At 40.7% G+C, this 123,680-nt stretch overlaps 3 protein-coding genes across 6 annotated transcripts; 2 read left to right on the forward strand and 1 right to left on the reverse strand.

Annotated features, from left to right (window-relative positions):
• Positions 1-652: 652 nt before the first annotated feature.
• Positions 653-16,647, reverse strand: mocos (molybdenum cofactor sulfurase). Of its 2 annotated transcripts, XM_074675115.1 has the most exons (15): positions 16,203-16,647; positions 16,026-16,115; positions 15,870-15,936; positions 15,127-15,771; positions 14,951-15,027; positions 14,622-14,821; positions 11,113-11,229; positions 10,659-11,033; positions 10,396-10,558; positions 10,199-10,286; positions 9,708-9,832; positions 5,386-5,482; positions 5,095-5,236; positions 4,898-5,002; positions 653-1,511 (listed from the first exon to the last, which is right to left on the reverse strand). In XM_074675115.1, the coding sequence occupies exons 1-15, from the start codon at positions 16,312-16,314 to the stop codon at positions 1,407-1,409; spliced, it is 2,508 nt and encodes an 835-aa protein (XP_074531216.1). In that variant the 5' UTR covers positions 16,315-16,647; the 3' UTR covers positions 653-1,406. The 2 variants fall into 2 exon arrangements, 1 of the variants encoding a protein (XP_074531216.1); XR_012598549.1 differs by lacking the exons at positions 653-1,511; positions 5,386-5,482 and having other exon boundaries at positions 4,901-5,002.
• Positions 16,648-20,890: 4,243 nt separating this feature from the next.
• LOC141794966 (poly(rC)-binding protein 3) lies at positions 20,891-39,705 on the forward strand. 3 transcript variants are annotated; one of them, XM_074675643.1, is made up of 13 exons: positions 20,891-21,243; positions 27,620-27,728; positions 27,866-27,889; positions 27,981-28,013; positions 28,124-28,240; positions 28,420-28,551; positions 28,971-29,099; positions 31,752-31,841; positions 32,418-32,459; positions 32,830-32,905; positions 35,201-35,253; positions 38,200-38,369; positions 39,550-39,705. In XM_074675643.1, the coding sequence occupies exons 2-13, from the start codon at positions 27,651-27,653 to the stop codon at positions 39,584-39,586; spliced, it is 981 nt and encodes a 326-aa protein (XP_074531744.1). In that variant the 5' UTR covers positions 20,891-21,243; positions 27,620-27,650; the 3' UTR covers positions 39,587-39,705. The 3 variants fall into 3 exon arrangements, with proteins under 3 accessions (XP_074531744.1, XP_074531746.1, XP_074531745.1); XM_074675645.1 differs by lacking the exon at positions 39,550-39,705 and adding an exon at positions 38,722-39,313; XM_074675644.1 differs by lacking the exons at positions 32,830-32,905; positions 39,550-39,705 and having other exon boundaries at positions 38,200-38,353.
• Positions 39,706-47,730: 8,025 nt separating this feature from the next.
• On the forward strand, positions 47,731-96,929 carry vwc2 (von Willebrand factor C domain containing 2). Its single transcript, XM_074676004.1, has 4 exons — positions 47,731-48,105; positions 64,528-65,257; positions 68,754-68,883; positions 96,104-96,929. The coding sequence occupies exons 2-4, from the start codon at positions 64,607-64,609 to the stop codon at positions 96,253-96,255; spliced, it is 933 nt and encodes a 310-aa protein (XP_074532105.1). The 5' UTR covers positions 47,731-48,105; positions 64,528-64,606; the 3' UTR covers positions 96,256-96,929.
• The last annotated feature ends 26,751 nt before the right edge of the window (positions 96,930-123,680 follow it).

Genomic DNA, 123,680 nt, shown 5'->3' on the forward strand with positions numbered 1-123,680 from the left:
ACTATCAATAAAGATATTTGATCCATTACAGAAAAAATAAAAATTTTACAGGGGTTAAATTTGATATGAAACCATGTAAATAGAAGATACTTGATCTGTTTTCCACCTTTCTTTGTTGAAGACCCCCGCGGTGACCAAACCAGGATAATACATGGAGATAGGTAGTCTAACTGTCTACAGATCAGCTAAATTAACTATCTATTTTTGTTTATTTTTGTCTGTTTTTGGTACTGTTTCCCACAGCGGGAGAGTTGCTGACTTTTGGGGGTCACGATCTGTAAAGTTTGGGAACACTTACACTACATTTGTTTGCTCCTTCGTATCATGAGTGTTGGTATCCGGCAAAAAAAAAAAAAAGTACAAAACCTTTGAACTCACAGCTGCTCTTCTAGCCTCTACACCTTCATTTGTAAGAAATTCACAATAATACAAGTTTGTTTCATGCAGTTATTTTAAAACAGAATAAAACATGCTTGAAAAGTACTGCACACCAATATTCTTTGTACAGGATACATAACACATATTATAAAACGTAAACTCAATAGCACTTGAGTGTGAAATAAATACATTTATGGAAAGTACATTAACATAAAATTTCAGCACATTTTAAAAAAAAACATATTAATTGAATGAATATTTGAGTATTCTTTAGATTAATATTTAAGAATACATGTCTTAGTCTGTATCATTAATGCTGTAATGCATTAAAATCTTTCTCTAAGTACATTTTAGTGCAATTAAGTTATCCTGATGTTTTACTGCAGGGGTGTTACAGATCAGTTGAGCACAATGTGCCTTGTGTACGATCATGCCACTCTGGTTTAACCTTACATTCTCAGGGCAAACATCAAATTATTGCTTTCCTGTTATAAAATCTGATGTCTGCAACACGCTGGGAGCATATATTGAGCACAGTGTGTCTGGTAGAGTTTTCCATTACACTGAGCAGTATGTTTCAGATTTGTGGGAGCAGCGACAGTGTTGGTATGTTTCGGATAAAATAGTGATATAATCCCCCATGGCAATAAACAGAGGCTGAACTGTCTGGAAGGTTAACATGGCATGAATATTGCACAGAGCCAGACATATTTTGGAGCAAATATAACACAGTTAAATTAACATGCTGATGAAAGTGTCACATCCACTTAATTGCATTTTTTTCTCAGGATCTTACCACTGAGGGGAACATTCCCAAATCTCATTCGTTTAAATCAAAACATACTGAAATAGATGAAAACCTGAATTCTCTGAAATGACAAGGATACTGGGAGGCTGCACAGAAAAAGAAGGAAGGACAGCACTCCTAAAAAATCTCAGCACTATGTGACTGGTGATCAGTGCTGAAACAGGCGACTGCTTCTGACTGATAATGTTCCCCCAAATAGGAGCTGTAACAGAGGGCTGCTTCAGGAAATGTCCAGCTTTGGGTGAATGAGGGCGCCAGCAGAGAGGACACTTGGTGTAGTGGAGTCTTCAGGTCGCTGCTCGGTCAGGTATATGCCAAAGGTCACCTACAAATTCAACAAGCAACGAGCACAATGGTTGGTCTTTATGTGCACTTCATCAGCACACAGCTGCTGTAACATCTGTATGCACAAAACCCGCATGCACAGACAAGGTTTCAGTTCTTAAACTGTAAAAAGTAGTTTTGCACATTTATTATTCTAACACATTATTTTCAGTCAGTATGACAAAAGATAACTGAAGTTGTTGTGATAACCCATGATTATAAGCCAGCATTATCTAAACTACAAAAGATGTTTCAACTTAAAAACCTACATCCACATAAATCAGAAATGCATGTCAACTTTACAATGATGGTATCTGCGTGGGAGTAGGAATCAAACATGCCTACATCGTCATGTTTCTGTTATTTCAAAATACAGCATTGGAAAAAAATACACTTTAGAAAACAGTAAAATACTGGCAAACCTGCTGCAAGTACTTTTTTAGCATCAAAGGTTTTTTTGTTGTGATGGGATTTTGTAACCATGGGTGAAGAGGAAATACAGTGGAAATAAGATCCTAATGCACATTGATATGTGACACTGTGGGGAGCACAGGCCGTCTATGCTCCACAACACAGACTGGCTGTCTGTGCTCCACAGCACGGACCGGCTCTCCGCTCTCTACAGGGCATGGGCCCATGTACCCAATAACTTTTACAGTACATTTAGTATTCATGCTAAGAAATGAGATGTGTTAATGCATTAGGATTAGGACAGACAAGACAGCAGGTCATTGCCATGGAGCATAAACAGCTGGTCTGTGCCATTTAGAACACAGACAGTCTGTGCCCTCTGTGCAACATACTAATAATGTGTCTTATATCCACTGTGTTCCCTCCTCAATGCCATCACAACATAAATTACTTTTCTGTAAAAACTTGATAAATTAAGTTCAGCCAACATCTTTCTAGTTCAAATTATTTGACACTTCGTGTTGAATAAACTTAACTCGGTCAAAGCAACAAGGTGACGTGAGTCAGTTAAGTTGAATCAACAAACTATTTTTTACAGTGTAGATTTTAACATGGTAGATATACAACTGGGGTCAAAATCATCACCCTGTCTATGAAATTTTAAGTTTTTTATGTATTTATTTTTTTATTTTGAGTGCTGTTAACAGATCAATGAATTTTTAACACCCCTTTTACAAAAATCATGGTTTTATTTTGGATGCCTCCATTAATTTACTTTGCACACAGAAACAAAATGTTTTTTTTCCCTTGATGCTAACAGTCAGCTGTATCTCCTTCTTGTTTGACCGTTGTGGTTCATAACAAGTTTTGACACATTTCCTGAGGAATCCCAGACCATTCTTCTCTGGCGAATCTTTCAAGCTCCTCCAGATCTGATGTTCTCCCTGCACCCTGGTCTTCAGTTCACCCCTGTACAAAGAGATTTTCAGGAATTCAACTCAAGGCTTTGTGCAGGCCAGTCAATAAGATTCATTTTGGTTTTCTGGCAGTAGTTCTTCAACAGGAGGCAAGTCTGTTTCGGCTTATTGTCATGTTGGAAGATAAAGACCGAGACACAGTTTTGCTGCTGACTGCTTGAATTGGCTTTGTCTTCCAATGTTAAATGAGCCAAAACACATGTGGCTCCTGGTGAAGAACTAGCTCAAACCAAAGTGAATCTTACTGACTGGCCTGCACAAAGCCCGGACTTAATCTCCTAAGAGCTGAGCTTTTGTCTGTTGTGCATATTTTATTTCTCTTTGCTTTTTGGGCTAAGTAATAACTAAATGTGGTCTTTGTACAGGAAGTTTGGTTATTTGTGTTATGTGGTCACGACTAGTTATTAGTGTTTGTACTAAAATGTGCTGCTTTTTTCACTGAAATGGGTATTGTGTTGTGATATCACCAAAAAATGACATAGGTAGTGTCCCAAAATGTGGCTACATGGTCAAAGTTTTTTAAAGGAAAGTATCAATGGTCTGGGAGGCAGAAATGCATCCACATATGTGGGTACCAGGTCTCGGGAGGTTAAATCCCATTGTAATTTGTAAGGGGGTGAACTGAAGACCAGGGGCCATGCCTGAAAGAGGGGCCTTAAAGATTTGGGCTGGGATTCCTTAAAATTCACTGATCTGATTAACAGAACTTTGGGCATTTTTGGAAAAAAATAAAATTTTCTTTGACTGTGTTGTATAAAATTGAGCTAGAACACCTTTTGGTGTCAGCTGGTCCCATGATCATAAGATTTGTAAAAAAAAAAAAAAAATAGAATAGGCTGAATTAATTCCCTTATCCAAATAAAACTGTCCTAAAAAGCATAAAAAAATCCTGATTTAAAACACATGAGAACAAACTGAGTAGCTCAGACTTTAACAAACACATGTGAAAACACTGTGGAAGAGACCACACAAACCAAAGCACAACTCCTGAATCAGTTACTCTTCACAAGGCCCTTTGTAATTTGAACTAACTTAACAAAAACTTTATTTTTTGGCACAAAGACTCCCCAGAACAGAAGAAACATCTAAATCATACTTATCCTACACCAAGTGATTTTCAATACCAAGTGGCATTTGATGGATATATATGTATATATATATATACAATGTAAAAATTCCCATTTTATTCTTGGGACTAGACTTAAAACCATTAAACCATAGACTGTATATAGAGTGAACAGCGTGGTTCTGCCATTTACCATTGTACGGTTTTGAAGCCAAAATTCCCCCGTCACAGGCGCAGCCATTGGCAGCTGTTGTGCAGCCAGAGTCTGTGCAGTAAAGACCGTGAGGGGTTCTTGGAGAATCTGAGTGGAGCTGGGTGACAATCACAATACTTTTTTTTTCTTTTGAGAGTCTAATCACTTCTTGGATCTACCTCCTGACATATTTTACAGTCCCCGAAAAAAATACACAAGAACGGCAGCTGTCAGTCATTGTTAAATGTGGCGTAAAAACCTTGTTTTTAACTTCTTATAAGTAATGAAAACGAAACTTTTCAGACAAAAGAGGACTCGAATACAAGGCAGCCAAATGATATCTTCAAATCACCACAACAATCAGATGTAATAAACATTTATACCAGGTGTATTAATTTTTAAAGTTTGACCACAGCCCATCTTGAATGACTGGAGAGATGGATTTTTTACCCATACTGCAGCCAGCCACCAGGGGGAGCAGTTTTTGTGGCGACCTCACTTCAAGCTGAGCAAGGCGATGTCCATTTTTTTACAGTCTATGGTTAGAACCCATTTATTTCTGGGTTGAACATTCATTATTTAAGATTTCTTGTAAAGTAAAGCTAAGTTAACTCGCTGCATGGACAGATAGTTTCACTAGTTTTAAGACATTTTCTCATAAAGTGTTTCAGTCTTTTTATCTCTTATGTAGGAATCCCTTTTTTTGCACTGTGAAGATGCTCTGATTGTTTTGGACTGACCTTCCCGGCCCGGTACGCTGACAGAGACATCAGCGGCTCTTTAGTTCTGGTCCCAGTTTCCTGGTCCACTCCAACCATCTGGCATCGCTCACACTGACCCGTGACCTAGTGTTGATCACAAAAAGAGCACATTCATTTCAGAGAAATCTGCTCGCAGTGCATCTGAAGATTTCATTTATCTTAAAGTGTCGGCTCACCACAAATTGAGTGTTGCCAATAATCAAGTGAGACCAATTATCCTCCTCGAATGGTTCTTCTCCAGCTATGACTAAATTGGCTCGGAAGCGGCTAATGACATTCTGTGTGTCAAGGAGCTGATCGCCCTCGGAGCCGTCCTGCCTGATGAGAAAGGGAACGTAGAAATTGCACGTTAGTTTGCCCGGCTTTGTAAATGATCCATTGTAATGTAAATGTCTGGGCGTTGATGCTTCCTGATGCTTTTTCGCTGGAGCGTCTCATATTTTTAATAACACATCATGTGTTCAGACCTGCTGCTCATTAGCTTCTGAATGAGCTCCACACTGGCACGGTTGATCATGAGATACTGAGCCTCATTCACCAGAGAGAGGGATGAGGAGGTGGCAGCTAGAACGGAAAGATTTCATATCAGGCCAGTAAATTCTTCTGTGTGAGAGAAACATTCAGCTGCAGCACAAAGGGTGAGAATTTATCAGTACGGATCAAAATGTGCACTCTCAATGCAATATGCACGACACAATGAGGGCTGGAGGAAGTCCTCGACAAATGTGGTTTCTGATAGGAACACAATCCAAACCTAATAGGCTACAACGAGGCCTCAAAGTGGTGTTAAAATGTACACATGAGCAGCTATTATTGGGAGACAACAGGAACAAGAGTGATAACAAACCATCAGAGGCTTCACAACAGCAAACTCTCAGAGCGTGACGGGGTTTGTTCAGTCAAATATGTCGATCTGTTCAAACAGATTCTCTATATATTTATGAATACTTTATCATAAAGTTTGAAATATGTGTATCTGCATTCTCCTCATGTACAGAACTGTTCAAACTGTAAAAAAAAAAAACAGTCCTGTAACATCTCCAGTTCCTCCCAAAGGTTGAGAGAATAACCTTGTGGATGTCCTCAGGTTTTCCTTCACAAGCCTTCAGAGGCTGAACATGCTCTGTGGAAACCTGCCTGCAAACATGATGATGTGGGCTGTTTGTTCCCCGTCTGGTGAGGTGGTTTAATATGTAACAGTCAGAAAACTCTGCCAGGATCTGCAGGTGAGGACACTTTTTAGGAAGCTTCTGGCAGATTTTTAACCTGAAGCTGCAGTTGAGCTCCTAATTCAGAAAGAAGTTTGATTTTTCTTTTGCTGCAAAGAAAATAATTTTTGCTGCTACTTTGGTGACGTCTTATATCTCTACGCTTCATCTCAGAGCCCTCCATCTCTGAATGAAGCTCTAAAATTCATCACAAATCTTGAGTCTTAACTCATCAGTGCTCCCTTTATGCTGGAGTTGTCTGGCCTCGCAGACGAAATCACTTCATCTCCTTATTTATAAGACAAATCTGTACTTGCTTCCCTCTTATTTCTGTATTATTTAGTTCTTTTTTAAAAAATGCTGGAAGCTTCATTCTGTGACCAGTCACTAAACATATTTTTGCTCTCTGTCCTCATACTGTGTTTGGAAATGAGGAAACAGAGTTTCAGGTCCTCTCCTCCTGCAGATTCAGACTCTCTCTGGTCTTTCTGAATGTTTTTAAAGCAGAGTGAAGAGCTGGAGGAAGATGCTGCAGCTTCAACTGATGATTTTTATTTTATGTGATCCACAATACGCTGACATAATATTAAGTTCTGAGCTGTTTGTTGTAACTTCTTTGGAAAGGCTGCAGCTGGTGGTCTTTACCATGACACCCCTGTGAAGGATTTTTAATCTCATGGAAGTTTCTCTGGAAGAACATGTCCAAAAACTGCTTTAGCAAATGAAGAAACAATGACACAAATATTTCCCCATATTTCTCCTTTAGCTTTGTGTTAAAGTGAGAGTTAGGGCACATTTTATGGCTAAAAGAGGAAAAACATTACTTCAACTATGGTTAACATTTTTATATTGGTTCAAAATAATGTCACTGTCTGTGCTGAGGTTAAGTTTGGTCAAGTGTTAAATGAAACTATTAACACCTGGCCTAAGAAGAATTAATATTTATTTTCAGTCTTTAATCATATTATGATATTCTTATCTTTAATATCAAGGACAGTATTGTCAGTGTTCACCCCATTATGTGAAGGTGACTGTATCATATTTCTGTTTGATGGCTAAAGGTCTTAAACCTCATCCAGCCTGAATTGTGATGACTCTCACCTTTAGGTACTCAGATCTAAATCTTAAATTTCTTTTTTTCCCCTGGTTTTAAAACTTCTCGCAAAAATAAACACCCCAAGCAAGTGTTTAAGTCTGATTTCAAGCAACAATATCTTGAGCCACAGTGACCTGACAGGTCCAGAAAAGTGTCTTATTTCAAGATAGAAGTGAAATGATGCCTGAATCACTTGAAAAACATAAAAAAATCTGCCAATAGGGTAAGGAATTAAAGGTCTCATATTGTGCAAAAATCACTTTATTAAGTCTTTTAGTGAAATTTATGGGTCTTTGGCTTTCCTCCCAGCCCACAAAATGTGATATTTAATGACATAACCTGTACGTAGTAGTGCTTGTGAATGTAAAATCCTGACCTAAAACGAGCTGTTTGGATTTTGGGAGTTTGCTGACGTCAGCCATTCCCTTTTTTGACCAATCAGGAGCAAGTCTGGCCTGAGCAGATAGCGAATAGACTGGTCCTTAATCCGCCAACAAACCTGGGACCCTGGAAATGTGAGTATTTTAAATGCTGTGTGCTGTGGAGCAGATGTAAGAGCTTTTCCTCAGTGTCCCCCCTGTCTCTGCGTTAGCTTCAGGATGCTAACTGTAGCTGCGGTTAGCCTGTATTATTACAGTAAACAAGCTTCACTGTTTTCTAAACATTGTGCACTCAGAGCTCATGGTGCCACTCTCAGTGACGTGGAAGAGCAGGGCGGTATCAGTGGTGGCTCATTTACATATGAAGGTCACGCCCACTAAATCAGAGCGTTCTGAACAGAGGGGCTATGAGAGCCTGGAAACAATGCTTGATGTATTGGCTTTTTGGACCAAAACATGTTTCTACAATTTCATGAAGACATCAATGATCCATATTAAACTGCAGAAAAGGAGCAGAATATGGGACCTTTAATTTGTCAAAATTCTTAAAATAAAGAGGCTGTGAGAATGGATTGTAGCGACACCTTTTACCAGAACTGCATTCACTCAGTTGTGATGATGCGACTCTTGACAAGGTGTGTGTTTGTTGTGGAAGTGAATGGAGATTAGATCTTCTTTTCAACTCCACTTTTCTTTGTTCAAGACTACTTTTAACCAGATACATTGCAACAACGTAAGGTATTCACCAGTACAGTTACATAGCACTACGGTTCGAAATGTGACATCAAGCAAACTTTGTCCATTTGTAATGTAGTTTAGAAGCCAAGGCTTTGACTTGAAATGACATTTTTATGGACTTGTCAAGTGAATGTGGCTCATATTAAAGATACTGTAAGGAAGATTTGTTTTAATTGGACTGCAGCGCCACCCTTTGGCCTGGAGTCTCACACACACTGTGAAGATGTGACTTTTAACAAGGTGTGTGTTTGTTTTAGAAATGGATGGAGATCAGATCGTCACCAATATTCTTTGTTTAAGGCAACTTTTTACTAGATACAATGCAATGGGGTAAGGTATTTATCAGTACAGTAATGTAACGCTACGGTTTGAAACGTGACAACAAGCAAACTTTGTCTGTAACATAGTTTAGAAGCCGGCTATATTTAGCACTACTACTCTGTAAAGTTAGTAAATCCTGGTTATGTCCTGCCAGTCATCTACCAATCAGAGCTAACATAACCTCACTCTTCATTTTATTGATAGACTCTCAAGTTTGAACAGACCACTGCAGGATAACTGCTGACTGTGGGTTGGAATGAACATTAGCACAGTTTAGCCCCTGTGTTAGCCTTTAGCTTTCTTCTGCTCTTCTGTCCTGTTTCTGTCTGACAGTTATGCTCCAGTGTCCACCATCACTACAAAACTAATCACAGAAATCGTTTTCAGCAGAGAAAAACACAGATCTCTCCTCTCACTTCTAAACTTCATCAGCCAGCATGGCGTTGTCCTAGAGACAAAGAGGCGTGCCATGTATTAATCTGGCCTTTTCTGACCCGATCGGGAAGCTGAGATAAAGCAATTAGGAATAACCTATATTAACTCTGTTAATCTCATTTTAAAGTGTGGATTACAATCAGGAATATATCTAGAAGGGAGGCTTTTTCAAGATCTTTTTCAACAGCCCTTATAAAAAAAATGTCTCAGCACAGGAAACTAAACAAGTACAATTTTCTTACCCCATTGGCGGATTTTTTTTAAATTTAATATTTACAAAAAAGAATTAGGCATCAATTTTCTCTTTCAATATCTTGAAACAAGATATTTTTCTGGACTTGTGAAGGAAGTTCAAGTTGATTTCAATAAGACAACTTTTGCTTGAAATCAGACAAAAACACTTGGATTTTAGTTTTTGCTGCGTATAAACAGAGAAGCCTGCAAACTATAGCCAAACTGAATTTAAGAAATGCCTGAATCCAGGAGAAGGGTGTGAAGAGTGACAGCCATTAAAAACCACAGTGGATGGCTTTCACTGCTCGTGTGTGGAGGAAGAGATAAATCTGGAGAAAACAAAGAGCAAACAGGTGAAATGAGGGTTACACCGGTACCTCCACTGGGCTTCTTCTTCATTTCTCGGGTGAAATCAGGATTCAGCCTTATCAGACGGCATGGCTGTCCAAGGAAGTCTGAAAGCCACGACGCTGCCTCATCCCCACAGTCGACAGTCTCCACCCTGAGGGAGCGAGGAGGAGGAGGAGGAGGATTATGTTGAGGGGGCCTCAGGGGAAATCTATAGAGGTTGGTGCTGCTTAGTGTTTGGTGTAATAACTTATTCCAGATTCACTGGATGAAATCTGTTTTTAAACTTTGGACTCCTCGTGCAGACACATCCTCTCTGCTTATTGTTTTCTATGAAGTGGTAAACAACAGGAAAATTCTAATAATCCAGAGATGGGGCTTTATAATGCTATCCACTGACATACAGGAGAAATGTGAGATGATGCTGCAGAAAGGGGAACAGATGACGTGTGTCACAGGATTTCTTGCTGCTGCTGCTATCAGGATTTTGTTGTTGTTGTTGTTTGCCTCGTCAGCTCACCTGTCGCCACAAACTTTACTCTGACACACTTGATCGTTTGTGTGCATTTGAGTGTTGATTTCCAGAGGAACTGAGATCGTATCCATCCCTGCAAGAGAAAAACAGAGATGAAACATGGTGTAACAAAGAGCAGGAATCCAGCTGATGGGCATCTCTGTTGGTTAACAGGGTGTTCATTTCAGAGCGAACCGTCTGACCTGGTGCTCGTAGCAGCAGTTTGTTTGAGGGCAGGCGGACCTGTGGGTGAATGAGGCATAAACGCTGCTCTCTCTTCTGACTCAGGCACACACCATTTCCATTCACCACCATCCAGCCTCTGTCATACAGTAAACCCTGTGGTCCTGCCGGCCAGTCGTGGACCTGCATAGAGGACAGCACAAATGACTCCACAGTAGAGAGGAGGGAGGAGGGGAGGGGATGGAGACAGAGGGTTGAAAGGAGGAAATGTTGGGGTAAAAACCTCGTAAGCGCCACAGGATTTGACGGGATAGATGTAGATGTTGGTCAGAGTACGAGCTGCGTCGACGTTTGACTTCCCAGACCTCTTCAGTCCTGCGTCTCCAGGCTTCGTCCTCTCATTGTTTCTATACTCTTTACTGTCGCGTGTTTTCATTGGCTGATCTTCACACACGCCCTGAGGTGCCGCTGTCCCCGTCTGGAGCATCTGGAGTCTCTCTCGGTCCACTCTGACGGGCTTCTCCACGAAACACTCCACAACAAACTTGAGAAACTTTTGACAGTCTTCGAATGTTGACATGTAGCCGAAGGACACACGCACAGATCCGGTTGGTTGGCCATCCAGCAGGTCGATACTGTCTCCACAGACATGGCCGGCCTTGAGTAGAAAAAGATGATGTTTATATTCTACTGACACATACAGACTTTACAGAATGTCTTACCCCGTGATCTCTTACCTGGAGGTTTCTCTTCATCTGCTGATCAGAGATTCCCAGGAAGGACTGGCAGGCTCCGGTGTTACAGAAACAGCCGGTTCTCACATGAATGTTGTAAAGACTCGCCATCCTGTCCACCTGAGCAGAGAAGAGGAAACGCTTTAATATTCACGAGAGCAGCTGACACATCGACATGTGCTAATTAAACAGCTGCCGCGCAGTAATACAACCCCGTGGCAAAATTATGGAAGCACCAGTCTTGGAGGATGTTCATTCAGTTGTTTAATTTTGTTGAAAAAAAAAAAGACAGACATGCCACTAAAATAAAATCATAAAAATGGAAACTTTCTGGCTTTGAGAAATTAAAAGAAATCAAGAAAAAAAAATTGTGGTTGTTGAAAGCAGTTTCTTTTTCTGACGAGGCAGAGGAAAAAATGATGGAATCACAGCGTAAATGTTTTATTTCCAAAACGAACACCTGCACCAGATTGAATCTGCTCATTAGTCTGCAGTTAAAACTGAGTGCTCACACCTTGGAGAGCTGTCGCACCAAGTGGATTGACATAAATCATGGCTCCAACACAAAAGATGTCAAATGAAACAAAGGAGAGGATTTTCAAACTTCTTAAAGAAAGTAAATCATCACAAAGTGTCACAAATGATGGTGGTTATAAACGGGGCCATACTGGTAGACCACGTAAGATATCAAAGTGTAGAGAGAGAAAGCTTAAAGCAAGATGCCTTAAAAAGAGAAAATGCACAGCAAAAAAATAAGGAACAATGGACGGAAACTGGAATCAACATCTGTGAGTGAACTATAATGGTACGGCCACACCAAACGCAAATTTGCGGCACGATTACATACAAAGTCAATGCAAAGACGCGTTTAGATGCCAATTCGCCCTGGACAGCGCGTTTGGGGCGTTGTTTGGCGCGTTTTGCGCGGCTCGTTTGGTCGTTTGTGCATTTGGAGCATTTGCGCGGCAGACGCGAATTCGCTCGAGTTGAAAATATTGAACTTTTGACGCGAATTCACGTGAAGGCTTGCTGTGGCAGCCAATCAGCGATGACATTCCCCCATGACGTCATTGATTTGATGACGTTGGGGGGGGACAGCCGCCTGCTCCGACTCCAACCCCGCTGGAAGATGGAGTGTGGTCCTCTCTTTCCTCGACCCCTTCATTATCCCCAGGGAGAATTCTGGGAACATGGGTCGGGGGTTCGGGTAGTCGAAGGTACGGAGGGTCGAGGATGAGATTGCAGGGAACAGCCAGGCAGGGCCGGTGGATTACCAGGGAGAGGCAGCAGGCCTTGATTGTGATCTCCAAAGCTTTCACACACTCTCCTGTCATGCTTTGGAAACCACAGCTCATTGTTTTTCAGATGCTCTTTTGGGCTTTCGGTCTTTAAATGAACGGGCTCTCTACTCCGCATGCGCAGTGCCGCGCTAACGCATGTTCACCCCTCAGCTTGTCAAAATAGTCCAGCAGCGAGACTCAGGCGTTCACACAGCGCGTGACAGGCTATTTGCGCGAATAAATTCGCGAGTTCGCGTTTGGTGTGGCCGCACCATAAGAAACGGCTTAAAGAAAATGAGCTGCATATACAGAAAAACTAAACAAATGCTATCATTTACACCTTAAAATAAAAAAACACAAGGTCAAAATCACAGACTGTATAGTAAGTGGACGTAGTCTCTATGATGTCACCCGTCTGTTTCTGAAACAGACTTTTGAAGCAGATCAGCCATCGTGGCTATTTTGGAAGTAGCAAGGACTTCGAGTCCAGCTATAGGGCGCCCGTCAGTCACGTGATCTAAGCTGTGCTTCTGTCCTCTAAACTGCTAAATTAGAAAAAAAATTCAGCCCCCTTATATTGTGTGCCGATACTAAAAATAGCGACTCAGACAGGAGACGTTTTTTGAACCAGGCTGTAAATAGGTTAATTTCTGCTTTGAAAACGTCTTTTTTGGCTTGGTTTGTAGGTGACTTCCAGTACTCCTGGAGCCAGTCTCAAGCAAACACTTGAGAAACAGCAGATTTGAGCACTTGAGCTTTGTCTCATATTTTTGGACCCAAGGTTGCTGATTGGTACAAATGGGTGATGGGAAAGCAGTGGTGGACTGTAGATGACTGGGTTAATGTCATGTTCAGTGATGAATCATGAATCTGTGTTGGGTAAGGTGATGAGGTTGGAACTTCTGTTTGGTCCCACTGATGAGATCTATGAAGACGACTGTCAGAAGAAAAGATGTAAATTTCCAGTCATTGATGATCTGGAGCTGCACGTCAGGTTAAGGCACTTAGGAAATGGCTGTCATTGACAGAGACTGTGTAAAAAAAAAAAAATTAAAAAGGATGCTGTGTTGTTTGGCTTGACTTAAGGTCAAAAACTGCTCCCCCTGCTGGCTGGCTGAAGAACAGGTCAAACACTCAGTCTTTTCCATTCATTCTAATGGAGCTGTGGTCAAACTTTAAAAACTAAAAACACCTGGTCGAAATGTTTCTCTTATCCGTTTGCTGTGGTGATGAATATATTATTGGACTGCATTGTGATCAAGTCCTCTGTTTTCTGAAAGTTTCTCTTTCCTTACTTATTAGGCATTAAAAACAGAGTTTCACGTCACATTTAAGGGTGATTAACAGCTGCTGTTCTTGTGTAGTTCTTTTTGGAGTACTAAGATAAATCAGGGAGGGGAGCCAAGAAGAGATTAGGCTCTTAAAAGAAAAAAAAAATTATATTCGTCACCCAGCTCCACACAGATTCTCTACTGCGCAGACTCTGGCTGCAAGACAGTTGCGCATCAGATGGGAATATTTTAACTTCAGAACTGTACGATAGTAAAAGGCCGTTCCCTATACAGTCTATCGTCATTACATTTTGTAATGAATACATTGTCATTTCTGACACTTTTCTTGGAGTTGGAGGGATGTTTAGGATTGATTACATCACTTTTCAGGATGATAATGCATCTGAAGAGCAAAAACTGTGAAAACGTTTCTCAAACACAGACACAGAAGGTCAATGTCACGGCCTGCAAACAGTCCAGATCTCATTCCCGTTGAAAATCTGTGATGGATTTGAAGGAAATGGTCCATGACAAGACTCCAAGCTGCAAATCTGATCTGGGAACAGCAATCAGAGGAAGTTGGAGCCAGATTGATGACGAGTAGTCTTTGTCCCTTGTTGCGCCCAGGCGGCAGAGACAACTAGCTGTTTTAACAGCCAGAGGTGGGGCAACAAAGTACTGGTGGTGTGTAGGAGTTTTTTACGTTTTTTTTTTTTTTTCATGATTCCATATTTTTTCCCTTTCATTGATGTAAAAATATATTAAGTGCCACTTTTTTCTTTCTTTTCCAGTGCTTCAAAAAACCAGAAAGTTGCTGTTTTAAATGACTTTTTTTTGTGACATGTCTGTGATTTGTTTTTCTTTCTCCTTTCACAAAATTAAACAACTGAATAAACATCCTCCAAGACTGACTGATGATTCTTTTGCGAGGGGTTGTCATTTTCTATTTTCTGCAATGCACCTGAGAGTATCCAATGATGTGTCCGTTAGAGTCCATGAGGTTGAAGTTAAGAATTGCTCCCTGCGTGCTTGGGCTCTCAAACTGGCCCTCAGTGTACACCTGAGCCACAGGTCTCCCGCTGCCATGGCAGAGACTCGACAGCAGGATGTAAGTGTAGCGTGCCAGGCCAAACGTATGCAGCTGGATGTTGTGCATGCCCCCTGCAGGCAAAGAGGAGTGTAAACAGGCATGATATTAATGTTCACATAAAGATTATCCTTATCAGCAACTCCCATATGCTTCATGATTCACGTGTTTTGTTTTGATGCTCGGATGTTATGTGACTGTACCTGTGATCCTGTAAAGAGCATCAAAACCATGATTTAAAGCAATGATGTCCAAGAAAGAGACAGTCCCATCTTCAAATCTGTATCAGGGAGCAACATTGATTTTAGAGAGGAGGATGAAAAGCAGCAGAATAACTGTCCTTCAACAGAAAATGAGAGATTTGTCAGGCGTACCATACCTGTCAGAAATGTTTAAAGCATGCACATAATAATCTTCTCCAGAAAGGTAAGCTGCTGCTGTGCCTCCTCCAAAATAAGTCTTTCTTAGTATTCCTGCTGCGTCTTTGAGGACAAGAAGTGCCCCCAGACCTGTAGGGAAGCCAAACATCTTGTAGAAGGAGATGGGGATGAAATCAGCAGGGCAGTCTTGCAAGTTTAGAGGCGAACAGCTGACATGAGAGGCTGCGTCCAGCAGCACAAACCAGCGGCCCGGGTGCTCACATGCCGGGTAAAGGTGTCTCGCCTGGATGCCTTTTACGTGGCTGAGGGGATACTTCAGTCCAGAGAAGTTGCTTTGTGCAGGGTAGCAGAAGAGGTGCGGCGTCTGGCATACAACATCTTCACCTTGAGCTGCAGCCTTTGGCCTGTTCTCCACTTCCTGTGGAGAGACAGGCAGGGTAACAACCCCCCAGCCAGAAGTCAGGCCTCTAATGCCAACGACTGAAGTGTGGCTGTCAGTGAGGTAGCAGAAGCGACTCCCCGCTTCGCCCTCAGTCTGCGGCCTCCAGGGGAAGCTCTCAGCCACTAATTTCAGAGCTGCTGTACAACCCGAAGTGAAAATCACTGAGTACTCCTCTGGGGTCACGTTGAAATGCTGCAATACCCTGTAAGAAAATGTGCTGATTTTTACTCATTTAATCCAGCCAGAGACTTTTCAAAGGAGTCACATGGGTCCTTTGTAAAGGTTTATGGCAGACTTTACCTGTATCTGACCCTCTCCACAGTGTCATGTGTCAGTCTGCTGCTGGGGTTATGGCTGTGGGGGTTTCCTATGGGGACATATAACTTCACTTCAAAGCTTTTAGGACAAAACTAAAGAATAAATAACTTATGAAAACACTGTTTAGGACTTTCTCACCGTAAACATTCCTTGACATGTCCTGCATGAACTCTCTGATGAGAGACTCTGGGTACAGGGTTGTTGCAGCATGATCCAGAAAGGTTATTCCTGTTCACAGAAGAGAGGAGCCGTGAACACTCGGTCAGCTCACAGCCTGTCTCTGCTCCTCAGGACGGATCACAGCCATTGGCCTACCTTTCATCCGCTGGAACTCCTGCTCTATCACTTCTTCCAAGTTTCCCCCATAACCGTAATGTTTCCAGGTCTGTCTGAAAGTTTCAAAAGAGCAGAGTTTTTGGAAATCCATCGATCGCGTTCAGCTGGACGGAGCTGCAGGGTGCACTGCGGGGCTGATGTCAGGGGCGTGTTTACGCACAGATACTCCGCTAATGTCACTTATTGACATTGTTTGGGGTCGAAGTCCGGCTAGTTGGAGCTCTGCAGACTTCTGGTGCTTTATACTTGCAGGACGCAGACGCGGACATGACGTATGAGAAGTTAAAGTGAATAAATCCTTCAACCACGGGCTGAACTCTCGTGGGTAACAGTCATAACTCCTGGAAAATGTTATGAAAAAGTCATGTGAGAGCGCAGTTTCTGACTCGCTGATCCCTGATTAGATTTCTCCTCGGGAACAAACTGTTTAACTCTGAACCGTGCGTAAACAAACGCTCACATATTAAATGACACCGTGAGAAGGAGGGTCAGACACAGGGGCGGTGTCAGGATCTGACTTTTAGGGGGGCTCAGCCCTCAAAGAGATTTTTTACATGACTAAACATCCTACAATTCAACATTTATTTTCCTGCACATGAGGTTTCTCTTCACATCTAATACTTAATAAATGTGTTTATGATATGATGGATAGATATCAAATTTGCACAAGTGCTATTGAAATTTGAGATTTTTTTTCCATGTAATTGAACTTAAATGTCGCCAGATGGTACTTCTTTAGCTTTAGTTTCATGTTTCATTCTGACTTCTTTAGCTCGAAGACTCCTATTTAGTATATTGCACTGTCCCTTTAAGGTTGCTGAATGTGAAACTGTTCTGACAGTCACGTAAAGGTGTCATGTTAGTTCAATGTGTTTTTTTCTTACATTGATGAACGGTCATTAAACATGTCATGATCCACAGCAGATTTTGCACCACACTTGTTCTGACACACGGCCTCACAGTGGTGTTAGATAAGGGTTTTTCGTTTACACTGTCGATGTTTGACTGTCAAGAAGAGATAAACTACAAACTACAGCTTATGGAGGATGGGGAGAATCCACTCTGGATAAAAAGTGATTAACACAGTAAAGCATCTGTTTTTATTTTTTTTATTTATTTATTTTTTGTTTTATTTTTTATTTTATTTTATTTTATTATATTATATTTTTTATCTTTATTTTTTTAGGGGGGTTCTTTATTTTTATTTTTATTTTTTTTACAGTAATCCACTGTTTTATGATAATTCTTTATAATTAATATAATATAATAATTCGTTTCAAAATAAAAGTACAACCTTTTCTACATTTGGCACCTTTTTTGGGTTTTTCTGAGGGGACAGAGTTTTCCTTCATTTCATGTCAAGTCGTTTACATTTCAGTGTTTATCTACCCATTACCTTTAATGTTTTATTTGTAAACTAAAATACCCACAGGTCTGAGCTCCACCTATTGATACCAAACGGCATGCTACATAAACACAAGTCCTCACAATGTTCGCCAGCAACCTAGAGGACTGAGCATGGGAAAAGCCAATATGGGAAATACAGGAAAGCTAATATTGTAAGCTGCTACAAATGACATTTTTCATGTGGTAACTGATGTTTTCATATTTCAGAAGCTTCACACAGTCCAGTTGTCTTGGATAAAAACAACATGTTCTCTGCAAAAGTAGAAATCTCAGTTGTCTTCATTCTAGTAAAACTTGTGTCATTAGATGCAAAATCAACCATATTGACTCTACAAGTCCAGAAAAATGCCTTATTTGAATATATTAAAAGATAAGAATGATGCCCAAAAACAAACAAAAATGAAGTCTATTAAATTTAATAACATCTCATTTCAGTCATACTTAACAAAAAGCTGATTCATTCATTCATTTTCTGATCCGCTTATCCTGTTCAGGGTCGCGGGTGGCTGGAGCCTATCCCAGCTGTCATTGGGCGAGAGGTGGGGTACATCCTGGACTGGTCACCAGCCAATCACAGGGCTGACACAGAGACAGACAACCATTCACTTACACACTCACACCTATGGACAATTTAGAGTGATTGATAAACCTGGTGAGGATGTTTTTGGACTGTGGGAGGAAGCTGGAGTACCCAGAGAAAACACACGCATGCATGGAGGAAACATGCAAACTCCACACAGGAAGGCCCACCGGCCAAGCTTGGGATCAAACCGGTGACCTTCTTGCTGTGAGGCTGCAGTGCTAACCGTTGCGCCACCCTGCAGCCCCATGAAAGGATGTATAAGACATATATTACTTATGAAAAGTCATACAAAAGCCAGTCAAAATAATAGACAAACAAGGAATAAATGTCATATTTAACAGATTCAGACTTTTGAGATGTAGTTTAACTCACACTGAGGATCCAAAGCTCCTGTGAGGAAGCTCTGAGCTGTGTCGATTTGAGCAACCCCTGCTGACAAGACAGGAGACATCACCTCTTTATTTTGAATGTTGAAAGTAGAACTCAGAGTGAATCTTTTTTTTTTTTTTCTTTTTCTTTCTTTTTTTTTTTTTTTTTTTAACTAAAAATGAGGTAAAAGTACATTTTGTCCACAGTCACAGTTTGAATCACCACAGGGAATCTGCTGCAATGAATGCAAATAGAGCAGCAACAGTCTGCTCAGAGGCTGCAGTAGAGGGTGACTTTAACATCGGTCCAGCCGCTCTCAGGGTAAGTAAACACCCCCTGGGTCTGCCACTGGCTCCTAATTGACACATTTAACACCTACCCTTCTGCTGGGTGATAAAAAAATTAGGTCAGGATAATTGATCTTCTCCCTGATGGGTCTGTTTGCCTCAAAAGGTCAAACAGAGGCAACAGTAATAATCTCAGTCTGTTTCAGTCGCAGCCAAACCCCCACGTGAGCTTTGATAAAGATAGAGGAAACTGCATTCACACAAAGCACTGAAAATATTTGCATCGATTATTTTTGTGTTAATCATTTTAATTATAGTCATTTATTCCATTTATGAACAGGCTGCAGACCAACAGACCCATAAGAGGAGCATGTAAGACTGACAATATTTTTACTCTTTTTTTTTCTTTTAAGAAGTGGTGCACCACTTTTTAACTCAGTAACAAGGAATAACAGGTATGTCCTTTAAAATGTTTTACTCCTTTCATAATTTAACCAAAGTGCCAAACCTGAAAATGTTTTTAAAAGTTGAGACCTTTAAAGAACATGTGATGCTCTGCAAACATACAGAGAAAGGCCATATTTATTCATTTATTCATTCATGAGATTTTTATTCTAAGAAACCTGAACCCCCACTGCGTGCAGCAGTAACAGATTACACAGGAAGTCTCAGTAATCACTCTTTAAAGTAATCCAATTTTTAAAATCCGTTATCCTCAGAGGCACTCAGGATGCAGCATCAAGTAAATGAGAAAAACGCAGCTTGCATTTAAAGTCTAAGTTTAAACACATTGATTTATTTAAAACTGTAAAGTGTTTTAATCCCCGTATGTCTCATCTGGCATGACTGCTGTTAAAAATAAGGGCAGATAGTTATATTTTTTTAAAAATGACATTATTTTCCTCATTTTTCCACTTTAAGGTGAGATATCCTGATGTTTTCCTCTTGAAAAATCCATCCCCTGACTGTAACTGGTTACCTCAACCGGTCTCAATAACCTCTCCACAGAAATCCCATCACACATAAACCCGGACTCTTAAATCTCATTGACATTCAGGGTACACGAAGGAGAGGAAATTAGTCTCAAGTCACTGGCATGAAAAGTCTGATCGTCTCATTGGGCTCTGATGGATGTCACACACACACACACACACACACACACATACACAAACACACACTTTCAGGTGGGATGGCTTCCTCTGCGTCTAACTGTTGTGAGAAAACAAAAAGTCAGTCTGTTAAGAAGTTTCAGGACACTCCTCTGAAGCATTTATTGATCTTCACTCGTCAATCCGACTTATTCTAAAAGAGGGCAGGAACAGCCTTAAATAATGCATGATCAGATAAAAACCAACAAAGACTACCTTTATCTCCTCTGTCCTCAGTCCGTTTAATCGCACAAATGACACTTGAAAGTTGAACTGAAATGCTGGTTGTGAAGTGAGTGTCATGTGGTCTGCTTAGATGTCTGATAGAGGGCCATGAGGCTCACAGCGGCCATCATTGTCCTCGTGCAATGCACTGAATAGTAATTAAATATGCCACTTATGCTTCACTGATTCATTTCCTTCACAATTTTGAGGCTCAGCAGAATGCGTCTCTCTGTGTGCAGAAGGGCCGCATTGTATCCAGTATGGCCTCATTACAAGGGCAAAGGGCCGGGTGTCGGGGAGGGCAGGGGCAGAGGAGGGGGAGAAGCACCCCGTGAAGACATTGTGCTTAACATCACTAAATACCTCAAACACCCACATTGTCCTTCCCAGCCCTCAATTAGTGGAGCTGCTTGTACGAAGCGCTGATTTCATACAGGGAGATTTATTTTTAGAGAAAATCCGGCCCTGTGCAGTCAGGAAGCTCTTTGAAAATCTAATGAAGAACACACCAGTCATGCCGAGTTGTTAGTCTCAGAGCAACGCTGGTTAACAAAGCGTCCCTTCTGTTTCTCTGCATGTTTTTTTTTTTTTCTGACTGAAAAAGACATTTCTGATTTCTGTTTGTGGAGGCTGCGGCTGTAGCCTGCACTATCAGTGCTGGACAGTGTCCAGCCTGGAGGCTCTTTGCCCTGCCCTCAGGCCTCCTCGGCTTGTGGATCTCCGTGCGGAGGAACGCCTCTTTGGTGGCTGTGACTAGGAGAATTAGGCAAGAGATGCGGGTTCACTTGCCCTGCGTAGGGGCTTATCTTGGGCTAAGCTGAGGGACTAATAGCAAAGCCAGCCTCTGCTCCAGCCGGTCTGAGGGCACAGGGAACCATCTGTCCACTCTGTGGATAACTGACAACAAAGGGGGCAAACGGCGCAGAGGGACTGCAAACTAAAGGCTGTTCATTTAGGAGGAAACAGAAATAAAGAAGAGGAACAAGTGTTGTGTTCATAAGGTCAGTACCGTACTAATCATTCTTGTTGCTTCACAGGCCTCTCGCTCAGCCATGACTTCCAGACTTTCCACTCACTAGTTTCTGCTGGTGACATTGTTGCAGACTTAATTAATGTTGGCTTTTTGCAACACAGAACGCTGCAGTAAAACTTTTAATTCTGTCTCTCTTCCTGGGTCCGTTAGTTTAAAGAGGGCTGAAGGATGTTTAATGCACAACTCCTGACTTCTATTTGAGCTGAGTTAATTTGAGCGGCTTGTTTTTCTTCACTCCCGTGTGTTGTTCATGCATTTTGTTTGTCTCTTTCAAACTGGGTTTGACAACAAAGGTCTTGGTGAAAGGCTCTACAGTCTCTGCTCATAGTGAAATATAAAATAGAAAGATTAAAAAAAAGATGGATAGATAAAGAGATCCTTGGGTGTATAGAATCTTTCATTATGTTATGAAGTGAGCTTACAGTGCTTTAAAATCATACATCATTGTTGAAATAAAAGTCAGGATGTTTCCTTCAAAATAAGAGCCCCTTTATACATAAAAATTCTTCAATAATTCTTCATATTAATCTGATTTTTCATGGTTTCCAGAATGAGAGCTCTAATTTAGCCTCAATTTTCATCTTTTCTCATATAATTCATGTAGACATTGTTCTCCTCAAGGATTAACCAAAGTTTCCAATAATCTGAGGCACATTTCTCTGTGTGCGCTGGCTGGGAGCTGGTTTCAGTAGATTATCTGTGTATCATGTACACTTGATGAGTGCTGTTGTTCACCACTGTTTTGTTGGAGAGCCTTGAGTGGGTGCTGATGTGCTGGAGGTGACAGAAATGGGTCAAAAGGGTTTTAGCATTAACTAAACAAATCCCAGCCTATAGGATTAGACAGTGATGTTGCTGTTTATTCCATTTATTCACTGTTTCCACATAATGATCCTCAGAGAAGACAATAGTTATGAGTGTTGCTATTAGAAAGGCTTCCTCCTCATATTCCTGATATTTTGGACTAAGTCCTTGAGCTTAGTGTGGAATTATACACTGAGGAATGTGCCAGAACAATATCTTATTGTACACTTGTCTCAGCTCTTTGAGAAGCATGTTTTGTTTGTTTGTTATTTCTCTGTAACTGACACATTTCATCAGATATCTACTCACACTTGTGCTATCACCAGTGTTGGCAAACTGAACTCGAATCAACACTGGTGTTTGGTCCGTTCTGGAGTGTGTGTGTGTGTGTGTGTGTGTGTGTGTGTGTGTGTGTGTGTGTGTGTGTGTGTGTGGTGGCAGCAGGAAGCTCATTGGTTTGTTTGAGTTTACAAGCTGCACCGTGTTAGCATTGTTTAGCTTAGCTTTGAAAAGGATCAGTTAGTCTGTCTTGTAGGAAAAGGAGAGATAAATCCTCTTCAACAGTAACTCGTAAGTCCACACACACGCACGCTGATATCTTACATCAGTGTGAAACTGTATTCTGTGCAAGCAGCCTGACAGGTTGGTTTGTTGTCGGTTAGAGTTTTAATCCACAACAGGATTTTACACTAAGCAATACGATGTGAAGGCTATGTGCAATATATGAGGCTTGATGTGAGCCAGACTCAGCTGACACATGCAAAAAAAATGTCTCATTTTAAGAAATTAAAAAAAAAAAACCATGAGGCCGGGATTCCTAAAAGAATCTGCCAATAGTTTTTTGGAACAAGAATAATATCTTAATACAGAAAAACAATAGAAGTAGATACTTTGCGGCATTGGCAGATTGATTAACTCTTTACAAGAAACCCAGGTGTCATTTTGTCTTTTAATGACTTGAAATAAGACATTTTTCTGCACTTGCCAGGTGAATGTGGCTCACAATAAAGATGCTGTGAGGAGGATCTATTTTAATTGGACCGCAGCGCCACCTTTTGGCCTGGAGTCACACGCACACTGTCGTGATGAAGTGACCTTTTTTTTTTCTTATTTTTTTTTTTTTACATTTTTTGAGCTTTTCATGCCTGTAATGAAAGAGAAGAAAAGGGAGTAGGAGCAGGGAGCAAAGTGTGGGAAATAGGTCACAGGCCAGACTCATACCTGGGCCACCAACTTGAGGGCTAACCTGGGCGTGACCTCAACTGCTAGGCCATCTGCCCCCTGAAGATGTGACCAGGTGTGTTTGTTTTGGAAATGAATGATTGGATCAGAACTAATATTTTTTGTTTAAGACGACTTTTTACTGGATAAAACACGAAGAAGTAAGGCATATATCAGTGTAGTGTTGCCAGCTCAGCAATTTTGTTGCTATTTTTAGCGACTTTCTGGACCCCCCAGCAAGAAAATTAGAGAAAAGCGACTAGTGACAAATCTAGCGCCTTTTTTGGTGGAAGGAGGCTCCAAGATCACGGAAGAAAAATAATAAAAAAAGTGCTGTTGTGTTCTCTCTTTCCCCGTTCAGAGCGAGAGGGCACTAGGACCACTCAGTTGACAGGTAGGCAGCCACAGGTTCAGCCTATGGCTGAACCCCCCTGCTGTACTGTGTAGCCAGAGGCTAATTAGCCTTTAGCTCGAGCTGTATCTCTCTCCTGTTTATCTTTCTTCCGCTCTTCTGTCCTTTCAGTGTCTGACAGTTAGGCTCCAGTGTCCACCATCACTATAAAATTAACCACAGAAATCATTTTCAGCAGAGAAAAACACAGATCTCTCCTTTCTCTTCTAAACTTGGTCAGCTGGCATGTTGTTGTCATAGAGATTTCAACGTGCCGCAAATCAATCCAGTCCTGCCTGACCCAATCAGGAAGCTAGAAGGAGCAATTCGAAGTAACCTGTATTTATCTTGATAATCTCATTTTAAAGTGTGGATTACAATCAGACATATTTCATGAAGGGAGACTTTTTAAAAATCCCTAAGAACCTCCTCACAGCCCCTTTAAGTCTAATAGTTCAGTGACATCAATCTTTTCACATCACTTTCTGTATAACGCCTGTCTTAAATGTCAAAAATGCTAAGCATTGTATTGAAACACCACAGAACAACCGATTTAGGCTGTGAATTTAGCAGAAAACCCTCAAACACACTTTTTAATCTTGTTGCCTCTTGTCCCCCTTCTTTCATCACATGAATAGAGCTTCGGGACAAAGGCTAAAGGTCTTATTAAAAAGACAGGCCTCTTTTTTAGGTCTTGGCTTAAAAAAGTTACATCCTCAAATTGAAAAGAGTTCATCTAAGTATCTACACTGTCTATTTGAATCATTCTGGTGTCATAATAAAGGGAACACCTGTAAAATTTGTTCAGAGGTGTCAGTATGGGTATTTATGTCACTGACTCAGGGTAATTACTCCAGTATTTTTTATGCCTTCTGCTGTGGAGCAAACTAAAAGTCCCCCAGTTATTGGACCTCAAAGTTTGAAGGGTTCAGTGACATTAGTTTAATTTCTGTGCACAGTTTTAGTCAGATAAGTTCCTGGCTTTATCAAGTGTCATGTGAGTATAAGATTTTGAAGCACCTCTCAGACTATGATCGTCGAACAAACACACTGAGCTCAGGTCTTCATGAACTTGAGTCTCGTCTCTGTGTCTCTGTCAGAGCCCCACATCCAATCCTGCTTCCAGACATTCTTTATTTGTTCTGCAAATGTGACAGATTGGATACGGCTCCAACACAGAGCAGACTTTGTGTGGTGTCAGTGTGATATTAAGAGAGTCACACACACATCACTTGATCTGCAGGCCTCCAGAGCACAAGTGGCTTCCTTTGTATCTTATCTTATCCCCGAGTTACACAACTTCTTTTGAGCTGTAACTCATGACACGGTCTCATGTGAAGATTTCACACACTGAAAGTCATTTCTTCCCGCGCCCAACGGTCCAGGACTCCTCAGAGGGCATCAGGCCTCTGGCATGAAGACGTTACGCTGAGAGGACGAACCACCAACATTATAGTAGCTATACATTCTTCACAGTTACGGTAGTGTTTCATAAAGACGTTAAATAAGGACAGATTGTCTCTGCATGCAAACAGTAATGCAACTCAGACACTGAACAAAATATTTTATGTTTCATTTAGAGCAGCTGCTCAACAAAGAAATGGATTGCTGACACTCCAGAAAAAAACAAACACATCAGTATCACGTTATTACAATGTACTAAATTATCACATTATAACGTGATTACTGTGAGAGTGGAGAACATGCTGAACATGGCTCACTTAGATGATTTGATTCAATTTTGCTTCATGCTTGGTTAAGACATGGGCAGATCTGCTGATCTGTTATTGAGAACTGTGGATGATATCACGAGAAGCATCTTTACTCTTACACAGATTCTGAAATGGGTGGGGTTCTACAGAAGTAAGATACAGTCTGATCTTCTTGAGGTAGCTTCATTTATCATGGACAGGCTAGAGGGGCACGGACAGCTCCATGGATACAAGGTGCAGCAGGCCACAGCCACCAAAAACTGACCACAAAGAACGTCATAATTCAGTATCCCTAAATAGCCTGATCATTCAGTATCATGAATAACATGAAACTTATCACATTACAATATAATACCGATGTGTTTGTGTGTGTGTGTGTGTGTGTGTGTGTGTCTGTGTGTGTCTGTGTGTGTATGTGTGTGTGTTTGACATGGTAGTAATACACTTCCATAGAAAGGGACTTCAATAAATGAAAAATATATTTTAAAATATCGAGCCCATGTAGACAAGTTTAAAGCTGCAGTTCAGTGAGCGACCACTTGGGGCTGACTGTAGCACCAGAAACCACATACACACCAAAGGACAACATCTGGTTTAGAAAAACAAAGCCAATTTAGGGCCCATATACATGGAAAAGACGTTTCAGCGGACCTAAAACAAACTTTTGAAAACGGTCTCTAGAGTGGGATTTTTCTGAAACGCTGCCGACACAGTTGCCCTGTAAACAGTACGCCAGAGTTTTCGGCGGAAATGCTGACGTCATGCTCTGCTTTGCGCAAGAGCATACAACAGTACAACTGGACCATTGTTATGATCATGGTTTACCATGTTGTGTTTGTGCTGCTCAATCTGCTGAATCTGCTGACTGTCTTTCAACAAAATGGGCATCTGTTGCTCCACTTCTGCTCTTAGGATTCACCGATACACCAGAAGACTCTACTTCAGTGGAGATCTATCAAAAGTCACTTCTGGACAAGACATTTATAGCACTACCTACAGGCCTGGCATGCTTACTACAGCATTTTCAGTCCCCAAGTGTTTCTGTGTAGACGCAGCTTCTTTTTTTTTACACTGCGTTTTAGCATTTTCAGATGAAGTATTGTGTAAGATGGAGCCTGAGTACCTGCTTGAGGCCGAATGCAGAAAGACTGTAAACCACACACACACCAAGACACACACACACACGCACACACACACACACACACACACACACACACACACACACACACACACACACACACACACACACACACACACAAGAAAACCTCAGACTTTTAAGTTCACATATTTACAGCCTGGTTAAAAAATGATTTGGGTCTGAAACACTAATTTGGCTATCAGCACTCTGTGTTTTTTTTTTTTTTACTCTGTGGTTTAAAGGATATTGTGATCATGAGTTTGTCCAATCAGAGGCACAGCTCAGCTCACGTGATTGATGGGTGCCCTATAGCCCGCCTCTTGAGTCAGCACTTCCAATAGGGCTCCCACTGCCAATCAGCTTCATTTATTTATTCATTTATTCATTTGTTCCATACATGAAAGCTGACAACCAAATCCATACACAGGTGCACATTACACCCTAAAACAAACACATTCATGATAGGAAAGGAGCAGCGTGAAGAGAAATGTCTGTTATATTTGTCTGATCCTACAACTGAACAACTTTTTAAAAAAGAACAGATGGTCTGACATCACATACAGTTGATTTTCAACAGCCTACATTAACCCGTCATTGATTTTAACAACAAAACAAACAAAACGAAAACAAATAAATAGCCTACAATAAAATAAAGAACCCCCCCAAAATTTCAAATTTAAATCTCAAAACATGCATCACATCCAAATTAATTTTCTAGTGTTCATTAGCGGAGACTACGTCCATATATCATACAGTAATGATACACACCAATCTATAAAAAGTAAAAATGTTAACACCCAGAAAAAAAGAGTTTGAATCTGAATGGCACATTTCTGGATCATCACCTGATGTACAGTAATTGTTATTTTCAATGTTGTTAAACTTGGGAGTTATGACCATATAAGGGCGTGGCTCACTGTACAGACAGGTGCGTACCTGTACCTCATCCTAACTTAAAAGAAGCTAAGTTAAGTTCAGTATTTTCAATACAGCCGACAAATGAGTGACTTCACATAGACTGGGTCCAATTCTACATCCGATGGTCTTTAGCAGTTTCAATTTTTTTCCTTTTTTGCAGGATTCCAACTTCCGATCTTCAAAACTACACCATGTCTGACAAAGAAGAAATGGCGTTGGATGGGAACATGAATGTTACGCTGACACTGCGGCTGCTGATGCACGGGAAGGTAACAATGTGAAAAACGCTGGAGACAGTTTTGTCATGCAGACTGAAAAAAAAAATCTCGTCACAGCTGTTTGAATGTTTTGCAGAAAATGCTGTGTGCTGCAACTCGCTCAAGCATTGTTATCTTCTCATTCACAGGAAGTTGGCAGCATAATTGGAAAGGTATTTTTAATCCTCAGTGTTTACGGCTTCATCTTTCTCAATCTCCTCTCCCCTCTCTTTAATGAACTAATTCTGTTTATTTTAATTCCAGAAAGGAGAGACGGTGAAGAAAATGAGAGAGGAGGTGAGCCCTGGCTCTGAGACCTCTGATGTGACGACATGTATAATGTATGTGTCTGTGCAGGTCAGGTATGATGAATTGTGACAGGGCTAATTGTGGATTTGTGTTTCCAGAGTGGTGCACGCATTAACATATCAGAGGGATCTTCTCCTGAAAGAATAGTTACCATCACAGGACCCACAGAGGGCATTTTCAGAGCTTTCTCCATGATCGCACAGAAGTTTGAGGAGGTACACCAAACAAAGTCAACGTGAACTCTTTCTTCTGTCAATAGAATGTTTAAAAGGAGCGTTAAAGAAAGACCTTTTCTCTGAGGTTTGACGAGCACTGAACCCCCTGTCTTGTGACGTGTGAAATAAAGCTGACATTCTCACAGTTGTGAAAACCATATTTTTGAATTCTGCCTCAGGATATTACCGCTGCGATGACAAACAGCAACGTGACAAGCAAGCCACCTGTGACACTCCGCCTGGTTTTCCCAGGAAGCCAGTGCGGCTCACTGATTGGCAAAGGCGGCTCCAAGATCAAAGAAATCAGAGAGGTAAGATTCCCTTTCTGTTTGCGTTTTGTTTCACAGAGTTCCTCCTGCATCCAAACAGGCACGGGAAACATCCTCCCTGGAGCTCTGACACCTCCAGTATCAAACGCTCCAGTCAAACTTTGCTTGCTTATCTCTGCCTTAAAATGTGTATTTTTGTGCTTGCTGCTCATGAAAATCTCCCTGATTATGCCTGTAAAGATCGGTGCAGGCTGACTTCACGTTCTGAATGGACAATATTTGTGTACGCTCCTGCAAATATTAGAGCACACTTTACTATTTGGCTTGCAGCTGCTCCCTGCATGTCAAAATGTGTTCAAGGCAATCTGCGTGTGCCTGAAGCAGCGTTTCAATCTGGGTGATGGAGTCCTCTTTTCAGCAATAAATAGCATTTGTTTCTTCTGTTGTCTGGTGATGTTAAGACCACAGGCGCTCAGGTTCAGGTGGCAGGAGACATGCTGCCGGACTCCACGGAGAGGGCTGTCACAATCTCCGGCACTCCACAGGCCATTACTCAGTGTGTAAGACACATCTGCTCCGTCATGCTGGAGGTAAGCACTGTCACACAGCAGATGATCCCCACAAAAAGCTTTATTTTGGCATCAAGTCACATGTGTTCAGGCAGATTTTCAGTGGCACATTTTGGGATGTCTTCGGTCTCAGCAACACTTAACTCCTGAAAGATTAAATCCACGTACTCGTGCTCCTCCGGAGATCAGAAACATTAATGTCACGAACATATCCAAACAGAGCTGCTTAACAACACTTCAGCATGCTTATCATTAGTTTGGTTCACAGGAGGGTCCAAATCTTTTTTTCTTTTTCAGAGAGGACCAGGTTTGATTTATGAAAATAATCAAGGGCCAGCAGCTCTCACCGACAAACACACCTGACCAAAATTTCAAAACCAGTTGAAAAAATTGCAAGAATTTACATTTTGTACTGTTTGATCGGAAAAAGGTTTGAAGTTTCAAAATGCAAAAAGATGAAATGAGACAGAGACAGAAAAATAAAAATAGGCTTTTCATCAGCTGATCAAAAGGTAAAGACCACAGCTCAAAAATATCTTGTTTCATCACGCCTGATGCAAGTGTTTCAAGGAAGCTTAGTCTGAACGTTGCTCCAAGTGGTAAAGACGTCTCCAAGGAGGATCATCCACTGTCTGGACCATAGACTGTAAAAAAAATGGACGTCATCTTGCTCGTTGAGGTCACCACAAAACTGCTCCCCCTGGTGGCTGGCTGCAGTATTGGTCAAAAAATCAGACTCTCCCGTCATTCCAGATGGGCTGTGGTCAAAGTTTGAAAAATTATTACTGGTAGAAATGTTTCTCACGTCTGATTGTTGTGGTGATTTGAAGATATCATTTGGCTGCCTTGTATTTAAGTCTTCTTTTTTTCTGAAAAGTTTCGTTTTCATTACTTTTATGAGGTTAAAAACAAGGTTGTACGTCACGTTTAAAGATGATTTACAGCTGATGTTCTTGTGTATTTTTCAGGGATTGTAAAATATGTCTGGAGGTAGAGTCAAGAAGTGATTAGACTCTCGAAAGAAAAAAATCTATATAATATTTTTTTTACCCGGCTCAACTCAGATTCTCCCAGAATCCCTCACAGTCTCTACTGCACAGACTCTGGCTGCACAATGGCTGCCAATGGCTGCGCCTGTGACAGGGGAATTTTAGCTTCAAAACCATACATGCTGTCTACTCTATATACAGTTTATGGTCTGGACCTGATGTCCATTTCTGTAAACGTCCCTCTCCATCCATCCCCAAATGTTGTCAGAGTGATTTAGATCAGGGGAACATCAGGATGGTCCAAAGAGTGAGCTGATTCCTCTGGAAGAAGTCCTTTGTCAGGCGCCCATTGTGACCTGCAGCGTTGTCCTGTTGAAAAACCCAGTCATTCCCACACAGACCAGGGCCCTCAGTCATGAAGGAGGCCCCCTGCAACATCTCCACAGAGCCAGCCGCCGTTTGACGCCCCCTGACCAACCTGAAGCTCCATTGGTCCATTGAAGGAAAAAGCCCCAGATCATGATGGCGCCCCCTCCACTGTGCCGCTGTGAAAACATCTCCAGTGGGATCTCCTCGTCATGTCAGTAACGTTGAAGCCATCAGGACGTCAAGGTTCAGTCTTTTCTCCTCAGAGAATTAAACTTTCTTCACCTTTCAGTGTCCCATGTTTGCTGCTCTCTGAAAAAGTCCAAACAGTGAGATTGTGGCGTTGAAGGAGACGAGGCCTTTGAAGATGTTCGAGGATCATCCCGTGTCTTAACAGACAGCCAATCAGATCCTCTGACTCAGTGTCAGTGAAATTCTTTGGAGGTCAAAGCTTGATTTTTTGTTTCATAACCCTCAGGATCTTTAAAAAAAATGTAAAATGGCTGTCAGTGATGGCGTGCTGTGAGAGGCCTTGCTGATGTAGCTCAACAATCTGACCACGTTCAAAGAGAGAAAGATTTTTAGCCTTTGCCATCAGGAGGTCATGACAGAGAGACTACCTGACAGAAAATGACACTGAATCCACATTTTTGTGCAGATTTTGTCTTTTACAGGCTGTGGTTTTTAACCCTTAAACAGCTGATGAACAGACTGCTCACTCAGTTTTTATTTTGTCATACTCCCATGTCTTCTTTTTGCATTTTGAAACTCTACTTTAAGATCCAACTAAGAAAAATGAAAATTCTTGCAGTCTTTCAACTGGTCTTAACATTTTGATCAGGTATTGTCTCCTCAACATGAATACCTGAATATTTCCCCCTGAAATAAAATCTATTTGAGCCGTCCTTCCATCCCCTGCAGCTCCAGAAGTACTCCTGCAGCAATATTTATCACTTAATGAAATGATGACTCTTTAGAAAAGGATTATTTGGAAAAACTTGAAGCCATACTGGGTGAATTTTTCTGAGGAGAGGCTTCCATAAAGTTGAGCATCCACTCACCCTGTCTGTATTAACTAACCTCTAAAAAAATCCATTCCCTATTCCGAGGCCTATTCACAATGAATGTCTTTGGTCCAAGGCTTCATGGAACCATCTCAGCCATGAATCGGATGTGAAAAGATTCAGAATACAGATTCAGGGGACATAAAACGCTTTATAAAATACTTCAGAGCCAGTATAGTTTTTTTTTTTTTTTTCTGAGCCTTGGCAGTGTATGAATTTTTCTCCCTTATTGGTTTGCATGACTGTGTCTCCAGTCTCCACCAAAAGGAGCAACAATTCCTTACCGTCCCAAGGCCATACCCGCCGGAGCCCACGCAGTTCTAGCACCGCAGCACTCTGCACAAGTAAGTGTCCCAGTATGGGTTATTTAACTCTGACTGATGCCAGGCTTTCTAGTGGAAGGGTCTCTGTGTTTTCTCTGATCTGATCATTAGGCGTGTTTTTACCACTAGAGGGACACAGCTTTTTAATTACACTCCATTGAGCTCTTCGTATTGTGAGGCTGTAAGCCGCGAGAGGAGCCGGCGATCGTGCTGGAAAATGGGCTGAATTGAATCCAGCCGGGCTGTAATGTGACAGATATATGAATAGAAGGCATTGACGCTAATAATCCCCCTGGGGTGTGAAACCTGAAAGATGTCGTGACTAAAGCTCATATTTTCCATCAGCTGGCTAATCGCTGTCCTGAATTTGGCACAGTCTGTTCTGACCTATCAGACATCTGTCTATGTTATTGGATTTCTGGCTGTGGTCAAAGGGAGGAAAACAGCAGATGACATTTAGATGAATTTCCGTCAAATCTATACACATTAGAGCGATGGAGAGAGGAGAGGGGATTGATTATCAGGGATGGACTCTGATTTCTCTTCATGCTCTCAAACAATTCAAAGTGTAATATCTTCATTTCCCTCATCCTCCAGGCTTTTGCGATTCCAGGGCAGTATGCGTTTGCACACCAAGATGTAAGTATGCGTATTTGATGACTGACATCCATCCTAATGACCCGCTCCTGCCCAGTCCTCCCGAGCCACCACTACACCCTCTCTGTCCCCCTCTCTGAAAGATGAAACTGAATAACCCTGATCTGTTGATGTCACTAACACTAACATGAGCTAGAGGAATGCTTTGACTGACGTGATAGTGAGGATGTTCAGATTTGTGATCAGTTTGTAGTCAGAGATGTGACTGTATTGAGCAGAAAGAAATGAATCTCTCACACTGACACTATCTGTGATGTTTGTGAACTTCACATTGGCTCTGTATTGTAGCTGTCAGCTCCTCTGAAATAATCCAGTTTGATTGGTTAGCTCTAACTTCCTTCCTACCCTGCAGTTGACCAAGCTTCACCAGTTGGCTATGCAGCATATCCCCCTCCCTTCCCTTGGGCAGAGCAACCCTACCTTCCCTGGTACGTACCCACGACTCCCCCGGGGAAGTCCATCTTACCCCCCTGACTTCACTCCTCTTGGAATCACACCATCCAAACAACAACACTGTCACTTCAGACTGCAGAGAAAGTGTAGGATGCCTCCATTCTTTCAGAGTTCAAAGACACAAACCAGACAGTATCTGTTAGACTCTCTCTGTTTTTACTTGCTACGGAAATCTCAGACTGCTGAGAAGACGGGAGCAACTTTCAGGGTTTTTGCTTCATTTCAAAAATCCTAAAGTTGCTCCTGAGTGTGTGACATACTGCAGCGAGAAAAATGATGCGGAAAATTCAACCAGCAGAGTTCTCTGAGAGGGAAATGTGAAAAATGAGAGAAATATTTACACTTTTGTAAATACTTCACCATTTCTCACAATTTCTCATGTCCCCACCAGAGTTTCAGCTCCATTTGCCCAGTTTTCCTCTCCTAAAACAAAACCTAATCTCTTCACCCCATCCTCCACCTCTGCAACATTTCTCCTCCAATTCTAACATTGTCTTGGCCAGACAATCCCTGACCTCAACTTCCCCAAGTACTCATTTACTCTGCCACGACTAACTGAGGACAGCGTATCAGGACATGTGATTCTGTGACATGACAGATTTTATACAACATACTCATTTAAAAAGAAAGAAAACTGTATGTGCAGTGGGGAAAATAAGATCTGAACGCGTCAACTTTTTTCTTATCACATTTATTTTCAAAGATGCAATTCAAACAAAATTTCTACCAGACATTGGTATTAACTCAAATAATCCACACATGAAAAGAAATCACAACGTTCAGGTCCATAAATAATGATTATGTGGAATTATGTACAATAACACAGGAAAAAAGTATTGAACACGCTAACTGAGACTCATCTAATACTTAGTGGAGAAGCCTTTTCCTAGTCAGGTGATTGACTAGGCCATTCTAACAGATTGATTGTCTTTTTTTCAAACCATTTGAGAGTCAACTTTGCCGTGTGCTTTGGATCATTGTCCTGCTGGAAGGTCCAGCCACATCTCATCTTCATCATCCTGGTGGATGGCAGCAGATTCATATCAAGAATTTCCCCATACATGGCTCCATTCATTGCTCTGTCCATTATATGAAGTTTGCCAAAACCATGAGATGAGAAACAACCCCATGCCATGATGCTTCCACCTCCAAACTTCACTGTTGGTGTAGTGTTTTTTGGGTGATGTGCAGTGCCATTTCTCCTCCAAACATGGTATGTAGTATGACAGCCCAAAAGTTCAATTTTGGTCTCACCTGACCAGACAGCATTCTCCCAGTATTCTACAGGCTTGTCAAGATGCTGTTTAGCAAACTTAAACCAGCTTCAACATGCCTTTTCTTCAGGAATGGAGTCTTGCGGGCTGAGTGTCCATAAAGGCCATGGCGGTCGAGTGCATTGCCTATTGTTTTCTCTGTAACCATTGTACCCGCTGCCTCCAAGTCTGTCTGGAGCACTTTCAGGGTGGTCCTTGGCTTGTTGAGTACTCTTCTGACTATCTTTCTGACTCCCTGGTCAGAAATCTTGCAGGGAGCTCCTGTGCGTGGCCTGTTGATGGTAAGGTGGTGCTTCTTCCACTTGTGAATAATGGCCCCAACGGTGCTGACTGGAATATTCAGGTGCTTTGATATAAGTCTGTAACCAGTTCCATTCTGATGCTGAGCAACAATCAGGTTGTGAATGTCTTCAGAGAGCTCTTTGCCTTTACCCATCATGAGGTGTGTTGTATTTAACTGCTTGGTGAAGAAACAACCTTTTTTATAGGACCATCAATTTGCTCTAGCCCAGCTGATGTTGGTTTGCACTAATTGGAAGTTCAAGTAATGATTACTGACAGATTTCAGGTGGTATGGTGCATTTCCTTGCTAAAGTATACAGCCTTTTCACGGTGTGCTCAATACTTTTTTCCTGTGTTATCAAACTTAATTCCACATAATTATTATTTATGGACCTGGACGTTGTGATTTCTTTTCATGTGTGGATTATTTGAGCTAATACCAATGTCTGGTAGAAATTTCGTTTGAATTGCATCTTTGGAAATAAATGTAATGACAAAAAAGTTGATGCGTTCAATACTAATTTTCTCCATTGTAATGTCAGAAATGTAGAGTGTATGCATAGACTGTGTGCTGAAAACGTATATAAAGTCTGCTATATGCTATTTTCATGCTCCTGATGTAGCAGTGAGCTAGAGATAAACCAGACAAAGTAGGCCAACTTGTTGTGCCATTAGTGCCATACTGTTGTTAGCATTCCTTGTCCTACTTTGCAGGATTGGATGCATCTGCCCCCACAAGTTCACAGGAGCTGGCAATACCTAATGATGTGAGTACCACTGTGTTTTGTGTTTTCTCAGCGCTGCAAGAAAGTCCCGCACCCCAAATCCTCCTGCCTCCTCCTTTAATGCTTTCGAGGATGACGGTTATAATGAGCGGTTTTTGGACACAACTTTCTCCGCACGCTGCCGCTTTGGACAAAGAAGTCTTTGCATGTGTACATGGCAGTTAATGTTACAGGACAGGCTGACTGTAGCTTCATTAGAGTCAGAATAAAGAAATCTGTGCAAGAGGGACAGAAATAGAAATGGTTTTCGTTGCTTAAAGATTACCCTGGTAGAAGACTGCAAAAAAAAAATCAAAGGAAGTGTCAAATTCTTGGTAAAAATCTTTTCATTGGGCTCCATATGCTCTACATTCACCAGAGAAGTCCAGAGAAAAAAAATGTATTTTTAAAGATACTTTTTATTTTATTTTATTTATTTATTCAGGAACAGGCTCTTTGAGATTGAAAATCCCTTTTCCAAGACAGTCTGGGCCATGACAGGCAGCAGCAGAGCTACGTAGTAAAACCAGATACAAATAAACAAAATTAATAAACAAGTAAATAAAACAAATAAAACAAAGGTGCAGGTAGGGGAATTATTGTTATATTGTTCTTAAAACAATTTAAAACAATAAAAACTAAAACAAACCACAAAAAACTAAAACAGGAGCACAGTCTCAAGCTGGATTAAAAAGCCAAATAATAAATATGGGTTTTAAGACTTTTTGTAAAAGCGGACAGTGAGGGGGCTTGTCTTATGTGTATGTAGGGGGAGATCTTTCTAGCAAGAGGGCAAGAGGGAGATCCTATATTTCCCTACAATGTAGAGGAGGAGGCTGCACGGTGGTGTGATGGTTAGCGCGCTGCAGCCTCAAGCAAAAACGTCACCAGTTTGATTCCCAGTTTGCCCAGTAGGTTCTTCTGTGTGGCGTTTGCATGTTCTCCCTGTGCATGCGTGGGTTCTCTCGTCCCATGATCCAAAAAAACTGCTCATTGAGTTAAGGTGTGATTGAGTTTGTGAAAGGTTGTCTGTCTATGTGTCAGCCCTGTGATTGACTGGCAACCAGTCCAGGGTGTACCTCGCCTTTAGCCTAAGGCAGCTAGGATAGACTCCAGCCTAACCATAGAAAATGGATGGATGAATGTAGGTAGGGAGATAATAGGGAAGAAGACATAAGATACATTATATATTGAAAAAAATATATCAATGTTTAGTCAGTGTGATGACAGGGAACACCATCGTACTCGAGCATAAAGCAAGCGGTGATAAGGAATGGCCTTAAAAGAACTTTTAAATCCACAGAACACAACAGGCTCCCTCCGCCCCACCCACTCAAACCTCCTCCATACACCCGAACCAGATTGAGGACTGTGGGTGATATGGCCTTCTGTGCTGCCACCCCACGTCTGTGGAATGCCCTCCCTGACACTCTAAGAGCAACACAATCCACAGACTGTTTTAAAAAGGGACTAAAAACATTTCTTTTTAGGAAAGCTTTTAACCAACTCTGATGCTTTTAACATGGTCTGTCTTTAGCTGTTTTAGAAATAGTTTATAATTTTTTTTTTTACTGTTTTATTGCCCCCTTTAACTTTTCTCATTTCTTTCTTTTTTTTTTCAAGCTGTAGCACTTTGAGATCTCTGGATGAAAAGGGCATTATAAACACAATTAATAAAAGTAATAAAAATATAATATAATACAATATAATATAATATAATATAAAATAATATAAAATAATATAATATAATATAATATAATATAATATAATATAATATAATATAATATAATATAATATAATATTATTATTTCAAATGAGTGATGAACTTTAAAGCTACATGACGCACAGTATCCAGAGCATGCTCACTTTGAGCAGAGGCATGCCAACAGAAAACATTACTGTAGTTGATAAAAGAAAGTACTGAAATACAGAATATAATATCAGAACAAACGCACAGCTTCAACTCATGGTGACTCTTTGTTTTGGTTACGAGTAAAAAAAAAAATCTGCCAATCTTGGAGGTAAAACATACTGGTTTAGTTACTTTTATTAATGATTTTTCTTTATTTCAAGAAACTCAAGAAGTAATGTCCTTTTTCCTCATTTAGGAAAATGTTTTTACTCGATATTATCAATTCAGGTGTCATTTTTGTCTTCAAATATAAAAAAAAAGACTTTTTTAACTAAAAAAAAAGACAAGCCACTTGTTTAGACTTCTGTTTTTGCAGTGATGGTGTTAAAGTATTTGAGTGAAACAGATGGCTTGGATCATTTTCTATAATCTTTTGCTTTTCATACAGCCTGGCAGTGGAGAAACAGGCGGTTTCAGCTTTTATCGAGTAACTTCACTTTATTTAGTCTAGGAGAAAGATGACAGGGGGTGTTTTTTAAGAGGTTTTGATGATTTGTCTGAATCTTGTAGACACTGACCGGTTGCCTTGCCAACAGCTGTGACTAAAAATCATGATTAGATGGACCCTTTGGTTTTATTCAGATCAAGAAAGCTATTACAGATTTCCCCTCAAGCTCTGTGTCCACTCTCCTTAACTGTATGCTTCTGCTGCTGCTGCTGCTGCTGCTGCTGGCATCTTCCTTTTTTAATCAGTCAGACCTGACAGTAATGTCCTCTAATTTCTTTTTCCAAATGTCAAACAATGTTTTTAAGATAAGAGACTGCTGCCTGTGCTTGGCCTAATAAATCAACAGTATCACTGACTAACATTTCATATGAACCTAGAATTAAAGTGCTGACTGTTAGCGAAGAGGATCGATGCATTATGGAGATGTTTTCTGTTGTTACACTCACACAGCTGGGGATTCCACGTCCTCTGCGGTGCTGCTATTAGCTGCAGCAGTTGCTTCCAAATGCAGTTTGAAATCTAATTGCCAAAAAGCAGAGAAACATGAGCTGATTTGCTATTTACATGTTTCCACTCTCTCCTCTTCTAGTTTATTGGCTGTATAATTGGGAGACAAGGCAGCAAGATCAATGAGATTCGCCAGGTCTCTGGAGCTCACATCAAAATTGCCAGCGCCACTGATGGCTCAGCCATGCGCCAAGTCACGATCACGGGCTCGCCGGCCAGCATCAGCGTAGCCCAGTACCTCATCAATGCCAGGTAAGACATTACACAGGGCGGTCAGGTCTCTCAGGGTTTCTCATGGTGCTGTGATGATAGGAGAGCCAAACAGCATGCTATTATAAGAGGGCAGACTTATTGTGCTCAGGATGAGGCTGGATTTGTTCCATCTCACTGCTCCGTTCTCTTGACTGCATTAAAATCCTTATTGTCTCTGCTTTTTAACACATTCCTTCTTTGATTCTTATGTTTTCTCCTCTCTCTCATTTCCCTCCTCTGTTTTTCTCACCCAATCCTTCCCCAACCCCCCTCCATCTCATTTCAATTTCCACCTCCACCTTTTAACTTTTCACCCTCCAAACTCCCCATCTCCAAACATCCCGACCCGCAGCTTAGAGTTGGCTAAATACACCATGCAGGCCGCTTCCTCTGCGACCCCAGTTGACCTCAACATGAGCTTCTCTCAGTCTGCTCCCACTGCCTCCACTGCTGCTACCTCTATGGCTGTCTTGGCGGCCACAACCCCAGCTCCCACCACCATTAACGTCCACTCTCCCTCCACCTTATCAGCCATCCAAAACCCACACTACGCCGTCCCTGTTTCCAGCCTGCTTGGCATGAAAACTCTCCCTGTCCTGGCTGTCCACCCAGCAGCTGCTTCCAGCCTAACGCAGGGTTTATCTCCTTACACTGCAAAAATGCCAACCTCTGGCATCAAAAAGTCTGAGAGGCAGAAGTTTGCTCCTTATTGATGCCAGTGTAGCTGACAGGTAAAACATTATGAATTGATGAGGAATTATTGAAGTCTTGGCAATAAAGTGGAATAAAAAGTAGCTGATGCTGGCGCGTGTCAGTTTTCCAGCGTAGCACTAAAAGGATGCTAGTGTCAAAACATGTCCTCAAACATTAACACAGGCGCTAGGTGTGCATATTAACTCAGAGTCATGGGTTCAACAGGTATGTAAAGATATTTTTCAAATAGATTCATGTTACAGAGCTTTATGAAGAAGAGGTATTTCCATGATGCAGATCCTGACTTAGTTTTTTACCTGTGTACAGAGTATTTTTTAGATAATTCACTCTAATGTGGTTAGACGTGCTTCGTTGGCAGCAGGCTGTTTAATTCTTTGTTTTGTACCATAGAAGTCAGTGTGTGTTCATTTTTTTTTAACAAGGATTGCTCCACTCTCCTGTCAACCTAACCTTTCCATCACTATAGGCTCTCATCAACGCTAACAGGCTTGGGTGTTCTGTAGTAGCGTTGCACTGTAGCAGTTCTGATGGGATTATCCTAAACCCACATTGGATTCTAGTGGATTTCTCTCTACACAGTAATCCCGTAAGGCAGGAAGGGCCTTACAAACTCATTTATTGTTTCTGTACACCAGCGTCTTCCTTGTTTATTCTTCAACTTAAGCGAGTGGAATGCTTCAACTTTGAGCGGCTGCAAATTGTCGCTGAGCAATTATTGTCATAAATGTTTTATTCATGTTGTTGTGTGGGTGAAGAATTGTAATATTTGTTGATGAAATGACTTTGAAATAAATGGGACTTTTTATGAATACAGACTGCTTGTTTTATTATGATTCCGACAGAGTTGAAAATCTTTTACATTAACGGTGATAACGCTGACCCCTGAATAAAAACATCTACCCTGACAGTTTGTGCATTGTTTACTCTGGTGGGGCTGAGCTTTAATTGTGCCTAAATCAGGACAACAAATCTCCTCTCTGCTGGAATTACTGTTAATGACTCAGGAGGCACTGGAGCTATTTTGATCAAATGTCATGCCTTTGAGAGGAAAAATCTCTGCGGACAGAGAAAGTTTCTGTAAAAACAAAATAACAGTCAAATTATCAGACCCTGTTTACCTGCGATTGAGCAGCTGTTAGCACATATTAATGAAATGTTTTTGCCTTTCATTTGGAGCAGACCTTTGGCATACACACTTGGGTAAAAACTGGTTTGCACAAGAAATTTAATTCCTGCTCTCTGTGTAATCAAACCAAAACACAACAATTAGTCTGACTCAGCTGACAGATATTCCTTTCTTCCTGGAAGACTTCCTCCATTTGTAGTAGTATCCACATATCAAACATTAAAGAGGGGAATTGTATTTTTTGTCTTTACACTGTGTTTCTGGTGCCTCCTTGGAAGTGTTTTACAAGTGTCTCTATTTTTTCTCACACTGGTGTTTTATAAACTCTTATTTCTTCCTCTGTCTGAAGCCCTTTGTTTAAACTGCTGTCTCTTTAAGACTCCCCACTCAAAGCCTCTGATTGGCTGACCCTCTGAAGGCCTGTTAGGGGCCTTCCCCTCTAACATCTCCTGATGATCTTGTGAAGATCTCATAAACAGGGGTGTGCACAAACATTTTTAAGGACAGGGGAGAAAATTTTTAAAAAGGCACATACAGCGCATTCTCTCCGCAGAATCAGAAACTAAGGTCAAGATATTTTTAAGGACACTTTAGACATGTTTATATGTTACAACCAACCAGGAGGAACTTAAATAGGCATTTTTGCCACCAAAGGAGGGCAGTGAATCATGTGTTAACCAGCCAAGAGGACATTTCAGCACGCTTTGCCAACCAAGAAGGCACTACAGCAGGTAATCTGGCTCCCAAAGACACAAGAGAGGGCACTTTAGCTCCCATGAGGGCACTTTAGCTTGTGTTTTAGCTCCCATGAAGACCCCTTAGCAGCCTGTGTTTTCTCCCCAATAAGGGCACCAAAGCTTTTGTTTTGGCACCAATGAGGGCACCTTAACTTGTGATTTGGCTTCAATGAGGGCACTGTAGCTTGTGTTTTAGCTCCCATGAGGGCACTTTAGCTTGTATTTTGGCTACCATGAGGGCACTTTGGCATGTGTTTTAGCTCCCATGAAGTCACTTTAGCTCGTGTTTTAGCTCCCATGAGGGCACTTTAGCTTGTGTTTTAGCTCTCATGAGGGCACCATAGCTTGTGTTTTCATTCCAACGAGGACACCCTTATTTCTTTAAGCTCCTATGAGGGCACCTTAGCTTGCATTCTGGCTCCAATAAGGGCACATTAACTTGTGTTTTAGCTCCCATGAGAGCATGAGCTTGTTTGTGGCTCCAATGAGGGCACTTTAGCCTGTGTATTGGCTCAATGAGAGGGCCTTAGACTTTCTTTTTATCTTCCTGAGGGAACTTCAGTCTGTGTTTTGGCTACAATGAGGACACCTTAGCTTTTGTTTTCGCTCCACTTAAGCTCGTGTTTAAGATCCCATGGGGACTCCTCAGCTTGTGATTTCGTTCTAATGAGGACACCTTAGCTTGTGTTTTAGCTCCCGTGAGGACACCTTAGCATGTGTTCTCATTCCAATGAGGACACCTTTATTTCTTTTGGCTCCCATGAGGGCACCTCAGCTTGCATTTTGGCTCCAATAAGGGCATTTTAGCTTGTGTTTTAGCACCCACAAGAGCACTTTAGATTGTGTTTTAAATCCCATGAGGGCATGAGCTTGTTTGTGGCTCCAATGAGGGCACTTTAGCCTGTGTATTGGCTCAATGAAAGCACCTTAGCCTTTCTTTTTATCTTCCTGACGGAACTTTAGTTTGTGTTTCGGCTACAATAAGGGCACTTTAGCTTGTGTTTTGGCTTCAAAGATGGCATTTTAGGAAGTGGTCACACTGGCAAACCGTGCTGTGCTTAAACATGCTTCAGCCTTAAAGCACGTTTCGAATGGCCAGTGTGACCACAACTGTGCTGTGCTTGAGCACGATTCACACCTCTGCTTAGGTACGCTTTGGAGAGATGGGCTTCGGCACAGTTTAGTTCATGCACGAGCACAAGCACACGGACATCCCATGTGATCCATGATGTATGATCACTGTGAGCGCATCTCTTGACAATCATTTTCAACAAAGCAGGGGTGTTAGAGGGCTGTGTCGGGCCAAAACGATTTACCATCAGTCTAAAAGTCTCTAAAGCTGTAGCAGTGCTCTCTGTGTCTCATTGTGCTGACTCTGATGAGATTGCACTTAATGTAAACAGATGCTTCATGATGACGTAGGTGGGCCATGCGCTTGTGTGATACCCGCTTAAGTCTGGTTCATATTGGAGTAGTGTGACCACTGGCCAGCAGGGGAACGGTGCTGCAGGGGGGGGGGGCATTTGTGCCTAAGCACGGCACGGTTGTGATGGCCAGTGTGACCGCACCCTTAGCTCTAGTTTTTGCTCCCATGAGGACACCTTAGCTTGTGTTTTAGATCCCATGAGGGCACCTTAGCTTGTGTTTTGGCTTTCAAGCAGTCACTTCAGCAGGCATTTGGCCTCCTGGGAGGGCACTGTTATCTTTGCAGAGCAGATGGACCTGCCTGATTCAGTTTCTGAACTCCTGCAGGTCCATCTTGCCAGGCTCCAATGACCAACGATTTCACTCGGCTAAATTCTAACCGGCCCAATCAGGGAAGAGAGGCGGGAGCTGTGGGAGCAGACGTGACTCAGCAGACTTTCGTACTTGTCAGCGTTCCTTTGATTCTTAAGTTAAATTTATAAAAAAACGGAAGCTGTCGTCTAACGCCTTTTTCACAGCTGTTTCTCATGATTCAGTAGTTGTTCATCTATTGTTTCTTAGAAGCATCGGTTCACATAAGCTACGTCATACTGTGGCTTGATGTGGATTGGTCCGTGGTGAGTGTGTTAATCAGAACGGTCGTCCAATCACCAGCTGCAGATTTTTTTTAAAGTCCCACCTCTGAAAACAAATCAGAAGAGCTGCTACTCAGATGGACTTGTGAAATATTTCTGTGGCGGATATATGAAACTGTCCGTCTGGCGTGTCAGCTTAGGGCACTGTAGTGTGTGAGTATTTTCTTTCTTTTTTTTTGGATAAATGGGCAACTCCCTTCCTTCCCCTGTGCACATCACTGCTTATGAAGATCTTGTGCTATTTTAGGAACTGACTGTTTTCATAATTTTACAGACATATTCAGGGTTTTCTACATCGTATGAATATGTAGCCGTTTGAAAACCAGCACAGATTCAGTCTTAACATCTAGCACTATTACTTTTCCATTTTTAGAATAAAGGAAAGCGGAATACCCCTTCTTCAAATGCCAGTGGCTCTGAAAAAACAGACAACAACAAGAGCAGCAACACTTTCCATTATCTGTTTGCAACCCAGAGATGTTTAGAGATATTGGCAACAGGACAAAAACCCTCTGCAAAGACTGGTCCACTAGTCCGTGGTATTAGGAGGAGGTATTGTGTAGGTGGCAGAAGGCACAAAGCTCTGGTCAAAACAAACTTTTCTCCCTGCACTCTCTTGAAAAACAAAGTAAACTTGGTCTAACCTCACAGTAAATATTCAACACGTACTGGGGCAAAACTCTCTGGGGTCTGGAAAAAGAACAACTTAACCTTCAGTTGTCTGCTCAAGCGTATTGCTAATGGGCAGGTAGGTTACAGCGCAGTCAGTTCATGCTGCTCCCTGTCCCAGTCTGAACCCCCTTCCTCTCCTTTTTAGTGTAAAAACAGGAGGAGGGCACTTCTGGTCTGCCTGTACGTGAGTATGGGAAACAAGCCATACAGGCCATTTCCACAGCAGGGCTCCAAATGCTGAAGTGGGGATAATCAATAGTTAATGGGGGCAGAAATGTAATGACAGTGAGGGATGACATTTGAACCTCAGGGAGAGTGTAGCAGCAGAGAGCAGGGCTGCATGTATGCTGCTGTGTGCCCAGGGCAGTTATGAGAGCACAGCTATATGCTGTATTAATGGTTTCCCTTTTCAGCAGGCGGGAGCCCAGGTCCACTTCCATTGTGCTGTTCCATCATAAACATATATATAGAAAGGAAAACACACATGTGTTTGGATGCATTTTCACTTAGAAAGTTTGTTGTTAAAGTTGGGCAGAGCTGATTCAGAGTCACTACAAAACTTCTTTTCTGATGGTGTCTGTACCGTACACTTTGAGCACCATCTATTTTTCTCCTTTCTTTAGATTTTTTGATTAATTTCAGTTGTTAGTTCAATTCTTCTTATGTGATTTATGGATTTGCATATTTCTGATGGAATTTTAAGGATCCGCCGAAAATGACTTTTTGTTCCTCGCACTGTCTGGGGATGTGCTGCTTCGTTGACTTTGAGGGGTTGTTATAATTTACAAAGGGAGAAGAAAAGTCGAATGAAAGAAGCAATATCTCAAAAGGACAAATAACACACGCTACAACACAAGTACACTGCAAAAAATGAACTCCAAGCAAATGTTTGTGTTTTATTTTTTAGCAAAAATGGTCTTATATGAGCCACACACACCTGACAGGTGACACCTAAACGGCTCATTAAGAGTAAAAAAAAACTTCTCAGTGGGATAAGAAATGTACTTGTTCTTCTTCTTTTTTTTTAAGAAAAATAATGTCTTAATCCATGAAAATCACCCTCAGTGGATTGTTTTAGTGCAAATGAATAAACGCCAGAATGGAAAGCGTGATGCTTTTCTGAAAGCAGACAGACGCTGAACATTGAAAGGAGAGTAACATTTGGCCTCAGGGCTGGCTGCGAGGACAGCCCAGCAGCTGTGCATCTCTTTGCAAAGGGAAGCAAGCGAGCAGGTTATTAAGACTTAATTGTTGGCCTGACACTTGATGGACAATCCCATTGTCAACCTGCAGTAAAACAAGTTATAGAATCAATAGTCTTCTCCCACCTCGATTAACTTCCAGCAATCTGGTCCAGCACTTCAAAACAAGAGCTAAATAAGATCCAGCTCTGCTGAACTCCAGCTGCCAGCCTCTTCACTGCTCCGTGAGAGAGCAGCGGGGCTCTCATGCATAAGGTCTGATGACAGAGTTGGAGGCAGGCGGTCTCAGAAGACAAATTTGTGTCTCCAGGAACACTCATAGTAGTTTTGTAGGTAACACACTGATAATGTTGGTTATTATGACACCAGGCAGGCTCTGATGGGGGAACCTTTTGTTACCTTCATCTTTATTCAATGCCTCAAAGCTCTAATGTTTTAAAAATCTCTTTGTTTATTTCATTCTTTTTAATGTCGGGTAAAAACATTATGAAAGGAAACAAAAAGGGCACCAGTGCACTCTTAGAAATAAAGAGTTGATTTACTTAATGACTTATGTCACCTGGTTCCACAAAACTGTGTCGTTTAACCCCTTGATGCCTGTTGCCCCCACTTTGTGACATATCCTGTCAGGTCTTGATGCAGCTGAAATGACCTTTGTATCACATCATTACCTTTTGATTCATACTCTACACAAACCACAGATCATATCAGATCCACTATGTCACAATATATTGGTCAAGAGATGAACTTCTCATGTCTATATATATAATATAACTTAGTTATAACTATTGTGTGTACTTTACTCAAATTAACAATCTCATATTAATTTAACATCTGTAAGAATGCAAAAACACATAAAAACAATCTATTTTATAATTGTTCATGTAAATGTAAGGAAGCAGTGATTATTTGAAATTTTTGCTCTTTGGAAAAATGAGGTGAGACTACATACTTAAAAAAGGAGAATGGAGTGAGAAGTCAGACTGTTACACAACTCCATCTTCGCAGTTAACAGCTGAGTGCGTGCTTCGCCAGTTAGGATAGGCATAAACCATCACTTAATAAGTTTGACTTCATTTGAAGGATTAGCATTGGCCAGAGTTTGACATGACACACAAACACCCCAGGCACACAGAGTGAGTCAATTCTTTGCCAGCTACACTGTAAGAAAATTTCCAACACACACCACTGCCTGCTGTTCTACAAATCCTGCAAAAATAAGATAAAAAATATTTTACCATTATTTTACAGTACAGTCATTTTTGTTGTGATGATGTTGTGTAACAGTGAGTGAGGAGGGAATGCAGATGGATATCAGACCCTGTTGTACTGTGGGATGCTACATACAACATGGACTGACCGTCTGTGTCTCGCACAGACTGTCTGCCTGTGCTCCACATAGCATCGATCTGCTGTCTGTGCTCCACGGCACAGACCAGCTATTTGTGCTCTACCTAGCACTGTCCAGAACAGATAAGCCATCTAATGGCAATCACAGTAATGTCATTCAATGTTTAAATCAATGACAGCATATTAGCAGCAGGGTAGTCATTTCACATTCATATCCAGTAATCCAATACACAGTATCATGCTGTACTTGCACTGTAAAATAAATGGGAGTTACTGGACATTTTTGCTGTGGTTTAACAGTGATTTTTTTTTTTTTTTTTTACAGTGTAGAGTTGGTTTAAAATATTTTCTACCTCTTATGCCATTATTACCCTAATGTGATTTAAGCCCCGTCTCCACCAAGCAGTTTGGTTCGGTTTGTCGGGGCATGAGACGCAATTTACGGCATTTCCACTGACTAATCCCGGGACAGATCCCCAAATAACTGAGACCAGCCGCCCCACTTTTTGGGACCCTTACATAGGGGTGGCAGACTGAACAGATCCAATCCCAGAAGGTGGAGCTACAACACTGCAGACTGATGATTGGTTAAAAGAATCGTCACTTACCCCGACAGTGGCTGCATTTTTCCTGGCTGCACACAGTCTTCTCTGAAACAAAGCTTTACTGCACTTTGTATCAAAGAGACACATGGAAATCACAAAAAAGGTGAATTGCTAGATGTCTTCCATTGTTGCTCTTTGTTTACTGTGTTGCGTTTTTCTTCTTCATTGGATTTATTAGCGGGGTACACTGTCGCGCTGCTATGACGTCACACCATATGTTTTTGATGCGGCTGTCGGCATCCAGCTTGCGCACCGCTTACCACGCACTGATCTGAATAGGACAGCTTGGCGGAAACGGAGTCTTAAGTTCTCAAAACTTAATTTATCACTCTATCAAACATGTCAGAGAAAATTAAACCATATTCAATTTTGCAAATCACAATCATTTCACGAGACAAGGTAGAAAATTATTTTATTTTATTCCAACTTTAAAAGCAACTGAGTATCAAAATGAGACTGTTTCAAGATCAGGGCTTTTAATGTTTGCCGTGACAGAAAACCTTGGTGTTTTGTTTGACACAAGAGGCTCCAAACTACAATGTAATATGATAAAGCCTCAATGACTTGCACAAGCACACACAGGCAGTGCGTTTATAGGCTAACTGTGAAATGTATCAGTCGGTCAAACCCAGTTAAAGGGTTAGTTGGTGGAAGCAGATGATGTGATTGTGTTTTACAGACACTTGCTCAGATGTTTCCTCCTGACATGATCCTTTGTAATTTGGCAGCGCATTACGCACGGAGCAGTTACCTGTGTGGAGATCATTAAGCTCAGCTGTTAATCACAGCAGTGTGTGAACCTGATAAAGAGCCCAGTGAACTCAAAAAGGCTCACTAATTGGCTGCCTGTTGTTTCTCTGGCAATTTAAAGTGCTCCACCTAGTGGCCGGCCAGCTCAACGAGACGTCTGGACGCAACTGCTTTCATCCTCCATTTATAAATTATTTATTTCTTTGTCGCCGTGAGAAATAAAGTGCCAGTGTGGAGCAGGGACAGCAGTAGCTCCGCGGCACTTGCAGCGGTGGATCGCCGGGGACGGAGCGCTTTCCCACTCACTGTGGGGATAAGTTGAGAGCGAGACGCCGCTGACCTGCGAGCATCCTCCGGGGGAAACTGTGCATTTGACTCGCTTAACGAGCGTCAGTTTCCATCTCTTCACCGCTCATCATTTGTTGCTGTCGTGGCTCCGTTGTCCAGCGGTCCGAAGGCTGAGGAAGCCAGCGCGCTGACGGACGGATAGAGGAAGAGGGAGAAAACACGAGGATCTCAGGTGATTTACAACAATACTGCTTCTCTAACGCTGCGTGGAGGGTGCTGCTTTTGATTTATGCATGTCAGTGTCAATTAGGTTCTGCAACAGCTGAGTTTAGCACTGTTTCTGTATAAAGTAGATTGCCTGTCCTAACATCAAACTGCATTTATCACTTTTCAATCATGTGCACACACAAACAATACAAAAAAAAGATAGTTTTGAGGATTGATTAGAGCTGCAGAGACTGAAGCACCTGTAGAGACCACATACATGCATGAGTGTAAGTGAACTGTGTGGGTATTTGGACGTAAACAGGGCTCAGGCTGTTTGAGGGAGCATCAGAAGGATTTCAGTGGCTGCACAAAGAGTCAGCCTGCCCACACTCCACAGAATGCTACATGCTGTCAACACAGGCTCTACCAGCAGAGTAGGCAGCCTAAAAACCCATACTACACTCTACTATTCATTTAAAACTCATGGTGACCAGTGGAGGAGGTGTTGGATGCTGGTGGGGCTTACATTTGTTCTCTTCTGGAAACAGAGCTGCACGGTTTCATTGTTCACACTTCTTTAAATGTTTTTATTTATCTGTCATTTTCACTAAATTAAGATTTTCTTTTTTATCTCTTTGTTACACTCTCCTCCTTCGTGCATTTCCTGCTGCAGACTTCCGGGCAGGCTTTGAGTAAATTCACCTTGCTCCTGCACAAATAATCTTAAGATTATATGACAGTTTTGCAAGCGCTGTTGGTTTTGCGTTGTATGTTTAGGCCAACTCGTCTTTGATTTGGGTCACTCATAAGATTTACAGTCAGAGGATAAAATTCAATTAGGCAGCCCTGCAGCAATCTTTACTCACTGGCAGATGGCTTAATACTCTTGGATGCAGCCTTAGTGTCCCTTATTGCTCTAATTGGATTTCTTCATTTCACACTGTTTATTCACATAAAAATGAGCTTTTAAACGTGGCATCATTAATTCAATACTTCCTCTGCCCTGTCAGATCCAAGCCCACTAGCCCCCACTGTCCAAGCATTTCACGTCTCATCTCTGATGATCTGCTTCGTCATAAATTGAAGAGGACCTCTCAGTGAATTTTTGCAGCCTCCATGTGCTATCGATGGCACGTCCGGGTGTTGGAACGGTGTACTTAGGAGAACGTGCGATGTGAAATAAATTAATTACACACAGTGATGGAGGCATATTATCTGTCCGAGTTAATTCCAGGCCCCAAGGAGATGGTTTTCCTTTGAATGACATCCAATTGGAGTCCACAGAGGGACATGGCAGGAGTTTTATTCTCCAAGACAATGTGAATGTTAAGTGAGTTTTGGAGGCTCACTGTCAGACCTACATACTGCAGAGAGAACAACAGTAGCCTCAAACAGAAATCAAAAACAAGACGGATGTTGTATCCCCGCTGCATCTTCAGCCAACATGTAGCTCGGAGCAGTCAGATCAAATTTGCAAATATTCCTCAAAATCCTGCTCTCCAGAACAAACGCTAATAACACATAAACAAAAACATGGTGCGTGTAAGAATTCCTGGAGATGAAAGCGCCGCCTTGGAGCATCAGGCCTTATTAACAGCATTATTCTGCGAGTGTGACGGCTATCAAACGCCCTGGAAGACTCCGTCCTGAGTGACAGAGAATGAAGCCAGAGACTGGACAGCCTGGACACGACTTAACTGCTGCACTTTGTGTTATTGAATTCTTGCCAGTTCAATCTATGCGAATAAGAGCGTCTTATTAGTGGAGCTGGAGCTGAAATTTCACTCAGAGCTCAGGTTGTTGTGTCAAGTCTTATGGGCTGTATCTGCTCTGCTGGGTAATGAAAACGACAATAATTCATGAGTCATAAATCAATGTGATGGTGAGCATCAGTGAACCGTGAACTAACAGCCAGGTTGAATTCCTGCTTGATTAATCTTTGTGTCTGCCCCTCACTGATCAAACCGGCTGTGTTCAGTAGCCTGAGATGTAAACAGAGCTCTGGCCTTTGACAGAGGGGCTTATATCTTCATAGATGCGAACGAATGATCCCACACCTAGTGGCAAACACCGAGGCTAATAACAGTTCATTCTCTGTAGTGCAGGAAGCCATGCAACATTTAAATGTCAATGAAAGGAGGAGAAATCACCAGTCCTTAAAGTATCAGCACAGTGAGGCTCACTCTGTGAATCAGAGCAAAATGTTACAGCCGCATTTGACAGGTACGCTTTTTTTTTTTTTTTTTACATGCATAAATAATTATATATATGCACAACATGTGACTTGGTTACTTGGTTACTGCATGGACCACTTCAGCTCTTGGAACCACACAGACTCCTGTCAGTGTCAGGAGGACAGATGTGCAAACAAACAAAGAAACCACATGACCACTTAGCTCAGTGCAGTTTAAGAGATAAATGTCGCTCATGAAAAAAAAGAAACAGCTAATTTTCTTCAGTTAATAAGGAACTGTTTCCCCGAGATAATTATTTGGATGTGACAGGAGTAAATTGTAGAGTTGTTTTTCCACTAACAGAGCTGATTTTTTTTCTGCTCTAAAGTGGGTGTTTAAAGGCACCAGCGGTGGAAATGAACTTAGTGGTGTTGACTCATATAAATCCTGGCACTACAGGTTGATTGCTGCAACCAGTTGCTTTTCTTTCCTCGCTCAGGTTTAACAGAGGATGGGCCATTTCAGTCTGCATGAGTGGGGTCTATGATGTTAGACTGGAGGAGTGCTGGTTCAAACAGAGAGCTACATCAGTAAGGTCAGATCCTAAAAACAAATAGTTAACTCATACTATCTCATCTCAAAACATGTATTTAACAGTGTTAAAGTAAAGTGCCTCATTGTCTTGTCTTATTGCTTAAACAGGAGGTGCAGCTCTACATAGTGAGCAAAAAGAAGACATCAATAAAAACTCAAGGGTGACACAGTTATTAACAATAAATAGTGCAATCATTAATGAATAAATAAATATAAAATATGAATGATGTAAGTAAAAGAGGTAATAACTTATAATAATAGAGCCCCAACTGATACAGCCATGAATGAATTGAAATAAGTCTTGTGCAGATATGATCATTAAAGCTGATATTATATGTACGTGGTCGTAATATGGTATAACCACCAGGGGTTGCCTGTTGGGCAGACCTGGGCCAGTTCCAGCCCGCGGGCCACATCTGGCCCTTTAGGTGTCCCAGTGTGGGGGTCAGTCATAAATTAGAATATAAATGAAAAAAAAGTACACTTAGCACCCAATACAACTATGTTGCTTTTGTTTTGAAAAGTGTGACCTTTGCATTTTTTTCAGACTAGATGCACTTGCACGTGTGACCTATGCCTGTGATTAGTGACATGATGGAGTTGAACAAATCCAAACACAGATCCTCGATCACTGAGGTTCTCCTCTCAGCTGTCCTTCACATCACCTCAGAAACTCAACCGGATTTCAATAAGCCCAAGGCAAACTAGATTTTGCTCACTGCAGAGGTAAAATGAAGTGACCAATGTTAAAGTTATGTTTTTTTTTGTTTGTTTTGTTATGTTTATTGTTTTTGTATAAAGTTGTTATAAAGTTTTCAGTATTTGCAGAGACAAGCTAAACATACAATGAAACACTGGTGCTTTGATTGTGTTTTTGTTTTTACTGTTTAATACTTCTAAAGCAGTATTTTACTATTTGGCCTGCACCACAATTTCACATATTTACATAAATGTTTACAGAATATCTTTGTTTCTTCTGATTAACACAAGCAACCAAACAAAGTAAATAATCAAGGGCATTTTAAAATGGGAAAAATATTAAGCAGGTTTTTTAAGTTGTTCTGTGGGCTTTTTCCATACCTTAAATCAGAGAGAGAGGATAGGACAGTGGACAGATTGGGAAACAGTACGAGCGGGGAAGAGTCAGAGTGGGGAATGACTGGGTGAGTCAGGAATGACAGGGTTAGAGTGGGGAATGACGGAATGAAAGTGGAGAATAACTGGATGAGAGTGGGAAATGACAGGTTGAGAGTAGGGAATGACAAGGTGAGAGTGGAGAATGACAGGGTGAGAGCGGGAAATGACAGGGTGAGAGTACGGACTGACAGGGTGAGAGTGGGGAACAACAGGGTGAGAGTGGAGAATGACAGGGTGAGAGTAGGGAATGACAAGGTGAGGGTGGAGAATGACAGGGTGAGAGCGAGAAATGACAGGGTGAGAGTGGGGGGAACAACAGGGTGAGAGAGGGGAATGACAGGCTGAGAGTGGAGAATTACAGGGTGAGTGTGGGGAATGACAAGCTGAGAGTGGAGAATGACAGGGTGAGAGTGGGGAATAACAGGGTGAGAGTGAGGAATGACAGGGTAAGAGTGGAGAAAGACAGGGTGAGAGTGGGGAATGACAAGCTGAGAGTGGAGAATGAAAGGGTGAGAGTGGGGAATAACAGGGTGAGAGTGAGGAATGACAGGGTAAGAGTGGAGAATGACAGGGTGAGAGTGGGGAATGACAGGGTGAGAGTGGAGAATGAAAGGGTGAGAGTGGGGAATGACAAGGTGAGAGTGGAGAATGACAAGGTGAGAGTGGAGAATGACAGGGTGAGAGTGGGGAATAACAGGGTGAGAGTGAGGAATGACAGGGTAAGAGTGGAGAATGACAGGGTGAGAGTGGGGAACAACAGGGTGAGAGTGGAGAATGAAAGGGTGAGAGTGGGGAATGACAAGGTGAGAGTGGAGAATTACAGGGTGAGAGTGGGGAAGGACAAGGTGAGAGTGGGGATTGACAGGGTGAGAGTGGGAAATAACAGGGAGAGAGTGGGGAATGACAGGGTGAGAGTGGGGGATGATAGCAGAAAAATTGCCACAGGCCTGATCAGAACCCTGGCCACCCACTTAAGGGCGAACCTAATGGGGTGCGATTTAACCGCTAGGCCATCTGCCCTTCAGTATTGTGCAGAATTAATGTTCATGTTAATGTTGGCGCTCTGACACAAGTCAGGTTTCCCATGTGGCCCCTTGTTAAAATTAATGGCCCACCCATGTTTAAGGGCAATGAAAAGCTTTTTCCTTTTTGCCATTTGGTACCAATAAAGGAGCAAACTTTTGAGTAAACTTTAATATGCACTTAACAGCCACTTAATTAGGTATGCCTGTCCAACTGCTCGTTAACACAAATATCTAACCAGCCAATCAGATGGCAGCAACTCCATACAATAAGACATGTAGACCTGGAGAAGAGGAGAAACTGAAGTTCAAACTGAGTGTCAGAATGGAGAAGAAAGGTGATTTAAGAGACTTTGAACAAGGTTTTAGGTGCCAGATGGGCTGGTCTGAGTATTCATCAAACTGCTGATCTACTGGGATTTTCACACACAGCCATCTCTAGGGTTTACAGAGAATGGTGCCAAAAAGGAGAAAATATCAGCCAAGGGCAGGAAACTGAGGCTATACTTCACACAGGTGGACCAAAACTGGACCTAAGAAGATTAAAAAACATTGTCTGGTCCGATGAGTCTGGATTTCTGCTCCACATTCAGAGTTTGGAGTAAACAGTATGTTAGCAGGGATCCATCCTGCCTTAGATCAACAGTTGAACAGGTTTATCTAATAAGGGTGTCTAGTGAGTGTAGATACATGGATCCTTTGGGGTAATTGTTCAAGTCACCAGTAGTTAGCAGAAGCTTTCATGTATTTTTTTGATTATGGTTATTATTATTTTTATTTGTTGTATTTTTGCTTTCGATTTCCATCCTCAACCTGAATCTGACTAAAGAGAACATATGATGCAATTAAAGCCAATGATGCGATCATGCGACCAAATCACATTTACAATTCTCCTCTATGACCGTCAGTAACAAAGCTTCTGCTCTCTGCTGCAGAGAAATGAAGAGACTCAAAGTTTTCTTTATGATTCTTTGTCAGATTGCAGTCGATGTTTTCCTTTTGTTGAGCTTGAATATTTTTTGCAAGTAGCCTATTGAAGTAAGAGCAGTGAAGCAAAACAAACAGGATAAAAACAGTTCTCTCTGCTCGGCCGGGGGGCAAAAATAAATCAATGACCTTTCACTTAATGGCTCATATGCAAAAAGTATAAATGTAAGAATGTTTTCCATCACTTGCAGCAGAGAAGTGCAGAGAGATATGTACGGATGCTGAGGAAGAAAAGTTTATGTCCTGATCCATCCTGCACCGTAACAAAGATATGTCATGTTGTGAAGGTGAGACGTCAGTATACTTAGGTAGTTGTGCATAAAAAATGGGACTCCTTATATTTCAAGGGTATGATGAATAAGTAAACATTCATTTTGTAGTCTGGGAGGAGGTTGGAAACATTTGGTTTTTGTGGAAAAAAAAACAAAAGTATTAAAGGAAATGGCAGTGTGATGTCTTTCTTGTCTCATTGCTGACAACCACAGTTTAAAAGACCTAAAAAAAAGATGAAAACAGTCTCTTAGTGCTTTTGATTTCTCAGTGCTCTGTGGGATTTTGCCCTGAGCCCGTTTATTCCTGCTGAGGGTATTGCAGTGTGTTTATCACAGATATAAGAGATTCTTTTGCAGCTTTGTAATTTCTTTAAACTGTTTCTCAAATGTGTGGAAGTACATCAGAGAGGGATCCTTTCAGAAATATGAAATTACAACATTGTTCTTGGAAGCGAGCAGAGAGAAACTGTGCATGTGTGTAACTCGATGCATCCGAGCTCAGCGACTTAGTCAGCAGAGCCTTCATTCTGAGTTGTGTTGTGTTTGGTGGAGGAATAGGGAAAGGCTTGAGTGCATTTTCTTTTTAACTCGCACTGCAAAAATGAAATCTAAGCAAGTTTTTCTTTGTTTTACATTTATAAAAGAAATGATATTAGGCTTAATAATAGTCCCATTCATCTGACGAGTCTGTAAAATGTGACTTAATTTCAAATAGCCTGCAAATAGTAAAAATTAAATAAATAAATAATACTGCAAATGAGTTTAAGAAATGTACTTGTCCAGTTTCTTGCATTAAAATCAAGCAGTAGACCCCTTGGGCCGTATGCACGTCCAGCCATTAGCCAGGTGAAAAGGCAAAAAGAGCATTAAGTTTAATAGAGGTAGACCCCCACCAAACGGCAGGATTGTGGCGCCTGTTCCTCTGTTCAAAGGCAGACAATGTGTGACCGTTTGAAACAAAACATGCAAAGGCAGTGGCAATGTGTTGCTGTACAGCAACTTTAGATGTGGGAGACACAAAATTTTGTCAGTGAACAGATGAGATAAGGGACACAGTCAAAGTCTCGAACCAGCGAGGCTCAGTTTTACAAGTTTGATTCGCTCTTTGCTTTTATATTTCTGGGTCCTTCCAAGATGTGTGTGGTGAAATGTTGGAGTTTCAGACTTATTCACCACCAAACGCATTTACTCTGTTCAAGATCGCCAAACTTTCTCTTTCTTTTTGTTTAACTGATTGGCTCACTGGTAACAGCTCTTTGTGTATTCTTGTAATAAAATCTCCATTTCTTCCTCTGAAAAATGTTTTCTTGATCTTCTCTCACTGTTACCGCTCATCAGGTTTACAGCTGTTTATGAGTGGTAGACGTGTGCAGTTTGAGTTTGTTTGATGGGGTTTTCCAGGAGATTCCTCTTAATCATGACGTAATCTACACCTGCATCTTTTTATCGTGTAATTAGTTAACTGGACGATTATTTGTAGTTCTACATGGGGCTAATGCTGCAGCCATAACAGAATGTTAGGACTAATAGTCCTATTGGTTTAATGACTGAATGTGCACACAGGCCCTGGTCTTGAAATATGAAGCCCATGCAGAAGTGTTAAAAACTGCAATTCAGTGAGTGTCCACTTGAGGCTGGCTGCAGAAAAAGCAGAAACTACAAACACACCAAGACAGAAAAAGACCATCTTTATAGGAAAAACATGTTCAAAAATTAGTTTGGGTCTGACCAGCTTATTTCTCTATTGGCTTTAAGTGTGTGTGGGGTCAATGTTTTCATAAGTCATAGTTATTAAACTTGTGAGTTTCCCCCTTTTAAAGGGCTGATCTGATGGACAGGTGAGCACCCTGTAGCTGTCTGTAGGGTCTACTGGTGCCTTCCATTTACGTCGGAACTGGGACGTGGGGAGTGGGATTGATGATATCTCTGAGTAAAAAGTGTTCCTGTTGACAAGTCAGAAAATCTTGATATTGAAATCACAATTTATATACAAAATTATTCATTTATTATTTGAATCTTATTCAAAAACTTCAGTACTGATTTAAACACAACTTTAAAGAACCAGCAAGTGGCACATATAGTATTATTGATACACATAAGTCACACAGGAACTTGCATACATCTACACTGTGTGGCACATTAATTGTTTTTCTTCGATTATATTGTTTTTATGATTGTCAGATGGCAAAATTGAAATCACGATTAAAATCCAATTAATTGTCCAGACCTAGCATGCAGCTGATTGAAGGCCTTTACACACCAACGGCCCGGCATTGTGAATAATCTGGAAGCTTCATATTGAATCTCCACAGCTATTTTCCATCCATACATGTCTTTGTAACCGTTGTTTTTGTGGTTTTTATGTCTTCTGTCGTAAAGAACTGGGTGCTGGGACACGAACACAGTCAATGTTGAATGTTTTAGTAGGTGACATGTCAACAGCAAGCATTTCGATTGGTCGGATGTGTTCTCGTCGCAAGCGAAACTTTGGAAAGATTGACCTTCGTCCTAAAAATTAAAAGCCATTAAAGAACGCTGCTGGTGTGAAAGCGAGCATTGAAAAAAATAATAAACGTGCGAAATAATTGTGTAAAAAATATGTGTCTGGTGTGCAGAGGTCTTTAGTGTGAGAAATGCATGTAAATCCTGACTTACCTGACTAGTTTAGCATGCCCAATATAGCCCCTCCCTGATGACTGGCTTCAAAACACTATATCAGGGGTGCAGGTAGCCTAGTGGGCTAGGTTACACCTCATGGTTCGCCCTCGAGCAGGCGGCCTATTCCCCACTCTCACCTGTTTTCTGCTCTATCCACAATCCTCTGCAACTAAAGGCATGAAAAGTCCTTAAATAACTTTACAAAAAAAAAAACACTATGTCAGAAACAGATGAGTGATGTCACGGAGTCTATGTCCATACGTGTTACAGTACATGATTAAGACATAATTTTTATTTTAAGCAGCACAGCAAGAACATTTTGAACACCACATTGGCAGATTTTATTTACTCTTTCCAAACATTTCAGGCATTATTTTTTATCTAAAACATCATGTTATTGCAGCTTTGAGAATAAACAAATTCTTAAAGTTCAAACTAAGGTGGAGAAAAGCTTCTCTGCACACATCAGGTAGATGTCTCTTTGTTTAACTTTAATCTGGAGTACCTCACTAATACCTGTTATTGTACAATTTATACAGCAAAAACTGAAATCCAAGGAAGAGTTTTTGTCATATTTGACAGTGATCAGCACAAAAAAGCCCAAAAGCTCAACTCAAGTTGGAAACAAAACAACTCCTTATTGAGTAAAAGCTCACTAAGTAAAGAACAAAAAATCTCAGCCACGCTGGAGGAGCTGGAGAAAAAGACAAACTATAAATCTCAGCCAAGCCGGAAAAAAACACTTGATGAACAAAGAAGCAACTAAAATTTTCAGTATATACTGAAGTCTTAAAATAAACAGAAATAGATACAAACTCAGTAAGAACAGGACCCATGGATAAGACATGCACTAAAGACACAATGATCTGGCACAAGAAGTGAAGGGGCACAGGTGGAAACAATGGAGGGCGGGTCTCCAAATCATAACAGTGGGAAGTCATGAGGACAGAGTGTGAAGTTGGCCGAAAGAGAGACGAGAGGTGACTGAAAAATAAAAGTGGACATGTCATGACAGACAAGGCTGAGGTAAAAAGTGCAAACTATACATAACTGATGAGACACGGCAATGTTTTTAGAAGAAAAGTCTTTTTAGACTTTGATGATGCATTGCTTGTAAAGAGTAAACAAATCCAAAAACATACTAAGGAAGAAAGTGCTTATTTAACATCTTAAAGTAAGAATTATTATGGAGTTATCGGCGTAATGTGGCTCACATTAATTCCAAAGAAAACAAGACATGAACACTTGCTTAGATATTAGTTTGTGTGGTGCATCATGCAGGTAGTTGTGTAGTTTATTTCAGGTTGTGTGTCTGTGGTAGGGCAGTTAGCACACAGCAGGAGGAGTCCTGGATCAATTCCTCAGCTGGTCAGGTGCCTGTCTGTGGGAGTTTGCATGTCCTAAAACAAGCTCATCAGGTTGTTTGGTTTCTCTAAACTTCCTGTAGGTGTAAGTCTGCGGCCTTGTGCAGGTGTTTTCCAAATATACCCCCTCACATGCTTTTGGAAATATTAAGGTCTCACAGACAAAGGTAAAATCGGCTGATCAGTGCAACTTCAAGCATGCCAAAACTTATATCTGTCAGTAGACACGTATACATAGACCCAAATATTCCGCTTGCATTTGGTTTATTTACTCAAACGGGGAGAATTTAAACTTTATATATGCCTCATTCCGAAAGGAAAGGCCCAATCAGAATGGACATGGATTCATCGGTTTCACAGGGGTGAAATATTCCTTTCCCCTAACCGATTGAGGAATCATGTATCCACACACACACGTTCCTCAATTTGTTTACGTTTGTTTACATTTTTCTGTGCATGCCCCATTTACTATTCTGTTTGATTAAAGTGGCGCATGTAGACCAGAGATTGGAATATTCCTCTCCATGTATACTATTGATTTCAGAAAAGTCATTTAGCAAGACGAAAAACTCCTCATGTAACCGTGGCTAGTGTTCTTCAGATGTGAAACTTGTGCTAGCCAATCAGAATGAGTCTATCATTTAGTTCTGACAACCAAAAACTTTCCTGGTGTCTACACGAAACCATGAAACTAGAGTTCCCCAAAGTCTTCACTTTGGCTGGAATTTTGAGAAAACATTGTTTTTAGTGACATAGAGCTGCGGTTTGGTGTGGATGACAGGCCTTAACGTATATGAATATATTCGAATGCACGATTTTGGATTTTTTTCCGATATCTTTGTGCCAATGTGTAACAACTCATTTAGCCAATATTGATACCAATACCAATATTTTCTCTGTGCACGTTATTGCAGAGATCATCTACTCTCTCCTGCATTGAAAGTTGCATATTATATATTGGTGCACACTTTTATCACATTTGTTATGTAATATTTTTTTATTGTGAAATATAAGAAAATTATATACTTGAAACCGTATATATGTATTTATGGCGATTGCCTTTAAACAAAAAAACAAACAAAAACTCCAAAAGATAAATCCTACTTGAAAGCTGGATGATGCTCTTTCTGAGAAAATCACAATATGCACAGCCAGGGAAAATTTGGCCACTTTCATAACTGACAGTCAGAAAGTGTAACCTCTGTTCACATGGAACATATGAGAAGTGAAACTGTACAGGAGTTAAACCCAAATTTAATAAATGGTTCACTTTGGTATATGGTTAATGTGGCTAAATTAAGCCACATTTCCACCAAGGAGACCGGTTCGGTTCGTCTCTGTACGGCATATTTTGTGGCGTTTTTTTCTGACTTATCCTGGGACAGATCCCCAAATAACCGAGACGAGCCATCCCACTTTTTGGGACTCTTCCGTATGGGTGCCAGACTGAACCGATCCATTCTCAGAAGGTGGAGCTACAACACTGTGCCAAACTGTACTGAACCAAACCAGACTGCTTGGTAGAAACGCAGCTTTAGTCAGCTTCATGTACCTTACAGACTACTGCTTAAGTTAACTTAAAACAGCAGCCAAATATGGGACTACTCAATCTGAACTGTATAAAGAACATCACAAAAGTGCAAAAAAAATTCAGATTCATCCCATTATTTTATTAGTTTATTATATCAATGTAATTTGGTTTGTTAGGTGATATTCAGTATTTTATTTTCAAGCCAATACTTGCTGATGCTGATGCAATTAGTCGTGCTTCCCAAAAAATATATGCAGTTTCCCAGATCTCCAGCTACGTGTGGACATGGCCTAACCCCCTGTATGTTATCCTGGGTACAGACTGGTAACATGTTCATGGTGTACTCTGCCTCTCGCCCAAAGACAGATGAAAAAGGCTACATTTCCCCAAGGACCCTGAGGAGCAGAATTGGTACAGATAATGGACTGATTGATGTCCAAGGTAGCTCACTAACATGCTCTTTATCCTTTACAGAAGCATTTCAATAAGTCACCACATCAACATGTCAATGCAGTGAGACATTCAGAAAACGGCTTTACTGTATGATAGTATTAAGGACTACAGACAGCGGTTGAACTGAACAACCTAGTGTACACAGCCCGCGTTATGAACTCGAGAGGGAGACTGTGCGCCTGTAGAATACAGCCTGGAGCCAGAGAAACAACACACTCACATGGAGCTGGCTCAGAATTAACAATTCATGTTTACTGAGTGAAAAATCAAACAGCCAGTTCAGCTGTGTAGCTTGTCCATGTCTGTCCAGTCGTTTCTTGAAGAAGCCAAATGTGCCTTTGGTCCCTCATTTTAACTCTTTGAGTCGTTGCTTGGTTCTTGTTTTTCTGAAGCTGCAGACTTTGAGGAAAGCACAGGTCGTGTTCTTTGAATATTTCAGATCTGTGGGTTGTTTGTTCCCAGTTGAAAACCAGCTCGAGGGCCACCCATAGCTCAGCCCCGATGGAGAGCCGAGCAGAGCAGCAGGAGCAGCAGCCGCAGCATTAACCGTGTGACAGCTAGTAACAGCTGTTAAGGTGGAGAGGTGAGGCTGAGGAAAACCAAATGAGGTCCTTTTACTAATGAGGCTCGGCTCGTCTCTCCCTCTCGCTCAGCTGCAGCAGCAGCAGCAGCAGCAGCGGTGTTATCGGTATGCACCTCGTTCTGCTTCCTCTCAGTTCCACAGCAGCTCCAAGGATTCTGCCTCAAACATCGCAATTCAGCTAAAACGTTGCTCAAATACCAGCCGTGCAAGCAGTCAATTTTAGGCTTCTCTGTAAGAATGGATCAGAATACATGAATACTAAAACACTGGAGTTAAACATACAGAGAGGCTTTGACTTCATTGTGGTGTTAGACAGGATGAATATGGTTGTTCCTCAAGCACACACCTGCAACGATTCACCTGCACCTCATTCAACACTTATTTAACTCCTCCATGAGTTCACTTATTTAACTGACAATGCTGAACAAAGTGTACTCAGTTTTAATACTTCTTGACCTCAGCTCAGCTTTTGACACAGTTGACGATGGTGATTTAATCAGCCGTCTAAGTAAGAGTGTTGGTGTCAAACAGATCTTTCTCTGTGATGCTGGATTATTCCTCCTCCTCTTGTGCTCCTTTCTCCTGTGGCGTTCCTCAGGGGTCAATTTTAGGTCCCATCCTTTTTACAGTTTTTATGCTCCCTTTGGTCAAATATTACACAATCATGGTATTGAGTTTCATTGTTATGCTGATGACACCCAGCTGTATGTTCCTTTGAAACTGGGACCAACAGATGCTTCCAACATACTTACATCCTGTCTGTCTGACATTAAAAACTGGGTGTCGAAGAATTTTCTACAATGAAATGACTCCAAATCTGACATTCTTGTGTTTACTCCCTTTGGCCCCGGCGCTAGGGCTGCCACCTGTTCCGTAAAATACGTAATTGTCCCATATTTCACACTTGAAGGTTGCATCCCGTTTTAAATCAATACAGGACGCAATTTGTCCCGTATTTTCAGTTTGCCTTGAACGCAGCACCACTCTGCCTGAATTCAACATGCGGCTGCGTCCGCCCACTAGAAACGGCAGTTGGTTGATGTTAAGCGTGGAATAAGTGCTTATCGTTAATTGGGTGAGAGAAAGTCACAGGAAATCAGAAGTAAACACTGGTACTCCACCCCCTGCAGAGACACAGACATGAGTGGGAAAGTTCAAGTGAACGATTTCAAAAGACATGGTAAAATCTGTCGCCGAGTGCGTTCTGATGCACATGGTTGTATGTCAGACATGTGGCAGCATGTGGCCAGAGATCAATGATACTGCAACATCAGGACAAACAAATGTCACTCACAATTCTTCATACCTGAAGCATCTCCAGATACAGGAATCTTATTATTAACCAAGAAAATATGATAAATTTGGAAAAGTCAATCCTACTAAAAGAATAAGCTGCCACAGTGTTTTACTGAATAGATTTTCTCAGATTGGTTGTTTCTTACCAATATATCAAGAAAACAGACATTTCATTAGTACAACATGAAAAAAGTTCAATACAATTTTGATAACCAGTATCATTCATGATTATAGAAAAAAACAACAAAAGGACAGACAGTAGAGATGCACTGATCACAATTTTCTGGCCGATCACTGATCACTGATCACCGATCTTTAAAAAACCTGACCTGCCGATACTGATTTGGGCCAACACTGATTTTTAATTTTTAATTTTTGTGTTATTATGTTTTAACTTAAATAACCAATAAAATGTCCTGAGTTTTAGGTCTCAGAGCAAAAAGCAACAATGGCTGGCTGTCAGACCTTCCTGGAGGAATATAAGATCAGTTTCATATGTAAGGATGGGCCGATCACCAATCCCCCAAAATGAAGGTAATCAGCACCGACTGATCGGTGCATGTCTAACAGACAGGACAGAATATATTTTGAAAAAATATTTTTAAATTCTAAAATATTGACATGAAACTTTAATGAGTTCATCACCACAACTGGTAAGCCCCCTTCGCTGCTGAGGGTGTTCCTTATTTTTGCCTCAAAGGTGGCAACCCTACCTGGCACTAACACCACAGATACCCTCTCCCCTAGGTGCTTTATCGAGCAATATCTGTAGGGAGACCCTCAGCCTGGGGGCGATCTTTGACAGTCAGCTGTTCTTCGATGCCCAGGTGACTACAACGGTCCAATTGTGTTTTGCACAACTGAGGTTGATCAATAAGATAAAGGCTTTTCTAACCTGTGCACATTTGGAAGTAGTCATCCATACTTTTTTCTCCTTTCGACTGGACTGTGTTAATGCTCTTTACTCTGGGATCAGTAAGCGTAATATCCAAAGACTGCAAATGATTCAAAACTGCCAGGCTTTTAACCCGCACTTTCAGACGAGACCACATAACACCTGTCCTTGCTGCCCTCCACTGGCTACCTGTGAGTTTTAGAATAGATTTAAAAATTTTACTGCTCGTTTTAAAGCCCTCAACGGTCAGGCTCCCTCTTACACCTGTGACCTCCTCACTCCTTATGAGCCAGACTGTTGTCTGAGAGCCTCCAGCAGGGCACGACTACTGGTACCTAAATCTAGACTGGTCACAAAAGGGGACAGAGCCTTTGCTGTTCGGGGGCCCAAGCTCTGAAACTCCCTGCCTGAGGGTCTCAGGCAGGAAAGCTCAGTATCATCTTTTAAATTTCTTCTTTCTTATTGACCTTTTACTCTTTTTATATTGTTGTTTTATGAATTGTTTTGTTTTATTTGTATGACCTTAAGTGCATTGTGTTTTATAGTGAAGCACCTTGTTACTTTGTTTTGAAAGGTGCTGTACAAATAAAGTGGGGTTGGATTGGATCGGATTGGATGACCTAACTGTTGAAGGAGTCAGTGATACATTTTTTAATATAAGCTATAAACATCAACACGCCTGAAGCCTGTTTAACAGAGCTCAGCCATGACACCCAACATTTGGGGAGGAAATAAATGGAAGTAGGCCACTGACAGCAGGAAAACATCATAGCATGCATTTAAATTCCAAGATGCTGCAGTAAATCAGGCGAGCGTGTGACAAAAACTGAAGCCTTGACTACAGCTTTTCAAAAATGTTTCTGCAACGTCAGCGCTTCACCCTGGGAGTTCACACAAGATGAGCTCTTTAGTTTTCACTCTTTGCAATATTGATAACTATAAAGGGAAGCGCTGGCTTTGACTTTGGCTTTGTTGCACAAACTTTGACATGTATACTCCTCAATAGGAGAGCAGGAGCAGGTCTGGTCTTACTTTACTGGGTTTCTCTGTCAGCCGTATTAAGTTCATCTTTCCAGGCTGTAATTATCTTCCATTTTCAAATCAATGTTGTCTTTTGAACAGATGACGGTGATTCATTTAAAGAAGCAGACATTGATCCTGAATCTTTGTTCCACACGGGGAGCAGGAGCTTAAAAGCGTTAGATTCAGGTCTTTGCCCGTTTTCCCTCTTACCCAGTCGTTGGTGCAGCAATTGATGCAGGGAGGCGCTACAGTATGAAGCGCTATCGATTTTTTAGCATGGCCCTTTTAAAACTCCCTGTCCTGATGATCCAATGCACTGATCCCGCAGACTTGTGTCACACTCAGCAGGATGGAAAAGGGCTCTGAAGTTCTTGTTGTGAATGAAATAAATCCTGTACCTGAGAGGGAAAGTGACAAGGTGCAGAGCACATAACCCCAGTTTAATTTTCTCTTTCCAGATGGACAGGCTCACACCTGAGATGTGAATTGTGTTATGTGAGCCAAGGTGTTTTCCCACCTCACTGGTGGTGGGGAGAGATGCTGCACTACGTTGCCATGACAGCAGAAGTTTTCTTTGTCCTGGGGTTCCTGATGAGCAGCGCTCAGTGTAACCCTATAGCGACCTTACCAGCAAGCCGAGAACGTCTAGAAAGGGTGTTGACCCAAGCCAGGGAGGACAAGCACCAGGAGCAGCCGGCCCCCGAGGAGCCGCTGGGATACGGCGCTCAGCAGCAGCTGGAGGAAATCAATGCCTTAGGCCCCAACAGGACCGCCGTGAGCCGCAGCAGGCCCAACCTCAACGCCCAGACACGAACATTCAACAGCGAGAAGCTTCAGGAGCTGTGGAGCGAGGCAGACAGCCTGAACCAAATAGATGAAGGGCCCACCAGCGACGTCACGCTGTCCCTGGACGCCATCGACGAGTACGCCTACCCCGACTACAGGGGGAAGGGATGCATGGACGAGAGCGGCTTTGTGTTTGCCATCGGCGAGCAGTTCACTCCAGGTCCTTCAACATGCCCTTGCCTCTGCACAGACGAAGGCCCCATGTGCTCCAAACCCGAATGTCCCAAGGTCCACCCTCGCTGCATCAAAGTGGACACCAGCCAGTGCTGCCCGCAGTGCAAGGAGAAGAAGAACCACTGCGAGTTCCGGGGCAAGACCTACACGTCTCTGGAGGAGTTTAAGGTGAACATGTTTACAGCATTTTCTCACTTTGACACACACACACACACACACACACACACACACACACACACACACACACACACACACACACACACAGAAATGCTAACTTAACAGTCCTCGTGCTGTTAATGGAGTTTGGCACAGGCCCTGCACCTTAACTGGTTACCTTTCCTCTCAGCATGCGAGCGAGCAGGCAGGCACATTTATAATGGCAAAGGTCAGCACTTGTCTTCTTCCTTACACAATGCTCCTCTATTACTGGAGGCTGAATGGAGCAATGCAGCTTCAGCAGTGTTTCCATATTATTCAGTTTGTCGGTAGAGTTACGGCTGTAATAACATCTCTGCAGAGCGCGCTGCTGCATGCAGGTGTTTATGTGCAGACACAGAGATACCTTTAATGTTTCATCTTCTGACACTTTGAAAGCTTTGACTCGGGATTGCACTACAATCCTGGTTTTACTCTCTTTAATAAGATGCTCCATAAATCAGCTTCTAAAGCTCCCCTTTATGCTGCTGAGTGTCTCAGCGTGAGGTTAAAGCTAATATGGGATTTTCTCCCTTTAACTCTGAGTATTACCGACAGCTCCATGTCAAACCTTTGCTGAGGGAAACGCTCCGCTTCCACCGGCTCATACGTCAGCCTTTGTGCTGTAAGGTGTGGAGTGGAGCGCTTTGAAACTAAGCAACAGGCACATTTTTCTGCTTGATTGCTAAGTTCTGGGGCATTGTACTAAGTGCTGCCTCTCTCCATTTTTCACAGTGGAGTGCCGTGCGGAGGCGCAAGCCTTTGCAATCTACAGCAATACTGCTGGAATTAACCTTTGCTCTTTTGTTAAGACTAAAGGTTTATGGCTTTATACAAATGGCAGCTAAAAGAAGCCTTTCACACTGAACGGAGGACCGTAATGTAATCCAAGCCCAATACTATCAGCACAACTATTTCATCTTTGTGTCTAATTCAGGACTCACACTGACATTTGGATCATTTCTAATGTCCTCACACCACAAAAATTGGAAGCATTTTGTTTCCCTCTCATAGATTTTTCCATATGCGTACATCCTTTGATTGGAGTGTTGAGCTCAATCATCACTGTGGCTTTCCAGTGAGGCAGATATTGGCAATGAGGTTTAGATAGATGACTTCCCCGAAGATGTAGCCTGGGGACGTTAAAGTCCAGTAGAGTGTACAGAGTTTTTGAAGGGCAGGGGCAAAAAGGGAGAAAAAAGGCACGTATGGCTAGGGATAGGTACCTTTCACATCTGAAATGATATGGTACTGATGTCCGGTACCTGGCAACAGGCACTGAAAATCAATGGTACCAATCTTTGGTACTTTGTGTACATTAATGTGTTAATAAATATTAATTTTTTCAACAATAAAATCTTAAATTTTATTTAAAACCTTGTAGTGCTACGTTCATGCCCAGAATGGACACTTCCACTCCTTCACAGTCACAAAGATGTGTTAAGGTACCAAAACATGGTACTGTTTAATTCTACGTGAATTGGTACTTGGTACTACAGGTGGAATTGGGGTGGTACCTATAAAAGTACCTAATTCAGAACCCATTCCCATTTACAACCTATTCTCGCCACCCACACAGTAAAAAACTGAAATCTTATCAAGTGTTTTTGTCTTATTTTCAGTAAAAAAAAATTCTTGTTATACTTGATACGAGCCACATTTTGCTGGAAAGGCCAGAAAAATGTCTTGTTTTAAGTTATTCGAAGACAAAATTGAGATCTGAATTTCTCATAGCAAGTAAAAAAATATCTGACAATGGAAAAAAAAATGCCAAAAAATTTGCTTGAAGTGATACTCCGGGATGGAACAAGTTGGGTCCTATCACAAGGTTTGGGGCAGAAATTACCCCTACAGCAGTGTTTTTGTACAGCAGAAGCCCAGAGCGCTCGCACCAAACACCCCCTCCCTGCTCCTCTGCTGGTTTCCTCTGCACTCAGACGGGGCCATATTTTACTTGACCAAAAACACAAATAAACGGACTCCCACCGAAAAAATCTGATATCAGTCTGCATTCACGCTTTATTTAGAGAATTTTCAGTGCGTTACTTTCACACAAAAACACCTCTAACTAAGGCTCTAGTTCTCATCGTGTCTCTTCATCCAGGCAGACTACCTGCGTTTGTTAATATCTGGCACGCCGCGTATGCGAGCGCCTTGTACACAGCTGTGGCTCTGCAGCGGAGGTAGCGCCGTTTTACGACACGATGAGAACTAGAGCTTTATTTAGCGGTGTTTTGTGTGAAAGTAACGCTCTGAAAATTCTCTAAATAAAGCGTGAATGCAGACTGATATCAGATTTTTTAGGTGGGAGTCAATTTATTTGTGTTTTTGGTCCCGTCTGAGTGCAGAGGAAACCAGCAAGACGAGGAGGAAGGGGGTGTTTGGTGTTTGCGCCCTGTGCTCCTGCTGCACAAAAACACTGCTGTAGGGGTAATTTCTGCCCTAAACCTTGTGACAGGACCCAACTTGTTCCATCCTGGAATATCACTTTCCAAGAAGTTTTGTTCCAGTTTAACTCAAGTTTTTGCGACCCGTGAGTGCAGTTCACTGCAAAAACTGAAATATAAGCAAGTACTTTTCTTATTTTAGTAAAAATTGTCTTACCACACTTGATATGAACTACATTCAACTGACAAGTCCAGAAACACGTCTTATTTAAAGATATTAGAGGACAAAAATGAGGTCCAAATTGCTTATTAAATTTTTAAAAAATCACTTGTCAAGTTTCTTGAAATCAGAAATAATGTCTCGATATAAGAAACCTTTTTCTTACCCAACAGGCAGATATTTTGACTTGTTACAAGCAATTTGGACCTCTTAAATTAAATTAGAATAAGACATATTCTGGACTCGTCAGGTTAATTTGGCTCAGATTAAGTCTAAAAAAACATTTTTTTACTGATAATAAGACAAAATTATTTGATTTGATTTCAGATTTTTGCAGTGTTTATCATCTTTTAACCAGTCAAGGGAGCAGTTAAATGTATTTTGCCTGTAAAGAGAGCACTAGCATGCATCTTTGTCTCACAAGAGAGCAGTTGTATGTTGCCAACCAGTGGGCCACTTTCAGCGTATGTTTTTTTACACTCAAGAGTCTAGTCTATCATGTTTTAACCACCTAAGGGGACAGTTTAGGGTGTATTTTCCACCCAAGAGGGCACTTTAATGTCTATTCCCACCAAAGAGGGCACTTAAGCATGCGTTTTGGCTCCTAAGAGGGAACTTCAGTCCTTGCTTTTCATCCCCTGCTCCTGTGAACACCACTGTTGAAGTCACGTTGTCTTGAAGATGTCAGAAAGCCAGGAGTAGATGCATGAGAGCGTGTTTGCCAGACAGAGATATGTGTAGAGAGACACAACAGAAGAGGGAAAGACGTGGAGATAAATAAAGACTGTACTGCTGGTGTGTGTGAATCTCGTGTGAATTGTTTATAAGACTGTTAATAACTTGCTCGTCCCTGTTTTTCCAGGTATCTCCGTGCGAGAAGTGCCGATGCGAGCCAAGCGGGGAGGTGTTGTGCTCGGTGTCAGCCTGTCCTCAGACGGAGTGTGTGGATCCAGAGTACGAGCCGGATCAGTGCTGTCCCATCTGCAAGAGTGGTGAGTGGAACAACGGCTCTTCATTACAATAAACCCGTCTCCTCATGGGAGCTGCTGGCTAGCTCCACAAAAGCAGACGAGTGTAAAATCTTTCTGCCCAAGGGCACCTCAGCAGGAGTTATGAGGGTAACGTTGCACAACATTTTTTTTTCTGCTGACATAAAGCGCGCCGCATGCTGAGTCTGACTCTCTCTATATATCACATAGATATCAGCAATGAGATCTGTTTCTCGGCGTGTGTGTGTGTGTGTGTGTGTGTGCTGTTTGTGATGTTTTTAGTGCTAAGTTTATATACCACCCCAGGTTATCTAATGGAGACACTTGTGTTCTACATCAGTTGATTCTGTTTCGCAGCAGGATTTGAGATCTGCTTTCATTCCTCTGATTCTTTGCTCTGAACACATCGGGCCGTCGGAGAAGAAAGAATTCTGGGGCTCAGAGTCGATTATCTGAAGTTGTTTTGGATGATTCCAGACAGCATGTCCTAGATTATGTCCCCTTGTTTTCTTGGTGTGACTCTAATGCAACATGGCAACGTCAGCAACATTGCTTCCTTCAGCAGAAAGAATGATGACTTGTGATATGTATCTTTGACTTAGAATCTTGAAGCGGTGCAGCCTGTCTGCTGCTGCTGTGCACAAGAGCAAGCAGCCTGCATGCTGGGAAAAAAAAACCTCTGTGATGGAGACGGCGTACACAGAACATCACATAAAAATACTTTCTGCTGAATCAGCCACTTAGTGCACACGAGTACAGCTCGGACTATTTTAAGTTAAACTGCGGGCCGATGTCTCATCCCTCGTGAGGCTTGTAGCACAAAGAATTTACGCATGAACACAAGAGGGTTGGATATAACAGAGTGGGATTACGACTTAAGTGTTTGGAGAAATGCAAAGTGTCAAGAGGAATACTTAACGAGACAAAAAATGAGCATACGTCTGTCTGTTTTATCCATCATTATCACAGCAGCACGTCTCATGCATCACTTTAAGCTCATTACATCCTACAGACATATGCATTAGCATGTAATGAATGTTCAATCGATTGTTATCACTCAGAGGTTGTCTCGCTCAAATTAAAAGTCTGTTTTATAACCTCCAGAGAGAAGAGTCTGGAAACATTGGCAGTCATGGAGCGTCACTTGATCTATTAATATTTCCACGCTGTAATCTCCGGGAATACGTGTTTGGTTCTTTGTTCCCTTTTGTGCTCTTCACCCACTTTCTCTACATGCACATATTGATCACGCTGAGATGGCTTTGTGCACAGTTTGGGCAGCACTCCATGTTTCCCCATGCTGATTGGCTGGGTCGTGTTCCCGGGCACATCGGTCCAGGAGACAGCTGTAGATACAGTACAGCATGCAGAGATGCTGGAGAGTGATGGGAGCGTGCATCTGTATTCAAAAAGTCCCACTTAATCCACGCGCTCATTCAGCCGGTAAGGATTTTCAGTTTGGAGATGGCATCTGCCCCGATTACCATAAGATTATCACATATTACCATCCAATAAACAGAGAGTACTACGTCTGACACAAAGTTACGAAACACAGTTTAGCCGATCACGGGCTGAATTAAAGTGCTGTCTGTGGAGTCCGTTGGGATTATGAGGTTAAAGAGGCAGCACACAGTTGAACAGGCCCGCAGTCTGTAACTGTTGTTTACTGTGTGCTGTGGCACTTAGAGGAGCTCTTAACCCGCGCTGTAAACTATATCAACACAGAGTTTGAAATACAGCTTTTACCAGGACTGTAATAATACATTAGCAGAGTAGGACGAGCTATTCTTTCTGTGAGTGCTGTACACCAACTAAATACCTGTTTTTTTCTGTTGATGATTCTCTCCGTGTTCCTGAACAGGAGGGTATGGAAGAGTTTAAAATGCTGTTTCCAAAACTGCTTTCCGTGTTCGACATGTTGATTTGGCCCAGTTTTATGTCGGATGCCCTTCCTGACACAACTCTCTCTGTTTATCCGAGCTTGGTCCAGACATGAATGAGGACACTGGCGTGTGATCCCCGAGTGCAGAGGTGTCCAAGCTGTTTTCAAAGAGCCACATTTGATTTTGTGAAAATGACCAACAGCCTGTGTCTCTTACCAACATTTATTAACCGCTCTATTGCTCTATTTCTTAACTGTTTCTTTCAGTGATTTCTCGCTCAAACATCCTTGATCCATCCTCTCCAGTTGTTTCTTCATACCAGTTGATAAGTGGTCAGTTTTCTGAAGTGTAACATGCTGCGTAAACATCACCAAACCCTGCTTCAGACCAAGGAACATGTTCCCCATTTGTAGCAGCCCCATGGTATTGAATATCACACATTGAGTTCTACTTTGTTTCTTCAGCGCTGTGGCACCGTGAAACTAAGACACACCAGAAGAACACATGTTATAATAGTTAACAATCCAAAACTTTAATTAAAACACACATACAAAACACACACACACACTGTAAAAAGGGAATCTTCATTCAGTTGAAGTGATGTAATTTTTTAATCAATCCAACTCAATATTTCTAAGTTAAGGTTTTCAATGTATTTTTGTGGATCATATCAACTTGAAATTCTGCGTTGCGTTGGACCGACTTAAATTAATTGGTCAATTGGTCACACCTAAAAATTAAGTTCTTTAAAATGAAATTAAAAAGTTCAATTAACCCAACTTAGAAGGCCAACTAAACTAATTATTTAATTCTTCTCAAATCAACATTTTGCAACAATCCAATTTAAAGTTTTTAGTTTTTTCAACTCAATAATCTGCAAAACCTAAAAGGAAAAACCGTGGGTGAGGAGGGAACACTGTGGATATGAGACCCTGCTGCACATTGAGATACCACCCGGGGACAGTGTATCTGTGCTCCATTGCATGGACCACCTGGCTGTCTGTGAGCCACAGCATAGGCTGCTTGTCCTGGCTGCCTGTGCTCCATGGCAGTGAGGGCTCCAATTAAAATACTCTCTCAGTTAAGGTAATTTGAATATAACTAAAGGCAAAACCCAGTTAGTCATTTCTGGTCATAATTTTTACCCATCAACACATCTCATTTATTAACATATAAAAATGTAAACACGCTTAAAGGTACACGGCCCATGTCACAGGGCACAGACAGCAGGTCCATGCCATGTGGAGCACAGAAAGCCTCTGCTCATGGCAGGTCAACATCTTAATGTACAGAGGTGTCAAATATCCACTGCATTCTCTCCTCACTCACGGTTTGAAGTCAGTTTGAGTCAATTCAATAGGCTGTAAAGTAAACTTTACAAGTAGACATTAAGTAAACTCAACTTGAAGCTATTAGTTGTATTTACTAATCTTTTTATTCCAATTGTTTTCCTAGATTCTTTTAAGTAAGCTCAACATGTCACATTTTTACAGTGCAATAAAGTATAAAAACACCTCGTCAGATTTTACTTTGAGGTTTTGCAAATTGAGTTAAAACAACTAAAAGCCTTAAGTTGGACTGATGCAAAATATTGTTTTGAGAACAATCAAAATTTCAAGTTCATTTGACTTAATCAATTGTGTTGATTGAACTTATTAACTTCATTTCAAAGAACTTAATTTATTTAGGTGTTGGAAGCAATAATTTAAGTTGCTCCAACTGTTTTCTTTTTTCAGTGCACTTCCTAACATAATCAAACCCAATCAATACCTACAAACATCAATATTGTACTGGCCCATCAAACAAATATTGCACTACCATGTTACACAAAATTTTACAGCATATATACATATATTGCTGCATCCCTTTACCTTCCAAAGGGTGCATCTGTAACCAGGAAACATCAATGAACTCTTAACTTTATTCTCCCTCTAAAGTCTTTTAACAAATGAACATATTTTAGGGAAGGATAGCATCTAAAACCAATATCGAGTTTGTTTGTTTTTTTTTCTCAATTAAGGCGATTGAAGTGTACTGTTGCTGCTCTCTTCTCACATACAAGGCAAGCCTGATCAGCCTGAGGCAAACCTGGTGTGTGAGATACACCTCCTGACCTTTTGCCAATTGCAGGGCACACATGCCACCCCGGAACATGAATGACTGCAACGTAACCGCCATGTGACTACCTACACCATTAGGGGGTGATAAAGGAAAAATATGTCAGGTTGTTTTTACGTCAAGATCAGGATTCTGGGATTTATCTGTTATCTTGTTTTTCATTATCAGACTATTTTTACCTGCAACAGTTTTTAGAACAAAACACTTCTGATCCTGCACTCTGACCTATTTTTTTGCTCTATCTCATCTTGTGTCCTCTGATGTGTTTTTTGAACCCTCACATTTTCACATCATGATAAAAACATTTATTTAGGAACAATTCAGGATTCAGTGTCTTGCTCTAAGGCACTTAGGCACATATCTGCAAGAGCTGGGGTCAAACCCTCAACCTTCTAACTAAGAGATGAGGACTCCAGCACTGAGCCTGCACACTGTGTATTGCTTTTGAATGTACTCTGACGGTTTCTTTGGATCGGTTTTCAGTTATGGAGGCAGACAGAAAGCTGATACAAATCACAAGCAACTCATGGGTTTAAAAAGTTTAGGTCAGTTTATGTGGAATTTAATTTATTTTACAGAAGCCAACAGCTACTTGTGAGGTGGTATCACCTCTGCAACAACTAGAAGTTAATATAACAGACCATTAAACATCATGGCCAAGATACACCAGATGTGCCTCTGGTCTGGCTCTGCTCCGTCACGGCACTGGAACAGTTAGTTTCCTATTCAAATCAACCTGTCAGCTCACACTGGTGTGAGTCCGGCTGTGTCCCTGCTCCAGCAGGTCACATCTAATACACAAGCCTCCTGATTTTGCTGGATGCCGGAGCTGTGGTGCGTCAGTTTTACAAAAAGTAGATTGACTAGGACAGGAAATCGTGCACAGAAGCCACATAAAAATGCCAAGTGAACTCAAAATAAAACAAATTGTCAGAACCAGATCATATTTAGCTTTACTACGGCAACAAACTGACATAATGAGCGGAGCCAGACCAGGAGTTAACAGGTGTAAGGTTTCACAGCCCAACATGAAAGAAGGGAGGCTTATCAATGGAGTGGGAATCAAGGAGACTCCTCTGTGCCCTGAGTCCGGCTCTCTGGCAGTCCTGCAACACGGGACTCAAAGCCTGCCTTTTTAGTCAGCAATTGTAATACATCTCCCCCCAAAGGTTGGCTTCATTACTTGTATCATAAACAGATGGGTGACATCATGGAAACTGCATTCATATATCATACAGTCTATGGTTGCATCTACACTGTAAACCCCAAATCTCAAATTACTCAACTGGATTAAGCTATGAAAACTTAAAATTTGTTATTAAGTTCAATTTACTCAAATGTCTGAGTTTTCAGTGTTAGAACTGATGATTTCTGAGTAGATTTAAGTTTTGTTACTGTTTCAGTAAGTACAACTTAAAATCATTAGTTTCTGTGACTGCGTTTTGTAACCGTGAGTGAAGAGGGAACTCAGTCGATATGAGACCCTGCGAAACTTCTAGAGGTGCAACAGTGGCACAGGTTGTCTGTGCTCCTTGTGACACGGACTGTTTGTCCATGCGTCACAGCATGGACCAGCTGTCTGTGCTCCTTGTGACATTGATCAGCTGTCTATGCTCCACGTAGTGTCAACTGGCTGTCTGTGAAAAAAATAAATAAATATCTTTTTACATTTTCAAAATGGGCTTAAATAGCAATGATAGTCCAGTCAAAAATGTAATATATTAAACATTAGACACACACTGCAAAATCAACCTGACAAGACCCCGTGCCATGGAGCACAGACCCCCAGTTAGTGCCGTGGGGCTCAGACAATCTGTACCCCCTGAAGATCAATATTTCAATGTACAGCAGGGTTTCATATCTACTGCCTTCCCTCCTCACTCACGGTTACTAAAGTTATAAACTTAGAGCTGATTTTTGTTATGACGGCGTTTGTAACCATGAGTGAGGAGGGAACGCTGTGGATATGAGACCCAGCTGTTCTTTCTTAATTCATACGGCAAATTTATTGATATTGCATCTTTTAGTTTTGAGTAAGGTCAATTTATTATGTTTTACAGTGATTGGCAACATTTTTTCTAACTTAATATTTTACAATCTATAATGTAATCTTTAATTAATATTCAATTTATCTGGGTGTACAGTGTATAGGCTTTATGATATATGGACATAGTGTTTGTGACATCGCCCATTTATTTCTATCAAAGAGCTTTGTAGCGTATAGTCAATGGGGGCCATGTTGGAAATACTGAACTCGACCTAGTTTAGTTTTAGTAAGGATGAGGCAAAGAAGTGGGTGTTTAGCCTTTTTGCAATCATTTACTGGGTGCCCACCTGTCAGTCAGGTCAGCCATGCCTCTATATAGGTAAAACTGGTGAGTTTGATAGCCTTAAAAATAACCAGTTATAAAAATTTCAACCCCCTGTACAGTGTGTGCTGACAGAGAAATGAGTTTTTCAGACCCAAGCCCAACAAAGGTGTTTTTTTTTTTTTTTTTTTAGACCAGAGGTTGTGGATTGGTTGCACAGTGAGAGTTTTTTTTCTGAATCAGTTGGACATCAGAGTAGTTTTGGCAGTCTGCAGATTGTGCTCTTTCTCAGCACATACTGTTAGTGTAGTGGGCGGTTCAGAATACGGCCTAAGCCTTAGTCTGGATCATCCTGTTGGATTGCCTCCATCAGCCTTTGCTTCTTTCTGCTGTGTAGAAAATCCAGTCCTGGAAGCACATTTAAAATGTTTCATTTTTGCATTTGAAAGTTGGGAACAACCTGGATTTATGGTTGCTCGATCATATGTAATTATTTTAATTCCAGATAAACTGTCACTTCTTTTAACAACATAACCTTTACACAGACTCTGTGCTGCTTCAAACAACACAAACAGTATGATCCTGAGAGTTTCTTCTAGGGGATATTGCAGATTCAAGACAACTGTTTAGAAATTGCTTAAAGATACTAACCTAAAAGAAATTCCTACATTAATAAACCACAGGGTCTCCTGGAGACATTTAAGAGCAGGTTTTTGTATTCCCCCCGCATTAACACCCATGTGAGGGTGAATTCCAGCTGTGACGGGTAACATCTTCAATCCCACTAGCCACTTTGGCGGGTTGAATAATTTAATTGTAATTTTCTGAAATGGCATCTGAAATACTAAAGCTATTTCAAGACATGAGACTACAAGTCCCATGAGCACTGCCTGCACACAGTGTTTGCTCATTAGTCCATTCACTAAGTCTTTCGCTGACGTAACTGCTGACAAGTGCTCAGACATCTCCAGACCCCGGCTTGGACACCGTGACAGCTCCCGGTGTTCAGGGCCTGATAACGTAAATATCTATCTATTGTAAACAGATTCAGGGATTTAAGTCACAAACTAGCGCCAAAACTCCCGAACTTTTTAAAAGTGAGGACATTTATCAGATAGAGCTCATTTAAGCTCACACTGCACAGATCTCACCAGCAACACTCATCGAGAGCAGGGGAGGGGAGAGGAGAGGAGCGCACAGAGGAAAGAGAAACTGGTCACATGAGGCGCTGAAGGAACAATATTTAAAGCTCCTAATATACAAACATTTATCAAAGTTATATTTAAAAAGTTCACTCTGGAAATGCTGTAAACAAACCAAATCATTCTAAATAAATGAAACTTATGGTCCAGTGTGACTCATATCTGTTGTTTTCGTCTTCATGACGCATTTTTTGACTGATACGACTTCAAAAAAATGTATTACTATACTACGGAGTGACTTATAGTCCAGAAAGTATGGTACTTAGTTTATTACTGAAAAATCACTGTTGTAAATAAGTATTCAAGCAGACAGTGTTTCTAGCTTGATAGATTTTTCAGTCGTTTTTATCTTTTCAATTAATCTTCAACCTTAACAACTTTCATTAAATGCAATATTAAGCTCCTCCTTTAATTACTTTGTTTTGATAGTCTGCATATTTTAATATTTAAGGAGCACAACCGTTTCAGGGCTGAATACCTGATTTATGTTGTCTCCTTTTGTTTGTGCACAGGGGTCATTTACATTTAGAAAGGTTTTAAATCTAGTTCAAGAAAACTTTAGTGTGTCATCATTAGCTTTAAACATAATTAACATAATTATCCAACAAAAAATTGTGGCCAGTGAAAATTCTGAGTGGCTAGTAACTCTGGGAAACCACTGGCCACAGTAGCTGGTGAGCACAAAAGTTAATGTCAAGCCCTGCTCCCATGTTCAAAACTTTAATTTGAATGTGGCATCACAATAGGGAGCCCCAACACATCTGCCTCTGTTTAACATTAATAAACATGGATCAGACTGTCACTCCTGTCTGTGAAGAGGAAGAAAATCTCAATTCCTATCCATATGATGGTCCTCAGGGTTATTATTATGATCCTGTTAGGAAAGATGGAGACCAGGAACAGGGCAGGATTAGGAGGAATAACGGCTGTAGGAGAGCAGTATGGACTCAATGTCCTTTTAGGCCAGTATTTCTGCAACCATCCATCCAAACACATCTGAATCATCCTAATGAATGGTCAAATTAAATAATACTGAGGAAGAAACACAATAAACATGACTCAAATTGCCTGATCTCACTCATGACAACCTGTTATTCACTTTAGCTCAAAGCGGGGTAAAGGAATGTGAGTTCCTAAAGCGTTAGCTATACTGAAAACAGCCACTTCTTCCTCTAAATTTGTGCCTTTTTTTTGTTGAATAACATGAAATTAATGATTGACTTATTCTACAGCCATTTTCAGACCATGTTTAGTGTTGATTTAAAAAAAAAAAAAAAACCTGCAATATGCCCTTTAAGCAATCAATGCTGTCACCTTATGTTGCTCCCTGCCACCAGAAAACACCAGCACCATGTTGCTGTAACACATTCCATTGAAATACTATATCCACTGAAATATCAGCGACCTTTGACATCTTTTGATCACGTGTGTTCAGAGCAATAAGCAGGAGAACGTGATTGTGTTGATCTTTATCGTTTTCCATTATGTGTGCCGCTCTCAGGCTCCAGTGTTTCAGAGAGGAAGCAGATGAGCTCTCTTTGCTGAAGATAAATACATTTTGGTTGGTGACAATGACTTTATTCCTCATTTGTCTCCCTCTGCTGGTGTTTTCCAGATGCCTGGGGATATCAGAGCTGGAACTGTTAATTAAGCAGAGTGGATTATCATTGTCTGGGTGTGTGAATGACCCGCCTTTGACAGGGAACGTTTCCAGCTCTGGTTTGATGAAAGGGACTGCTGGAGTTGTCAGCATGTAAACAGGAGCTGTCAACATTTTCCTCCATCAGCACACACACCTTTGATAGATTCAGGCTCTGCTGTCTGCTGGTCACCTTCTGTCCACCTGAGGAAAGATGGAGGTCTGCGACAGAGTCATCAATCCAAACTCGCGTGCTGTGAGGACGTACGTCACATGCTGTAATTTGTAGCTGCAGTTTCCTTCATGCGAGGCTTCACACCATACATGAAACATGACATAAAACATAGAGAATAAATCTACACAGGAGCTTCTTCAAACAGTAATTACAGGATATCTTAATGACGTGACCAACAGTAAGAGAGACATTACTCTAAAGACTCCACTGATCTGCCTTCAGCTCTTATCTCAGGACGCTGAGACACTTTGTCTTTTATTCATGATGCTTCTTTGCCAGGTATTACAGATGCCGTGGTTTAAACGATGAGGATCAATGATTGTCAACTCCCATCTCGCTGCTGTTGATCACGCAGCGCTCGATGCGAGTCAGCAGCCCCGCCGTATCTCCATGATGAAATACTGATGATGCAAACTCAGATTGTTGGAGGTTGTCAGAGAGTTCCTGTTCAGGTGCTGTTGTTTGTCTGAGTTACAGATGTTGTGTGAAGTGCAGACAGATGTGAAGACCTCTCAGGACCTCTGCTGCGTCTGAAGTGCCACATCAAAGCTCGGCTAATTAACGGGAACGAAATGATGAATATGATGCACTGTAAAAACTGGATCTGAGCAAGTGTTTTTGCCTTATTTTGAGATTTATTAGACTTAATATGAGCTGCATTTACCTGACAAGACCAGAAAAACTACTTCTTTCAAAATATTTAAAGACAAATGTACTTCTGAGTTGCTTGTAAAGAGTTAAAGGAAATCCTTCAATGGGGTAAGAAAAATGTTAGTGTCAAGTTTCTTGAAACAAGAATAATATTTAAATCAGGGATGCACCGATCCATTTTTTTGTGGCCCTGATATCCATACCTGGGCTTTGGTATTAACTGATACAGATTCGATATCAGTGTTAAATAATAACCTGCATGCTTTACTGTGCGATGAAACTGGTAATGAATTGGGTAAAATGCAAAAATGAGTATATGTAATTACTGAAGCTAACATTTGTTTAAACAATGAAATATCTAAATGTTTACCATCAAAACAGTCCTTCAGAAATGTACACAATTTCTTTACAAATGTAATCTTTTATACCCTATAAACTGGCAATGCAGCAAAAAACAAAGAAAGTACATCAGAGGCAACATTTCAAATCAAGTAGCAAAGAGTGCTGGGAAAAAAGGCATAGAGGTGTTTGCCTGGCTGGCCACCATGGATCTCTTCCCACAGATACCGATCCAGCTTTGAGGGGCACTGATACACCAATAAGGCCTGGACCACAGGTATATGGATATTTTTTTTACTTCAATCTTTGTCCTTGTTGTCCATATCCATATGTCCCATATGAAGAGGCAAAACTTAAAACGATCGCCTCTGAAGCCTGCAATGCCATGCTTGGCTGGTAAGTGGCAGGTTAGCAAAATGTGAAAACCATAGAAGAAGAAAGTGATGAGCATACCCAGTCAAAAACAGGAAGAAGTCGACAGGGTAAGGAGATGGCGAAAAAAAAAAAAAAAATTGAGTCGTTTGTGTGGACGGACGATGAGGTGGACTTGTTACTTCATGAACATCAACAACATCATCATCATCATCAACATTACATTCATTTGCAGCGCCGGCCATTGTGCTTGTTGTTGGCAACCTTTGCGACAGCGACTTGTTGCTAAGCGCTTAACAACATGACAACTGGCGTCAACACCAGCTTAGTTTACTAACGCCTCAACCGGATATTTTTTAATTCTTCACTTTTCCGTTTTTAAAAATATCCCTATATGTGGGTGAAATCGCCGTGTTGGTGTGGTTGAGAGGCCCAATTTGACAGAATATAGGGATAGAGATCTATGAACCGATGTGGATTTTTCCAGGCCCACACAAACACTGATTATTTGTAGTCAAGGAGGCCGATAACTGATATTTAAAGTGGATATTAATTCGCAGTCAAAGTGAAAATATTGGTGTCAAAATTTTGAACAATACAAACTCCAACACTTAACTTCATCCTTTAAGCATGAGTTAATTAAACAGCTCCCAGGCTCAGCAGCATGTTTTATAAAGTTCAATGAAAACTTAAAAAAATAAGTAGCTTAAGTTTTCTGCAGTAAATAAAGTTTTTCAAAATTTCAATGTAACTGAGATAACAGTAATAACTGCACTGCTGATTGGCTGTTTCCCAAGCCATGGCTCTGCTTGTAACCAATCGGATGATACTGTGGGTGGGACAGTGCTGGGGACTGAGTAATGACTGCAGAACGGCTGCATCAGAGCCAAAACAATGCAGTTTTAAATTTGTTTCTTATCGGCCGTTGGATTAAAATAAAGGCCGAGACCGATATGCATCAAAATGTCAAATATCAGCCCGATAACCGGCCCTGCCCGTCTATCCCTATGTAGGAATATATACAATATATATAGGAATATATCCATATTCGTGTGATCCAGGCCTTAATGATACGACCAATCAGTATCGGTGCATCCCTAGTTTAAATACAAGAAAATACATTTTACTTACATCATTGAAGGATTTTTGTCCTACTTTTTTAAGAAACAGGCATCATTTTTGTCCTTTAATATCCCCAAAAATATGACATTTGTTTGGACATTTCAGGTGAATGTGCCTCATATTTAGTCTAGGACATTTTTAAAAATAAAACAGCACTTGCAATCAAGAAGGAAATAAAACTATCACAGAGTTTCAAAGTGTTTATCTTTAGATCCCATAAAAAAGGAGGAAAAGTAAATGAGAGCTTGAACTGTCCCATCCATTAAGAAAACTATGACTCTCTTCTTCCAAACACGTTATCTTTGTTGTTCTCCACGCGATGCTATCATTTACAGCCCCCCTCCTCTGGACCGTCTCGCCAACTATTGATATGAATCATTATGAAGTATTTCACAAGTTCATCAAATATGCGCAGGCATTATCTTGGCCTTTCAGGCATGCAAAATCAATGCTTATGGCAGAGCACCCTGTCTCAGATGTGTTATTCAGCCTGTATGCGAGGAGACACTTGGGGAAGAGCCAAGGGAGGGAGATGAAAGTGAGAGGTATCGCTAACATCCACCCCAGACAGTTGTTCATGAATATCAAAGACCAGCTGTGAATGGAGGCAGGTTCTCATCATTTTTTACTCATTATCTCAAAGCACTGGAACACATTGCAATTAAATGGTGTCATACCCTGGAAAAGTTTGTCACCATCAATCACTCGCCAACAGAAAGTTTAATTAAACTAAATTGATTATTTCAAAGAACACCTACTCAATACCAGTCAAAGAGGGGAAACATGTTATCTTTATTTGACTTTTTGTGCTCGTCGTGTTTTTAATTCCACATTTCGTCTTAAGGCACGGCAGTGTTGGTTCAGCCGTGTGTTTTCTCTCCAGCAGCATTTTCTTTGAAGAATGGTTGAAGACAATTTATGCTGAGGACGCCATCTCGTCAGCACCTCTGCCCGTGCCCCCCTCCCTCTTGTCCTGTGCTCTTACAGGGTATCGCCTTGGTAACGCATGAGGAAACAAGCGGTGCTCTTCAAGACTCAGACATTAGGGTCAGCACTAATCTGGGCGGTGGGGAGGGGTGATAAACAGTCTGAACCCCGGCCAAAATCACTCCTGAAAGGGCAACACAAGACATGGTCGCCTGTTTGCCAAGAGGGATAGAGACTCATTCAAATTAAGAGCGGCGTGATTCATGAAGGGCCTTTAAGATGCAGCAGGTTTTTATTTTCTGACTCAAAACAAAGCAGTGAGGGAGCTGGAGTGTGGTGGTGTGTCTGTTTGCAGCAGCCTCCATCACCCTGATGACACAGACGGACATTAATGCAGCGAACAGAGCCGCTCAGGCTGCATACATGCATGTGTGCAGGGACCTGCTGCAGCACCTGTCAGGGCTCTGTTAACACGGCCCAGGATTACTGTAAGATGCTCAGCAGAGCAAAAAATTCTGCATCCTTGCAAGAGATTGCTTCAGTGTTAGCCTTTTCAAACAGTATGCTTGACCTTTACTCGATGAATGATTGACAGTTTTGTACATATTTGGCTGCAGCTGCTGGAGAATCGGCCTCACTCCCCCAAACAAAACAAAAACAAAAAACCGAGACTGCTACTCCCATCCTCAACTCTCAGATAGTTCACCTACAATCAATAGGGCTACACCGTGAACAAATGTTGATGATGTGGGTCCCGAGCTAAGCAGGTGCATTTCTCTGTGTTTGTGTTTTCTTCTCATGCATGTGTGGGTTTTCCTCCTCCTTCCTCCCACAGTTAAAAAACACACTCATCAGGTTAATCGGTCACTCTAAATTGCCTGTAGGTGTGAGTGTGTGTGAATGGTTGTTTGTCTCTATGTGGGCCCTGTGATAGGTTGGTGACCTGTTAGGGGTGTACCTCACCTGGTGCCCAATGAGAGCTGGGGTTGGGGAAAAGCAGTGAGATATTATTTCTCCATCTCTCAACATGATCTTGGAGAATTACAAAGCTTGACAGATACTAAGCTACAGTTTTACATTAGGATTTAGCTAATAAATAGTGTAAGTAATTAAAGAGGGGCTATGGTGCTTTTTAAAGCCTCATCCTATCCCTCTGATGCTCTTTATAATCACTTCACCTGATTTACAGCTCAAAAAAAATCACTATTTTTCTCTCACTGCTGTTTTAGAAAACCCTTATTTCAGCCTCTGTTTGAAACACTTTGTTTTAGCAGCTGTCTCTTTAAGGCTCCTTTTACCAGAAACCCTCTTCCTTCTGATTGCCTGGAGCCCAGCTGAGGGTGGAGTAATGAGCAGACCTTGGTGTTTGAGGCCCTCACAAGATTCAATGTGTCACAAAGCAGTGAGAAGATATGTCAAATTGAGTGAAAACAAACACACAAAAGCGGTGAGAACCAACGTGCAAATTAACTCAAATAAGGTTAAATGAAAAAAACTCAAAAGTCCAAAAATACGAACAAAATCCAAAAGTCCAAACAAATATCTAAGTGTAAGTTTGGTTATGAACAAGAACTGAAGAAACACACATGGTTGATCGACACAGGTGTGTGACCAGACTAACTAAAACTCATGAAGTAAAGACAAGACAGGATGAAAACACAAGGACAGGAGGTAAAACTAAATCAAACACACACAGGGAGCAAGAACTTCAATATAAACAGGAAACAGAAGACTTAATGTGGAACCACAAGGAGAACTTCAAGACAAGGATCACAAACAACTCAGAGGATAATTAATGACACAAAGAAACACAGGGTAAACCCACAAGACAGAAAAACACTATGAACACATAAAACAAAAAGACCAACAGGTGACAGGAGTAAACCACACACAGGGAGCACGATCTACAAAATAAAGCAGGAAACACAAGGGAAATACCAGACAACAGTTACTTTGATTCAGACAGAGGATACTAAAGAAGCATAGAAACACAAGATAAATCTACAAAAAAGAAACAGTCAGAATACACACGGCAAAAGTCTCTGGGAGATCTCAATTTTTTCTCACACTGAAGTTTCAGGCTTGTACACAGGAAGCCGGGTATTTTCAAATACCGAGTATCACCACATCGTTTGTTTTTAAAGTACTTTCCACTGAAATATGCTGAAAATATTAGCTTGAAGCATGCCAAACCAATATATGGCAATATTTTTCGGACGAACACCTATGCCAGCCAATCAGAGTGAACCCCGCCATTCAGCAGTGATGTCTGGAAAAAACTCAGTTTCCAGCTGTGCCAAAGTCTCACTTTGGCCAGAGTTTTCAGAAAATGCCATTTTTTAGTGATGTAAACCTGCACTGTCGTGTTGATGGCAGGCCTAAACCTTTAAACATATATGGAGTTTTCTAGATACCAGGCCACATGTTGACATGGCCTAAGAAAATGCTTATGTCAACCTCTGTCTTAAACACTTAGCTTTAGCTGCTGTCTCTTTAAGGCTGCCCCAGAAACCCCCTTCTTTCTGATTCGCCAGCTCTCTGGAAGCTATGGGCAGACCTTGGTGTTTACACTGCAAAAAAAAACAGAAATCTCATCAAGATTTTTTGTCTTATTTTAAGTATTTTAATTAAAAATTGTCTCATTATACTTGATGTGAGCCTCGTTCAATTTATAAGTCTATGAAAATGTCTTGTTTTAAGTTATGTGGCTCATATTGGGTCTTAAAAGACATTTTTTACTGAAAATAAGACAAAAATTCTTCATAAGATTCCAGTTTTTTGCAGTGTTGGGTCCGTCCCTCCAATGTGTCATGGACTGGTTACAAGATCCTTACATTGCGACCTCATCATTTCAGCAAGTCTCATGATGATCTTCAGTCTGAACATGCTGCGCTGTTTCTTATTCTCATGTTTAACATATGGGAAAGGATGATACCAAGTCTTCAACATACCTTGGTTTGTGTTAAAACATTATGATGATGAGTCATCAGTCCTCAGGTATCTGTGTTTGCGTGTTACATGATGACTCTTGCTCAATCCTCACTGATATAATTTTGTGTTAATTGAACCGTAGACTGAAGGACATTTTCTGTCATATAAAAAAAGTAATTTCCTCTTTTTTTCACGCCTTGATCCAATTTGTTCCTCATAAAGTTATATTTAACTATCCACAGGCCTTTTCTGTCACTGGACTCTGAGTTATGATTAAAGAAAGGGAGAAGTCTCTAAAATGAAGGTAATGGTTTGTCATCTTCTGTGGCTTAACTCTGAGATACATTTTTAATCGTACAGAAATGAAGCACCACACCCCCAGATGAAGAGTACTCCACAGATTAAGATTAGAGCTTAAGTCTACCCTCTCTCTGCAGATGAAGCCTTTCACCTGAACACCGCTGTGATTTCTGGCCGGGGTTTGTGGCGCTGTGCCCGTGAAGAACATTTAAAGTGACAGTCGTGCTTCTTGTGTGCAGCTGGCCTGTTTAGCCACAAAGATTATCAGGGGAAACAGTCGCTGGAGAACAAAATGAAAATTCATATGAGGTGGCCCTATAGAAATGTAAATAACCACAACACACACAGGCTGCAGCTCTCACACCAGGCGGTTCATATTTCATCGTCCAAAGTGTTTCACACCGCACCTCTTTAAGAAATAATTCATGTCGTTGCTCGATTATAGTCTTTCTCTGCAAAGTTCCCCCACTTCAGTCTTTACAAAGCAAGGTCATTTTTATTCTGCATTTATAATGCAAATGTACTCAAGAAATGCATTAGGATGAGTGATTCCTGCTCTCCCTCCTTCCCCTTCAACCCAGAATGGAGCTAAGCAGGTTTCAGAATTAAGGGGTGTGATGATCTGGATGCATCCTCATTTCCTCGTCCATTTCAGGATCTGCTACCGAGCCAAAAGCCACAGGTGCTAATGGCTATCCTTTTCACATGCTGTCCATGCCAACGTCAAGCACGCTATCCTGACAGTTTTAGTCGGACTGTTCGTGCACATGCACAGTCCATTTTTCTGAGCCTCTATGGGTGTCACTGAAAGCTCTAGGAAAGCCTGATGTGCCTATAAAAATCTCCTCCAGCCACAGACACAGAGAGGTAGACAGAAACACAGAGTGATGGAGAGATGGGGATATGCTCTGTTTATAAAGCAATGACAAAAAGGTGGGTGTTATATGAATGGCAGAATAATAAGGTGACAGCAGCGAGTGAACACGCCGGTGCCAGGTCCATGCATTAATTAACACAAATGAGTGTCATGATACTGAGAGTGACTGGATGACAGGTTGCGTTTTAATCCTGATTCCAGAGGGAAGCACTTTCCATTTATTTTGTAAAGTGCAGGATTATTTTTCTGCATTTTTCACTCCGAGGATATCCTTGACATGTACGTCTTTTGTGTGAGATGCTAGTGTTCTAAATGCTGCTAATGATGATGAATCAGTAGCGACAGCAGCCTGGGCCACAGGATGAGTTGTTATTCAGATAGGGTGTGTGCGTGTTCATCTGAAGACTTATAAATGTGTTAGGGTTGACATTTTGACAGGCCTCGGCAAACTGTTCACATTGATTGATGTGCCAACGCGCTCCTCCTGGATGCCGACATCCAATGAAATGTGGTGGCTGCAGCTGAAAGACTCCCCATTTATCAGCATCTTAATTATACAACACAGTGGCTCAAGACCTTGTTAGTTTAAGGGAAATAGCCATTGTTATGCTATACCTGGTGTGGTGGAAGCAATTCCAGCAGTGTTTATATTTTGCCATGCAGCTTGGGAGATAATGGATGATTTATGAGCGGTTTTTTCGAGCCACTGGTTGGGGACAGAAACACTTTCATTTGACAAAGCCTTCAAATCATCGTACCAACACTTTAGGGATGTCACTGTGGGAAAACAGTAAAGTGCCGACAGCAGACACATGAACATATTACTGGTGGTTCACTGTAAATCATTTTAACAGGGAAATTCTGAGTTTTATATTACGGTTATCACTTAAAAATCACAGTGGGTTGTTTTCTGTTCTGTTCATTTGACTGTTATTACCGTTGTTTGTTGGAAAGTCTTTTGCTTCAATCCAAGATAATAGCACAAGATAATGCATGTTTTATTAGATTTATACACGCAAACATCACTGTTGCAATATTTCTGTCTAAATTAACCTCATACTTCTTTAGAGGATGCAAAAATACGACTGTTTTACTTCCTGATACTTTACCTTTTGCTACGTTTGAGGCAACCCATAACTCGTATGTTTCCCAATTGAAATCTCAGAGTTCCGACCTGAAAGCCTTCCAGGCAATTTACGACTTTGGTTTGAGCGCAAGGAATTCTGGGATGTAAACAAACCTGCATGGCAGAAATTCTAAGATTTATGCTTGGTCATTTCAATTACCAAAGGAGCCTACAAGTTCTTTGTTAAAGTGAAACAGAGGAGGGGAAACCACCGCATCCATAGAGGCTGCCATATTGTTTTGGCACAGATGTGACGTCACAAGTCGTAACTCGGAGTACATCGATCTGGTACGAGTTCACAGGTCTCAAGTTACGAGTTGGACTGCTGTTCCAGGGCATTTTCATGAGTTACAGGTGGGAAATATACGAGTTACGAGTTGCCTCGAACGCATCATAAAACTCATCTGTATCATTGTTACAATAGGAAATCCTGTAGCCTTTCAAAACAAAAGCATGATTTATCAGAAGATAGAAAAAGAAACTTCAGTGTGGCCTTTGAATTTTTTTTTTTTTTTTTAAAACAACCTTCACTATGTTTATTACCATGACTTCAGAAGCTGCTTTAAAAAATATGCAAGAAAGTGATTTAAAAAAGCATCAAAATGCATAATTAAAAAAAAAATCCACTCAACCTCCAGTTTAAACAGCACTGTAAGATAAAGATACACAAAAAATTGGAATTTGCAGATTGTAGTTAGATTTTTCATCATTAACACCATCTGCAATACAAATGAGGCTGAATATTAAATAAGTCACACCAATGATGCTTAACCCTATAGATAATCCCAAGCTTCTTGAGTCCTTATCTTTATATTTGAGGAGAAAAATCTAAAACTCTGCTTTTCCATTTGTTAAATATGTATATAGAGGATCAATGCTGGATTTTCGTATTAAACATGAAACCTCTAAATATTCATATGTTGTAGGAATCCATTGATCTGTCTGCTTTAAAACTGATCAAAATGCTTCTTTTCTGTTCTTTCTTTTAAAAAATCATATTCAGGATGACTATAAAAACAATTAGAATACACCAGACATCCACAAAGCATTTCACACACAACAAAAAGACGAGACAAGAAGCCGATCTTGTCTCCATGTGCTACAGAACACGGGTACTGACTGGCTTTGCGACACGGAGAGAAAGGGCCCAGGGGCAGAGACCATTATTAGCACAGTTTCATAATCACAATTAATTTACATGCACAGACATGCCTACATAATCAAGGATCTCATGTTTATATATTCATTCTACATCTACATTATGTAATAAAATTATTACTAATTACACCCCATGGAGCAGCCCATTCTTAATAACTGCTGAGAGTTGTAGCTGCACTCTCCATCAACATCAAGTCCAAATTTTCTGCCTGCCCGTTAACTATGACTGTCTGTCTGGTTTGTAAGTTTTCCTGTTCATGAGAGTTGTCCTTTAAAAAGACAGAAAAGTGAGAAAAACAATGTGTTGGATTGGACCAGAGGACATGACCACAGGAAGTGCACAATCCTACCTGTCCCACCACAGCCAAGCCAGCACAGATCAGATGCATTAGGATTTTTTTTTCAAGTGTATGTGGAGTAATATAAGCCCTGGGTATGATCTCCATTTGGAAAGTGCTACATCAACAACATTTGGAGTCTGATGTTGAAGTAAAAGATGCCACTGTGATTTGGTGGTAGCAGTGCTGGTCTGTTTTAAAATAGCTTGAGATCTTCATTAGGTCTCCATAAGAGTTGCTGAAACGATAAGGTCATCAAATAATGATCTCCTAACTAGTTCATGACATCTTGGAGGGGCAGGCCTCAAACACCAAGGTCTGCCCACGGCCCCTACCCACAGGCCTCCAGAGGGCTGCCCAATCAGAGGAAAGGGGGCTGTGGAGCAGAGCTACCTAAAAGAGACAGCAGCTAAAACAAAGTGTTTCAGAAAGAAGCTGAAAGAAGGTTTTTTAAATACAAGTGTGAGAAAAAAGGGACTTTTTAAAAAAACTGAAAATCATTTAAATCTACTACAGGTGCACCAGAAGGACAAAATTAAGACTAAAAAAGAAAAACACATCCTTTTAGATTGTTTCTAATCCAACCCCACTCTGTTTCACCCCTTTTAGAGGACTTTTTACTGTCATGTAATGTTCATATTTACACTCACCGGCCACTTTATCAGGTAGACCTCACTAGTACCAGGTTGGACCCCCTTCTGCCTTCAGAATTGCTTTAATCCTTGGTGACATAGATTCAACAAGGTCCTGGAAACATTCCTCAGAGAGTTTGGTCCATATTGACATGATAACATCACACAGTTGCTGCAGATTTGTCGGCTGAACATCCATGATGAGAATCTCCCGTTCCACCACATCCCAAAGGTGCTCTATTGGACTGAGATCTGGGGACTGTGGAGGCCATTTGAGTACAGGGAACTCATTGTCATGTTGAAGAAACCAGTCTGAGATGATTCCAGCTTTATGACATGGAGCGTTATCCTGCTGGAAGTAGCCATCAGAAGATGGGTACACTGTGCTCATAAAGGGATGGACATGGTCAGCAACAATACTCAGGTAGGCTGTGGACTTTAAACCATGCTCAGTTGGTACTAAGGGGCCCAAAGTGAGCCAAGAAAATATCCCCCACACCATTACACCAGCAGCAGCAGCCTGAACCGTTGATACAAGGCAGGATGGATCTATGCTTTCATGTTGTTGACACTAAATTCTGACCCTACCATCTGAATGTGGAGCAGAAATCCAGACTCATCAGACCAGACAACGTTTTTCCAATCTTCTATTGTCCAGTTTTGGTGTTGCTGTGTGAATTGTAGCCTCAGTTTCCTGTTCTTAGCCGACAGGAGGGTCACCCGGTGTGGTCTTCTGCTGCTGTAGCCCATCTGCCTCAAGGTTGGACGTGTTGTGCGTTCAGAGATGCTCTTCTGCAGACCTCGGTTGTAACCAGTGGTTATTTGAGTTACTGTTGCCTTTCTATCAGCTCCAACCAGTCTGTCCATTCTCCTCTGACCTCTGGCATCAACAAGGCATTTTGTCCCACAGAACTGCTGCTCACTGGATATTTTCTCTTTTTTGGGACCATTCTCTGTAAACCCTGGAGATGGTTGTGGGTTAAAAAGTAGATCAGCAGTTCAAAGTCACTGAAATCACCTTTCTTCTCCATTCTGATGCTCGGTTGAACTGCAGCAGATCATCTTGACCATGTCTACATGCCTATTTATATATATATATATATATATATATATATATATATATATATATATATATATATATATATATATATATATATATATATATATATATATACAGTGGCGGCTGGTGGTGTTTTATCCAGGGGGGGGCTATGACTCCAAAACAGACATATACTAATAAGCAAGCAAACGTGCGAGGGTATCACACCTGTGTATTTACAGTCTATTATTTTAGATAGGATGTGCCTGTTTTTGTCAACTTCTTCATTGTGTTTACGGATCCCTGTCCTGTAGCCTTCATCAAGCTGACATGAAATGTTTATTTTTCCAAACATAGCTAGTCGCAGGGCATTTTCCATGTGGATCCCAGTTTGTTCATCCCTCTTTGCCTTTTCTGAAAAGTGCTTTAAATCAGTAATACCTGTCTTTATCCATGCTGGGTCAGATCCTGACGTTTGGAAAAGGAGGCAGGGAAAACAGAATAAAGCATTAGCCTCGCTACATGCCGTTAGCCAAGCCTTGCTGCTAAACCAGGTCCTGGAAAAAGAGCGAGTGTATTGCCTCCCTCTATCTTTGGACTGCTGAATGATCGTGATGTTAGGCTGATCAGGTCCCCGCTCTTTCACATGCACCTTCTCCTGATACGATCTCCTCTCAAAAGGTAACGATATCAGCGACTTAACTGTGTTACTTAGGCTTTCTCTCTCCATCTTTCGTCTCCGTTTGATCGTCTCCTACTCCCGCGTCTCGTCCTGTCAATCAACCGCACTTTATAGTAGACGGCTGTGTCGTCGGCTCCATAGCGGGAGGGTGGTGGTATGCAAATCCAGCTGCATTCAGCTTTGGGCGCAGAAAAGGTGCGCCCTGACATGGTCCAATCTCTTGTATTGAAGAGGAGCCACTGCGCATGTACAACTGATAACGACGGTCTATGGCCAAAGATTTCTGCGCCCCGGGGTGGAAACACGTCACCAATCAGACAACGCAGATGAATGAAACAACTTTACTCATCATGAAATATATAATATTCATTGTGCAAATTTAAATTTATAATTTATATACGTATAGTTCAGAAAGTTATATTTTATTAATTCTTTTTCTTTTTCTTTTTTAATGTCTCATGCTTCAAGGTAATGTTGACGGCAATGACGGTGGGGCGGCGCCCTGGCGCCCTCTATTGGCCAGCCGCCACTGTGTATATATATGTATATATATATATATATATATATATATATATATATATATATATATATATATATATATATATATATATATATATATATATATATATATATATTTATATATATATATATATATATATATACATATATAAATGCCATGCTTTGACGTCAGTTCTCCTTTTTTGTTTTGTTTTGTTTTGTTTTGTCCTTTGATTTTATTTCGTTTAGGATTTCACCACCTAATTTGATTCACATGTTTGATAAAATTCTGCACACAAATTGGATGCAGAATTTTAAAGCCCTTTTAATGAGAAATGAAAAATCTGCTGCTTTGTTGATGATTCAGTCCTAATTTATGTGTTTGAATTAAATACCTAGAAACCCCAAAAGGCTTTAACAGGGTGGCAAACCAAGCTTACTGTTTGGTAGCTAACATGACCAAGGCGTACTGAGCTGTGATTGGTTAGATGAGATGACTGCTTCACCTGGCTGGTTGATGTGTGCACAAACTTTTTACTTGAAACACAACAAGCTATCATCATTTAGGAAAAATTTCACTTGTGATTTTCAAACAGATGTGGACAGACTAGGACTGAGCTCCTCATGACAAATGTTTTCTGTTCCCCCTTCTTTACAGAATTGCTGTTCATCAGTATTTATTGTGCTTGTGAATACTGAATGTTTAAAACAACTTTAAATCATTTTGACAGTAGGGTGTGATAGTCTTGTAAACCAATCTAAAATTTATAGAAAATCATTGCAGTGAAAGTGAGGCTGCAGGTGATATGAGGACTTCCTTTCCTTTTACATCAAATCTTATTAGAGAGGTCATAGCACCACAATAAACCAGGCTTCAGTGTTAGTCCCCAGCTGCAAACAGGACTCAGTTCTTAACAAATACCTTAAACATTAAAATTTTCCATTAGAGCTTCAGTTTCCTCCAGAATAATAACAGAAAAATGAGCTGTCCCTGGGGGTGCACCGGGGAACTCTATTAAAGCGCTGCGTAACTCTGCTTAATTTGGTTTTTACACACAAATCCCACTGTGTGCATTCCAACCTTGAAGTTGCATTTGGAGGAAGCGGCGTTCTGTAACATTTATCCTTTTCTTACAGTTTTATCAATCTGAGGATAGAGGAACAAAGTACCATTAAAAACCTTAATCAGTCACATAAAAGAAAATAATTAAGAGTGTAAGTTTTGTTTGTCTGGGCCCCTGAGCAGTGGGAGAGATTGTGATGTTAACCAGCCTCTTAGGAAAACAGTGTAAACACAGAAATCCCAGAATGCATCTCTTCCCTGATGGGAATCATTGAGTGGTCACTCAGGGGTCTGAACAGAGACCACAGAGTGTTGAGATGCTGTTTGGTAATTCATGGCAGAGGAGAGTCAGGATGCGCCTCCAGTATTCATTTTATTATCATTTCTGTTAAATTCTGTCAGCGTGGGCGCCATTCTGGTCTCTGACACCAGCAGAAGCTGACCGTTGGCTGCTTTTCGTGCCTCTTTTAACACATGGAGTCTCGTGTCTCAGACTGACAGCGTTCGAGTCTGTTGGAGCTAACTGAAAGAAACAACAGAAGATGACTAAGTGCGGTGAACTCCAGGAGGAAATCTGGTTACTGCAACAGATCTGGTGTCTAAAAGTAGAAAAGAAAACAATAACTGAAGTCCTGCCCTACTTTCAAACTTGTGTCCCATTGGCCTCCATCCCACACCGTGTCTGCTCATGGAGGGTTTTCTTTTTATTAGTCTCTGAGACAAGATGTGAGAGTGATTCTGCTCCTTTTTACTTGTATATGTCCTCTTTATGCTCTTTTATTTAGATTAATATCTGTGTGATGTAATGAGATTCAAGCACTGACCCACTCCAGCTGCATCCTGATAATAGACCCAAATGATCACAAACCAGCTAAGTGCTCTGTACATTTTTAGATGAGGTTCTTTTTATCATCGAGAACAGGAGTAGACATTCAGCCATGAGTAGCTCCACATCTTTCAGCTCTTCATGGAAACAGGAGTAGAGATAGTATAAAGGCTTCAAAGGCTCCCTTTATCTGCAGTAAAAGGCTGAATATCAAAATACTGATATTAGCAGGCCGTCTACGGCAACCATCCAGAGGAACCTATGAGACAAGAGAGCTCAGGGACTCCCGGAAAGATCTATGGTCAGTGACTTTAATGGGACATTAAGATTTAAAGTTAGTGACAGACGGATAGAGGAGAGAGGGAACAGGAGCTCAGTGCGTCTAGTTCCCCCCCAGCAGTCTAAGCCTATAGCAGACTAACTAAGAGCTGGTCCAGACCTGATCCAGCTCTAACTATAAGCTTTATTAAAAAGGTTTAAAGCCAACTCTTAAAACAGAGAGTCTGCCTCCTGGACCCTGACTCAGAGTTGACTCCAAAGACAAATCGAAGGCTCCACGAGTCACCAGCCAATCACAGAGCACTCTGACATCACGATAACTAGACTGTGACTGGAGTAATTCTCAGGTTAAAGGCGCTGCTTTGTGAAATTTGAAGAATATCAGCACGTCGTTTGTGACAAAGGTCACCCTGTCAAAGTTCCCAGAGGTCCTGAAGCTGCTAACGAGTGGAAAATAAAATGTGTGTGATTAAACTCTGATTCAGGGTTAACACAGAGGTTCAAATGTCAGCTAAAGTGACAGGAAAATTAATTGCTGCACAAGAACAGCTCAAACTGAAAACCAAACAAGTGTTGATGTCTTATTTTTTAGTCCAAATTGTCTAATTAGACTTAATATGAGCCACATTCAGCCGACGAGTCCAGAAAATGTCTTGTTCCATGATATTTACAGACAAAAATGGTGCCTGAATTTCTTGTTATGACTAAAGAGTCTGCCAATGTGATAAAAACAAAGTTTGTCATGTTTCTCGGAATAGAAATCATCTCTTGATACAAGAAGCTACATTAAGACATTTTTCTTACTTGACATCAGATTTTTTTTTTTACTCTCTACAAAAAACTCAGGCGTCATTTTTGTCTTTGAATATCTGGACAATTCAAGACAATGATCTAGTCATGTCAGGAGAACATGGTACATATTAAGTCTAATCAGACAATTTTTAGTTAGAATAAAGACATAAACACTCAAATTTCAGTTTTTTGCAGTAAGACAGCCTGATTTTGCACAAAAGTAGATAAGATGAGATGAGATGAGGGATAAGATGAGAGCTGAGAGGAGAATATATGGTGATGAGAAAAGAGAAGATGAGGAAGTAAAAATTATGATGATGATCCTGGTGATGATGAAAATAATTAGATGAAAGGAAAAAATAATGATGATGAGAAAATATAATGATGAGAAAAGATGATAAGGAAAAACAAGATGATGAGAAAAGATTATGGTGATGAGAAATGTCGAGATGACGAAAAAAACTAGGAAAAAAATGATGATGATGAGAAAATATAATGAGAAAAGAAAAGATGATGAGAAAAGATTATAGGGATGAGAAAAGTTGAGATGACAAAAAAACGAGGAAAAAATGATGATGAGAAAATTTAATGAGAAAAGACAAGATGATGGGAAAATATTTTGATGATGAGAAAAGTTAAGATGATGAAAAAAGATAAGATGATGATGAGAAAGGCTTGTGATGGTGAGAAAAGATGTTTGTCCCACAAAAGGGAAATTAACTGAATTGCAGCAGCAGAGAGTGTACAGTGGAAACAAATTAACAATAATAATATATGAAAACAGAGTAATTTAAAAAGTATAATAAAAAAAATACATCAAACATCGAGTTGCCAAGTAACAGCAGTTTCAACAGGTTTTTGTTTGTTGTTAGATTCTTTTGTTTGATTAGGAAATCTTAGTCTGTTCCCTTTTTCCGGGGTTGCTGCAGCAGCATCTATTAAACTAGACAGTGCTGCATAGCTTTCACACAGATTCACACAATCACACACACACACACACACACACACACACACACACACACACACACACACACACACACACACACACACAAGTATCTAATCCATCAAGCATTACAGCATCAAGAAGACATCATGCTGTGATGAACCTGCTGAATGAGAGGAAAGAATGAAACCTTGTGCATAGTGATTGGTGAAAGAAATATAGGACTCAGGGGCACATCAAAGACACTTTACAAATCATAAGAAGACACATTAAAGAGGGGACAATGGTTGAAACATCATCAGCTGTGATGAGAAAAAGTGGCTGTGAGATCTGAGGTCAGTGCAGTCATGGATGTGTTTGGGCAGGGTGTTTCAGGGGGGAGGGGGCGCCAGTGGTGAACGCTCTGTCGCCCCAGGTTCAGGACAAATCTCTATTTTCAATAATGTTGAGTTTTGAGGTTATTGTAGCTCATTTTTCACCTGCTTCAAGGGTGTCTATGATTGCAGGGAATTTCAAACTGGATTGGATCCTCTGACACAAAAGAGTGTGACTTTCAGCGGCGTGTTCAGTCCTTTGACTGTGTTTTACACATTGAATGATGTCCTTGGTGGGCCTTGCTGCAGAGGAATAGCACAGATGGCTGTGACCTCAATGACACAGTTATTCATTTTGGTCTGACTTCAGCACCAATACAAAGATAACCTTTCCTTTTCGTTCTATCTGTGCATCAACTCAAATTTAGGTCTACAAATATGGTAATCAAACTTCCAGGAAGTAACGTGTTAAATCTCAGCAGCAGAGCATGGCGTGTATTTTAAGGATTTTGCTCTGGATTATGCAACATGGTGCTGACAGCAAAAAGAGACAGAAGAGCAAATCTAGGATGCTTTTTAACACATACAAAATGTATCAGAGTGTCTGTTTTCTGTTTGCTCCCTGCAGGACCGAATTGCTACGCAGACACAGCAGTGATACCAGCCGGCCGAGAGGTGAAGATTGATGAGTGTACAATCTGCTACTGCACATATGAGGAGGGCACATGGCAAATTGAGCGTCAGGCCACCTGCAGTAAGAACGAGTGCCAGCAGAGCTAGAGACTGGCAGGGTGAGAGGGGACGTTGGCACACAGCACCAGCGCCAATCTGCATGTAAACTCCCCGGCCTTTCAACCATTTTACCGGACATCAGGGTTGACAGCAGCAGCCCCTGAGCATTTTAGCGTTTCTAGTCACTCCTGTATTATGAAGAAAAAAAAAATCAAACTTTTATGAGAGTTTATAATCTACACACAGAATATCTATTTATCTATGTACTGATTTATTTATGGACATATATATAAAGGTCATTAATGCTGAACTAGTGAGAGAGTATTTTTTATAACCTCTGTATTTTAATAACTAATGTATTGGACCAGAGGTCATTTAAACTACAGAATGTATAGACCACACACAGCTGTCTTTGGAGGCTAACACCTCCATGTCTTGAACATGGTGTCATCTGCCAAACCATGACACCTGTCCCTCTTACACCAAAGTGCAGACTGAACCATGTGCGATGTGTTGAGGAATTATGGGTAAGAATAGGCTGTGTAGGAAGAGAGAGCAGAAAAAAAAAAAACAGATGGACATTCAGCAGGACTCGACTGTTTCCTGATTTCATTTATCTTTGGGTCGTTGCAACGTGTTTTCATTTGAGAGTGCTTTTTGTATTTCTCTTGTCTCACTGTATGTTTATGTTTCGAATCAATAAACAAATAAATGAGTAAATAAATGCCAATCTGCTGCAGGTCTAGTCTTTGCAGTTGCACTTTACTTCTAAATCAGCAAACTGTGATGAGAGGATCAGCCCAGTGTCTTTCAGCGAAGCAAACTTTGACAGTTAAATTCAGATTCATCTTTGGATGTTAGCTCCCCTGCATTTTTTAGTTACAGGAGAAGAGTTGTGTGTGAGAGCAGGGGGTAAATATTTCATGAGTTCTCAGGGTAATATTAAGATGTTTAGAGACGCACTGGTTTCATTTTCAGTAGCTGTAAGCAACATAATATCAGCCAGAGACACAGAGAGCTGGATTATACAAGCTCCATATTGGCCTCTGAGTCCACGAACGTGGCACTCTGGACACTGCAGTGCATTAGTGGTTTTGGACCCTGTTTGGGGGTCCCCTCAGAGAATAAACATACAGACATGTGCCCAACCAGATTTTTTATTTCACCAAGTATTTTGTAAACCTTTAATCTTACATCCTTGATATTGATTGAAAATGTTCTAAATCAGTAATGGTTTCAGTTAAATGTTTTCCTCCATGTAATCTGTAAAGGAAGAAGCCCGCATGATCAGACTGTGCACTCCAGTAGAAAGCAGGTTTCACTGAAATGTAAAACTGTTAAATATCACAAGTTATAAATACTTCTGCAGCTAAAGATGTTAGCTTTCCTGAATTCAGCTGGTTCAGTCCTCTGGATCCCTGTGATAATGTCCCATCCTGTCTAACAAAGACATGTAGAGCTGAGACCTGAGGATGTGCTCTGACAGCGAGTGAAAAGGCCGGCTAACAACAGCACAACCAAAATGTCCAAAATATCAGGTCCACAAACTAAATTCTGAATGACTTGATTTCGTGTGGAGGGAATCTCTTCTTTTCAGAAAAATTGCATAAGTTTAAAATGTAAACAGTGGGTTACTGTTGGTAAAACAGGTATTTTTAATTGGTGAAAAAAAAAGATCCTAGTGGTTTAGATTAAAAAAAGTAGCTTTTAATCCTCTGGTTCATAGTGGTGACTGTAGTGGACAGCTGTTAAAAGTCATTTTTCCCTAAATGCAGTGGTTTCTGTGGTTGAACTGCATGTCAGTCTCCAGAGCGCCCTCTGCTGCCACATGCCTTTGAGCTTCATTCAGTGGTCAGTCAGTGTAACCGCAAGTACATTTTCTCTGACTCCAAGATGACCAACCATACAGACACATCTATGGACCCCTGTTGGAATATCCTGTTGGTCCCTGGAGGTAAAATAAAATAATAATAATAAAAAAGATATATAAATAAATATGATTCTACACTTTTTTTTTGTTGTTGTTTGTTTCAAATAAGCTCTAAATTGTGATCAGCTGAGCACTAACGTCATGCGATTATGGTCATGTGATATTCATTGTGTTGCCTCTCTCTGTGTTGGGTGTGTCCTTAATCAGCTTCAGGGAGCTCACTGACATCATCAGAGGTAGGGTTTTTCGGATGTTTGTCACCTGATGATAATGTTTAAGGGGTAAGATATTTTGTCATTATTTGTTATTGACAAAATATAAATCATTGTTATAGCCTTCACTGGAGCATGTGCAAGGAATGGGTGGACCGAAGAAACAGTCCCCAGCTGGATCGTGATTACTTTCTTTTGGTTTGTTTTAGGACATTTTCATTGATGACCCCCTGACTTAGTTATTTATAATGATGATGATGATGATTACTATGATTATTATTATCATTATTGTTGTTGTTGGTAGTGATGGTGATGGTGTTTTTTTTTTTTTTTTAATTTAATCTTTTTATTTATTTATTTATTTATTTTTTACATTTAATACAGCCTTACCTTTGGGTCTGCACAAGACACCTTTTCTTCATTTTATGACTTATTTTACATGGGGAAGTAAAAGAACAGTATTTCTATGTATTGTACTTTGATTTATTTTGATGATAGGCATTTTTTATTGGGTATTTTATATCTGGAAAAATATACTTAACGTTACTGATGGTGTTACTATTTGTTAGGGGTCAGTGGTCTAGGGTCAACCATGTGTCTACTAAAGTGGACATCCTGAAACACCAAGTATATTTCTAACACAGAGTTGAAATGTGTGAAAGTATGTTTACAATATTTTACAAAGCGTAAAAAGAAATAAATATTTGTGGTGTTAAAAAAAAAAAAAAAAAAAAAACAGGAACAATTTAATTCATTTTTTCTTACCTTCACATTGTTTTATGTTGAATGCAAAGGTGCATGTAGTGCCAGAGGTGGACATGTCTGTAACTTCAAATATTTTATTTATTTTAATTTAATTTAATTTAATTAATTTTTTCAAGTATGAAAACTATTTTTAAACCCTAAAAAAAATAAGGATAAAGTCTTGACACAGGTTTTCATAATCTATGCATTGAAGGGTCAAGATTAGCAATAATAACCATAGAATGGTTAACTAGTTTATTACAAGGCTGGTACACTTTGTTTTTTTTTTCATTTTATCCCAGTCCAGATTATCCTCAACCTCCTCTAACATGAAAATTAGATTCACTGTCATCATGTTAAAATTATTACAAGAATGAATTTAATACCTTTGCACAAAAATGGGGTGATTCTATCTGTAGTTGTCTTCAATATTTGATTTATCAAGTTATTTGGTATTATTGTTGTGAACAGAAATGTTATTATGGTCCAACATTTGCAAGAGACTCTTACAAAGTCAGATCCTAAAATCTCCTCATCATGGTCCCAGTATATTTCCAGACTAAAAGGCGTAGAGGTCATATGCATTAGAGGAAATATGAAGTACTCTTTGATTTTAGGGTGGAGTGGGTGTCTGTATCCAGCAGAGTCCGAGGGTCGACACTGAGGCTAACCAGCTCCACGTTGTGAGACTGGAGGACATGCTGTGATAAACTGATACAGATGTTGTTGTTTTTGTTGTTTTAAGTTGCTGTTTAATTTGCAGCACAGCGCTCTGTTTGTCACTCTTTGCAATGTGCCATCCACTCTGCAACACTCTTTGAGCAAAGCTTTGCCAGACAACATAGCTGCACCTCCAGCAGAGAGACGTGCCTGACAGCCGGCCAGCAGGATCGAGGTAAATCAGCCTAAATGCATGTACATGCTACGTGACAGGCTTCTGTCAGAGCAGCAGGGGGGCCGTGGCACAGATCTATTAAGGCTCTCTGGCCAGACTTAACTCCTCCGACTGGAAGGATCCTCTCCTCCATTCAAGGAAAACAGGGCTTGTGCTTCTGCATGCGAGCAGCTAATGATGGTTAAGGATGTGGGATTTTTCCCTCCTATCTTCCAACCCTCCGTCATAATACAGCGCCCTCTTTAATGTGTTCCTCTCACTTTTCTTCTATAAAGAAGCTGTGCCGCTCTTTTCTTTCCTTTTACAAGATAATAATCCCTCATGTGTAATTGCCCAAGCAGCTTTCCTGCTGTGCATCAGCCGTTAAAGTAATGGCTCTGACCGTGGATGTTATTTGTAACCGCTATCTGCTCGGTCCAGGTCATTAACATTAACAATTGGCTTTGGATCAGTTCATATTTTAGTGGCCATTTAAGATCAGAAAGAGAGGAAGAAAGCTGTGATTAAGACTGACTTCAGAGTCGACTCATCAGAAATAAGGCTGGGCTTTTACTTTGAAATCAAATTCCCAGAGTAGTGTGCATCCTAACTTTTTCAAAGACAGGCCATTAATTGGACACATCTGCTGGAGGAGGCCGTAAGAGACCAGCCTGCTCTCCCAAATGCTGTTACCAAGTAATTAGGCTTCTGTCCTGTTCTGGACAAAGCTCAGCACCGTCCTGAGACGAGGCCTTGTTATATTTCAGGAGGTGATGAAATTCATTATTCATTCAACGCAATCAGCCAGCTTTGTTATTTGAAATGAAAGCTACAGAAATTTAGAGAAACAAAGTGCTCAGGTTAACAAAAAAAATGAAATCTTCAGCAGAAAGTGTCAGAGCAAGCTTTGAGTCAGTCACATAGAAAACATTATTTGATTTATGTTAATATAAACTGGCAGCTCCCAGTGAAGGGCTGAAACACCTGTGGTGTAAAGGATGATGAAACCGTTTGGAGTTAGTGTAAGACTTCTAAATTAATCTTTGTCCTTTTTCATTTTCTGTTAAACAGAAACATGCTCTTAGTGTTTTGTCTGTTTGTTTCCATCAGTGTCATAAATAATAAAGGCCTGTCAGCGACGGCGCTGTGGCTCTTACTGTTTGTCGCTTCAGTCAGTTCAGCAGACGGATAAATCCTCCCTGAGATGTCGAACCATCTCCTGACCTTTCCTCTCACAATCTGCAGAGGTCAACACTTTCACCTATCTCCTGAAATACTGCCAACTTCCACAGATAGATTGAAAAACACTTTCATCCAAACTTCAACCCCGGGTGTATCTGCCAAACTACAAACATTCCCATCAGCCTCAGCTGTACTGTGTGTACAGATAAGTAAATGTAAGCGTGATAGCAGGCTTCACTGAGAGCATGGATGTTTTATGTACAGATACATCTGAATAAATTAAAAAATGGTTGAAATGATCATTTCGTTTAATGGTTCAATTTAAAAAACAAAACTATGAAGGTATTTTGGGTGCAAAATGTTTGAGCACCCGTAATATCAAATTTGTAGTTGTGTACATTGACTTTGTATGTGTATCAGTAAATCTGATTTCCCACACTCTATGCGTTGTGTACTTGTAAAATAATTTCTTGTCTGTGCCTTTTTTTTATTCTTCCCACAAATACAACACAAAAATACACATTCACAAAATCGTAATTACAGGTGTGCAAATTACATTTACAGGTGCACAAGTCACATGTTTCAACACCCCCACACATACGACAGTCAGACTCCATCAACCTGTTTAAATCTCAACTCAAAACTCATCTGTTCAAACTGGCCTACTCACTTTAATTGAACACTGCACCTCACTTGCTTTTATCCTGATGATTTGTTTTAATGATGTTTTTATCTTTTGTTGTAAGGTGGCCTTGGGTGTCATGAAAGGCACCTCCAAATAAAATGTATTATTATTATTATTATTATTATTATTATTATTATTATTACTATTATTATTATTATTTTGCACCTATTGTTGCGGCGCACTAGGTGCAAAACATACTTGTGCACCTGTATCGTATGAAGTGAAGTTGCGGTGAGAATTTCAATATGTGCCAATCTGAATGTGAACTTGTGCAATAAGTATGTGAAATAATTTACCTTGAAAATAGCTGTGTCCTCTAACACACGAACACAAATTGCTAATTACAACCACTTGAATCCTCCCCACGAGTCACATATTCTCTGTTTTCTATCAATCAGAAATCGCACTTCCGGCTCTGCTGAGATTCTCAATGAACAATTTTGTGAATGTGTACTTTTGTGTTGTATTTGTGGGAAGAAAAAAAATCGACACATACAAAAAATTATTTTATAATTTTACACAACTCATAGAGTGTGGGAAATCAGATTTACTGATACACTTAAAAATTCAATGTACACAACTACAAATTCCATGTTACAAGTGCTCAAAAATTTTGCACCTGAAATACCTTCATACAAAACTCCCAAATTAAACTGATTCAGTGCACGTAGAGTGAAATGTTCAAAGCATCTCATTCTTTAATTGTGATGATTATGGCTTACAAAACACAAAATTAATTGTGTCATAAAATCAGAATAAAGTGAAAAAATTGGATATTGTAAACTAAAGGTGTCACACTCTAAGCAGTGAACTGTAAACACCTGTAAAAGTTTCCTGAGCCTTTAACGGTCTCTTCAGTTGGAGACACAATCAGGGTGAGAAATGCTGACTGACTATTGTCCAGAGGACAGTCACTTACCCACTCCACAAGGAAGGGAAAACACTAAAGTTTCCTGATAAAGAAGCTGTTCACAGGGTGCTGGATCCAAACAGATTACTAGAAGGAGGAGTGGAAGGGAAAAGTGTTGAGGGAAAAGCTGAACAAGCAGCAGAGATAACCACAGCCTGGAAAGGATTGTCAAGAAAAAAGTCAGAACATGAAAAGCCACCACGCTCAAACGGATCAAAGAATTTAACTACAACTGTCTCATTCCTGGAGTCAAACCACTCCTGGACCAGAGACCACATGAAAAGAGTCCTACCTGGGTTAAGGAGGAAAAGAACTGGACTATTGCTTAGTGGTCCAAGGTCCTCTTTCAGACAAAGGTGTGAATCAAGGACCCAGACTCAGCAGGAAGAATCCAGGTGTCTTGAAGTCAGAGATGGATTGGGGGTTGTGTCATCTGCTGCTGTTGGGCCACTGTGTTTTCTGAAGTCCAGAGTCAGCGCAGATGTTTACCACTGGGAGAAACATCGTTCATTCATTCATTCATTCATTGTCTTAACCACTTATCCTGTTCAAGGTGGCTGGAGCCTATCCCAGCTGTCATTGGGCGAGAGGCAGGGTACACCCTGGACTGGTCGCCAGTCAATCACAGGGCTGACTTAGAGACAGACAACCTTCACTCACACACTCACACCTATGGCCAAGTTAGAGTGATCAATTAACCTGGTGAGCATGTTTGTGGACTGTGGGAGGAAGCTGGAGAACCCACGCATGCACGGGGAGAAGATGCAAACTCCACACAGGAAGGCCCACCAGCCAAGCTGGGAATCGAGAGGTTGCAGTGCTAGCCATTGCGCCACCATGCAGCAGGGTTTAGGTAAATGAAGCCTATGTATAAGCCCGAAAAGTTGCTGTTCATTGAGAATCCACATGAGGCTGGCTGCAGAAAGACCAGAAACCAGGTGCACACCAAACCAGACAAAAAAACACAACAGACTTTCACAGCATTAAAAACAAATACAGCCTGGTTCAAAAAGCAGTTTGGGTCTGAATTGCCAATTTTGCTACTGGCACACACTGTATGGAGGTCAAGAAGATATTTGGATTCTCTGATTGTCCAATCAGAGACGCAGCTCAGCTCATGTGACTGACAGGCGCCCTATTGCTGTTAGAAAAGAAGCTCAAAGCCTGTGTCATATCCAAATCTCCATCCACTGATTGGCTTCATTTCACTGTTTCAGGAACAGACAGGAAATGTAGCAAAGACTAGGTCCATATTTTCTACAGTCTATGGTTTCACCAGGAAACTTGAGGGCACTTCATGCTTCCTTCTGCTAACAAGCTTCATGGAGTGGCTGATTTCATTTTCTGTCAAGATTTGGCTCCTGCCCACAACGCCAAAAGAACCAAGAGCTGGTTAAATGACTCTGATGTTACTGTGTTTTATTGCCCAGCACTGGAGGATTTTATTTTGACATATATTTTGGTTCAGTCTGATTAACACAGATAATAGTAAGGTGAAATAAATAAGAAATAAACAGGAAACACATCATCAACCATAGACTGTATAAACATGGACATAGTCTCTGTGATGTCACCTATCTGTTCCTGATACTGTGAAATAAAGCCAATCCGCGGACGCACCGGCTGTGAGTTTCCTTTAAAACAGTGATAGGGCACCCATCAGTCACATGAACTGAGCTGTGTCCCTGATTGGACAATCAAACGATTCTAATAATAGTGTGTGCCGAGAGTGAAGTCAGCGTTTCAGACACAAGCGTTTTTTTTAACCAGGCTGTAAATGTGTTCTTTAATGCTATAAAAGTCTGTTTTCATGGCTGGGTGTGTACGTGACTTCTGGTCTTTCAGCAGCCAGCTTCAGGCGGATTCTTAACGAACAGCAACTTTTAGCACTTCTGGATAGGCTTCATTGTTACTAACTGGATGTTGCCAACGTCTAGCCTTCATTCAACAGATGCAGAAAATCAATCAACCTCTCACTCTAATACAGGTATGTTTTCACCTTTTCAAAACCAGACATGGTTTACAGTCATATGCATATTAAAGAGAGTTTGACTGCAGGAAAGTTTAGATCCACATCTTTTTGTCCATGAGACTTGATCAGACTTAACTCTCTTTTTAACAGGTCTTTGGTTAAGATTTGACTCTTTAAAACAGATTCCTCCAAGATGTTACTGTAGCTCTAATCATGATTGTTTTGTGTTGCTCAATAAAATGTCTTTCAAACCTCTTTGCCCCTCATAGTTCACCTTGATTTGAATACTGACAGAAGCCTGTGCACCCTGCTCTGACTCTCACCACGATGAGGCTCTGAGATCATCGAACGTTAGCTCAGAGGGAAAAATTATGAATAATTTTCTTCCATGAAGTCTGATGTATCTTTAATAAATCAATATAGTACATATTGAAATTCTGAGCCTCTCCTCCCTTTTGACTTTGTCGATGTGTTTCTCAATCAATCACTTGTTTCAGAATTAGTTTACTCCACACTCTTGGAGGAGACGCAGAGACAAATATTTCCAAATCCTCCAAAGGCTGGATGATACAATCCCGCTGTGCACTGAATTCAATTTATTATGAGTTATTGAGTCGTTTGCAATGCTGATACGATGTATGTCTGTTGTTATTGTTTCATTAGAATAATATAAAAAAAATAAAATACGAGTGTTGCCGTAAAAATATCAATACATGTTATAAAAACTATTTGTTGTCTCTTAAACATTAAAAAAGGTCCTTTGATAGATTATTCATCAACTGCCAATAAAACACTTCAATCTAAAGTTATAGGGCTTTATTTTCATTAAGTGTTTTGTTTTTCTTAGATAAGTGATCTGCAAATAGTCTTGTACTTCATTGACCAGAAGGTCTCCAGACCCAGACCCAGCAAAATCCAGATAGGGTTTTATTGGATCAGCTCTGCTGTGGTCGAGCTGAATCCCTGCTCCAACAGGTCCCTGCTAATATGCAACAATCCTATTTTTGCCAGGTGCCAAACTGTGACATGTCAATTCGGCCGAGGGCAGATCAATTGGGACCATAGACTGTTTATAGAGTGGACAGTGTGGCCATTGTATGGTTTTGAAGCCATAATACCCCCGTCACAGGGGGTGACATAAAACCTAATTTTTAACCTCCTATAACTAATGAAAACAAAACTTTTCAGAAAAAAGAGGATTTAAAGGATAAGTTCAGTTTATACAGCTTTTACATTGTTTATAGAATGAAGTAGAACAAAATACTCACCCAGAAGGCTTTCCTGATCCAAGCAGTGCTTCGGGAGATATTTAGATCCAAAATCGTGCGGCGGACGTCCGTATAATGGGATAATGGACGATAAATGCAGTTTTAGGAGCGACGCTGTCTATGCCCCGATGGATCCCATTATACGGACGTCCGCTGCACGATTTTGGATCTAAATATCTCCCGAAGCACTGCTTGGATCAGGAAAGCCTTCTGGGTGAGTATTTTGTTCTACTTCATTCTATAAACAATGTAAAAGCTGTATAAAACTTATCCTTCAAAAACAAGGCAGCCAAATGATATCTTCAAATCACCACAACAATCAGACGTGAGAAACATTTCTACGAGGATTATACATTTTTTAGAGTTTGACCACAGCCCATCTGGAATGACTGGAGAGCTGGATTTTTTGGCCTATACTGCAGCCAGCCACCAGGGGGAGCAGTTTTTGTGGCGACCTCACTTCAAGCCGAGCAAGATGACATCCATTATTTTTACAGTCTACGGTTGGGGCAGGAAGTTGTGCACAGAAACCATCTTAAAATACCCAGTGACTTTTAATATAAAACTTAACATGTCAAAACCAGATCACGTTTAGCTTTGGCCAGGAATCAACAAGTTTAAGGTTTTACAGCCCAACATGAATGAAGATAGGCACAAGACCAGGCAGTCTGGTTTAGATCAGCACAGTTTGTGTTGTATGCGTAAAGCCTGATTCCACAGCTAACCGTGCCCCCTCGTGGTAGGCAGCATGTAAGCCGGATACCCATAGCCGCGTAAGTTACGTAATGGCGTGACGTCACAGCAGTGTGACACAGTATACTCTGCTAATAAATCCAACCAAGAAGAAAAACATGACACAGTAAACAAAGCAACTATGGAAGACAACCAGTACATTTTTTTCTGGTGTCATCAAAGGGACTTTGGGTCTACGTGCTGCAAATGGTTTTATGTTCTCCTGGGAAACTTTGCCTCAACCACACTGAGAAATAACTTTTAGAAATAAACCATTTTGGTGCCAACAATCTCGATTTAAATATATAAAAGCGAGACAACTTCAAGATCACCTATCAGGTCCCCACAGGACCTTTAACGCTTTAAAATCTCCGTCCTGACAAATAGAAAAGGATGAATCTGTCTGTGCAGGGTTTTTTTTAGTAAAGGGACTGAGGTAGATGCTGAAAGGTAGATTTATTTTGATAATCGTTATTCAACACTAGTTTTGTGCAGCCTGCTAATGGTCCTGTATGTTTGCAATCTTCAGAAATGTCTTCAAAGACTATAATCAAACAGAGGATAAAATATTCCTTGAGCTCGTAGCTGGAGAAAATAATTAAAGGTCAGAGTGCGCTGTTCCTACGTGCATGTTACGAGCTGTGTTAAGAAACACTGATTAATAGCGTTTCCCGACAGCAGCTCACGCGTCCCTCATATAACAATAATCCACCTCTGTGGACTTCTCCCTCATTAGAATAAGAATGTGGGGTTTGTTTTAACGTGTATTTATCTTTCAGAAAGAAGGGCTACATGACAAATGAATGTAATGGATATTTAATGTCACATTTGCAGTGTTTATATCAGTGTGTAAGAGAGCTCAGAGGCTCTCTTTTAGCAGAATCATTGAAATAAAAAGGCCTGTTATCTGTAAGTGCATTTAGGCTTTTTGCTTAATGTGGGACTGTTATCACCGGCACAGCTCATTAGCAGATTTCTGGGTCTTTGAATTTTTGCTGGGTAAAAAAAAAAAACATCATCAATTCCAGCTCTTTTTCTCTGATGGAGACTCGTATTCCTCCAGATTCCACTGTTCTGAACATTAATTTCTCTGGACAGCTGCTAAACGCTGCTAAAATGCTTAGAGGATTCTATTTGCACCTTCTGAAATGATTTCCAAGCACATCACCTCGGATCCATTAAGTCCAGCTTTGAATCTCTTGACAGTTCTGTGAGTCCCTCCTTGGAGCCACATGTAACATTCCCATGTGATTACGACGCTCCTTGATCAATCTGAGTGAATCACTTCATGATTGAGCGCCCGAGTCCCCCGAGTCTTGGGTCTGAAATTGTCCTTTATAGATTTGGTATTATATCTCTAGCACTCCTCCTGTGCCATTAGCCAGACATTCACATTTTCAATTTCACCTCTCTGCCTCTTCTTGCCTCCAAGATGAGGGCGACACTCACCATCGCAGTGTTGAATTGTCTTCTTTTTCATACATCTGTATGTGACAGCCGCAGATATGCTGCGATTTAACCAGGACTGGTGTTACAAACCGGAGTATGGGAAGCAAACTCTGAACGCAGCTTTGTATTGGTGTTAAGAAGTAATCTAAGGCTGGAGGACAGCAGGAGTCTTATTTCCTCCAGATGACTAGGTGACTACAGGTTCAATCAGGCCCATCCATCACAAGCTGTTAGGCCATGCAGGTGAGTGATAATGCTGTGAGGCTCTCGGAGGAAAGCATCTCAGCATTTCATCCACAACAGACAGCCTACGCCAATGTGACCTGCTTGTTGAACATTTTTCAGGAGGGAGGAGGGGGGCCGAGCTGAGCTCTGCACATCTGCATAAGTTGCTGTCAGGCTGGAGATAGCATTGTGGATGGTTGTGTTATCATAAATGGAACAGCTTTTGTGCCGGCCTTGTGGAATACTAAGTGTTTGTATTTGCAACATAACATCCATCCCAGGATATTCATTTCTTATTTTCTATGGCCCTTGTATGGTAATTCATCATCCAGGTCTTGATGCATGCTGTGAGATCGCCCAGTGAATTTATTAGCCACCGGCTTTCATGCTGCCATAGACTCCCATTGGATATAAAAGCTATAGAGACATCAGAGCTCAATGCAAACCCCCCTGCAGAACTTGTTTCTCCTCTTTTTTTCCCCACTTAAACAACATAAAAAGCCAAAACCAGCAGAGAGGAAATGGAGGTTCAGACTGCTGGCTACCGCTCTGTGGCTTCTTTACTATGCTTAAGCTTCAAAAGCAGGTAATTTTGTTTTGGTCCGAGGGAATGGAAACAGCCTGACTGGGCAATGTGGTGGAGGTTTAATAATGGAAACCAAGGTCTCTGGGGACAAGTCTGTTTTTTTCTGAGCAACAGACAAAGTCCATTTCTTTCCGTGTTTTGTTGCCTAATGCAACCTTTCATTTGTAAGAGAAAATCAGAGGTGGGCTGTTGCCACGGATCAAAAGCACAAATGTGTGCAAATGTGAGTGCATGTCACCTTTAGGGGCACCTTGACACAGAACACAGGAAATCCCTCAAAGCCAGGATAATGTAAGAGAGCACTTCTGTGCTTAAGATGCACTTTTTCAGCTCTGTCACACCATCCACAGCTTCCCCCAGGTTTGAGATTTAAAATATACCATTTATTTCTATTATTGATATTAACCCTTGTGCACTGCTTAAGTATACTGTACGCTCGTACTGTTAAGGCTGTTTTCAGCCACTAATTTTTTGACTGCTCTAAAAACATATCAGATCAATATTTTCTTCTACTTTTTTCACACAAATCTCTTAATCCACTTCTGCCCTTGTTAAAAACTATCAAGATCATTTACAAATTTTAATACCTTAAGGGCAAATAAACTGATAGAACTTCACTGATTATGGGAGTGTTAAAGATTAAATGACCTATATTCTATATAAAAAGCCATCAGAAACCAGAGATTTTTTACGGGGTATCATGGTCTTGGATATTTCAAAGATGAGTGACATTGTTGACTTTAATGTCTTTTTAGTTCTTGTGTAACATCATTTTTTTTTTCAAAAAGTAACGCTCGTACTGTTAAGGCTGTTTTCAGCCACTAACTTTTTGACTGCTCTAAAAACCCATCCCCCGTAAAAAAAATCTCTGGTTTCTGATGGCTTTTTATATAGAATAACGGTCTTTAACCTCCCATAATCAGTGATGTTCTATCAGTTTAATTGCCCTTAAGGTATTAAAATTTGTAAATTATTTTTCAATGCTTGGTAGTTTTGAGCAGGGCAGAAGTGGATTACGAAATTTGTGTGAAAAAAGTAGAAAAAAATACTGATTGGATGGGTTTTTAGAGCAGTCAAAAGTTAGTGGCTGAAAACAGCCTTAACAGTACGAGTGTACAGTAAAGTTGTCCACAGTGGCTTTTAACCCTTTGAAAATTTTTAAAATCATATTTTCAAAATGCATGTAAAAATAAGGTTCCTGCCCAAAATTCATTCAATTTGCTGTATTACAAGTAAAGTTATGGTCAAATAACTGATAAAATTTTACCCCAAGTGGCTGTTTTCAGCCATAGCAGTGCACAAGGGTTAATTATTAATGTAATTATTTCATTTCTCTCTGGTCTGTGAAGTTGGCAGTAGGGTTGCAAAGTTGGGAAAGTCTGGGAATCTTCCAAAAAGGAAACTGTCCATGGGAATTTTAATGTAATTTTCAGAATTAGTATTAACTTTATCTACCAGGTCAGATACATGTATTGATAGTAAACATTTTGGTTTGTTATAAGCTGATATCTGTTAAAACATGCCTAATGCAGTATTTTTAAATGAAATTATAAATGAATTTTGGCAAATTTTCCCTCACTGAGTCTAACTGTACGGTGGCCAGTGGGTGTTAGATGATTTGCAAAAGCTACAACACAAATGCAAAAGCGATAACAAGAATGCAAACATTACAACACAACGGAAGTTAATCAAGTGTAGCGTTAGTTCAGGCAGGCCACAACATCAAGCTCTAACAGCTTAGCTGTCATCATCAGTGCAGATCAGCTGGTTGCTCAGCGACTCCTGTGTCCATCTTCTATTAAATAATTGCATTCATTGCTGTATGTGGACCCCAGGAAGAGTTGCTGCTGCATTGGTAGCAGCTAATGGGGATCTAATGAAACAAAGAAATAAAGAAAGGAATCGGGGGTTTTCTGGGCAGGGAGTAAGCATGGTTTCATCAACCAATTACAGCGCGCCCAGTGGGCAAGTGACTTTGGTGTTGATAATCCCAAATGTAGGAAGGAGTTAATCAGAACAAGTACGGTAGTGGATGTAGCACGTAGCTTCCACTTTTCACTAAAGTGAAATGAAACGTCAAACTGATAAAACTTTTTATGAAACAAGAGTGAAGCTTGGCACGACTTTCACTCGCTTTTGGGAACTTCGAGAACAGCAAGTTGGCTTTCTGCTAACCAGGTATGTGTCAAATAACCCAGTGATTACCTTGTGCTGACATGCAAAGTCAGGTGCACTGCTCTTGAGTCTCTCCCACGTAGAAACACTATGCTACAGGTGGTTGCTGGGCTAGTGAGTGAGTTCACATAGTAAGAGGCTGTGGGTGTGTGCTGCCGCTGGCACTGAGCCAAGGAGGAGGAGCCTAGTTTGCATATTATGTTTGCGAACAAGTAACGAAAATTCCTGCAGACTCTACCATTAAGTTTCCAACAATAAAACCCTGAAATTTTCCACATTCCTGAGCTGAAATTCTCATGGAAATTTCTAAGAAACTTTCCTGAAATTTAACAGACATTTTTCACCCCCTTTGCATCCCTAGTTAACAGTCACTCTCAGTCTGCACTCTCTCTGAAGGTTAGGAGTGTGTCCTTGTTAATAAAAATCAATTACCATAATAATCTGAAACTTGAAAAGGTGACAAACCAAACAGTCTTTACCCACTTTTACTTCCCAGGAGGACAAGTGCTGTTAACCACCTAACTCGTGATTTACAGCTGCTTGTTTATCTGCTGTAGTCAACATATTCATCACTCAAAGTGACATTGCATTATGCTGACTCTCCCCTGGGGGATGTTAACATTAAACACCATGCTCATGCAGCATCATGAAAGCCCTGAGGGTGCTTTGTGGGGGAAGAGTGTGTGTGTGTGTATGTGTGTGAAAACTTCCATATTAAAAGCATTATAAAGAGCAGATTTTCTCCTCCCACCTCCCTCATGAAAAATGTACAGCGGCATATTCATTACTTCATTGAGCTAACTGAGTGTGACAAGCGGAGAGCTGCAGCAGCCGGGGGCAGGGAAGCAGCACTACAATAAAGCCTTTGGCCACTCTCTGAGGACATGGCTACCCCTGCTGCTCATAGAGGCTTTATCTTTGCACTCTGTTTGGATTTTTCCAAACGGCCGAGGGTGCTGTACACAGCATGAGCCTGCCTTCACTTCAGCCAAATTGCGCACTAATCTAATGCATGCATGGTCATTGGGGGGTAATCAATTCATTTCCTTTACAGTGTGATGAATTTGACCCAGGAGCTATGACTCAGGGCTCTTGAGCTATAAATACAGTCGAGCATTTTCATCATCTTACAAGACGTGTATCCATCAACGACTGGAGTTTTACTGCACCTCACACTTACAGAGACGAGGCGTCACTTGAGTGTCACTTTCAAAAGATGACGTCCCGCAGGTACCTGCAGGCGCCATATGCATCCAAGCTTCATATCAGAGCAACATGAGAAATGAATGTGTGTCATCTTGTCCCATTCATCTGCGTGCTTTTCTTGAAGTGCTGATGCACTAGAACAGTTTGTGGTGAAGGATGCCTTTGTCCATATTCTCTGCACCCTTGGATTATCCATCCTCTGAGCCCAGCAGCCGTACATGCTTCTGGCCCTGCACTGTCTGATCCTGAGGTGTCGTCTTGGCTCACCCTCAGCCCTTGTTGTCTGATGAACAAAAATAAAGCCCTGCCCAGAGCGGCGTCAGCCTATACTGTCTTCAGTCAAAACACTACAGCTGTGACTTTGCTTTTGTTTACCCTCTGCAGCAGCAGCATAAGCAGCAACACAACCAACAATGCCTCTTAATCCAGAGCAACAGTTTCCCTCAGATGATGCAGCCCGGCACAAATTAACGGCAGCTTGCACAGTCGAACAGGGGCTTGCTCTGGCGAAATATGAGATTTAAATAATATCTTAGAATGTGTCTGGAGAACGGCAGACAAGCTGACTAATAACACTGAATCCAGTAACAAGGGCTGCTCCAGTGGTAATGACTTCTCACTCCAGAAATATCTGATCCTGCAAATATAAAACACACACTCTCATCCAGGCTAAGGACGGAGTGCAGGAGACTGTGAAATAATTGGGATACAAAACACTGGGAAAAGGGTTATGAGTTGTGCAATGGAATTATGATATGGGAATAATTAATTGACCCAGAATGCAATAAATCTTGTGGAGCCCTGAACCTATAGAGCCCATTCATTAGAGATGAAACAGCTCACATAAAACTATTTCAATAAAAAGAAGAAAAAAAATAAATGTTGTGTGTTTTTATTCTTAGCGTGAATTCAAAAGAAACTCACCAAATCTCACAAGTGTCATCCTATGCTCTGTCTTTGTGGAGGAACACTGTGTGGGAGTCGGGCATATTCACCACTCAGCTATCAGAAAAACTCTAATTAGGCTATTTTTAACACATCCTTTTCAACAGCTCTTGGGTGTTTACATTTGCTAATGACAGTCTGGGTGAAATCATCTATCAGCAGGCATCACCATCATCCCAACTGACACTTGAACATGGATCCTCTGCACAGAAAAATGCCACACAGCCGCTGTGCTTCCTATGAGCGTACATCCTGTCTGTGTGCCCACATATTTATTTTTATACGACACATTTACATTTGCAATTTGCAGCACAGACAACTCAAGCAAACTAATTAATAGGCAGAGAGGCAAATAGTATTTGGTGTTTTTTTTTTTCTTTTTGCTCCAGCGAACACAAGACAGCTCTTTTAAGCTAGTGCATTCTTCAGATTACACACTTTTTGCGCCCGTGTTATTTGCATAATTTTCATTTTGTTTATATTCGACTTTAAAAGCAGAGCTTACACGAGGATTTCTTTGTCAGCTAACGCCGCTCCTGCTCCAGGAAATGAATTGTTTTGGCTGTTTGCTGAAAGAAATACATGACTCCTGATGTTTCTGCAGACATGTACAGTGAGTCCAATACATCCAGGGTTGGGTTTGTGGTCACCTTGTTGACTCTAATGTTTTTTTAATGTCTTAATGCATCATCATAATATTCCATCAGGGACTTATATTTAGGTGACTGTATTTATGGACTGTCTTTTCACTCATGGGGGACAGCAGAGAAGGCTCTGACCTGTTTTCTAGCTGCCATCAAACAAAACCAAATGAAGGCTCTATCACTCCATCTAGTGCTCATTTAAGAGAAGGGCGCATAAATTTAGACTTCATGAAGAGTTTATAAAATGAGGGCAAATAAAAATTCCCCTCACACAGTAACAGGTATGAAGCATCTGTCAGATGCAGAGTTCACTAAACATGAGGCAGAGTCAAAACCTCTGCCACAAAAACCCATCAGTGTGAAACAGTTAGCCAGCCACAGCTGCCACAGACAAAACGTTTCTGTTCCTAAACTCCAGCCTCATAAAGTTGATGTATTTTTGTCCCCCTCTGACGAAGTAAGCAGCTTGGAGGGGAAGTTTCTTCCCCTCAATGCTTTCCTGGGGTAGATTATCGACGTGTGACCAATTATCTGACTGGCTGAGCTCGGCCCGTACGCGGCCTGAGTGAGAGATAGACGAGAACTTGGACCAGCAAACTCTGCCTGTGCTGATATTCAACCCTCTGCAGTACACGTCGTCCAGACTCCTGCGTGAGAGTTTGATCTTTGCTGTGGTTAGCTGGATGCAGGACTGCACTGCAAAAACTGAAATCATAGGGAGTATGAGAAACCATGTTTATGTCTTATATTTATGACAGATTCTATTATTGGACTAAATCAGAGCCAGATTTAACTGAAAAGTCAAGACAAATGTGTTATTTAAGGATAGTAAAAGAAAAATGATGTCTGAATTGTGGGTCAAAAACAAGCTTTCTATTGGGGTAAAAAAAAAAAAAAAAAAAAAAAAAGAATATACATAATTCTTTTTCTGAGAAATTCAAAGAGTATTTTTTGCTACATATGCAGATTTGTTTACTGAATTCAGGTGTTATTTTGTCTTTTAATATCTTTTAACACAACAATTTTCTTATATGAATGAGGCTCATATTGGACTGCGCATAAGTAGAAACCCATAGCGTGAAATCATTTGGCTTTGGTTATGTAAATTCCTTTAGGTCTTTGTGAGAGGTTTGTTTCTCCCTTTGTCTCTGTCTTTCTTGATACTTAAACAGAGAACGCATAACAATTGGACTAAAGCATGATTAACCCCTTGATGCCTGTTGTCGTAAATTTGTGATATACCTTGTCTGTCAGGTCTTGATGCAGCTGAAATGACCTTTGTATCTCATTATTACCTACTGATTCATATTCTACACAAACCAAAGATCGTATCAGATCCTCTTTGTCTCAATATACTGGTCAGGGGGTTGAACTTCTCATGCCTAATTATATATATAATATAACTTAGTTAACTGCTGTGTGCACTATACTCAAATTTACTATCACCACTTAATTTGTTTGTTTTTTTTTAATTTATTAATTTAGGCAGTAAGGGAGTGATTTAACTGTTTGTTTACCACAAATAATACACATTGTACAGTTTAAAATCATTCAAAATCTTGGTGTTCTACTTATCCTACTTATACAACACATATGTGGCATACTACTCATATTATACAATAACTTACCTCCTCTTCCAATCTTGGTCCTTATCTGTTGTCTTTTTCTATTGTTAGTTGTATTCTTATTGTTGATTTTACTGTGGTTGTTTGTTTGTTTTTTAAGTCTTGTCACCAGACATTCTTGAGTGTCTTAGGAGGCCCTTTTAAATAAAATGTATTATTATTATTATTATTATTATTATTATTATTATTATTATTACTACCCATACTTACCATAAAAGGCATACTTCCTATACTAACCGTAATAGTCGTGCTACTTATACTACTCATACTAGACATATACTACTTTTACCACTTATACTTGGCATACTACTCATTCTAAGCATATTTCTGCCAACTATTCATTCTCCCTTTACCACTTATACTATTCATACTACACATCATACTTATACTAGGCATACTATTCATACTATGAATACTGGACATACTATGTATTTTTTATGCACACTACTGATTCTAGGAAAACTTAGCATACTACTCTAACTCAAAATTCTTGGCATATTACTCATTTTGGTTGTACTGCTCATGCTCTGCGTTCTACTCATTCTAGACATACTTCTGATACTCTTCATTCTACGTACACCACTCATACCAAACACACTATTCATACAGTGAATATTGATGTGTGTTTTATTGCTTTTATTCTATTTTTTTGTGACCCCCCCCCCCAAAAAAATGAAAATAAAAAATAACTGTGAAATAATATAAAAAATAAAGAAAAAAAAATACAAAAGCAATAAAACACACATCACAAATAAACTCAATTATAAAAGCATGCCTAAAAAATGTTCAATAAATTAATGATAAAACCCATATTTCTGCCTTGTTATACTTCTACTGCCAAATTAAATAAGTGAGGGTCATCTGCATGAAGAAATAACTCTTTCTGTGTTTGATGCCATAAAAATGTCATTTAGATAGAGAATGAACTTATTTGTGCCCAATATGGTCCCCTGAGGAACACCACATACAAAGTCCTCATATGAGGTCACAAACAACCCTCTAACCTCCCAGGTAACCGTGTAGAGCTCAGAAAGGATGAGGCCTGAAGCTCCAGGAGATCCACAGGTGCAGCCTTCAGAATGACACCACAGGTAAACATCAGATGATCTGAGTGTGTTGGATGACCACTTCTGCCACAAACAAATTTCATTGTTATGTTTGACATCATACTCTCATTTTACTTTTTAATGCTAGATACTGACCTTGTAGATTTTATTGTGTGAACTCTAGTTTCTGATTCACCTCAACAGTAAACAGAAATGACCAGATTATTACCTGTGATAGATTAAAAAGGTAGCCCATAGACTAATTTTGAGAAACAAACTGACAAACTCTTCACAGACAGAGGTTAAAATCTGTAACAGCAGCTCAGTGCGTCTAAAAACTGTTTCAGCTGCGTCAATTTTAAGAGCCTATAAGCGTCCCTCTTTACTTTAACCAAGCTTCCTGTTGCATTACCTCTATGATATTTTGGAGTGCCTCTGAAACACATGGCGACAGACATCTGATGCTGCAGTGCCCCCTTCTGGCAGAAGCATTAAATACTTCTCCCAACACATAAGACTTATTATGAGCCACATTCAGCTGACAAGTCAAGAGAAATGTATCATCACAAGATGTTAAGGACAGAAATAAAGCCTGACGTTTTTTTAAGAGTTAAAGAAAAAAAGAAATAATTAAAACCTGTCACTGGATTGTGAAAAATGTTCCTGTCAAGTTTCTTTAAGTTCCAAGAATAATGTCTTCATACCTGAAACCTGACAGCTACATTTTTCTTACCCCACCAGCAGATCTTAATACTTTGTCAGCACAGTTTGTTCATACGTACAAATGAACAAACTGTGGATATGATGCCTATGATTAAACTCATCCTGTTTAAATGTTGTCTGTGCCATGTTTTAGCATGACCCTGATGAAGCCACAAGCTGAAACTTATTGGTCTTGAGTATAGTTGCTCACTTTAATGCAAGTGTTTGCTTGAGTTTTGACCTTTTCATATTTCTTTCCCCCCTCCCTGCTTCTTGGAAGCCAGTAAAGTGGTGCCAGTATCTTCTGCTTCTGAAGAGTCCAAAAACACTAAAAGGTCAGATCAAAAGCTAACCATACACAGGAGAGGGAGGCAAAACACTGGAAGAGGACTGCAAACTCAGGCTGAGTGGAAACAATACAGACACAGGAAACACACTTTTAGGGGAGACTGGGGACAGTTGTAACATTTGACATTTCTGCCTCTGACTTTGAGCTCTTTTAACCCAGCGTCTTCAGACTGCCGCATGAACTAGCTTCAAGTGTCTGCTAATAACTGACCTGGAAACTACTTGGTCAACACAAACAGAAAACACATGGCTTAATCTCAGATACAAGGTGGAAATGTTACAACTGACCCCATAGTCCTGGTCAGTTGTAACATATATGTAACATCCTGAAATAAGGGCCATGACAATGACATAAGATACAAAAAGATTTTTTCAAATTTTATTTATTCATTTATTTATTTTTTTTACAAAATTGCAGTGCTTCTGCAGAGAAAAGGACTTACACTGTAATGCCAATCGTATCACATTCAATACATGAATTTCAAAGACCTCTGTCTCATCAACATGACAAACAGTTTCTTTAAAGACCTTTTATTATTATTATTATTATTATTATTGTTATTATTATTATTATTATTGTTATTATTATTATTATTATTATTATTATTATTATTATTATTATTATTTTAATTTATCCTCCCTCCTTGAGGATTATCACTCTACTACAGGCAGCTGAAGTTGTATTTTTGCCCTTTTTCAAAATGGCTACTCTTGTGAAATCACCCCCACATTTTTTGGAAAATCAGTGACATTTTCGAAAACCTGTCATAAGAATAACATCTAAGTTGTTGCTCATTTAAAACAAAAAAAAATCTGAATTTAAAGAATGCAAATTTAACAAAAACCTTTCTCAAAGGTTTTCCATAACTGCCCAATTTCTCAAATGTGACATAAAATACACATCATAAAAAATTAATATAGCAATATTTTTTGTGGGTTTTGTTAAAATAGTTAAAAAATATTTTTCAGACCCAAGAAGTTATGTGTGTGTGTGTGTGTGTGTGTGTGTGTGTGTGTGTGTGTGTGTGTGTGTGTGTGTGTGTGTGTGTGTGTGTGTGTGTGTGTATGTGTGTGTGTGTGTGTGTGTGTGTGTGTGTGTGTGTGTGTGTGTGTGTGTGTGTGTGTCTGTCTGTCTGTGTGTGTGTGAACCCATTTTCAAATGTTACGATCTTTTCCCAATCAAGTTAGTTACAGCTGTCCCTGAGCGCATTAGCGATAAGCTAGCTTTGCTAACAGCTAACAGCTAAAAAATTACCAAAAGCAATCTGAAAGAAAGATAGCTCAACAGACACATAATCAACATGATGTATGTTTGATAAGTTCAACTACAAAGATGTTAATGTAAACACACAATAATTTGAGCGGAAAAAAAATAAAATAAAACTCTAACCTCAAAATGATGATTTCAGATTTATCTGTGTCTGCTTCAGGGCAGCACTTCTCCACATGTGAGCTAAGGACTAAAATGTTAATGTTCAGTGTGAATCAGGTGATTACCAACTTATTCCTGATTGGACTAATTGCAAGTTACAACTGACACACGTTACAGCTGCTCCCGGTGTCCCCTACCTGTTCTTAGACATGGACTCTGAATAGGCTGGAAGTTTGGAAAAAGCCAACATGGTGAGTAGAAGAAAGTGAGTATGAAGCAGCTTCACTCTGCATGCAAAGATCACACTGAAGAAATTATAAAAGTAAACTGAGCGTTTTGGCTTCATTCAGGGGTAGCTTTTGTTGAGTCTACAGAAGAAGAAGAGAGGAAACAATTGATCCCCACTGCCCCCAGTGGCCTAATTGTTAAAAAACATACTTTAAAGTCGCTGCTTGGGTGCCAAGCGTGTGCTAAAGTTCCCTTCTGGTTGGCAAAACATATTGAACTGCCTCCTTGAGTGGAAATGTGTGCTGTAGGGGCCTTTTTTCTTCCTGTTGCCCCTTCCTTCCCAAATGTCTGAGCACACCACAGCCCCGACCTCACTTTGAGTGAGTTCTGAGCAGCTCTGAGGACATGAGTAACGATGACAACATGAGTGAAAATTTTCAGCTGCTGACCCTTAAGAGAAGAGCCGTGCTTTATACACAAACAGAACAGGAAGATACAACTTTCCACAAAATCAGGATTCAGGAACTCTGCAGCCCTGTTCACCCAGCATCAAGCTAAGGAAGCAGATTCTGAAACAGCCGCTACCTTCCTCTTTCACCATGTCTCTACACTGCTGCCCAGATGAACCGTCACCAAAAAGAGAAAAACATGGAAAGAAAATGAAATGTTAATGGAGATTTGCTGAAATGTAGTTGTGAATGTTTGTGTGCATTTTTCTAAAGATGGAAAATGAAGCTATCAGTTTCCTTTCTTTTCCTTTTCTTCTTCTCTTTTTTCTTTCCCTTTTCCACCAGCACTTTTACTCATTTCCTGGTACAAAACTAAGTCCAACGATTAAGGATTCTCACAGATCTCCACTGGGGGGCGATCTAATTCACTCCACTGAAATCCTGGTCTTGGTTCCAGCTTCATCATACAGATGTGCTTCTACAACCACCAGGAATAAGAGAGCTCAGCATGAATGGAGAGATCAGGTGGGTATGATTTTAAGAGAGTCATTTCAGAATATCAATTAAACACAAACAAAGAAAAGAGGATCACTTAAAATAACTGTTCCTGTAACTAAATTAACACAATAAATGGATGGATGAATAAATAAACTTCAGAAGTATACTTCTGCAGAGAAACATTCACCAAGACAAATATCAGAAGGCAAGGGTGGAGGTAACTGATTGCATTTACTCTTAGCTTTTTGGGTTCCTGTATTTCTTATTTATCAAACCTGCAATTTTACTTGAATTTATGCATTTTGTATGAGGTTTTGTACTGAACTATATTTTGCATTTCATCAGTTACTGATTAAAAATGAATAAATAAACAAATAAATAAATGAAACCAAGCTGACCATCATCAGTGTTCCTGCAGCTGATTGGCTGATGTCTCTGGTCCAGTGATCAGGTGAACTAACGTAGAGGAGGAGAAGAACACACTGCTCTGGCTGAAATCACAACAAATCCTTCACAGGTTGGTCCTTCAGGTCAGTAACTGTTCAGAGAAACAGAGATTTGATAAAGATGACTCCTCTTTCCAACCACAGTCAGCTCAAAAAGTGAACATTAAACCTGATTCTGATTAGAACAAGTTGTCCTGCAATCTGGACACACTTCATAGTGAACCCTCTGAACTCACAGCAGGCTGTGACTTGATGTAGGGAGTGTCTACAAAGTGTGAAATAAAAACAAAGAGGAAATTCAAATATTCAGGAACTTCAACCTTAATCTGTGTTGTTCTCACGTTAAAGCTCTCCTGTTGGATAGACTTCAACTATCAGCACAGGAAGAGATGTTCTGACTGCATTTCCAGTCCAATCCAATCTAACTTTATTTGTGAAGCACTTTAAAAAAACAACCATAGTTGAAACAAAGAGCTATTCAGGATAATTAATAAAATACGAGATAAAAGAATAGACAAAAAGCATAAGTAAAAGGAATTTTCAAAGACACGGAACAATTTAAAAGACATAAAACAAGTTAAAATGAACAAAAAATGCAGAAGAAGCAGTCAGAATAAAATAAAATAAAAACAAATAATAATAATAATAATAATACAATCGTCAGCCACTGTGCATCAAAGACCAGGGAGAAATGGTGGGTCTTAAGGAGGGATTTAAAAACAGGCAGAGACGAGGCCTGTTTAATAATTTGAGGCAGCCCATTACAAAGTTTTGCTGCAACAGCAAAAGCATAGTCCCCTCTAAATTTCCGCTTGGTCTTGGGGACCTTCAGGAGAAGCTGATCAGCTGACCTGAGAGAACGAGAAGGTGTGTGAGGGTGCAGAAGCTCAGAGAAGTAGGGTGGGGCAAGACCATGGAGGGATTTAAAAACAAATATAAGATTTTTAAAATCAATCCTAAATTGTATGGACAACCAGTGAAGAGAGGCCATTTGGAGCTCATAGCTTACTTGCATGTTTTAACCCCCCTCAAGCCACACTCCCTGTTTAAAAAAAGGTACTCGGGACTTTAGGGAGATTTTAGAGAAAGAAATTTTTACTTTCACTTCAGCAGATTTACAGGATGCTGCATCTGTATTTGAGCATATTTAAGAGCTCTTTACTTCCTGTCAAAAGAAGAAGAGTGGTACCACGTGGCTTTATCTAAATACTACTTATCTGTTATTAATCTGTTTTTATCAATTTGATTTAAAAAAGAGGGATTTGTATAGCTCTCAGTAAATTTGAATGCTTTTTCAAAAAAGATGTACCAAAAATGTATATTTAAGTAAAAATACATTTTTATATAGGTTTTTCTTTTCATGCTTGTGTTATATTTGGAGACGTGTTGTTAGCTTTCTTTCTCTCTTATTTATCTCTTTTTGATCATTGGGAAGCACTTTTTCCTTATGTGTTAGCCTAAATATGTTGTTTCTTTAGTTGTTCGTTGGCTCATAATACAAAGCTGATATTAACTAATCAACTGATTAAGTTAACTTATTGAAAACCTATTCAAAACTGGAATTTAAAAAAATGTGTGACATAACAAAAGGTATAGAGGCAGCAGGGAACATTAGGGCAACATGAACATTTATTTACAGAGCAGGTTTCTAATTTTCTGCATCAAAACATAAAAAAGTTCAGTTTCAGGGAGATGAGACAGTTTCAAAGGGTCAAACAGTCATGATGAGCTTTAACGTGAATGTTTGTGTGTGGAGGTTACATCCCTCTGCTCTAGGATAGCTGGCGGTGTGTCAGGATGTGCAAACCTGTTTCCTAGTTGGGCCCCAGCTCAGCAGACTTTACCGGCTTTTGGAGCAAGCATCTCCAGATGGCTGAATCCAGAGCAGCTCGTGGTAATCGTGGTTTTTCACAACCTAGATCCATTTTCTTGGTGCCCGGCACCCCCCTGAGATCTGTTTCCTCTGCTGATGAGGCTGGCCTCCATATTTTTCCCCCAAAACAGGAAAAAAGGCGAGCTCAAGGATTGATAAACTGTCTGCTGCAACTGTAAAAGCCTCTGACTGGCCAACGCTCTATTATTACACAACAGGAGAGGGTTTGTTTTTAGTGTCCCTTTGCAGCTGTCTTAGTTATTTTTTGGCTTTAATAGTTATCACTTTGTGAAATAAAAAAAAACGAGAGTCCTTTTTCTGGTCTTTGTCTGGACCACTATCCCCTGTAACCCTGAGGAGGTATAAGACAAAGAAGGTGAGAAAGTTCTGACGGTGCCAGCTGCCTTTTTATGCCATCTAATCTGTTTATATGAATAGGTCTATAATAACGTGATGTCAGTGACTGATTCAGGGTGAGTTGGAGAATAATGAGATGCCCCATTATCATAATTTCCCTGATTTAGATGAGTGGTTTTCTAACTCTGGGTAGTGAGCTCCTGCATTGTTGCTTTAAACGTTTGCTCCCTCACTCTCACGCTGTGTGTGTGTGTGTGGTTGTTTGTGTCGTTGGGTCCACACATAATGTGTTTCTGTCATGAATGGCAAATGAATGGACCAGGCTGAGAACATTTTTGGGGAGTGAGGATTTTCTTCTCAAAAATAACACATTTAGCATTAAAAACCCTCAGCTAGGTTTAATAAACCCATTATAACGAACATTCAGGTATTAACACAAGCTAATTTTCTCCTGCAGAGGATTTTTTCTATGCAGCCTGCAGGTTGTGCAGCACACATCACCTTAAGGTGCCAGTTTTCTGTAGCAGAGTGCAAACCCTCATTATTAAGTGTCTGCTGAAGCTTTCTGTCTGTGGTTTTTGCAGTTTCACGCTTACACAGGAAATAGGGATGAGCTGGTTTTCCTGTTTCTCTTCATCTATAATTTGCTAAGATTCATTTATGACAAGGATTTTCACTTGAAGACGGTTCATTAAGTGAGAGGTCGAGGTTGTGGGGTATCAGTATCTGGGGCATGATGTCCTGCACATGTTACTCTCTAAAATGTTTCAGTCAGAAGTCAGCGCAGTGA

The sequence above is a fragment of the Halichoeres trimaculatus genome, unplaced genomic scaffold (genome assembly GCF_033239565.1).
Source record: "Halichoeres trimaculatus isolate MK-OKI-2021-1 unplaced genomic scaffold, fHalTri1.1 fHalTri1_scaffold_8, whole genome shotgun sequence".
Lineage (NCBI taxonomy): Eukaryota > Metazoa > Chordata > Actinopteri > Labriformes > Labridae > Halichoeres > Halichoeres trimaculatus.

Excerpts from the sequence above, each read along its gene's own strand:
- vwc2 (XM_074676004.1), top strand. The coding sequence starts at position 64,607 with ATGCTGCACTACGTTGCCATGACAGCAGAAGTTTTCTTTGTCCTGGGG. Across the intron at positions 65,258-68,753 it reads CGTCTCTGGAGGAGTTTAAG|GTATCTCCGTGCGAGAAGTG; the intron begins GTGAACATGTTT and ends CTGTTTTTCCAG. Across the intron at positions 68,884-96,103 it reads CTGTCCCATCTGCAAGAGTG|GACCGAATTGCTACGCAGAC; the intron begins GTGAGTGGAACA and ends TGCTCCCTGCAG.
- LOC141794966 (XM_074675645.1), top strand. The coding sequence starts at position 27,651 with ATGTCTGACAAAGAAGAAATGGCGTTGGATGGGAACATGAATGTTACG. Across the intron at positions 27,729-27,865 it reads GGCTGCTGATGCACGGGAAG|GAAGTTGGCAGCATAATTGG; the intron begins GTAACAATGTGA and ends TCTCATTCACAG. Across the intron at positions 32,906-35,200 it reads GAGCAACCCTACCTTCCCTG|GATTGGATGCATCTGCCCCC; the intron begins GTACGTACCCAC and ends CCTACTTTGCAG.
- mocos (XM_074675115.1), bottom strand. The coding sequence starts at position 16,314 with ATGGATTTCCAAAAACTCTGCTCTTTTGAAACTTTCAGACAGACCTGG. Across the intron at positions 10,559-10,658 it reads AATCCTGTGGCGCTTACGAG|GTCCACGACTGGCCGGCAGG; the intron begins GTTTTTACCCCA and ends TCCTCTATGCAG. Across the intron at positions 9,833-10,198 it reads AGTAAAGTTTGTGGCGACAG|GGTGGAGACTGTCGACTGTG; the intron begins GTGAGCTGACGA and ends TCGCTCCCTCAG.